This window comes from Perca fluviatilis, chromosome 18 (genome assembly GCF_010015445.1).
Source record: "Perca fluviatilis chromosome 18, GENO_Pfluv_1.0, whole genome shotgun sequence".
NCBI classification, from domain to species: domain Eukaryota; kingdom Metazoa; phylum Chordata; class Actinopteri; order Perciformes; family Percidae; genus Perca; species Perca fluviatilis.
This window is the reverse complement of record NC_053129.1, coordinates 22,693,767-22,836,303: the sequence shown is the minus strand read 5'-3', so window position 1 is coordinate 22,836,303 and position 142,537 is coordinate 22,693,767. Positions and strand designations below refer to the sequence as shown.

At 39.2% G+C, this 142,537-nt stretch overlaps 11 protein-coding genes across 30 annotated transcripts in view; 3 read left to right on the top strand and 8 right to left on the bottom strand.

Moving 5' to 3' along the window:
* Positions 1–2,439, top strand: part of mideasa (mitotic deacetylase associated SANT domain protein a) — an 11,373-nt gene extending 8,934 nt beyond the window's left edge. For all 4 annotated transcript variants that reach the window (XM_039781408.1, XM_039781409.1, XM_039781407.1 and 1 more), the window contains exons 11-13: positions 84–200; positions 710–876; positions 1,441–2,439. In XM_039781408.1, the coding sequence (XP_039637342.1) occupies positions 84–200; positions 710–876; positions 1,441–1,699 (543 nt within the window). In that variant the 3' untranslated portion in view covers positions 1,700–2,439. The remainder of the gene's footprint in view (positions 1–83; positions 201–709; positions 877–1,440) is intronic.
* Positions 2,440–25,783: 23,344 nt separating this feature from the next.
* Positions 25,784–28,425, bottom strand: kcns3b (potassium voltage-gated channel, delayed-rectifier, subfamily S, member 3b). The gene is made up of 2 exons (XM_039781077.1): positions 28,293–28,425; positions 25,784–27,732 (listed from the first exon to the last, which is right to left on the bottom strand). Exon 2 carries the CDS (start codon positions 27,726–27,728, stop codon positions 26,229–26,231), a length of 1,500 nt encoding a protein of 499 aa, XP_039637011.1. The 5' UTR covers positions 27,729–27,732; positions 28,293–28,425; the 3' UTR covers positions 25,784–26,228.
* Positions 28,426–30,438: 2,013 nt separating this feature from the next.
* Positions 30,439–37,482, top strand: LOC120547061. Its single transcript, XM_039782450.1, has 21 exons — positions 30,439–30,571; positions 30,658–30,716; positions 30,792–30,878; positions 30,963–31,084; positions 31,177–31,320; positions 31,477–31,575; positions 31,651–31,821; positions 32,193–32,295; positions 32,780–33,000; positions 33,192–33,348; positions 33,426–33,637; positions 33,730–33,844; positions 33,927–34,126; positions 34,250–34,364; positions 34,444–34,613; positions 34,704–34,798; positions 35,212–35,342; positions 35,885–36,071; positions 36,246–36,387; positions 36,475–36,571; positions 36,900–37,482. The coding sequence occupies exons 1-21, from the start codon at positions 30,549–30,551 to the stop codon at positions 36,962–36,964; spliced, it is 2,715 nt and encodes a 904-aa protein (XP_039638384.1). The 5' UTR covers positions 30,439–30,548; the 3' UTR covers positions 36,965–37,482.
* Positions 37,483–40,940: 3,458 nt separating this feature from the next.
* zpax1 (zona pellucida protein AX 1) lies at positions 40,941–45,584 on the bottom strand. 2 transcript variants are annotated; one of them, XM_039782452.1, is made up of 20 exons: positions 45,435–45,584; positions 45,258–45,334; positions 45,079–45,174; positions 44,856–44,980; positions 44,508–44,648; positions 44,341–44,424; positions 44,072–44,233; positions 43,910–44,003; positions 43,609–43,826; positions 43,224–43,529; positions 42,993–43,110; positions 42,652–42,851; positions 42,465–42,579; positions 42,188–42,357; positions 42,030–42,121; positions 41,813–41,943; positions 41,534–41,723; positions 41,324–41,465; positions 41,117–41,246; positions 40,941–41,041 (listed from the first exon to the last, which is right to left on the bottom strand). In XM_039782452.1, exons 1-20 carry the CDS (start codon positions 45,452–45,454, stop codon positions 40,959–40,961), a joined length of 2,694 nt encoding a protein of 897 aa, XP_039638386.1. In that variant the 5' UTR covers positions 45,455–45,584; the 3' UTR covers positions 40,941–40,958. The 2 variants fall into 2 exon arrangements, with proteins under 2 accessions (XP_039638386.1, XP_039638385.1); XM_039782451.1 differs by lacking the exon at positions 45,435–45,584 and having other exon boundaries at positions 45,258–45,372.
* Positions 45,585–45,748: 164 nt separating this feature from the next.
* On the bottom strand, positions 45,749–49,212 carry ttc32 (tetratricopeptide repeat domain 32). The gene is made up of 3 exons (XM_039782453.1): positions 49,056–49,212; positions 48,680–48,846; positions 45,749–46,663 (listed from the first exon to the last, which is right to left on the bottom strand). The coding sequence occupies exons 1-3, from the start codon at positions 49,172–49,174 to the stop codon at positions 46,536–46,538; spliced, it is 414 nt and encodes a 137-aa protein (XP_039638387.1). The 5' UTR covers positions 49,175–49,212; the 3' UTR covers positions 45,749–46,535.
* A 5,298-nt stretch (positions 49,213–54,510) lies between these two features.
* Positions 54,511–60,667, bottom strand: matn3a (matrilin 3a). The gene is made up of 7 exons (XM_039781344.1): positions 60,288–60,667; positions 58,869–59,378; positions 57,347–57,715; positions 56,017–56,142; positions 55,495–55,593; positions 55,233–55,302; positions 54,511–55,136 (listed from the first exon to the last, which is right to left on the bottom strand). The coding sequence occupies exons 1-6, from the start codon at positions 60,463–60,465 to the stop codon at positions 55,247–55,249; spliced, it is 1,338 nt and encodes a 445-aa protein (XP_039637278.1). The 5' UTR covers positions 60,466–60,667; the 3' UTR covers positions 54,511–55,136; positions 55,233–55,246.
* A 1,004-nt stretch (positions 60,668–61,671) lies between these two features.
* On the bottom strand, positions 61,672–73,947 carry laptm4a (lysosomal protein transmembrane 4 alpha). The gene is made up of 7 exons (XM_039781203.1): positions 73,716–73,947; positions 71,562–71,682; positions 70,123–70,199; positions 68,782–68,904; positions 68,001–68,096; positions 66,065–66,163; positions 61,672–62,583 (listed from the first exon to the last, which is right to left on the bottom strand). The coding sequence occupies exons 1-7, from the start codon at positions 73,842–73,844 to the stop codon at positions 62,509–62,511; spliced, it is 720 nt and encodes a 239-aa protein (XP_039637137.1). The 5' UTR covers positions 73,845–73,947; the 3' UTR covers positions 61,672–62,508.
* A 798-nt stretch (positions 73,948–74,745) lies between these two features.
* On the bottom strand, positions 74,746–80,286 carry LOC120546327 (syndecan-3-like). Its single transcript, XM_039781204.1, has 5 exons — positions 80,145–80,286; positions 77,248–77,326; positions 77,031–77,122; positions 76,826–76,931; positions 74,746–76,743 (listed from the first exon to the last, which is right to left on the bottom strand). The coding sequence occupies exons 1-5, from the start codon at positions 80,205–80,207 to the stop codon at positions 76,592–76,594; spliced, it is 492 nt and encodes a 163-aa protein (XP_039637138.1). The 5' UTR covers positions 80,208–80,286; the 3' UTR covers positions 74,746–76,591.
* Positions 80,287–81,159: 873 nt separating this feature from the next.
* pum2 (pumilio RNA-binding family member 2) lies at positions 81,160–116,189 on the bottom strand. Of its 16 annotated transcripts, none has more exons than XM_039781189.1 (25): positions 115,679–116,188; positions 113,575–113,935; positions 108,821–108,889; positions 107,080–107,185; positions 106,663–106,862; positions 106,359–106,531; positions 105,716–106,007; positions 105,526–105,619; positions 105,290–105,397; positions 104,986–105,131; positions 104,143–104,190; positions 100,994–101,114; positions 99,713–99,853; positions 99,261–99,575; positions 98,938–99,165; positions 92,472–92,492; positions 92,109–92,376; positions 91,835–91,964; positions 91,584–91,712; positions 91,290–91,427; positions 90,876–91,001; positions 90,530–90,601; positions 88,242–88,363; positions 85,748–85,940; positions 81,160–83,673 (listed from the first exon to the last, which is right to left on the bottom strand). In XM_039781189.1, the coding sequence occupies exons 2-25, from the start codon at positions 113,920–113,922 to the stop codon at positions 83,542–83,544; spliced, it is 3,720 nt and encodes a 1,239-aa protein (XP_039637123.1). In that variant the 5' UTR covers positions 113,923–113,935; positions 115,679–116,188; the 3' UTR covers positions 81,160–83,541. The 16 variants fall into 16 exon arrangements, with proteins under 16 accessions (XP_039637123.1, XP_039637122.1, XP_039637119.1 ...); XM_039781188.1 differs by having other exon boundaries at positions 91,578–91,712; positions 104,143–104,187; XM_039781185.1 differs by having other exon boundaries at positions 91,578–91,712; positions 115,679–116,187.
* Positions 116,190–116,358: 169 nt separating this feature from the next.
* LOC120546324 (rho-related GTP-binding protein RhoB-like) lies at positions 116,359–119,351 on the top strand. Its single transcript, XM_039781202.1, has one exon. It carries the CDS (start codon positions 116,549–116,551, stop codon positions 117,137–117,139), a length of 591 nt encoding a protein of 196 aa, XP_039637136.1. The 5' UTR covers positions 116,359–116,548; the 3' UTR covers positions 117,140–119,351.
* A 1,120-nt stretch (positions 119,352–120,471) lies between these two features.
* LOC120546322 (apolipoprotein B-100-like) lies at positions 120,472–136,245 on the bottom strand. The gene is made up of 26 exons (XM_039781184.1): positions 136,090–136,245; positions 135,543–135,587; positions 135,190–135,302; positions 134,943–135,088; positions 134,646–134,793; positions 133,721–133,873; positions 133,267–133,391; positions 132,941–133,026; positions 132,400–132,850; positions 132,168–132,282; positions 131,917–132,063; positions 131,608–131,819; positions 131,261–131,480; positions 130,792–130,965; positions 130,498–130,701; positions 130,236–130,403; positions 129,758–129,963; positions 129,443–129,613; positions 128,369–128,499; positions 128,037–128,238; positions 127,700–127,872; positions 127,413–127,588; positions 127,198–127,313; positions 126,715–127,082; positions 121,908–126,595; positions 120,472–121,792 (listed from the first exon to the last, which is right to left on the bottom strand). Exons 1-26 carry the CDS (start codon positions 136,142–136,144, stop codon positions 120,683–120,685), a joined length of 9,903 nt encoding a protein of 3,300 aa, XP_039637118.1. The 5' UTR covers positions 136,145–136,245; the 3' UTR covers positions 120,472–120,682.
* Between the last annotated feature and the right edge of the window lie 6,292 nt (positions 136,246–142,537).

Sequence of the window (142,537 nt, the reverse complement as noted above, 5' to 3'; positions counted from 1 at the left end):
AGGGTGTATAAATCCAAATTTTAAAGGTTGGTTCTAATATTTTGTGCTCTTATCTTGTATTTTTCTGATGTGATTTGTTACAGAGTTCACAGCAGACAAAAATGACTCAAGGAGAGATGGATGGAGATGAAAATAAGGATGTTTCTTACGAGAGCAGCCAGCGGGCAAGGGTTGCTCAGTCACTACAGGCTCATGACTATGTAAGTATTTCACTACATACTCTAGTATCTGCAAGTAGGGCTGAACAATATATCGATATTATATCGACATCGGTATGAGGTTAGATATAGTCTTAAATGTTGGCTTTCGTGATACGACACAAGTGTGGTCTTTTCCTGGTTTTAAAGGCTGCATTACAGTAAAGTGTGGTCATTTTCTGAACTTAACCGCATTACTAGCTGTTTTATTATTTGCCCTAACCCACCTAGTCATTGTATCCACATTATTGGTGATTATTTATCAAAAACTCTTTGTGTTAATCTTTTGTGAAAGCACCAATAGTCAACCCTACAAGATTGCCGCAATATTGACATTGATTTTTGGTCAAAGATATCGTGATATTAGATTATTTTTTATTTTATTTTTTTTATTTTTTTTCATATCGCCCAGCTCTATTTGCAAGGCAGTTCATCGACTAAAAGTACACCCACAGTAATAGAATGAAGTCAAAAACTGCAAAACTAACCTCTAGTTATTTTTGGTGCTCCAGGCAGGGACATTACCAGTGATGAAAGAGCCACACTCTTTGAATAAGGAGGCTCACCACCCAGCAGCACCTCACAGGCCTCGGGCTGAGCCTGCAGCAAAGAAGAGCAAAGCTCCAGCGAAGCCCCCACCGGATCCTGACGCAGTATTTCCGTGCAAGAAATGTGGCAGGTACGTCAGAATCATCACAGCGATTTACTTTGTCTTCACATATAACTTAGGCTGTGACATGACGTCTTGATTTTGCATTATATGGTCCTTTTTGTTATAGTTTTTTTTGCTCACCCAGTGTTGCAGTCTCACTAATGTTTGGGAGATTTGTAGCTGCAGTTACAGTAGCTCATGTGATTCACCTCATTGTGTTGATCTTCATGTAGGTCAAAGATATGGATATCCAAAGTATCTAACAATAGATAAAATAGGAGATAATTAAATAATGACATTGTTATAATAGGGCTTTGAAATTGTGAAATAATCTTCCTTGTTTGTTTTGATGGGCAGATAAGACTGTGATGAAAAGTAGAATTATGAAAGAAAATGGGGAAATGGCGTTGTGAAATTAAAACTTTTCGAAAGAACTGCTTTTTTCAAATTTAGTGTACCTCTCTGCAGTAGAGTTTAGTAGACTTTGTGATCTTCGATCAGATAGTGTTGCATCATTCCAAACCGCTGCTATTGTGTATAATGTTGCATACTTCTCCTCACCCCACCCACCCCCCACACCCCGTGCCATAGGGTGTTTTATAAAGTGAAGAGTCGAAGTGCCCACATGAAGAGTCATGCGGAGCAGGAGAAGAAGGCTGCAGCGCTGCGTCAGAAAGAGGAGGAGGAGCAGGCAGTAGCTGAAGCTCGGGCCAGGAAGGTAGCGGTGGCGGCTGCTGCGGCGGCGGTGGCGACTAATCCGGGAGGAAATGGATTGACGGAGCAGGCAGAGTTCAGCAGCCATGAAGATTCATCTGAGAAAGAGGATGAGAAAGATGAAGACTGGCACTGAGAGACAAAAAAAAAAACAGGAGAGAAACCAATGAGAAGATGGATTGATGGGTAAAAATTAGGGTAGAGATGGAGGTCGAATAAGAGAGGGAGAGATGAAAAAAGATGTCCTGCCCAACAGAGCGCAGAATAAAGACTCTGTTAAACTTCACACTCCTTCCCCGGCTGACGCTGGCTCTTGGTGACCGCTATCCATCAGCCAGCCAGTCACATGCCACATCTTCACACATTTTGTATCTTTTTAATATTCAGAGGAAGTTTATTTTTTGTAAATGCGCTTATTCTGTATGCTTCTGCTTTTGCCAATATTGCCTTTTTATATCCTTTATTTAATTGAATATATGTCAAAATATTATACATTTTCATTGCGTGGATTTATGATATTTCATAAGATAATCAGGATGCCTGTTTAGCACTAAAACATCAAGATCAAAGCAATCTTTCACTTTACATCATAATCCCTTTTAAATAAAGATAGGGTAAGGGCTTGTATTTATCTTCTTCGGAAAATACTGTGCTGAATTTTGCAGATTTTCATCAGATTTTTAGGTTGGTTGCACACTTATTTTACAACTAAGGGAGCTTTTGAAATAATTATGTACAAAAAAATATATATGAGATGGCCATATATTTATGAAACTGCATTTTTGCAATGATTTTTGGTAATATAAAAACTAATCATGTCAGCTGCAATAAGACTTTGAATTGAAAAGTTTATTAAAATATCTACTGTTCTGAGAAGTGTCTTATTTTTTTCAGTCACAAAATGGTCAGTTTATGAATGCAAGACTTTTTTGAACCAGCAGGTGGAGGCAGTGGTTCAGGTTCTTTTGCATGGTAGTTCATTCACACACGTGTGTGTGTGTGTGTAGATAAATAGACATTTAGTTGTTGTCTGCATAGATTTAAGATAAACTTGGTGGAAATTCTTTGTGGATCCATTTATCATTTTACCTCCTTAAATCTTGCTTAAAATGCTCACCTCAAACAAGACTCTATATCGACTAAGCAAGAAAGATTGACTACAATAAAATATAAGTCCAAAAAACTATTTTCTTAGGTCTGATTCAGCATGCTAGAAAGGCTCCATATTAATTTTCAGGTTGTGGGCTGATTTAACTGAAGAAGACGGTTTACACACATACATAACTGCTTCTTGAGCAAAGACGCAACAGGGAAATCCACTGACTTAGCTGCTTTATGTGGGCCCTGAATTTAAAGGAACAGTTTACCACAAAATGAAAATGTAGTCCATTATTCTGTTCAAATTCCAAGCATAGTTACATCTTCCTCCTCTGCAGGATATTTAGTGACAGCAGTGCTTTGAGCTAAATACTAACATCAGCATGCTAAAATAACAATGCTAACATGCTGATCTTTAATATTTACCCTGTTCACCTTAGTTTAGCTTGCATGCTGTTTCACATGCTAACTTTTGCTAATTAGCACTAAACACAAAGTATAACTGAGGCTGATGGGAATGTTATTAGTTTTGCAGGTGTTTGGTGATAAACCAAAGTATTAGTAATAATAAGACAATTAAAAATTCTGACCTGATGGTACTTCAAAAAAAGATGATGACCACAATTATTAAAACTCATCCTAAGGGGAATATGAATACCTGCACCAAATGGTATGGTCATCCAGCTAACAGTTGTTGTCACCCAATACCAAAAATGTCAACCTCATGGTGTCGCTAGTGGAAAAGTCGGGGTCGAAAAAGTCAGGGGGATACATGCATCCTCTGGGGAACATGAATGTGTGTGCAAAATTTCATAGGAAACTAATATTGTTGAGATGTTTGAGTCTGGACCAAAGTGGTGGATCGACAGTACACGTTATAATTTTCCCTCATTGATGGTGCTTTTAACATTACTCTGGCAGACAACTTGGCTGCATTAAGGGACTGTACAAAAAGTGGAAGGAATTAGTGTGGGAAGGAAAAAACTATTTCACTATTAACATGGACAAAAAGCATTAAGAATTTAAGATGATTAATTATATTAAGTATGTAATTGTAATTATGTTATGTTTATGTTATTTTTTTCTATCTTATGTATGATGCACAGTAAAGTGAAAGTGGAAATAACTGTTGGATAATGAATTACTTATATCCACAAAGATCCATAGTTGTTCAGAGACAGGATTGTTGTGCTCTGCATATGGCAAGACCATCCCCTCACACTACCCCTTATTATTATTATTATTATTATTATTATTATTATTATTATTATATCATATTTTCCTTCTGCAAAAAGAAAATTACACAAATCTTCCAATTTTCTGGCCCCCTTATAATTTGAGTACAGTTCCTGAAATGTTTTTGGGGAAGACAGAGATCAATTTCAGGGTATTTTTAATCCAGCATACTTTTTTTTTTTTGAGGGGGGGGGCTGGGGGGGCATTTCTGCCTTTATTGGATAGGAAAGCTGAGATATGAAAGGGGGGAAGACATGCAGGAAAACCGTCACAGGTCAGATTCAAACCCTGGACCTTCTGTGTCAAGGAATAAACCTCTGTATATGTGCACCCGCTCTACCAACTGAGCTCACCGGCCACAATCCAGCATACTTTTAAATGAAAATATAACTGAAGAGACATCAAGTGTTTTTTTATGCTATGGTGGTCTATACCTCATTATTAGATAAAAAGAAAATAATACTCATTTTAGTTTTTTTAATTGCCCAATTTCAGAAATATGATTATCAGTGTAAAAGTATGGCTGCTCATTGTAATGGATGTAGTGTTTGCAATGAGATGTAACCGACAGTGTGGTGTATTCAATGTCCTCAGAGGGTGCTATTTGTTCCGGGGCTTGGGACGAAGCATTGGAGGTTTACAGTGAGGATCAAATATCTTCCCCGAGTAGTGGGCCTGCTAATAAAGCCCCATTAGAAACCACACAACATGGGCATAGTTAAATAGGTTAGAGATAAAGGAGAAGATGAAGACATTATGAGGCATACTGGTGTAGAGAGATGGAGACAAGGGCAAAACTCTGGATCAATGTCACTAAATGTCTGGAAGACAAATGATAAGATCAATGTTTCCCCTCCAGCAGGGCCGAGGTTAAATCTAATGCAAAGCAGAAATGTATAGGCTACATTAAGATTATTTATGTTCAGCCACCCAGCGATAAAACTTTAAACATTTTCTGTCCATGACCCGAGAGGCTGCAGGTCAATGTCATTCTTGCAGTAACTACACAGAAAGAAACACGAGGCCATAGTATACAGCATGCTCATAAAGTGACTGCACAGATACAACACATCAATCAACCGTCAAAGCTCTTTTTTCATTTGTGGGGTTAAAAATGTTGTTAAATGTAGTATGTTTAACCTACAGTAAATGTTTACATGGATATTCTTTATTTAAAGATTAATTGAAAATGTCTAATTAATGGGTTTTTAGTTTGTAGCACCCAACTTTTGTATTCATGAAAACAGCAACATTTCAAAGTGGCTTGTTTGGTGCATATTTTTTCATGTAGCTCTTAGTCTCGGCCCTCCTTCGCTACCAGATGGGTCTGACCCATTAGTTTGCTGGGGGGCAGGGGGGAGTACGGCCCCCCTGGTGGCTGAAACGGGTAATTGCATCGTTTAAAAAATGAGTGGAATAATTACATCTGGCATGACCAGATATTTTATAAATATCTTAAATAACACAAAACAACTAAATTGTGGTAGGTAATACATCTGATTTCATATACTGCTTTAGTAAAAAAAAATATATCCTGGCTGACGATGGGAGCAGCAAGACGCAAAAAACGAAAATTACTGTTGCACTAGTCTGGACATCTTGCCGTGCCAACCTTGCAATAAAAGGTTTCCTAAATGCCATGTATATACATTTGATGTCAGCTTACTAATTGGTTGCGGGTTTTGTGTAGATTTTGACTTTTATACATTTATTCCACTTTGTTTAAACGGTGGAGTGGAGAGGCCTCGTTCACCTGTTTGGAGCTGGCTGGTGAATGTGACGCTCGTACAGGCCTTGCTGGATACACCGTGACCCTTTTTGTGGATCTACTGATCGCTGTGGATTACTTTGTTTCGTGTCATTGGATTACGGCAAAATATGGATCTTTTTTCTCAACGTGCTTAACGTTTTATGGTGTGACTGCGCTTCGTTTCTGCGTTTGGAGAGGCATCTCAACAGACTCTAGGTCGAACACTGAGTGTTCACTGTTAGCCCACATTTTAGTTGAATTTAAAGATGCAGTAGGTAAGTCTTATAAAAGTAACTTTCTGTCATATTTGCTGAAACTGACCCTATGATCCAGTAGTACTACATGAATTATGTAATATAAAAAAAATCCAGCTCCTCTGGCACCACCTACGGCCTGTAGTGCGATTGGCAAAATTCCACCGCTCCTGGTTGGGGGTCTATCTGCCTGTCAATCACTGCTCAGGCACGCACACGCATAGGCCTATATAGCGTTCTCCCCTCCCACTTTCCCCGCGCACGAGCTGCAGAAAAGTTTCCCAAAACTCCGGTGGTGAAGTGGCTTTTCAGAGGTGGCGTGAGCTCCGGCATTTTAAAGATCTGAAGAACGATGCAGATGTAGCCACATTTAGCGGCCATATAACTGACAAACCACTCAAACAGCTCAATTTCATGTGCTGTCAACGGCCTTGAGGGATGTAATCTAGCAGGCTGACCCCTCGACCTGTGACACCTCTCGCCTCGATTGGTTATCGGTCTGTCATCTTTACCTACAGCTCTCCAGCATTTTACAGGTTCAGTGTAGAGAACGTTAAAGAGCCCTGTGCTCTGCAGTAGGTCAGCTGCTACTCCATCCTTACACAGTAGCTCACCTAATGGAATTAAACCCATCTGTCAGTATTTCAGCTGGAGTCAGCAGCAACTCTCATACAGTTATGCAAATGGTCCTCGAATACAATCCATTCATCTCCATTGCAGGGAGGTTGTATTGCCTCAGAAATACGAGCTGCTGGTGACTGACACTGGCATGTTTAGTGACATCTGTATCACTGCTCATTTTAATGGAACATACTATAGATCTTGGCCTCAATCTACACCTTTTAAGTGTTGCCTCTGCTTTTGAGTGAATAGGCTCCTTACCCTGCTGTCAGCTGCAGCAAGGAGAATTTATTACCTTTCCCAGGGTCTCAAGTCTATCAAGTCCTCCCTGAGGAACGATATTGAGTTCCAGCAGCTTAAAGAAAATAGAAGTAATAGGAATTACGCTTATTCTCTTTCTTGTGTTAGATGAGAAGATCGATAACACATTCACATTTGAGAGTGGTATCAGTCTTCTCATCTAACTTTCGGCAAGAAAAACAATGAGCATATTTCACAAAATGTCAACTTATTCCTTTAAATATGTTACTGTGGAGTGCTGTAATGTGACGTGAAGAGATGGCTACTTGACATTTAAATCATATAATGTAACCACCAGGTGTGGAGGACGAGGGAATGAAAACTTAATCTAGCTTGAATAGTGAGACATTAAATCACTGCAGCGACAGTATCAGGGAAGCTATGCTCATTTGCCCGTCCTCTTCCCTAATAAAGTCACTTTATGTTTATTGCAGAAGACTCTTCCTTTGTTATGACTCTGCAAGAAAAGGAAGCTTGGGTGGCCACCTTGCTGAAATCTGAAATTATCCAGGAGTGAAAGAGGTGGTGGCTGTAGCTCTGCCAACATGCACTCACTCACTCACTCACTCACTGTAAGTGCTCTCAATTCAGTCCTCATTTCCTGACTCATGCCAATCTTCCCATGAATGAACAAGAGCTCTTGGCCCATCCTCACTGAGTCACCGACCGCTTTAACAAAGACAGTCTATATACACAAGGACATTATTTACTGCGTACGCTGCAATAAAACTGGTTTGCTTCACTAGAAATGGGGAAAAGAATGCCACAAAAACACATCTGCATCGTAGTTGTGACATTGGGATACATTTTTAAAAAGGTACTTCTTATATATTTAGCACACCAGGACACCTCAGAAGGTGTCACATAACCACAGGGACTTATACAGTGTATGAAATGTGCTATAAAAATAAACTTACCTAGACAGTCGTTCTGCATTTGAGGATCATCATTGAGCATTCAACTGCCATACTTTCAGAAAAGCATTCATTTATCTTGTTTAAGCTTAACAGGCCCTATCCTCATTTCACTTGCATCTGTCTGATATTAATTTCATATTGCAAAAATTCCATTCAGCCTTAACCCTTGTGTGGTCCTTCGGGTCCCAGTGACCCGAAGGACAACACAAGGATTATGTACCTCCCTTGTACCTTGTTGAGAATTGCTCTCTAAACCCTGTTTCTTGTTAAGTAAGTAAAGTTTATTTCTAGAACACATTTAAACACAGTTTAAGCTGACCAAAATGCTGTACAAACAAGAACTAAGGTGCTGTATTAACCCTTGTTTAGAGAGCAATTCTCAACAAAGTAAACGGAAGTACATAATCCTTGTGTTGTCCTTTGGGTCACTGGGACCCGAAGGACAACACAAGGGTTAAAAGGATATTAATCTTGCCAAATAAAACAGTGTGAAAATAAAAGTGTCTGTCTCGTAAGTTGTAATGTGTTATGAATAAATGTTAGTTAAAAAGCTATACCACATTTTAAAGATATTTGTTGTATCAAAAAAAATCACTCAAAGCAAACAAGCGCTCCGCTGAAGTCATATACATATACATAAATCACATCAGCATTTTTCTTTCTGCATGAGGATGTTCCCATAAAACCCCTGAGCCAACAGTTTTTTAGTTTGGCCAAACAAATCCTGTTCCATCTAGCTGTGATCCATCACTGATGGATACTGAATCGGTCATCCATCATAAAGTCATCAACATGCAGCCTTCTCCTCTCAGAGGGGAGGTGATGTAGTGGCCGGGATGCTCTGATTTATCTCTGTGACTCACCGTTTTCTCTGCCCGCCCTGCGTTTGACTGCCTGGCTGCCCTGTCCCGTCTCACCTGCACCTGCCCTCCCCCACCACCACCCCCAGCGTGATCCAGCAGCCCTCGTGCATCCAGACGGGATGGAGAGTCAGCCTACATCAGCTGTGGGACATAAACTGGAGGACGGGCACCGATTTGTTGAAATCAGGAATTCTTCAGCATTACAGTGTTGTGATCGATCCAGGCAGGCAGCCAGAGCTCCATTAGTGAACCAGCTGTACCGAGAGCTGCATGATGAGGGACCAGTTTCTCAGAGGGGCTTTCCTCAGTTCGCCATTATTCATTAAAATATAAGCAATGGTTTTAGCATTAAGTCATACATTGATGAGATTATGTATTGGCCGTTTTCCCTGTTTTATTAAGGAGAAACATTACTCGTTCAGGAGCATATACTGTATTTTATCATATGGTATACATTATAAAATGTTATAGTAATGGGGTGTTCATTTATGCATCATTTTATGAAAAAAAATCTAACATGAGATATAAACAGCTTTAAAAAAGTACCCCATGCTAGAACAAAACAGTTGAGAGTATACAAATATGTAAAAATACTCTCAAGAACAAGTCCTTCATTCAAAATCTTATTAAGTAAGTATTAACAGCAAAATGTTTTAAAGTATTAAAAGTAAAATTACTATTTATGCAGAAAAATGGCCCCTGTGAACAATATTTAGTTAGTTTGTTAGTTTGTTGGATCATAAATACTGTTGCATTCAGGTTTAAGCAGCATATATACTGTTGGTTATTTAATCTGTAGCAATCCATCATTTAATAAGCTTTTCATATTTGTTTTTAAATACATGTTTAGACCTCTACAATTTGTGTAACGGAAGCAAGAAGTAAAATAAAATGGAAATACTCAAGTAAATTATGAGTATCTCAAACTTTTACTTACTACTGCGTGCCTTCTTGTATGAATGTTTCAGACATGCATACTTTATATTTCCAATAACAATTAGGTCTGAGGACCATTACTCAATCTTTATTTTTCTTTACTGCCCACACCTCGGTTAATTTTGGTTTGATGTCTTTTTCATCTTCATTGTCTTGACCGACTCGTACATTAGCTTACAGTATTGATGCTATATAATTATCTATTCTTCCATCCATCTTTAATACCACCAAGGAACTTTTACATGACAGTCCCTGCTTGCAGCAGCATTACCAGGCAACAATGATGTATATGAAGGCTTATTTTAAGTTTCACATCTTTTAGGAGGATGGTTTTCATACTTAAGTGGCCTGAGTCATAAAAACGAAGTTTGCGGTTATAATCTGCAGCACACCAATTTAAAGTTAATGGGCTAAAACATGCAAATTACCAATGGGTTTATTTATTTTCTTCCAGCGTAGCTCTTATCTGAATCTTTGCAGCTTAAAGTCTTGTTCCATCAAGCAACAGAGTTGTCATTATCTTACAGTAAGACATCCTTCCTGTTTCTCTGAAGGTTTCATGTTTCAGACTACATCTTTGTTGTAACTGGAGGTCCCCCAATACATAAAACATTAAACACGAGACTGCAGACATTACTTTGGAAAAAATAAATGACATTACCTCAGTATTTCAAGGACAACAACAACTTATTTAGAATGTATCGAGTTTACAACTTTACAGCACAACTTTTGGTCTTCTACTCTAGTTTCTGTCTTGACTATATTGGACTAAATTCAACAAAAAACGTACAAAATCATAAATTGCAGTTTTCCCCCTTAATAGCAGCCAGTAATTTGACAGCAGTGATTTACTGATAGACCCACATTCTCATCATAGCCCTGGTTCATTGCTTTGTTTTGACACATTTTCATGCAGAAACGAAGAAGACGCCACATAAATCTTCTTTTAGCTACAGTATATTGTAAATTCGATCAATAGAAGCCTTTCTATATAGCCTAGGAAGGATCTAAATAAGACTTATTGTCTCCTAAAAAGGACCGCACAGAAAGCTGTTATTTCAGTCTCTGTTCAGTGGCTTCATTTTGCACCCAGTGTGTTATTAGATGAGACAATAGCTCTGTCCAAGAGTGCTTTCTCTGTTTACATATTCAGGTAAATACGCTGTCGCTGCGCTCAGCTCTCTGGGATCTTATTTAAATTGAACTGACAACTCCAATTACGTCCATATCTGGCCTCCAGCATAAACAATCATGCTCATTCTCAGCAGCCACAAGGATTTTGTGTTTGTAATGGTGTATGGATTTTGGAAACATATTATGTAATACACTATTAGCGCCATTAGGATGAAGTGGAGACTGTTCAGCACAGTCCTTACACCATCTTCAACGGAGCTTGCTGATTAAATGTATGATAAAGTTCACTGAATAATAAAAAGCAGCAGGTTGGTTGCAAAGCAAGCAAAGAACATTACAATACTGCAATAGATGTATAAGGTCATTTTCCTACAGCAAATATATCAAATTATGAGGGAAACAGAGTCATATATGTTTGGGCTTGTGCATTTTAGTATAATGCAATTTATAAACTTTAGTACAAATTACATGAGAAACTAAGATGAAGATGATGTAGAGAACTTACAAAAGCTCATGCATTCCCACTGCAATATCCATTTTAGACAAGGCAAAATTAGTCTTACTTTGCCAGAACTTCCTCCACCGCGACGCTGCAGAGGAGGGTCTGGCTAATCCACACAGCATTCTGGGATGTGAGAAAAACGTGCTCTGGTTTATTGGCATTTCTTTAAACCAAACACAATCGTCTTGGGCGGTGCTAAACGCTGTACGGAGCAACGGAACCTCTGCAAAATAGCCTTGGGAAGAACTTGTTTTGGTGTACGTTCAAAAGTAGTTTTAGTCGTGCAACAGAAAACTGAGATTGGACAGATATTCTAGCTAGCTGTCTGGATTTACTGTGCAGAGAACCGAGAAAAGGTTAACCATAGTCCTCATAAATCGACCGGAGTTTAAAATGCCAACACAAAAGGAAGCCCAAGGCAACGGATATCCGGCCCAAATGAGTGAAATCCGGCAGAATTCCCGTCAGCAATTATTATAATCTTATTTCACCAGTAAATTCCTGTTAAACGACAGAAACAACCACTGGATGGGAAAAGGGTATTTTACAATAACTTTGAATGCAGCACGAGGCTGGCGAGGCGAGTTTCAAGTGACGCACCGTCTGTGTTGTTTTTCAGACAACGGCAGTTAATACAGACGGTTGTTGGAATCCTCTACAGTGAAATACAGACAGTCCCTCCAGAAAAACGCGATTATGCGAAAAAGTCACATATATCTTAGCCATTTTCCCTTGTTGCCATGGGAACGTTATGAAGTGACGTAATTACGCGACGTAAACATCATCGAAAAGCAGGTGTTGGAGGTTGAATTTGACATGTACTTTGGGTCTCTTAAGTTGGTATTCAATAAGAAACCTAATATCTGATGTCTACTCAAATTTCTGTGTTTAAGTGCTCCTGCTGTCTATATTATTAACGATTTTTGAAAGTCTGTCTCTTTTTAGTTATTGTGCAACTTCTTAAAATATAAAACTTTTAGATAAGAAAATCTCACTTAAGGTCCATATACGTTCTTTTTTTGTCTAGAGCTTTCAACCACAACTTTTAAGACAACACAAACAAAAAGTTCTAAAAGTGCTATGAATTAAATCATTACTCAGCTTGCATGTTTTTAGGTAAAACAAGTAAGTGCACCTTGAGGACATTTTTCATGTCTTCATAATCCCATCCAAGGATTGGCATTGCAGACTAGAGTAGGCTATATAAGGCTACAAATGCTGTGGTGGTATGTGGCATTGATCCATGTACCCTGAAAATATAAACAAATACACATTTATAGTTTTAGTTATCAGTTTTACCATAGGATGCCCATTAGCTCTGCTCTTAAGCACAGCTAGTCTTTATGGGTTCCACATTTTTAAAAAGCCACATCAAAGACAAATTTCCACTGGTTCTTGATGTAAGATAAAGTTTTTTCGAAATCTAAACTTAAGAGTAGTAGGCGGATAAAGGATGACGTAATACATGGCTTGTTTACAATAGAAGGTAATAGATGTAAGAAGGCCTATATGGCGGACCAAATTACAGCAGATTTGTATGTTGTCCAGCCAAAAACTTAACCTCCGTCAGAGTAATAAATTGGACATGCACAATCACAATGTCCATCCAGCCTCGCTGTAATAAACCTGCATGAGGGGGGGGGGGGAAAGCAGGACGCAAATATAAACAAAGTGGTTCCTTTGTTATATCTGACCCTGAGTTGAAACCCCACAGCTGCTGGTAATGGCCGAGTGAAAGTGATCTGGCTGTACTCTGCGGTGAGCACTAACACGTAATGACTAGGGGTGTGACGAGACACTCAGCTCACTAGACGAGACAAGATTTTGAAAACTATTTTAAAGAAAACCTCTGTCTCTTTTGTATCTTTTATTTCCCTCTGTTTAGACTATTACTTTTATTTTTACTTTAATATTATATTATTTGTATATATTTTTGTATCTTATTTGTTTACTTATTGCAATGACTGAATATCTGTAAACTATTTTTGGAAATTAAGTTTAAAAAAAGCAGGGTGTTGGGGGAAATCACTTTTTCTTCTCTTTTTCATCAAACCGCAATTTTTGCAAGTTCACGCATTTTTTCCAAGTTCCCGCAATTTAATCGCATAAATATCCCGCATATTCCATTGCATTTTTTAAGAAAAGGTGCCGCATAATCAAGGATTTTTGCCCACAACAATCACAAAAAAACTGCGTTTTTCTGGAAGGACTGTACAGACACACTTTTACCAAGGGGGTAAGCCACCTTCCACATAGCGTAGCTCCTATGGCGCCATTTTGATGCTACCTAGCACTCACCCGCCGTTAGCATTCCATTGACAGCCATTCATTTTGACATCAGTTTGACAGCGAATAACTTTACATCAGAAGCGTTTAAAGACTTTATTTGTCCATTGTTTATTTCGAAAGAAAACATGACAATGTATAAAAAGCTCCATTACCTTATATCTCACGTTATGGCTCCGAAGCAGAGGTTTTTGTAAAAATAGGCCAACGATTGTGTCATAACCAATACTGTCTACTATGCAACAGTAAGTCGCGTGGTTATGACGCAATCGCATGACGTATCACCAAAGATGTTTTATTGTGAAAAAGACCACAGTAGGTTTTTGAAACTCTCCTCCCACCCCCCCAAAAAAACCTCTTCGGATCTACACAATTCACGTGGATGACATGTACCCACTCAAAACGGCGATTTTCACCGAAAAGCGACTAGTTTGCAGGTATGATAGACAAAGGTAGTAGTTGTAGTTGTTGAGTCTTTTATGGGTGTATGTTTGTATGTGGTCTGTGAGCTCCTAACCAAAGACAATTTGCTATCATTATGTCATAGACAATAAAGCTTTTTGAATCTTGTATCTGAAATTGATTACATGAATTAAGAAAATGTAAATTTATAGTCTGCTGACAACAGTGAAGAAGTTAGTTGTTTTCAGGATTCAGGCTATATCTTAAAATGCAGGATCCCCCAAATTAACTGATTAATCACTTTGGCAAGATCCCCCAAAGTAATTTAATGGATCATTAGACCAGAACAGCAGTCCATGATGGTTGTGCTTTATTTTTTAATGGCATTGCTGTTTACAGTTATCTTATATTTAAAGATAAAATGAAAGCAGGAACTTTTGGAAGTGCACAACTATGAGCAGAATTAGAAGGAGGAAATTGCACACACTAACTAGATGTGCGTTCACCGCTGCAAATAAGATTTGTAGGAGGTATCAATCATCCTGGAAAAAATAAAATCAATTATCCCCAAGGTCATCTCAGGGTAATCAAAGCAATCACTGGGGCACAATAAGGCTCAATGCAGCAGCCAATTACTCACTGAATAATGTCCTCAGAGCTGTGTTAAGTGCCTTTGGTATCACAGCCAATTTCCATTTTAATGTTAAATTGACAATGCATAGCAAATGCTGCTTGTAACGGATTCTAATACACTGCAACCTGATATGGGCGAAGCGACTGAGAGCTTGCTGTGTCATAACAGTCAGCGGAGAGGAAGACAACAACAAATCAGTGAGAGAGAGAGAAAGAGAGAGAGAGAGAGAGAGAGAGAGAGAGAGAGAGAGAGAGAGAGAGAGAGAGAGAGAGAGCGAGAGCGAGATGGCAGAGGCCAACCGGCCCCCTTTAACATAAATACACTTTTTTGGAGGATTTGGAGACCGTGTTTTCTCCATTTGTTCATTCACTTTCACATTGTGCGATTTATAGATTATCTTTATAGCGTCACATTTATCATTCAATGACAGAAGCACTGGCTTTTTCCACAGAACCCGTCTTTCTGTTGTCATCGCTTTATCACAGACAGTGCTGGAATGTAAATAAGTATATGTACTTGAATACAATTTTGAGGTACTTGTACTTTGCTTAATTTTTTTCCATTTTCGGCTACTTTAATACTTCTACTCCACTACATTTTGGAGGCAAATATTGTACTTTTCACTTGACTACATTTATATGACATATTTAGTTACTGGTTACTTTTTCTTATTATAAATTCAAAATATAAATCAACTAATAAATGATGATATATTATTATTGTTTAAGCTATCCATATATCTATGAAGTAATTAAAAATGAATAAACTGCAACAATAAAGTGATGAACACATTATAATCCAATAAAATATATAATTCTGAAATGAGGCCATTCTGCATAATGAGTACACATATTTTGATGCTAACACTTGTTTGCACTTTTACTTGAGTAAGATATTATAGATAGACTCCCCTTATTCAAAAGTTATCTTTAATGTGTCTCTTTTTCTAAATAGATGGATTTTGCCACCCATCTATTCAATCACATGCACTTTCTTGTTACAACTGCCAAAAACTTAACATCCATGTAGAGATGCTGCAATAAAAACAAATTTACAAGATCTCAATAAATCAAATTCGACCGAGATTAAAGCATAAAACTAACTAAACTACAGCTGAAACAGAATTCAATAAATGTGCAGATTCGTATTGATTTTTAATTACAGACATGTATTGATGCTCTGAAAGGCTGAGTGGACACAATTATGTAGCACATGCATTACATGGCAGAAACCGTTCACATCCGATGACTGTAAAATCTGCTTGAGGTTGAAGTTGAGGTTTATAAAGAACATGCAGTAACTTTTAGGCTCAGCCCTAATGGGATTTATGGATGCATGGATGCATGTTATCATTATAGGCTAAAAGTAATAACATCTATCTGCTGACTGAGTAGACGCCAGAGCACTGCTTTTGACCTATAATTTTTTCACTCATGAAATGAGTACTGCAGCGCCTGAAGGTTTAATGGTAGGGAGTTTTTTTTTATTATTATTATTATACAAAAGTGATGTCATCTGTATGGCCTCTAGAAACTTGAGCAAAATGTGGAAGTCCCGTTAAGAGTCCAGTAGGACCTCAGCAGCCTCCAAGTCCACTGATGTCCACACTGCGACAGATTGGGAATGAGTTAAAAAGTTTGATGACCGGAATAATAATACCTATCACTAAAATCGATTGTTTTATCAATTACTGTTTATACAAGTTCACAAATCACAATTGTTTCCACTTCTGTCTTTAACCTGTATTGGAAGTGTGTCTGAAGAATTTGAGTGTGTCCATGTCAAAGTGGGGCTTTGCGGAACAGGTTTTTTTGGATCTTTCACTGGCCCACCCCTCTGCTGTTCAGTCCCCCTCTCGCTCCTCATCCTCCCTTCCTCTGATTCATTAGTAGGACTTGGAGCCCTCCTGCCCTCTTTTACTGCCTCCATTAAATCCTTGCTCTCTCCATTGCAACTCTCCATGGATAGCGAGTGCGTCAGTTCATCATCCCAGCTAAGAGCCGCAGCCATGTTGTCTGCATTTTTCATCCTACCCACTTTATCATTACAAACCAACCCAAGCCCAGCCCAGCACTCTGTCACTATGAAACACATTAATGAAATGAAAAATTAAATTCATATAATGCTTGTAAGGCTGTGAGTCACACTAGGAGAGGTAAAACAAGTGTCTCTTTCCTTGTACTTGCTATGGAGAAAAAAAATAAAATATATGTATTCATAAATCCACTCTGTTTGACTAGAGTAAATAATGAAGTGTGACTATAGCTAATACACCATACCATAAACATTAATTGAGAAGGAATACATATACATTATTACCCAGTTAATTTAAAGAGACTAGTGGTGGGAGGTAGCCTAGATCTAGACGCAGCCTAGCGGCAGCAAAAGTAATTTGCAGCCAGGGGGTCTAGCAACTCTCCGTTGACTTGCGAGCTGGAAAAACCAAACTCTGGCGGGGCCAATCACATTGTGTATAGAGTCGGTGGGCGGGCTTATGGCTGCTGCTGCTGGCGAACAGTGGTCTCTCGAATCGGCTTTGGCCGCGACTCTGGAAGACTTGGAGTTAAGCTTTTCTTTGAGAAAAGAACAAAGAACACTGAAATCATTCTTAAAAAAGGAAGATGTGTTCAGAGTTTTGCCGACCGGATACGGCAAAAGTTTAATCTATCAACTAGCTCTGCTACCTTCTTCTTTGCTCTGCATGGTTGTAGTGCTATCCTATTACGTGCAAAGGGATTTGAAAGACAACCGTTTATCCCTCCCCTCGGATTGAGCCCTGCCAATGGGAAGTTCCCAGACCCAACATCTTGATGTGGGTCTGGCTTGTCAGGCTAGGTGAGAGGTGAATGAATCTTAAAAGTTTAATTCTTCCGCATGTTGTGCACCCGAACAAAAATGTTTCTAAAATGATGCACAAAGCATCTAGAATATCTCTATTTTCTGATGCATCCATAAAAACGTGTAGTCTTGGCCTTAAATATATTTCGTTCTGTTAATGTTAAAAGTTTTAACAACCTTAAAACTACTTCAAGTGAAACAAATGGAGAAAACTGTATGTGGAGTTTTTAAATATCACTAATAATAAACTGTGGTTTTAAATGACGAGTGCTTTTGTGAATTTGAGCACTACAGTATCTCCTTTCTGCAACAACCTTGCAGTGTTTAGCCTGTAACCTCACGTAACCTGTGCAAACAAACAGGAATCAAATGTGTCCGCAAACGCAAATACCACAGGTCCCAGAGGAGCGGACTCAGCTGTAAGGGGTGAACTGGAGTCGTGTTAAGAGCAATGCACTGAGGTCAGGCTATGTAAAGGCCTGCACCCCCCTCTGAGATGGATACCAGGCTACACATGGGGCACTGGATTATCTCTGCCTTCATTATTACTGAGGGCATGACTGTAATGGTGGACAATAGGCATGGCCAAAGATGGTAATTTAAATGCTTCAGTCTTCTCTTGTTCTTAATGGGATAAGTCACACTGCAGTGTCCAAGGTGAGGTGGAGGTGAGTTTGGCCCTAGCAGATTATTCGTTAGCCCAAAATACTTTTACTTTATCTCTGTCTGTGTGTAACACATAACATTAAGAGGGTCAACATGTTTTTCATCCAGGGGCCAGCCCACGTCAGAAGCTTATCAGCTGAATTTAAAGGTTAATGCAGAATGATTTAAAGTGGTTTCAGGAGGGGGGTTTCCTGATTATGTAGTTAAGGTGCATACCATAACTGCAACGTCCACAGTTTGATTCTGGCTGGGGACCTTTGTTGAAATCTACACAAATTAATAAAAGGCAAAAAAAAATAAAATAAATCTTACAATAAGTTAGGTATAATGTCAACTTATGTTAGATTCCAAACGTCCAGACTCACCAAACACTGTTAACCATTTATGCTGCAAATAGTTTTACGTGTCCCACGATCTTTTCACACCTAAGTTATTGTGCAACTTCTTAAAATATAAAACTTTTAGATAAGAAAATCTCACTTAAGGTCCATATACGTTCTTTTTTTGTCTAGAGCTTTCAACCACAACTTTTAAGACAACACAAACAAAAAGTTCTAAAAGTGCTATGAATTAAATCATTACTCAGCTTGCATGTTTTTAGGTAAAACAAGTAAGTGCACCTTGAGGACATTTTTCATGTCTTCATAATCCCATCCAAGGATTGGCATTGCAGACTAGAGTAGGCTATATAAGGCTACAAATGCTGTGGTGGTATGTGGCATTGATCCATGTACCCTGAAAATATAAACAAATACACATTTATAGTTTTAGTTATCAGTTTTACCATAGGATGCCCATTAGCTCTGCTCTTAAGCACAGCTAGTCTTTATGGGTTCCACATTTTTAAAAAGCCACATCAAAGACAAATTTCCACTGGTTCTTGATGTAAGATAAAGTTTTTTCGAAATCTAAACTTAAGAGTAGTAGGCGGATAAAGGATGACGTAATACATGGCTTGTTTACAATAAAAGGTAATAGATGTAAGAAGGCCTATATGGCGGACCAAATTACAGCAGATTTGTATGTTGTCCAGCCAAAAACTTAACCTCCGTCAGAGTAATAAATTGGACATGCACAATCACAATGTCCATCCAGCCTCGCTGTAATAAACCTGCATGAGGGGGGGGGGGAAAGCAGGACGCAAATATAAACAAAGTGGTTCCTTTGTTATATCTGACCCTGAGTTGAAACCCCACAGCTGCTGGTAATGGCCGAGTGAAAGTGATCTGGCTGTACTCTGCGGTGAGCACTAACACGTAATGACTAGGGGTGTGACGAGACACTCAGCTCACTAGACGAGACAAGATTTTGAAAACTATTTTAAAGAAAACCTCAATGGCGAAATATGACTGGAAAAATAGTCTTTTATTCAACCCAAAGTCAGATAATGAAAAACGAGCACTGTGAAAGGTTTTGCCACAAACTCAAATGGCTTCTTTCCTCTTTACCTAACCTCGTCAGACCTAATAACTGTGGCGTGTCCACCAGGAATACAAAATGCTGCCACACAAACGATTTAAAAGTGGCGGGTAATGGACCGATCAAAACAATACCAATTAGCTGAAGCTAATGGAAATGTCAAAACCGTTTCTGACAGCTGGGGTCTCTTCACTCTTTGATTTACTTCAGGAAAAACACCTCCACTTGTCTTTTCTTTTCTCCTTCAGACAGGCCTCACAACAACAAATGTTCCAGCCTGTGATGTCCACCAGTCTCTGCACAGGTATCCCCTCCTGACAACACTGCAAGCTGAGAAACATCACTGTCTCTATTCTGAGTGCAGACAACTCACTTCAAATCAGCATCAAAGTGACCTGCGATTAAATCTTTAAGAGAAAAAAACACATCTTAAATAAAATAACTTCCTGCTCATGAAACTCACCACAGTCTTTTTGACCAGAATTTGTTAGTTCAGTGACACCTTTTATCCTGCTCATTAAGATTTTACATTATCTCACCAAATGTTGAAGCACAAGCTGCTATATTATGTAGGTACATATACAGTGGCTTCAGAAAGTATTTTGACCACTTCACTTTTTGCACACTTTTGTTTTGTAGATGTAATTTTAAATGGATAAAATGGCCATTTTTGCCCCATCAATCTACACTCTATAACCCATAATAAAAAAAAGTGAAAGCGTGTTTTTAGACTTTTTTTGCGAAATCAAAACAGAAATCTCATTTACATAAGCATTAAAATAATTAATTCAGTACTTTGTAGAAGTACCTTTGGCAGTGAATACAGCATCGACTCTTCTATCACATTCTTTCTTGCAGATCTTCTCATGCTTTGTCAATTTCTTCCTGTCCTGGCAGTGTGAATTGAGGGACTTTACATACAGTAGGTGTGTGCCTCAATTTGCCACAGTCAAAGTCACAATCAAGTTCTAGACACATGAAGGATAATTCAAACAAACAGGATGCACCTGACCACAGTTGGGAGTGCAACAGCAAAGGGTCCGAATCCTGAATACAAAACGTAAATGAGAGTTTTCAGTTTTAGTTTTTATTTGCCAAAAATGTAAAAGTTAGAAACTATAGCTTCAAATGAGTAATTTACTAAATAGGGATGCAAAATGAAAACTTAAAAAAATGTTGTAGCTAGTGAATGTTCTAAATCTGTTGCTAGGATATCACCGTAGTTACAAAAATACTATTTTTATAATGTTAAATTTGGATAGTACTTTGTTTCATTTGTACATGCATAATGCATTTTATAGTTAGTAGTATTCATAAGGTGTAGAGTGAGTCAGATATATCTGATTATGCTAACCTCACCAATGCTACTTTATCCAACGACCTAGTCACATCAGGCGTTTTACTTGAGGTAACGTGTAAAGAGCTGGTGCATTGGTTCCAGCTGAATTTCACACAACATAAAACTCCCCTTTGCTTTCTGCACATTCATCACAGCAGTGACCTTTTCCTCTTGTGCAAGGTGGAGGGACATATACCTTTATGTACCCTGAGGCTTTATGTAATATACAAGTTCATACTCTTACCTGAAATCAAATGTCAGGTTTTCCATCGAAAGATTTATGTTTTCTCATCAAAATCTTGAAGTACACCAAAACTGCCCAAATGGATCAGTGTGAAAGCCTGCCCTATGCTCCGCTTCTCTCCATCCTTCTCTGTAGTGACTTTAGTTTAACATTGATGTCCACACAACACTGCAAGCTGAGTAACATCACGGTCTCTATTCTGTGCGCAGACAACTCACTTCAAGCAGCATCAAAGTGACCTGTGATTTTAAGAAGAAAAAAAAAATCTTACATTTAAAAAAAAATAACTTCCTACTCATGAAACTCACCACGACCTTTTTTGACAGGAATTTGTTTGTTCAGTGACACCTTTTAGCCTGGTGGTTTAATGCTCCACTGCATCCAATCAGCTTGGATTAAGACTTCATTGACCCAAGTATTATGGTAAGCAACTTCACTTCAGCCTCAATGTAATAAAGGGCTCAGATTAATTTAAAGAAAGGAAAAAAAGCCTTGAGGAGAAGTTTGAAACAAAACTCACCTTGTCAGTTCTGCAATACTGGCATTTGTGCTGACACACTCACTGTGACCTTTACAGGTAATTGGCTTCTTTTTTTTTTTCTTCCTTTACATTAACAACACCCTGACTCCCCCCTCCCCTCTCTGTGTAATATATCTTGTTGCCTTCAAAAAGTAACCCTGAATCCACTTTTTTGAGGTAGTAAATTACATGTACAGTGACTTACACTCACTAGCGAACCTGGACTCTTAAACCTTGACTTAAACCTTGACCCCACCCCCATTCCCTTGCCAGCAAACTGCCAGCCTAGCTTATTGTGTCCTCTCTTGTAGCCTATTGCAAAAATTATTTATGACAATTCCAGCTCTGAAACAGAAATGAAGACGCTATGCTAGTCCAGCAAAATTCAAATCCTCCTTACAAATAATCGCCTCATCACCAGCTCATCACACAAGCTGTGTGTGCACTTCAGCGGAATATGGTGACAACGGGCTGGGTGCAAAGCGGTTGACAGCCCAACTACATTTCACGTGCCTATTCCCTGTACATGACAGCGTGGACAAAACCAGGACAGATACTTCAGAACCATGGACAGTGATCACAGCATTTTGGAATACACCACTACAAAACAAATATCAGAATGGCACAGCGGCCTATTCAATTTATATGTTACAGTTTATTTAGGTAAAATGGGGAAAGGGTCATTATGCAGAATTACAGTAAATGTGCATGACGTTAATGTTGCTAAATGTACAGATTGACCGGTAACTCTTTATGATGACCATTTTGCCAAATAAACAGTGGCAGTAGCCACCAGAATAAAATCAGTTAGATTTTTAATAACTTACCGAGTATGATCGCTTTGACTTAGGCCTACTTGAAAACGAAGTTCATGTGTAACTTTGAAATTGCTGAAGTTGAAATGCCTCTCAAAAGCCTTGGTTTTCTGTGCCAAAGTAAGTTCTGGTGTGACGTTAAAGTTAGTTAGGTTTTTCTTTGGCGATTAACTCCAATCTTAAAAACAGCGTGGATAACACATTCGCAAAGATGTCCTCCTCCTAGCTATGGTCCTCCGTACTCACGGCTTCCATCGTGAACCAATACATTAATGGAACCAACAGGCTAACGCTAGCTTTAGCTAGTTTATCGGCATTGCTAGCTTGTGATTCGTGTCCCAGACCCCCACTGCAGGCGGCCATAAAGTTAGCGATAACAAAGCTCGCCCCAGACATTTAAACGGCTCTGAGCCCGCCCATTTAGAGTGACGAAAATTACAAATTACAACTGATGACTTTTTATTATATATTTTTTGAATATCTTAGGGAGGGCCCTGGCGGTTCACCACTGCACCACTGACTAGCTATGCATGGTTCCATTTTATTGTTTATTGCAACACGAGTTATCATCAGGTAGGCCTACAGTCCATGCTGCAGACTATATAATTAAATAACAGCATGTTTTGCCTATATCTTGTCCAAAGAAATCAGCCAATAGTCTAAAGTCTAAAGGCTCAGCCACTAGAGTTAAAAACAGTAACATTTCATGCCAAAATCAAATTAATTTCAATGGAATTAAATTGCCAGAGCTGTGGATTTGAAATGTGAATTTGTGCACATCTTTGTCAAGTTCAACTTTGTTTAAAGGTTAAGGTCCAATGGCATGAAAATTTCACTTTATGAGGTTTTTTAACATTAATATGAGTTCCCCCAGCCTGCCTATGGTCCCCCAGTGGCTAGAAATGGCGATAGGTGTAAACCGAGCCCTGGGTATCCTGCTCTGCCTTTGAGAAAATGAAAGCTCAGATGGGTCGATCTGGAATCTGCTCCTTATGAGGTCATAAGGAGCAAGGTTACCTCCCCTTTCTCTGCTTTGCCCACCCAGAGAATTTGGCCCACCCATGAGAAAGAGACATCATGGCTTTCAAACGAGCAAAGTGGCAGTTGGTCAAGGCCACACCCCCACCCTCCACCTTGCCCCCCCCCCCCCTCTCTCTCCTCCTCAATAGCTACAGACACAGAAATGGCACATCCTAAACTCATTGTGGGAATGGCTCTAGTGGCTGTAATTCTGCACTAAGGCTGAATTTCGGGAAAGAGACTTCAGATACAGTATTAGGGGACCACTAAGGTCTATAAAAAAGCATCCAAAGAGCACCATGTCATGGGACCTTTAACCAATAGCAGGTCATGACAGTGGTGACCTTTGAGGGAGTGTCCAAAATGGAGGAAGTTTTGTAGCTTAATTAGCTGTGTGTAGCCTTCCACTTTTAATGTAACCAGTTCTGTCATATAGAGTAGTATAACAAACTTATAGTTTTACAAACAGTTGTGAGACAGGAGTTGATGGTACAAATAGGCTTTGAATAAACGGTGCAAAATGTTGTCCCATTAGCTAATTAGCTTGCTACCTAACAGTTAATGCTGGTAGGCTGGACACAAAGTTATCTGTGTCTGTGTTTCCAGCTGTCCCAGGTGATTGTGAATTGTGGTGGTGGCATGGCAGCTGTGATCGACTATCTGGGCGAGTGCCGTGGAAACCTGCGGCTGCCGGGGATCATGATGCTGGGATATGTGGCAGCTCACAGTGAGAACCTTGCCATGGCTGTCATTCTCTACAACGTGTACGGTCTACCCCCAAGCTTCTTTTTTCTTCGCTGTCGAAATGTCAGTAGCCTTAAAGCAGCAGTAATGATCATCATAATGCATACTTTATCATTTCATGACATCCATAGTTCATTTTTACACCTTTGTTTACATGTTCTGTCATTTTTACAGCAATGCTTCAAATGTATTACCCCATTACCTCCATTTATTTTGTTAGTGCAGTGGTTTACGAGTGGTTCAACCGAAGAGTGATTTCCTTTTTAGATTTCTTAATTTGAAGAAGGCCCAGAAGAGTTGAAAATATGCAGTATTTTTACAAAATAAGAGCAAAACATAGAGAAAAATCTGACAAATAATTATGATTTTGGAGTAATATAATTTGTCAGATTTTTCTTGGGACAGAAATGTTGACAAATATCCAGTTTTATTAAGCCACTGTCATGTACTGTATAGTAACTGTGCGGTGCATAGAACCAATGCTTGTCTGTACCAATACTTTGTGTTTGACATTACAATAAATGGCAGCTGACAAAGGCAAAAAAAAAAAAAAGTGTGCATTCAGCAATATGCTAATATAACTGATACAGGAAGCTCAGCAACGAAACTCATTTGCCAATATTAACAAATAATCAGAGAGTGGGCTTATCTGTTCGGTTTATGTTCCAGTTAGTCTTTACACCAGCCTCCTCAACTCCTTACTGGCACCCATTTGCTATCATTTTAACAGTTTTTTTTGGCTTAAACGGTCATGAAAAATCAGCCATAATTTTGGAGAAATCCAATCAGAATTTTTTTGTGTTTAGCTCTGAGACGTAGATGCTTCTGGTCAACTGCACGAACACCTTTTAGACCTCTGCAGAGAAAAGATCTTTTACATCTCTAGCTCTACTAGGACAGCAGCTCATCCAACCGGAGATTATAACAGGGGACAGGAAATCAATGCTTTCAGGAACAGAAAAGAGTGAAGAGGTACAGAAAGTTTCCTCAACAGTCTCAGAGCATTTCACCACTGGAGAAAAGACATGGTTGATGATTTCTATTTAGATTTAAGTCATTTTAGTGAAGAACATATGGCAATAAATAAATGCAATGAACCTTGTCTGAATGAGTGAGTAGTACAACTTACTGTATGCCATGTCCCAAATGAGAGGCATATTTCTTCTGATTCACTGAGTTTTATTTCATGTCCACATGCCAAAGCAACTGTTCAAAAGTAAAGTTTAATAACAAATAGTCTCGCTTTGCCAGACCCTCCTCCTCTGGTTACTCCACACAGCATTCAGGGATGGGAGGAAAACATGCTCTGGTTTAATGGCATTTCTTTAAACCAATCAGAATCGTCATGGGCGGCGCTGAGCTCCGCTGCAAAATAGTCGTGCGAGAGAAAACTCAGATTGGACAGATAGTCTAGCTAGCTGTCTCCATTTACCATGCAGAGCTCTGAGGAGCAGTCAACAAATCCTCCAACACAAAGAAAGGAGAAGGAAACGGAAAACACATGCATCCGGCAGAATTTCCTGCGGCACCGGAGCAATCCCGGAAGTGGAACGTCAAGGATATAGACTAAATAACAAATAACCTGGTATAATATCATACCAGTGCTTTCCACAGTGCTCTGAGAGAGATGTGTGCTCTATTTTCCTCAGCATCAATAATATTGTATAATTCTACACACTACGGTCTTTCAAAATGCATTTATTTTTGTTCATGCAGACTGTGTAACATCAGTCAACTGGATTTATAATACCATTTTGAAACATTGTTGTTGTCATTCTCGGCTTTCTGAACTTTCAGCGAGCAGACAAATCAATACAGGGCATTACTTTGAAAAAAAAACATTAACATTATGGCCTCCTACATGCATCATTGCAGTTTTCTCAAGCAGAAAATGGGCTTTCAAACCTCTGAGCAAGGCTCAGATAATTCCCTTTAGATTTCCTGGTTTTAGTGACGTTGTATATTTCACAAGTAATTCCCTTGTAGAAAAAAAAATTTAATAAAAAAAATTCATGGCCACGATATTTCTCTGTTAAATTGCGGGAAGAAGACAGTGCAGAGGGGCAAGGTCAGTGATGGAGCACTCAGCCCTGAGAGGCACAGAGTGACTTGCAGTCATAAAGGAATCTAATTTTTTGTTGCCCCATTTTCACAAGTGTCATCATACACTTCTATATCCTTGAGACTGGAGGCATCTGTATCGTCACCTGCGCTGCTCACACTGTTCCTGAAGGCGATACCTCCTATAAAGGGATACATACTTCCTGTGAACAGGTCTCTGATGTTATAATAAGGGAGCTCTGGGTCTTGTCTTTGAGGCTTAGTGATACACTGTCCATCCATGGCTTTGTTTCTTTGATAGTACTTTGAAAACTTATTGAAGATGATGGTGACGGGCAGAGCAACGACTAACAGGCCACAGATGATACACAACGTGGCCACTATCTTCCCCGCCAGCGTCACCGGGCAGGTGTCACCATAACCGACTGTGGTCATGGTGATTGTGGCCCACCACCAGCCTGAAGGGATGGTCCCCAAATCCGTGTTCTCCTCTTCCTTTTCTGCAAAGTAGATGAGGGCGGAAAATATGGAGATCCCCACTGAGAGGAAGAGAAGGAGCATGCCCACCTCGTTGAAGCTGTGGCGAATGGTGGCACCCAGCGCTCGCAGCCCGATGGAGTGGCGGGCCAGTTTGAGGATTCGGAGAATCCTCATGAGGCGCAGAACCTGCACCACCTTCCCCATGTTTTCTAAGTCCTCGTTCTCCTCTGCGGCCTCCTCGTCGGCTGTTTCCAGAGCTAAAGTGAAGTAAAATGGCAAAATTGAGGCAACATCGATGATGTTTAAGGGGTTTCCGAGGAACTTCCTGAGAGAGGGCGCGACAATCATCCTGATGATGAACTCTGCGGAGAAGCAGGCAATGCAGATCTCCTCCAGGATGGCGAGGACAGGGTCCTCGATGAGTTTATCGTTGTCGTCCACCCGCTGAAACTCGGGCATGCTGTGGACACACATGGCAACGATAGAGGTCAACACCAAGCTGAGGGAGGCCACGGCGATGATCTTTGAACCTCTTGAGTGACCTGGATCCTCCAGCCTGAGCCAAACGTAGCTCCTCACTTCTGCACACCAGGCGCCTTTGAACTTGGCCAGGTCTTTATCGAGAGCAGAGAGCTCCTCAAAGGAGGAGTCTAAGCTTGGCGGCTGCTGGTCGTCGCTCCTGATGTCCCACTCTCTGTCGTCGATGTACTCCTTCCTCTCATGGTACCAGTAGCTACAGCAGGGGCTCAGGTGGAGCTCCTGGATTCCCCAGTACTCAATCTCCTGGCTGAAGGAGAAGACGCACACCTCCTCCATCATATGGATGCATCCCGTGTGGTAGAAGTTGAGCACGCAGAGGAAAACCTGGGGATTTCTGTCGAAGTAGTACTCCTTCTCAGACAGGCTGTAGTCGTCACACAGCTCAAGGATCGCCGCCTCACTTTGGCAGCGCAGCAGGCGAGCCAGGCGTGTGTGAGGGAAGCGGAGCAGCATGTCTGAATCCACTTTGTGTCGGACCCCTCCAACGTTGAGGTGGACCTGGTCCTCCTCTTTACCCTGCTGGTGGAGGATTTGCCCATACCCCATGGTCCTGATGATACATACAGAGATATGACGACGAGAAATTAAGTAAATTCAGGTTTTATTTTATGCACCACAAGCATTAAGATTGTAAGTGGTACATTTATGTGGAGGGATGTCTATCAAGACATATTTGACTCCACTGTTTGTAGAACACATTAGTCCTCTGAAGCAAAATAAAACCAATTGGCCTACAATACACACAGGTAATGGCTTGAGCTATAGTGAGTGAAGAGGCGTGAGGTGCTGTCACTTCTTCCAGGGCTCAAGTATAGCCTACTACAGGATTATCACCAGAAGAATCAAATTACACAGCGGACTAGACTAATTCAGAGCAAATGAGAGGCAACAAGTTCAAACTGAACCCAAACAATATTTTAAGCAATTATTAAAGCCAAAGATGTATTTCTATATTGTTCGGTCCTAATATCGACTCTTCTACAATTCGTTTAGCATGCACACCCGTACATGAAACCAAGATTTTTTTTCACCACCAAACCCTATTGATAAATAAGTCAATTACTTTTAATTTTACTCAAACTGAATGCAAAACGTCAAGCTGAAACGTACCTGTACTTGGAGCCTTTCTTTCCATGAAAATAACTTTTATCCGGATGGTTTAGTTTTTACATTCTTGTAAAGTGCAGTAGACGGCAGGTCTTTGGAGGGAGTGCGGTGCTGCAGCTTCACGGACGGGACAAGAAGAGCTGGAGGCGGGACAGCGCCACGGCGTCAGTTTGTTCCCTTTTACAGGGAACAGGGAGGGGCGAGAGAGGAGGGGAGGGGAGGGGAGGGAGGGAAGGCAGGGAAGGAGAGGGACTGCACAGATGTAGGAACACCCTGCGAGAAATGACTGTAATATATAGTGGCTTTTTAGGGCATTTATTAATTAGCCTATATCACGATATGCTTATATTATTCCTAAAAGAAGCTGTCGTTATGTTGTCTGTTGTGATATTTAATCTTTGCGATTTATTATAAGATCATATGACTTTCTTTTAGTAAAAAGTGCACCTGCAGTAATTTCATGCCGGCCTAATGAGTCAAAGACGACTCTATTTGTGTGAAAGTAGCCTACTGCAACTAGACTGCAGCTGGAGTACTGTAAGTAAGTAAAATCCCACTCTGACAGTTCAATCCTCTGTGAGAAAGCACTTCTGGCAGGCTAACTGCCACAGCAGGCAGTAACACTGTATTTGGCAGCAAAGGGGAAATACAACAAACCTTTATAGTGGCAGCAGTTTAAAAAAGAGAGCAGCTATTGGTTGTTGTTGCACTCACAACAGTTTGACAATTTGTAATCTATGAAATAATGTGACAGTTTTTTTTTCCATTTGTGTCATAGCTGAGGGTGGTTTCTATCCATCATTTTATTACCTCGATAAAAAACATTCTTAGGATCTCCAAGATGTGCTGCTTGTAGCATAAAATATAGTTCCTTAAAGCACCAAAGCCTTGCAGGGAGATGTGGACTATCTCTGTTCTACTCCTACAATGAATGTGGCGTTTTAACATTTTCTTTATCTCATCAGGGTACATTTGTGCACCTTTTCAGCACAGGGTTTAATAAAATGTGTGCTTTTGTGCCCTGTGAGAGCTGAAGTATTACCAGATCAACATAAAATGAATCAGTGACTCTCGATAAACATTGAATTGTCAAGTAATTTATCAAGCAAAAACATGTACAGCTTTTCAATTCTAAGAATTTGCTGATTTTCTTTGTATTATGGGATGGCATAATTAGGAATTATGGACAGGGGGACAACATTTTCCAAATTGGGCCCCTCACTCAGTCCAGCAGCACCATAGACCTTTGCATTGACCCTTTGGGCCTTGGGCCAGGGTCATCTGTACCCTTTGACCCTTGACGCCGGCATGTGTGATGGTGACAGCAAGAGCAGTTACATCCTAACAGGTTAAACCTGCCATGTTCACAGCATAAATATCTTCATTTCAGTGGTGAAGATGGAGATGTGGTGGTTATGATTGAGGGCAGGAGTTTTTTATTTTTATATTATTAATGATCATGTATGTACTCTTTTAAAATCTCCTGATTTAAAAAAACAAGTTGAAACTCTTCAGTTTGTTGTTTCGGTTTAACACGTTATCATTTGATGAAAGTTGTACTGTGACCGTTACTTTTTTAATTTATGTGATACAAAAACTTAAACAGCTGTTTTTTCCAGGATCATGAAAACTTCTAAATTTGTGGTGTCCCTGTGGCTCGGGGGTTAAGATGCTGATCACAAAGGCCCTAAATTTAAGTTTAGCTGGGCACTTTGTTGCATCTCTCCCTCTCTCATTTCCTGTCAAAATGCCAAAAACATAATTTATGAAATTAAATTTAAAATTTAAAACACTTTATTCCACATTTCATTCTCACTATTCATACCAATAGTTACTATATATATATATATATATATATATATATATATATATATATATATATATATATATATATATATATATATATATATAAAAACATTTCCTGCAAGATCTATTTTGTGACATTTTACTGATTTATGTTTGCCCACCTAGAAGCGCTGTAGATGATCATGGTGACATTTATAAGTCAACTAGGTAAATCAATTTCTTTGCAGTTAATGTTGAGACTCACTTCAGGCCATATGACAAGACACCGGTCCACACAGTCATCCCAATCAGACTGGAATAGGATTCACCTGTGTCTGGTTGTATTTGTTAAGCAGGAACCTCCCTCATCCTGTCCATAGGTGGAGGCCTGTAGAGTTTATTCCCGTCACAAACTCTTTAAAAAAACAGCAAAAACAGGGACTTCACAGTCACCAGTTTCCTACCTCTTGTGCCATGGGTTGTTTAGTTGGATTGTGGTTTGTAGTTTTATTTATATCCACTGCTTTCACTTAAGGTTTTGGATTTTTCTTGCTACTTTCATATCCTGTTCCATCTCTTTCAGGTGGTTTACTCTCCTATTAGCTGTTGTAAATATAAGGGCTCAAAAGAAGCCCTCTATAAGTAAGTTATATATTTATTTATTTTATTTTATTTTTGTACCATATGCTGTTTACCTATATAAATGTTTAATCCCAGATATCAACTCAAAATGCTTGGGGAATGTTATGCGTGTGGATGTCGGTCCACTTGGAGGAAATCTTCTTGAAGTGTCCGGTGTCACTAGTAAGCTGACATTTCTGAATTTGCCGTGTTTTTTTTAACTTGTCTCACTTTCTTTCTTCTAACGGTCCTCTTTTCCCTCCTCAGATAACTCCGCAATCCTCCTTACATCAAGATTAGCTTCTATGTGTGGCTTCAGCATGACGATAGACCTTCTAGGAAATGCTATGATTTATGCCTCCCTTCAAAACTGTTTTGCTCAAAATGTGGTAAAAAGATGGGAGATATGATTTTTGTAGAAAAGCACCACATTTTTTTTGATGGGTTAATCATTTTTAGTCCTATTTCTATGTGTTCGTAGGATGATAAAGTATTCACAACAAAGTTAAATCTTCGTCTGCACGGGAATCAGATGGTTGAAGATGAGTTGTACCAGGTGGCTGAGACCTGCCACTACACTGCCTGGGCCTCCAGGGAAATTGTCTGTGTCCACAACTATATAGAGGCAAGTGAATGCAACATGACTCTCAGGGGTTATTTTCCAGTCTATATGATAAGTGACTTTATGTCCCGTATGAGCATCAAGGCTGGTACATTTGATGTCACTGCAGAGGAGAGAGGGGGAGATTGATTATCACTTATGGAGTGGCCTCGTTTCTAGGTGTCTGTGAAGAGGGCAGCTCCAGATGATTATGTCCTGCCTCAACATCCCGTCTCAGGGGCTAATTCAATGTTTCGTGATGTTCGACACGCTGCTAAGGTTAGATGAGCTAGTTGTGCATTTCATTATTTATTTCTTTTTCTGCATAATGTCTTTTTGATATTTTCTTCACAGAAACAACCCATAGATTCAGAATTCAGAATCACAACACTCGTGTTCTTCACTCCCGAGGAGAGGATCATGAAGGTCCCCGAGGCCCAGCGCAGAGGTTATGGGATCACAAACACCCCTACAAGGCTGGTTCTGCGAATCCCAAAGACTTCACCTGAAATATACACCCAGAATGTAAGCGGGACTGCAGTTCACTAAAATTTAAACAAGCTTTACTTTGGACATCTTGCCCCTCAGGCAGGCTCTGGCTAAATTAATTGCAGCCCATTAGAGAACTCCCTACTTGCTTACACTTGCAGTAAACTATCGGTTCAGTTAATGTAATCTGGACTGCCTTTATTTTTTTTTTTTTAAATGGATTACTTTTGTCTGAAATCCAGTTGGCACAGTTAAATGCATTAGTAGGCTATTTTATCTATATCCCCCCCTCAATATGTTGCATTAAACACATCCTTAGGAGTTAAATTCTCTCTTGTGATCACAGTATACATGAGATGGAGTAAACAAAGCATTTACACACAGTGTTCTGTTATCTCAACCTGCAGGTAGCTGGTGTGCCTATGATGGTGCTTAAAACTTCAATGAAATTTGAGAAGAAGTGGCTGGTGACTCAAATCAGTGCAGAAGCGGCTTGCCCAATACTGGAGGGTAATGTTGGGGAACACTAGGCAGGGCCACAACTACCACTCTGAGGTTATGTCTTTAGTATTTTCTCTGGGAATTGTGACTCTTGCATTTGGGTGTTGAGCAGTTTACTACTGAGCAACTTGCACATAGTGGTTATTTTATTCCTGATGTCAGTATTTTTAGACTGAATATATATTTAGGACTACAATGAGGCAAACTCATTTCTCCACTAGACTTGCTGTAACTGCAGTGTGGAGTAGGCCTTTCAAGAGCAGCACTTTTTTTTTTTTTATCCCTTTTTTGTAGGGACATAAAACTGTTATTTGCTGAGTTTGATACCACACTCCCTTTTCTTTTTTTTTTTTTTTTTTTTTAAAATATATTTAACAAACTGAGTGTGACTAGATCAATTTGTTAGAGGTGTCTAGATCGCTCGATCATTAAATGTGTCTATATTGGGTCTTTCCTTGGCTAAAGTGCTGTATGTTTTGCTTTTTGTGTTCAGGTAGTGTTTCCTTCACTCCAAACACAATCAGCTGGATCCTGCCGAGGCACATTGACTCTCTGCTTTCCTCTGGTCAGTTTAAACTGTTGGAGGTGCACATGGGCGTCAATGGCCAGAGGCTCAACACTGCGGAGATGGCTGCCAGACAATATGTGTTGTCTGTCAATGAGCAACACATAATTATTGAAATTCCTGTTGGGGCTGTTGGTGGCCACTTTAAGGTCAGATTTACTTATTGGAACCATTTTTCAAGTGAATGGATGAGGTTGCCCAGCCTGCATGGGCTTATATTTTACATTTTAATTTGCATATACTGTATGTCCTATTTTTAATTTGGGGTTGTCAAGATTAGAATGTTATTAAGGGTACGCCTTACTAAAGTTTTTTTTTTTTTTTTTTGGGGGGGCGGCAGAGTCATGTTCAGGATGGTCAGTACCTCACTACTTATACCATTGAGCCGATGCTCGAGTTGCTCTGGACTGACTACAACGCTCACGAGGACACAAGATACAAAGTCCTCCTTCCCATCACGACACCATTTCTGTCTCGACCTCTGCAAGTTATTAACAGTGAGTCTTCTTATCTTGGTACTCTTGGCCATTTTTGAATATATTGTAAGCTGCCTTCATTCCTCTTTGCCCCACAGACACTGTTCCCAATGAGCAGATATTTAAGGTGCTGTTTGGGCCTTTCACCTCTGATGTGGCACTAATGAACATCACCTTCCCCTATGAGGTTTTGTCGGTGGCGGACAGCAATGTCAGAGGCTTTAACATCTTGCAGCACAAGTCCCAAAACAGCAGCTCGAAGGTCTTTACGCTTGAAGTGCCCTTCACGGACCCTAGCGTACTACAAATGGTAAGCTTTACTCCCAACTTGGGGAAATAACATGCAAAAAATAGTTTAATTTTTTATTTTGAGGGCTAATCTTTCTTTCGATTTCCCAACAGACCGAAAAGGGCATTACGGTCTACTCTCTTCACCTGACCTTTGGCTTGCTGGTCCTGCCAGAGTTTGCTCCATTTTCTCTCTCTGCTTATCTGGAAGCTAAAATCATAGACATAGGTCTGTACTCGGGGATATGATGGATTTATTCATAATAAAATGGGCAAAATTATTTGAAACTGCCCCCCCCCCCCTTCTGCAGTTCCTCCCTCTGTCTCTGGTGGCTGTGATGATCAAAACTTCTATGTCCTCGTGAAACATGGGATCCACGGCTTCAACGTTCAGACCATAGTAGGAAGACAAGTGTTGACCCCAGACTTGGCTCAGCAGTACGGCTTCATGGACAATGGAACACACTTCAGTTTTACAGTACCATCTTATTCCCCCATTGTTGCGAAAGAGGTACCATCACAATGGGTTTATCTAACAAAGCATTAAATGTGCAGGGATTTATCTTGGACATTTGTTGTAGAGATCATCCTATTATAATGTGTAATTTATTTCTTTGTTTGACTAACTTCTCAGGCTGTTGAGGGGTCCTCCATCAGAAGCAGACTCGATGTGGCTCTGAAGAATCCTGAGGCCAACAAAAATATCAAAGAGTTCTCTTTGGCTTGCAATTTCTTCTCAACACTGACTGGTTTGTTAGAAAATGCTTCTTGGGGGGCGGGGTACACACTAATTTGACTGATTTAATGTCTGATCCTCTTTTTCTTCAGAGTGTTTTCCTAATGGAACCATGACAGCTCAGGCTATTAAACTGGAGTCAGTTCCAAGTCTGAACCCCAGGCAGCTCACTCTCAGAGACCCTCACTGTGGTCCCTCCTACAGCAATGACAACTATGCTTATTTTGTCTTTACTGCAAACTCCTGTGGGACAACTAGAAAGGTAACATGCTGTTGAATCATTTCCATGAATGCAGACTGTTAACACAGATTGACCTGAAACAAGTTTTTATATCAATTTTTTTTTTTTCAGTTTTTGCCAAATATGATGACATATGAAAATGAAATCTCTGTGCCAGACGAACTTCAAATGAAAAGGGAATCAAATGAGGATGAACCACAGTATCAGTGAGTGACTTAAAACTCATGGAGCTAAAATGTGTCAAGGTTTGATAGTTAGTTAGTTGGTGCCAACATCCTAGCTTTTCTAACTGAGCTTTTGCGGCATTTGGAACATTCTATAGACAAATTATAAATCTGAAGATATTGGCAGATTCATTGATGGTCATTTGCAGCCCTTAAAGCACATTTAGATCCACCCAGGAGATCTGTGAACTGACACTTAATTTCAAGAAATTACTTTAGTGGAAGCTATACATGCAACAAATGTGAATCCCTCTCTGGTACATCACAGATGTAAATGGAACAAATGACAAAACTTAGTTATTTTTGTCTGACAATGATCAGATCTACCCTGAAACTTGTTAATGTTGACTCATGGGCTATTTATTTATTTATTAATTTTATTTTTTTCTCTAAAGTCTAAAGGTTTCTTGTCATTATGACATCAACACAAACCATGCTGTGGCCTTCCTCACCAGCCGCCGCTCAAGTGAACCATATGCTGAAAATGCAAGAGGCGAGCTGCAAGTTGAAATGAGACTTGCTTCAGGTAAGGAAAGTTCTGGATGCAAGGGACATGGATCAGATTCTCAGTAACCTGCATAATAAACACTTGGATATCTTGGGACAATCTTGCAACTCTAAAGACGAGACAGATTTTCAAAATGACTGTTCCTAAATTGGTACTAATGGTTGCCTAAAGACAGGCATTTCCACAAATTAATCTTGGAACTAATCACATTTGTTAAAGTAATTGGACTTCTGACCTAGTTAATTGTCATCTTGAAGTAAAATTCCACTATACTTTCAAGATTAATTCACTCACTGTATTATATACTTAACCCTTGTGTTGTCTTCCTGTCAACCTCAACGTTTTTGACGCCTTTTTCAGTTTTTTGCTTTTTCCAACATTTTAAATTGAAATTTTTCTTCTACAAATTTTCAGTGCTTATTTCTATGTCCCATATTTTGTGATATAATACAAATTGAAAACTGGTCAATGTGAACCAAAGTCAACACATGGGCTAGTGTACAGGCCCATTTCTATTGTCTGAATCATAATTTAGTCATGTTCTGTCTCTCTTCACTCAGACGACTCGTACAGAGACTTTCATAGCATAGATGGTCCCATCACAAAGTACCTACAACAGCCGCTGTATTTTGAGGTGGAACTGATGAGCTCTACAAACTCCGAGGTATCGATGGAGCTTGTGTCCTGCTGGGCGACGCTGGAGAATGACAAGAAATCCCTTCCCAGATGGGACATAATCATTGATGGGTAACTTCTTAATCTTTCCTTGCTGGGACATTTGCCCACATACACCAAATATAACTATCAAACTGAAACCTGGGCATTAACACAAAATGGGACAGTGTCCAAGGCAGGAGTGCTCATTTTCCATTTTTGGGGACATATTTACCTAATTAACCAATGGGACTATTTTATCCTCAGCTGTCCAAGCCCAAGGGACCCGTACCAGGTGAAATTCCATCCTGTTTTTCCTGATGGCAGAGTTCGGTATCCTTCTAATGTCAAGCGCTTTGAGGTCCCGATGTTTGCCTTCGCCGAAGACAAAGATAACTTGAGAAGCAAGGTAATTTTAGATTAAATGCATCAAATTTGTGAAACCTGTGCTGTAAATGTCAATCCCAATAGCCATAAAGCTGTTCCTTTCTTCTAGCTCTTTTTCCACTGTGACGTGGTGCTCTGTGATGCCAGAAATCCAGTGGGTAGAGCTTGTACCGGGCAGTGTTCAAACCCAGACTACACGATAACAGGTATTCAATTTTATTTATAGTATCAAATTGTAACTAGCTATCTCAGGACACTATACAGAGTAGGTCTAGAACACACTATAATTTACAAAGACCCAACAATTCCAGTAATTTCCCCCCCCAAGAGCAAGCATTTAGTGACAGTGGCGAGGAAAACTCTCTTTTTAGGAAGAAACCTCAGACAGACCCAGGCTCTTGGTGGATGGTTGACCTCATCATTATAGTAATGCACACTAGTAAGGTTTCCACTTGTGGCACAGACAAGGGATTGGATAAATACTCTAGTTGGTGTTCTATTAAAGTGACTAATGTATAAATTCTTCTTCCACAGGTCAAAAACGTGCTGTTTCAGAAGGCCAAAATTCCAAAGATGTTATCAGGACCCCTATTTATTAAAATGTTTTAAAAGAACTTACACTTTTGTTTTCTTGGAAATATTACATTTTGAGGTGTTGTGTATTTTCTTTCTTTAAGCTTTCTATGGTTAAAATGCAGCCCCAATTTAAATGTTTCAGTAGTTGGCAAAGATGTCTGTCTTGAGCATTATTTTAACGAATGATACAATGTTGCAAATTTTTATTTGCTACAACACTTAACAGTGCATCTAAATGCCATGTCCATATTAAATAAAATGGACAGGTACAAAAAGTGGCAAAGGACAGCAGACTACTTCAACAACCATGATGGAGTAAACAATTATTCAATGTGCTGTAGTGAAACAGTTTTTCTTAAATCAGTCACAATGTTTTAGGTTTGGTGTCCAGGAAGGTGGGCTTTATTGCATAACCCTTTCTGGTAACATGAGGCAGCAAAACAGGATCATTGTCTGATTTAGAAAAATGATTTAGTGCTTTGTTCTGGTTTTGTTCCCTTGAATAAAGTCACTGAACATCTGTTCAAGTGCTCCTGCTCAAGGGTGGGTCTCAGTATTCTTGTGTGTGTGTATAGAACCTTTTTCTTTCCTGTCTTTTGTAAAATTAAGTATCTCTGGTGGTATGAAACAGTTGAAGCCTACCTAATATTAACCTTTAAAATCACTTTTTGGGTTTATTGGATCCCCAAAAGCTAATGCCATGCTGTTGGTTATCAGAGTCTGGCACAGAACTCATGCAATTGTATACATTCAAACATCACAAATCCATAAACCAGTAAGTGCTATAAACAAACTGGCACAATGAATTGTTTACTGCTTGCTCAGTTAAGGTTTGCAAAGTGGCCCTGGTTTTAATTGTAATTTATGAAAGGGTTCCATCCTGTTATGATTGTAAATTACAGTAGATTTGTTCTCAGACTAGCTGGTAAGGTGTCCTAAACTGTCTTGTCAGAATGTTCTACTGGTACACTACTTGGTCAGCAAAATGTTAAGACATTCCTGAAGCTCAGAAGACTGGATTGTTATCTAGTCTCCACAGGAAGCCATGAGATTACAGTGGTGCATTTGAAAAACTTGTGCCAATTGAGCAATAAAGAGCTAGTCAGGCTGCTGTTGAAATTTGCTGTTTTTAGATTTCTTAGCTGCTGATGACTACAGTGCTCAAGGTGTGACAAAACCAAAGCTTGAATCCCTTGGTTCAGAGTGCTTGATGTTACATACTCACATTTTCTGGTAACAGCAATGTTCTTACCAATTTGTTACAATATCAGTGCCAATCACTCCACAAGTCTAGCATCCAACACAATGCCAAGGAGCTTAGTCTTTAACTTGTTCTAGCTTTCCCCCAAGTGACTTAGTTGAGTTATTGACCAGCATGTTTAGGTCTAAAAACTTCCAACTATTCAGCACTAATTTCTCACTTAAAGTGATGGTTCGGAGTAGTTTCACCCTAGGGTCCTTTGCACCATGACCTCGAGCCAAACACCCCCCCCAGAAGCATTTTTCACCTGGGTCGAACATTGGGAGAGTTAGCGTAGAGTAGCGTTATCAGCTGAATAGCTTAGCGCAGGGGCTAATGGACCCACGTTTGTATCTCGTAAGTTACCCCACTAATAATGCCCGAAATGATACCAAACGTCTACAGTAGTACAAATAGGTTATGCTCTCATAAAACGATTGATTGGAAAGTTTGTAAGTACACCAGAAGTTTATGTAAATAACACTTGCCTGCTGGCTTCTGCTCTCTGCTGTTGCTGTAAGACGAGTGCTTAGGGCTGTCTACAAATTACAAAACCGAAAAGAGATGCAACAAAAATATTTAATTAAACTTTTTTTAAAGTAAGTGCTGTAGTATAACTAGCAGGAGACGAGTAATAATTGAGGTAAGTTTGGAGACATTACCTTATTTAATCATTAAATTAATATTTTTGTTGCATCTCTTTTCGGTGTAGTAATTTGTAGACGGCCCTAAGCACTCGTCTAACTGCAGGTAGCAGCAGCAGCAGCAACAGAGAGCAGGCAAGTGTTCATAAACTTCTGGTGTACTTACAAACTTTCCAATCCATCATTTTATGAATACATAACCTATTTGTACTACTTGTAGACGTTTGGTATCATTTTGGGCATTATTAGTGGGGTAACTTACGAGATACAAACGTGGGTCCATTAGCCCCTGTGCTAAGCTATTCAGCTGATAACGCTACTCAACGCTAACTCTCCCAATGTTCGATCCAGGTGAAAAAGCTTCGGGGTGTTTGGCTCGAGGTCATGGTGCAAAGGACCCTAGGGTGAATTACTCCGAACCATCACTTTAACCACCAAGCCACTGTTCTGTGTTCAGTACATCAGCTCTTGGAATGGTCTAAAACTATTGTCACATTACTTATAAATAAAAATGTATAGTGTGCAGAATGCATTCATTTTTACAGTAGTTTCATTTATATTACAAATCAGATTTTCACTGAACTTTTGACCCTTGTCTTGCACAAACATCCATGTCAATTATGGATCTTTGTATTAAGGATTAATTTCTAACAAGTAAAAGATGTGGAACCTATATAGAACAGGGTCTGCCCTTTCAATGTTAGAGTAAAGGACAAAGAAATAGTAACCCATGGACCTGTTCCATGTTGAGCACAATTTAAAAACAAAATCAAAACAAACCCAATGTTAATTATGGAGCTTCAATTGTACAACTTTAACTTTAAGCTAAATGTTTTTAGTCGGATGTTTGAGAAAATAAATACTCAAAAGAAATTTACCTGATTTTACTGAAGATCTACAGACACACTTGTGTATTGACTGACCACTAAATCAGTAAGAATACGTCATCCTCAGTGAAAAATTGGGTTTCATTGTACACACAAAAACTGAACATGGGTCTGGATTATCCAGAATAACGAGAACATTGTTTCTGAAAGATGGGTTGAGTTTCCAAATTATGTTAGCCACAATTAAAATTCCATTCGCAAACATCATTTTGGAAAGCAGAATACGAACCTATCAAAACCCATCTGCACAGCTGGAGACCACTGGGATAAGAGAATGCATATTCTCAGTTTCTGCAACACAGCCTAGCTGTTATGGGCCATTGCACAGATTTTACATGAAGCCATTTTAAAAAGTACATGGGACATTTTGGTTTAGCTTAAAAAGGCAATGTGGGTAGGTTAAAAAGGAACACGCCGACTTATTGGGAATTTAGCTTATTCGCCGTAACCCCCAGAGTAAGACAAGTCCATACATACCCTTCTCAGCTCCGTGCGTGCTGTAACGCTGTCTGATGGCTCCAGCATTAGCTTAGCCCAGCACCGATCCTGCAGGTAACTGGTTGCAACTAGCCTATGGCTCCGAATTGTGACAAAAATAACGCCAACATGTTCCTATTTACATGTTGTGATTTGTAGAGTCACAGCATGCACAACAAAACATGAGACACAGCTGTCTAACTGTTAACAAACAGCAAACTATATTCTCAGACAGGCTTGCTGAGAGCATAATCACTCTGCCCAAGTACTATATTCTTCCGCCTGAGAATATAGTTCCCGATTTGTTTATGGTTAGAAGATGGCTCCGTCTCATGTTATGTTGTTTTTTGTACACACCGACTCTACAAATCACAACATGTAAATAGGAACATGTTGGCGTTATTTCGTCACTTATTCGGAGCAGTAGGATTACTGGAACCATTCACCTGCCTGTTCTGCGATGGGCTGATGCCGCTGGAGCTGTCGGACAGCTTTACAGCACGCACAGAGATGAGAAGGGTATGTATCGACTTGTCTAACTCTGGGGTTTACCGTGAATAAGCTAAATTCCCAATAAGTTGGCGTGTTCCTTAAATAACTCCCAAATTACAATTTGGAATGAGGATTTGAAAGTGCCACTACTCTTATAGCTGCAAGTACATTAGTATACAAAAAGTCACCTATTATCTGCAAATGACATTCCAAAGATTTGTTACTAATGGGTCATTTAGGCAAAGAAATTCACAACAAGTTTAAGAAACTTCTGTTTTTATTTGAGGTTTGACTGAGTGTTTTGAAGAACAATCGGTCCAGAGGAGATCTGCCTTTGGTGGGTGGTGTCTGTACTTCGCTCTAGAAAAAAACAGTATAGATCACCAACTGCACATAATGATAAACCCTTGTCCAGACTCGTTTAATCCCACTTACCCCTTTTCAGTCTTTTTCTTCCTTGATGTTTAGCATTACCCAGGCCAGTAGGATGCACACACTGGCCTCTGCAGGAACCATCCGCTTGGCTATTTGTGTCACAAATCACTGCATCACAGTGGACATAAATCTGAGGACGGACAGAAGGATTTGTTACGCAGGGCTCGTGCAGCCGTCCCTCCCCTCATTTGAACGCACAAGTCTTACCTCGTCTTTCAGAACCTCTTCATCTTTAGTGAAGGTGAACATCTTCACAGAGAAGCGTTTGATGTGGGATGGGACCAAAACTTTGGAGTCATTCACAACAGGATGGAAAATTGTTGCATAGCTGTCATCACCATTCTCACAGCTAGGAAGGGAAAAAAATAAAACTTTGCATTTTAGCAGTCTTTTAAAAACATGAATCATGGACATTACCTGTCCACAATGATGTCCCAGCTTGGCAGAGATGTCCGGTTATTGTGAAGGGTGGCCCAACAGTTTTCCAGGATGAGCTCCAATTGTGGGTCAGTAGACTCCATCAGTTCTACATCAAAATACAGAGGCTGCCTCAGATATTTCTCTACTGGATAGTCTTCTGCTTGGTAGAACTGATGATATGATGAATCTGGAGGAGAAGAGTTCCATTAGAGAAAGGCATGGACCGAACAGATGTATGAACACAAGATCAACAATTTAGTAAAAACTCAACCTTACCTTGGGATAGCCTCATGTGCACTATTAGCTGCCCTAAGCCGATCTCTGCTGTGGGGTCAAAGCTTCTATGTGTAGAGCTGAATGCAACAATCCGAGTTGCATTGATCACATAGTAGCAGGAAATGGTTTGCCTATTTGAGAGAAGAAAAAAAAAAATAAGTGTTTTTAAACCCATCTCCAGATGGTACATCAAAATAAACGATTGGAGTCTTTCTACCTGTACTCAGGATCAATTGGTGATGCGTAGGCTACTCCTTCGTTGTAGGACAGGGTAATCTCATTTTCATACACCATGTAGTGGTCAAAGAACTAAAAACAAAATGTGGCATTCAAAATTTTTTTAATTTTATAGATTGAATGTAACCTTATACTTACTCTTCTAGTGGTCCCACAGGAATCAACACTGAAAGAGAAATATGCTAAGCGAAAGTCACTGAACACTGGTTTGCAGGACTTGTCCTTTAGAGTAAGCTGGCTTGGCACGAGATTGGGCACCGACTCCACCTTTACTGCCAAAGCGTTCATTGTTCCATTGGGGAAGCACGCTGAAGGTAGAAGAGGCAGTAGTTTAAGAAAAAAAAAAAAAAAAAAAAAAAAAAAAAAAAACAATGTCCTATGATCTCGAGCAGCAGAAACAATGTTAACATCTTACCAGTTGTTGTTAGGGGGAAGTCACAGGCCAGAAAGTAATCAGCAAGCACCCAGTTGTTGATAATATCCAACAGAAGCAGGTCAACTCTGGCTCTGACTGAGCCTGAGGTAAACAGCTGTAAAAAGAGACGTTATCCAGTGCAGAAGTTATCCAGTGCAGACAATTGTGATTTTGCAGCTCAACATACCTCGAACGCGGTGTCCTTGGCAGCGTATGGCAGTATGAGGCTGAGGTGGGTGCCGTTTTCTTGGAAACCGTATTCCTCGGCAACCTCAGGTGTCAGCGGTCGAGGTCCAACCATGGCCTGGAAATTGGTGCCTTGACTCCCGTATTTCACGTGGATGTAAAACATGTTCTGGTCACAGGTACCAGAAATAATAGGTAGCACTAAAGGCAGAAAAAACATTGACTGTAGCTTTTTTTTTCTCCCATATGTTTAAGATTGGGTAGCTTTGGTTTAAGGTCACATTTACATCTGGACAATATTTTGTTCCTGATGGCTGCTTTTTCCAAAGCATAAGAGCTCACCAACATCCTGCAGAGATGCCTGCAACTCCACTGGGTGGGCAAATGGAATTTCTTCAGGCAGTATGATTAACCCAAAGATTAGGTGGAGCGAATAGACTGTAACCAAGCGTTCAGGATTCTGCAGGTGTGAATGTATAAAAACAAAGCTTAGTGACGCCACTGAAACCCTTAAAAATGCAGAGCAAACAGCTGGTACTGAGAGATGCTTTGCATCTATAATTTCCCACATACATGTTTCAGGACAACATCATCACCAAATGGCACCAGTAAAGAATAACTCTGGTCTCTTTGAAGGGAAAAACAGTAGCTGAGAAATAGAAAGCAGGTTTGTAACCTTCTCCACAAGCCTGATTTTCTATAGTCCACCAGAAAATGGGACTTACTGTCTTGGACGTGGGGAAGTCGAGGCATTAGAGGGGTGGTAATAGGGAACAAAACCTTGTATCTAGTATCATCTTTAGAGTTAGTCCTCCACAGTACCTCAAGCATGGGCTCCACGATGTAGGTGACGTGGTACTGGTAATCTGGGGCATGGCTCTGCAATTATTCATGACATTTTAATAAAACATGCAAATGGACTAGTGACTTTGCATTTCTAATCTAAAGACTTTCCAACCTTGTAGTAACCGTCAGGCGAGCCCACTGGGATCTCAATGACAATGTGCAAGTCTGTGGTGTATAGTGTGTACCCCCGTGCTGCCATCTGAGATTTATCCAGCCTCTGCCCGTTGATGCCCATGTACATTTCTAGGATTTTAAACTTGACATCTACCAAAGGGGTCACACGGCGAGGTACGTGCCAAGAGATTACATCGTTTGTAAAGAGGACGCCACCTGTTCAATGACAAAGCAACTGTTGACATAACGTCAACCACTTAATGTTTACTGTAAAATTCACAGATTGCTTCGAGACTCGCCTGTGGGACAAGCAGCTGCCAGGTTCACCATGCTCTGACCCAGTTTTGCCTTGTAAGCGCTGACCTTGAAAACTTGCATGGGGACTCCAGCCACCTAAAAAGGTCAGGTTTAATGTCATTAAGGAGGAAAATAAACACTGGAGATGGCTGTGTGTTGCTTACATCCTCAGAATAAGTCCCCGCTGTATTGTACGGGCTTCGCATAACCAGACGGGTTGAGGTAGCCATGGCACCGTAGCCAGCTTGTTCAGCCTCCCTCAGGAACATCTTCACTGGCTGTGGGGTGTTAAACGTTACCTTCCAGATACCAAGTGCTTCCGAGGCCTATAGGAAAGAAGAAACTTCCTAAATTCTATTGAAGGGGATGCCAAATTGTGCAGGGTGAAAATCAAGTCAACTGTAGTTAAGTGGAATTTTAAAAATGAACATACATCAGGAATGGTGCTGATCTTGGAGTGGCCTTTAACATCCTGAGTCCGACCCTTAACATTAGGTGTAGCCAAGTGGTTTGACACCTAAAAACAGGAAAAACTGGCATTTCTAATTTTCTTCCCACACACACACAAAATGGTAGAACCATCAATGTAAAGTGACCTACCTCCATATAGTTCCTATCGCAGAGAATCTCTCTGGAGGCCCACTGAGTGTAGCTGCAAGTCTGCATCACATTATGACTAATCACAGTCGATTGACTCTTGCTGTACATTCGGAGTCTCAAGCCAACATTAAACGTATCTTCCTACAAAGCAAATTCATAAAAAAAAAAAAAAAATTGAATGGAGATGAATTTTGGCATTAACTGAGTCCTGACAAACTGCACAATGACACTGATTGGAGGTTTGATTTAAGTTTTCAGGAAAGCACAAAACCATAGAAAGTATGTTCTCACTGGGGGAAAAAAAAGCCATCAACTAACTTCAGCTAATATGCTTTGTAGTTTACATACTTCGTTGTTCACATAGCAGCCCAACAGAGACGTGTAGATTCTGGTGTTACCCCAAGGGTCAGACTCCATGCTGTATCCACACTGAGCAGCCAAGCTGGGGGTTATCAAAATGTGCTGGGTGCAATCTGTGTGTGGTGGGGGGGTTGGGGGAGGCAAACATGACAGGGATGACTTCTCACAGCAATGAACCAATCTGCTCATCATTAGCCCACTTTATACTCACTGATGGCCTCCACCTCGAGCTGATTACCCACTGCTAGAGCCTTGTCTAACGACAGCCTCATTAGATTACCCACACATTCAGACCTTAAACCACTGCCTGTTAAAAGAAAAGCCTTGTGAGGAAGAGCGCAAACTGACTTGGTGATATAAAGATTTCAAAATGAATAAATGAAAGCTTACTTGACTGCGAATTGAGCTTCACATTTGGCATTGCTTGACCCAGGAGGATTAACACAGCCATCATGTTCCATAACAAACTGGAACAAATAGAACACATCATTTAGACATTAAACTGGGCAGCTGGCAGTTCAAAAAAAATAAAAATAAGAGATAAAAGAAACAAGAAAATAAACTAACATGTTATCAAGCAGCCCCATGTTGCAGTCAGAGTACAGCCAAACAAAACACTACAGGAATCCGATCACTATCAGAGATTGGCACTGAAACTGCAGCACCCCACCTCAAACGAACCAACTCTGAAGTGAACGGCTGAGTGCTTTGCTGAGGCATCACCAGCTGTTTTATCAGCTAATGATTATGCACAGGTGAGGCGCATAAGTGATTCTCCAACCACCTCACATTAATGTGGTCAGGGTTATTGATTACATGCCTGATTTAAAGAAGACTGGGAAATCTGTATATGTGAAAGATAAATACACATTAATCAGTAGCGTGATAAAGCAATTTATTGTTCATATATACATTTATGTTTTGTATATATATATTTATATATTAATTATTCAAGAAATTTCAAAAGAGGGGGACTACCTTTCCTTAAAACCATACACCACCTTGTAGAAAGATGTTAACTGTGACCGGGCTTCAATTTAAGACACAAAACAGGTTTTACCTTTGCAGCTGAGAGACTTCTTACCATGACTGTATCCCAACACTTGATTGTGGTTTGTTTATAGTCATCACAACCCTCCTCCTAGTGTCTGCTAGATGGTGCACTAACATTTATTACTGACAGTAAAACCCAAGATCATCGTTTTACCTAGTGCGCCCGGGTCAATTAGACTGCGTTGTCCACTCACAGACTTATACAATGATATACTTTCATTTATGAGGCCATTATATTTTTTTCCGACTGGAAGAGTCTCGAGTCAGTGCAGAAAAGGAATTGTCAATGCTCTGCTTAGCAAAAATCCATATACTGTACGTCGTACAGTGGGATGTCTTCTTCCTTTCATGTGTTGAGTTTGATTTTCACTGGTGTTGTTGCCAGTGCAGATTGCTTTATGTTGTGTGTGATTTTCTTCTCGGTTTATCTTCATGCTGATATCTTCAAATAATCAAAGTGTTCATTTTCAGATCAAATAATGACATCTTAATTTGTTATATGACAGCTGTGCATAAATTAAAGTAAAATGACAACACTTGACAGAATATACATCTTTTCTTTAGTCAAAAGATTTCAGGATATATAAAATATGTACTCTAAAGTTTATGAAACTGTCAGTATCCCCTATTTATCTTGTGCTGCTGGTCCAGAAGTGTCTGTTGCAGGCTCACTTTGGCATCTTCAAAATCTGGATTGAGCTTTAATGCTTGCTGGAAGTCACTCTTGGCATCGTCGAAAAAACCTGTAAGGTAATAAAAAATGTAACATACATAATAAGTTTATGATTTGTAATGTACTGCCAAACTGGATTGTTAAGAGTCAGCAGTTTTATTTTCTGGGCAGCATGAGCACGCTATCGCTATCAGAGAATACACAGCTCCATCTAGTGTCGTAAAGAAGAATACACCAAACTGACTCCACACACATACAGCATCAATTCAATTCAATTCAATTCAATTCAATTCAATTCAATTTTATTTATAGTATCAAATCATAACAAGAGTTATCTCAGGACACTTTACAGATAGAGTAGGTCTAGACCACACTCTATAATTTACAAAGACCCTACAATTCCAGTAATTACCCCAAGAGCAAGCATTTAGTGCAACAGTGGCGAGGAAAACTCCGTTTTTAGGAAGAAACCTCGGACAGACCCAGGCTCTTGGTAGGCGGTGTCTGATGGTGCCGGTTGGGGGTGTGATGAACAGTGGCAATAATAGTCACAATAAAAATAATGGAACAATGACCAGAAATAGTAGTAGTAGTAGTTCATGTCATAGCAGGGCACTGCAGGGCGTTACAGGATGTAATGTAATGATCAACCCACCTAATGTTGTGATCATAAGAACATGGCTATTGATTTTCAAACTGAATCTCATCTCTGATCTATATCAAATGACAGCTGGTTAACTGTTGAAGAAACAATCGTTGACACCAGCATGCATTTTGATGAAAATGCAGTATTGTGCAAAAAAAAGCCAACAGGAAGCTTGTGGAATATTGTGGCATATTTGTTAAAGGCAGCTTAGATTTTAGTTCACGTTTTTTTTTCATTGATTGTATTACTAATCTCAGTATCTAGTGTCACAGCAAAGGGAGGATCATAGGAGTTTTTCTAATAGAAAGGTTCTATAGAAATCATCATATCGTCATAAGGCAATGTAAGCCAAGTTCACTGTTCTTCTTTCAGATACCCAGTACAGGCTACTTCTTTTATCTCCACTGCAATCATATTACTAAATCCTCATTTTTGAGGAACTTGAACATTTGTTTGTTTTATATATTTGAGTGTTTTTACAGTCGTTATACTGTCCAAATTTGAATTTGATAAAAACTTAACTGGACTAAACTGAACTACCATCCATTACATTTACAGATAGGAGACAAATTAAAGGAAATAACAACAGCATGTGTCTTGATAAGGTGTTGGGCCATCATGAGCCAACAGAACAGCTTCAATGCTCTTCGTCATGGAGTCTACAACTCACTGAAGCTTGTTATTTAACCCCCTGTTAAATAACAAGTCTCCACCTCACCTGCATCATTGCATGGACAGATTGTAGATGCATTAATGAGTCAAGATGAGTTAACCCTAATTTATTATTTGTTTAATGCTATTCCGATCTGTAACATTCTTTATGCCTTTGTTGGGACAAAATCATCCACCAACCATCATCAAAGTGTTAACCATTTTACTGCATTGACTACAATAAAATGTTGGAACGGCGCCACTGGATCCAGTGTTTAAAATGTGCACACCACATCAGATGTTCAGTGAGCCAACGCCACCACTCTTTTAAAACATATTCCCTCATTTGGTGTGATGGTCATGGTGGTGGAGAGCGCGGTCTAACATATTGGTCCAAAATCCCTCATAGGTGTTAAACTGGATTGAGATTGTGTGACTGTGAAGGACATCATAGGCCAGCATGTCATTAAAATAATTTTCATGCTGATCAAACATCTGCACACAAGCATCTGCATTGTTTATTTTCTTTTAATTTCTTACCTTTTGTATGTACACGTTGTCTGGTATGGGTTTTTGACATTTAATTTACTATAAATTCCTCCATTAATATATATTTATTTCACTTTCGACTTTTTTTAATGAAACAAAAGTGAAAAAAATATTGGAACATACAACAAAATTTACATTTATTTTAAAGGAGACCGGAAGTCACTCAGTTTGCTCTGTCAGGCTTGACGAAGACAGCTGTCTACTGTGTGTACTTTGACAAAGGTGTCTTTGTATCCTTACCTAGTCTATAGTGGATGAGTCCTCTGTTGTAGAAAGGTGTTTCAAACCGGCTGTCAGTCTGTATTGCGGAGGTGTAGTCCTCCACTGCTTCATGAAAATCCACCCGGAGGTACTTTATCTGTCCGCGGTTGTTATAAGCAATGGCCAAATCACTGGCGTCACATTCCCTGTGGAAATAGGACACCGTCGCAATAAAATGATACCGAAAGAAAAAAAAAAAAAGAAGAGAGAGAGCGAGAGAGAGAGAAACAGAATTAACGTTAGCAAAAGCCGGGTCACAGAATTTGACGGGTAACAGAATATGGTGTAACACATGCTCGACTACAGTGGCTGACTGCTGGCTCGTTTTACATCTCCAAAAATGAACAAACAGTACCTGGACTGTAAGCAGGAAGAGATAAACTTTGAGTACATTTCTTCTGCCCGTTTAAAATTATGTTTTTTAAACTCAGAGTGAGCATATTCAAGTATTTGGGGATTATTATCTTCCTCCATGGGTCGAAGTGTTTTTCCAACTGCGGATGTGACGTCACGGAAGATAACGTCCAATCACGTTTTTAGTGCATCTTAAGTAGGCGTGGCTTGTCAACATGAGTAAACACTGTGTTCCAATTGCATCTCATATTACTTAGTTATCCCTTTGATTGTACTTAATTATATTGTATTACATATTATTCATACTCAACCCTTTTTGCATTTTTTTGTAATTTTAATAATATATCTATAGATTTTTTTTTATTTTTGTATCAGTACCCTGCACTTTCATGTATACGGTATGTTGCACCTCCTGTTGTTCTTTGTAAATATATATTTATTATTTATTTTAATATGTGTGTATTTTAATTTATAGAATATGCTATGTATATATTTATTTTATATGTATTTATTATTTTACACACAAATTTCCTTTGTGAAAAATAAAGTACTACAATATATGTTCATTTTATTTTCATAGTAATTTAAGATTACGGTTGACCAATTCATCAAGTAAAAAGGTGCAGAGACAGAGCCTCTAGTGTTGCAGCCCCATCCCTCTGGAACACCCTCCCTGCAGATATCCGAAATGCTACATCCCTGGACATATTTTAAAAACTCCTGAAACACCACCTGTGTACCACAGCCTACAACCTCCTTTAGCTTAGCAACAGTAATTCTATAAAGTGTCCTTAAATAAATAATAAATAAAAGTTATTATTATTATTATTATAATCCAGTATCCTGTACCTCAGTATTATTTCATGTTAGACAACCAAATAATGTGAATAAAATGCAGACCAAACCATATAACTGATTTCTAATGTAAATGGACTGTTTTATATTAACAACTGCTCAAAGTGCTTTTACATAGTACAGGAACCATTCACACACACACGCCAAGGCTACCGTACAAGGTGCCACCTGCTCATCAGATAAACACTCACACACTCAGGGTTCAGTGTCTTGCCCAAGGACACTTCGACATGGGACTGCAGGGCCAGGGATTGAACCACCAACCTTCCAATTGGCAGGAAACCGCTCTATCACTGAGCCCCGTGTAATGTGTAAAAGGTTAGAGTTTTTTTGTAACAGCAGGTGGCAGACTTGACTCAGATCTCATTAAAAGAAGGCAGTGAAGCCATCCATACAAGTTCAAATTATACATTGTAAACAAAAGGTGGAAGAAGTATTCAAATGCTTTACTTTAGTAAAACTACTCTGTTATAAGTAAAAGTCCTAAATTAAAAATGTTACTTAAGTAAAAGTATGTAAGTAGAATCAGGAAAATGTAAAAGTTAAAGTACTCAATGCAGAAAATCGTCACATTTTAGAGACTGTAAAGGATCCAAACAGTTCTGTGTTTAATCGCCTAATTATTTCAGCCGGACTTGTAGGCCGTTATATTGTACGGTGGTTTAATTTATAATAAAACATTGTATTATATAAACTACATGTGTTTTGTGTGCAAACATTTTAATTTGTGAAGTAACTAGTAACTAAAGCTGTCAGATTAATGCAGTGGAGTAAAAAGTACAATATTTCTCTCTGAAATGTAATGGAGTAGAAGTAAAAAGTTGTATGAAAAGAAAAGACTTAAATAAAGTACAAGTACCTCAAATTTGTACTTAAGTGCAATACTTGAGTAAATGTACTTAGTTACATTCCTCCACTGATTATAAAGCATGGGATTTTATAAAATTCAGTCAGTGGCTTACTGTTTGAAATATTATACTAATATTGCAACAGTAAGCCACTGACTGGATTTTATAAAGTGTAGCAATGGGGTGTTTTTTGTTTTCATTTTAAAGTGAAGGATATGATCAGAGACTCAAACATCTGTCACACCAGTCTCAGAACAGTGTGTACACTTGCTACAGTAAATACACAACAAGGAGGCAACCCATAAGCAAACTGCTGAGAAATTCTTAAACGATCTCCCAGGTGAAGAAGTCAACTGTCCTGGTGAAAAATGACACCTTAAGGAAGCAGAGGTCGCTCAGTACCCGTGCACTTCCCTTTTGCGGCCCATTTATCTCCAGACTGTGTAAACGAGTTGAAACAGATCAAACGGAGAGCGGTTTGACCCAGAGGAAGAGGATGTGTAGGCTGTTGACACTGCCAAGAAAATGGCAATAACATCAACCTGGAAATGAAGTAAGAAAGTAAGCTGTAGGCCATTACATCACATGAATCAAGGGGTTTAAGCATCCCAAAACAGCCACTAACTATAAATAAGATGAGAAAGTACACATCTCAGAATTCATTAAATACCAAGACTCAAGTGCTTTTTTTTATGCATTCAAATGAGACAGGATTACCTGGTTGCACTGTGTTCGTCATTAGAGGTCAGATTTTTTTATTTGAGGCCACCTAAAACTCCATGCAGCTATGGAAAGTCTTTAAAGGTTTATTTTGGCAAGGATAACCTGGACACCTGAAGCAAAGACTGTTATGTTCAGCAGCCCGGGAGCTGGCGCTTCTTCTTGCACCCTAAATGTTGCTGTTTGCTGAGAGAATTAACACAAAGTATCAAAGTCCACTTTGGTCTGGCAGAACCAGGACACACATCCATCACACACACTCCTCATCACCACTGACAGACACACAGCACCACCACACTGCACTTTTAGCATTACAGTTCACTAGCCTACTGTCAGCCTGTCTCAATGCTTTAAGTCATTTTTCAGTTCAACCAAAGATTATACCAAATAGCATTTATTTTAGTTTGGTACACCCACAGTGCACTTTAAAAACAGAATATATGCAGTTATGTTTGTACTGTAAGGAGGTAATCCCTGCTACATTTGAGGTCGGTATGATATGGCAGGAAAACAAAACAAATGCTGATCAAGATGCACATAAAATGGATTTGACAAAGAACGTCTTACCTCAAGGTCCACTCACTAGCTTTTTCCAGAGCTTTCAACCACATTTTCTTCAGCAGCTGGAGTTGGTGATTACAGTACTATTTCCAAGGTCAGGAATGAACTTGTACTCAATAAAAAAAACAAAAAAAACAGCTTATCTGATACAGAATATTTCAAATATTTTAAAGTCTATTTTTGTCAGGCTCTTAATTTTCTCTGGAGACAAATGTTTTCTCTTAACAAAAATATTTCTTTATTATTTGCAAGTGAAACAAACTACAAACAAACCAAGGCATTAAAGGCCATTTAAAAGAATACAATATTTTGAGTACAATTATTTCAAGTATACAGTGACAGGTTTCTTTGAAGCTCATGTTTGCACCCACATTAATGCAGTAACATATATATTTTATCTGCTTTACCAAACACAGTTGGACTTTATTTTGTTGAATTCCTGTTGTCCCTTTTATTATAATGTTATACTTGTTATTATTAGCCATGTTCTACCTTAGTGTTAGTATCATAATATAATAAGTAATCATCTTCATATTTAGTGTACAAACATTAGAATATCAATCTTCTCATCTAACTCTTGGCAAGAAAGCGAACAAGTATTTCCCAAAATGTCAAACTTTTCCTTCAATACTACCCTACAGTGAAGGAATAGTAAAAGTTAAAGCCACAAATTCACTTCATTCATTCTTATTTTTTATACAACTACATATGGTTATATTAAACATCCTTAGTCCATTTCTCAGCTTACTATTTGTGAGGATTGTTATCGATTGTTCATTATAAGGTTACAGGAAAAAGAAAATTGCCCTTTATGACCCTTACAAAAACACAATTATCAATGAAACTGTTAAACTGTTTTTTAAAAAAAAACAGTTTAAAGTTTATCCTCAACTTGTCTCACTAAAAGCTTCTGACCAGGAACTTTCCACAAACTTGATGTCTTTTCCACTTCCCAAAGGTGTGTGAGTCCCATTCATCTTGTTCCACTGAAACACCGGTGGGCTCACCTCCCTGACCACCCGTGTGTGTGGTAACCATGAAAGCCACTGAAATAGCGAACAAACATAAAACAGCTGTCTGGTTAAAGAAAGGAGGGAGAGGATCCAAACCAGACTCGAGGTAAACGTTGGCGTGTTGACTCTCTTCCTCACCCAGACAGAGCAGACAGAGAAGCTCTGTTGTCAGCGCTGTTTCAGGCAAATAAGCCAACTCATTCCAGAGGTTACATGATGACCCTCGTCTGTTGTTTTTCTGGCACCGCTGAAGGTGTAAGAAAAAGATGATGGTGATAACGGGGTAGAAAACAAATGGTGGTGTAGGAAAGTTGTTAAAAAAATACCCTCCAAATTAATTTATAAACTCAGGTCAGTCAAATTAACAGCTCCGCTCAGTCATGGGTACATTTTAGACTCTAATCCAGCTTTATTTAGTATGTTTTAGAAAGGGTTTAGGGTTAGGAAGTGATCTTCCTCTGACCATTTTGTGAAGCCAGAGTAAATTCTATCACATTGTTAATAGAGATGCCAGAGCTCAACCGTCATGTTTACCTTTCTATATTGACACAGAAATACATATATGGCATTGAAATGTACAGTTATATAAGATAGACTGTTATATAATGCCTCCTTTGTATCTACAAAAAACACATTTTAGAGCAATAGGTTGACTCTGCCAAATACTTTATACAGACTGAACCTTTATCTTCATTAAGGTTTCATAAAGATATAATGTGGGATTTATCATAATAATAATTTTTTTATTGAAGGGAATGTATTAAGAAAATTTGACTTGAAATATTAAAACTCATCCTAAGTGCAAGCTTGTTAGTAGTAATAGGGGGGGGAAAAAAAAATTTTTTTTTTTAATACCCATTAAACCCTTTCTTTTTAAAAAAAAAAAAAAAAAAAATAAAAAAAAAATTTTTTTTTTTTTTTTTATAATAAAAATTTTTTTTTTTTTTTCTCCACCCCCCCATGGGAAAAGTAACTACATGTACATACTGTGAATTGTATTTTTATATTAAATAGATTTTAAATCCAATCTTGCGCCTGAAAATCGATATCGAATCGTGACATTTTCTGAATCGTGCACCCCTAATAGTTAATGTACTATTAAGAGAATTTTGAATTACAATCCTTCAAACTTTCATGAAACTAAGCCATATTTTTTTTTTATATCTGGTCAGCACTTTTTTAAGCATTACTAGCCATTCAATGTATTCTGTCATTACCTTTCTATATAGAACTGGTAGTTTTCACTGTTAGTGGCAGACTCCGCCATTCCAACAATGGATTCAAATCTCTTTGCAGAATGAATTCACAGGGCTTGGTGCATGCTTGTAATCCAGAGTTACAGTTTTAAATTTTTCTGATATCAGTTTCACGGTTCAGCCTTTTCTAGCCCCAGTAGATTTTGTTAGAAAGTGCGATTTCACACATAATATTGTCAGTAAGAACTCAAAAGACAACAGTGTGCACAACAACCTCCTTTGGGATTATTTTATTGTCCAATTTGTTTGCTTGGTTACATTTATAATTCTTAGCAAACATTATATGTCATCTCATAACATTCACAGACACAGAAGATGAACATTTCTATAATGCATGATACAACAATAAAACCTAGAAAGGATATAATAAAGAAAATATGCAAAAATGTTAAGTATTAAACATTTTACTGGTTGAATGCTTTAGAGCATAAAAACAAAATTGTTTACTAAGTAAATACAATTTGATATTTCATAAAAACTACTATATACACAATATGCAACTTTGTACAAACAGGACACAGAAAAACAATACAGTACAGGAGAAACACTAGAAATAACACTTGTTTAACATACGTTATACTATGATCATAGGTGTTTGGAGAAAATAGTGTAGGTAGCTGCAGTTTGAAAAATATTGCATTAACGAAAAGCACACATTCAACTGCAGATATTGTTACTCAACAGTCCACTACAGTCAGAAACTTGAGGGGTATTGGTTTATGAATCACAGCTTCACTCCTTCTGTGGTTGAAGTCCATACAGTAGTTGTGGGACGGTGGATGACAGGAAGCACATGTCCATGTCCAGGAAGTAAACCAGCGAACGGTCTCTGCAGAAAGTAAATAAAACAAAAGGTCAAACTGTGTGGTGGGTGGGCGGCTTTTACTACAAATCACCCGTGGAAAAAAAAGCTGTCCACTCTTACCACTGTGTCCAGCTTTAAGCACGGCCCACCATGTTCTCCAGACGCTCGATTCTCCCAGACACATCGACTAGTGAGATCAGTCAAGGAAACCCATTTGCAAACACAATTACAGGCACAATGAAATGATGGGAACATACACAAGACACACTGTTCAATTATATTACAATAACATCGCCAGCAGGTAGAAAGAATGAGCTTTCACCTCAGCGAAATGTGCTGTTTATAATAAAATGTCTTCCATCTGAAATAACAGGAAGGATATGCTTGGCTGTGAGCTGCTGGATGGCAGCCTGTGTCTGCTTCTGGAAAGCCAGTCTGGCTTCACATTTACAGGGATCCTCCACCACCACCGCCTTCATCTCTTCGCCGGGAGAAAGCAAATTTCACATCAGTGTAACAGATCATGTAGAGAGTGGAAAAGCACACACATTGCCACCCACTCGACTTTTTTCCAACTGGGCTGTTGTTCAAGAACAAACCAAAGCTTGAACGTACACTTTCCAAAATATTCTACAATATTAATTTACCATTGCCATTTTGCCACAACAATAATGCAATACTAGTGAATCAATTCTATAATATTACCCGATAATTGTCCAACAAATGCTACAGCCAACAGTGAATTGTATAGTCAGGAATTATGCACCAGTTGGTTGCGATGTTGTGAAGCCCTGCTTATAGGCCAAGCATATTGCTTTGAAAGCTTTTACACATACTTTTAGCAGCATTAATATCAGAGTAAAAAGTCACATTTGCTGCAGGAATCCACACAGTATGTTCTTACGTTTCAGGGAACATGTTTTCTTGTCCGCATTCAAGATATAATCATTCCGGCACTTGCAGTAATAAGAGGCATTGCTGTTGACACATATGTGTTCGCAGTCATGTCCCATGGCACAGGGGTCCAGACCTGCAATAAGCCGGGGTTAAGGGATGGCGCTGTCAAGATGGCAGCATAGGTACAGTTTCATGTGCAAGCATACAGTAAACTAAAGGTAGGCAGTTTGTGATAAGTAAGTAAGGTGGCTGCAAAAATCCACTAAATCAGTTGATGGTTATTAGCATCTCTTTCTAATGTTGACAAAAAGGAGTAAAATCAGCTATTTCTGTTTCAATTTTTGATATATATTTTGCTTGTATGAGTTCAAAAAAATTCTATTTGCAAGCTTTTCTTGTGTGTTTGTACTTGACCACATGTCGCTTGTGGTGGAAAACTTGATCCGTTCATACACCTTCACCACATCTCAGCCAAGGTCATTTGCGTACTGCTTAGCTTCACTGTGTGTTGGACAACACAGGTAAAATCACAGAACCCTGAAGTTCAACAGTAATGACAGTTACATGGTCAAATTATTTCATAAGTACCAGGGGGACTAGACAAACATCAGACAGTAACACGGGAAAATAAAAAATAAAAACTTTACAGGAGAAACTAATTTGTCCAAATCTTTGAAGTTCTTGTACAGTAGTGAATCAAAATCAAGCCATTCAAATAAATTATTGTGACCAGTGAATTGCCTCAGATTGACATTTTCACACATTTCACCAGCAACAAAGAGTGCTTTTTTGGAATTCAATGCATGTAGACAAGTGTATTATATGTAGGTTGTTTTATGTCAGAAGAAAGCCAAACCATATAAAGAATAAAGTCTATGTACGTGTCCATATTTAAGTGTATTTCGGTTAGTTTGGATGCCGTCTTTTCCAGATTGGTTTGAAAAAATGAGGTTCTACTGTGCGTTTAAATCATTTCAAACAAAAAGGGATAAATTCAAAGCAATCAACATAATGATGCTTTGAACGCAAAAAGAAATTACTAACAATCACCATGTACATTTGTTTGCTTAAAAAGAAGCTGAAAGTTTAGGGCTGCACAGCCCAAATACTTTGGTTTAACTTGGCAACTACAAGCAGGTTCTAGTGCCGACATCTGCAGTCCATGTGGGGGTTGAGAGGATCTGGTATTTTTCCTTATGAATTTAAATTCACCAATAACACAGTAAATGATCCATAATCTGCAACAAAACCCCCTGTAGACTGTAGGTGCCCCTTACAGAGGAACTAGAACCAGGGTTAATGCTGGAAAAAAGGTCTCACGGGTCTCTTTGTCCTACCACACAGTGTCTCCCTGAACTTTGAGGTGAGCTTCTCGATAACGCCGTAGGTCTCCACATAGAAGACGTGGTCCTCCAGAGGGATGCTGGCCATCAGCTGCAGGGAGCGCATGTCAGCTCGGTCCACCCCTACAGCGTAGATCTCGATGCCTGAAGCCCGAGCTGCAGCAGACACCTCCTCCACCTGGTCCTGGGGTCTCCCGTCTGTCACAATGATGGCCACTTTGGTGATTTTCCTGGAGCGAGGCCGGGCTCCAGACTCCTCGGTGAAGGCTTCATTCACTGCGATCTTGATGGCGAGGCCCGTCATGGTGCCGGCCGCCAAGGGCTCGATGCGGGAGATGGCTTTCTTCATGTCGGGTTTGTTTAAGGGGGGGGGGCGGGGGGGAAAAAAAAAAGGAAAACATGGCACGAATTAAGTCCATTTTCAAAAAAAAACAGTTCATTATTCAGACAAACATTCAAAGCTTGTTGGTTAAACTGTCCCAGTGAGAACAAAATACAGAATACTTTGGGACACACGTTCCCATGGTAACAAAAGGAAACTGTTGTGCATCACTGCAGTGGTAAAAATAAAAGCTTGTGGTTGTGGTGAAATGATATAGTATGCCATAAAACACACTGTATCATTTCAGTGTTTTAACAGTCCATCAGAGACGTATCATCGGACTTATCCTTTTATCTCATTTCCCTGAATGAAAAGGATGCTGATGCCCACACATAAAAAGTGACATCACACCTAAAGATAGAGACAGTGTTAGGAGCCCTGCCTGTCCAATCACATACACATACTGTATACTAAACTACACTTCTGCAGTTTAGTGTAATTAGTAATGAGTGTGATCCTCTGTGCTTTTTCAAATCAAAAATATTTTATTTCAAACAATGAGTTTTAGCTTTGTCTCATTTTAAACTTAAAATGCATGTTTCAAATTGGCCTGTTTTTAGTTTTTTTAGCTTTTAGTTTCCAGACATCTTAATCTCTGTCCACATCTCATAAATTCAGAAATGATGAATAATGTGAAACAAAATGGCAATTCAGTTTGTTTAGAAAGCTACTTATTTTGTCTCCTACCACTAAAATATATAAATATTCAATAATATTACTTTTAAATAAAATGGCATATACTTTAAAGGAATAGTTTGTCATTTTGGGAAATCCACTTGTTTGCTTAGATGAAAAGATCCATACCGCTGTCATGTCTGTACAGTAGGGCCTAAATACAGTGTATGAAGCTACAGCCAGCAGCCGCTTAGCTTAGCACAAAGACTGGAGACACATATCACTAATATTACAACAATCATATATTACACAAAAAAAACCTGAAAAATCAAACTTCTAAGCTAACCTGAGCTGTGTTTAAATTAACAGACAGATTTTAGATTTACGATTTCATCTAACAAAAATACTCTTAAAAAAGTAATCTTTTTTATTTCTATTCTTATCCAGAAGCAAACAGATCTGACCTGGAAAGCATTGAGGATTTGGGTTGGAAAGCAAACCTGACTGGTAATATTCTACCTGTCTCCACAGGACTGACGGTGGTGATGAAGCCGCTTTGGGTACTGACCGGTAGCGTCACAGGAGCCGTGGTCTCCACCGGCAGCACAGTGGTCACCACCACTGGCAGGATGGTTGTCACTGGTGCTACTGTAGTTGCTGGCAGAGTTGGCTGCACTGTTGGCTCTGGTAGAGTTGGAGGGACGGTAGGAAGGTGTACCACAGGTGCTGTTGGTACTGTTGGGTCTGACATTGTTGGACATGGACCTTTTAATTTATAAGGGAATGGGCCTTTGAGCCTCTGATGGGGATGGTGAGCTACTGGTGGAGATAGCCCTTTGTATATGTGGTGCATTTGTGGTGCAACTGGCCCTTTGAATCTGTGGTGATAGGGCGGCATGGGGACTGAGGGCCTGTGGTAAGTCACTGGAGGAAACAGAGGCATAGGTCGATACACTACCGGTGGAGGGATCCTTGGTGGCTGGTAGTGGTAGTGATACCCTCCTCTATACGTGTAATCACTTCTTTGAACTACAGGGCCACCAGAAAGGAAAAGTGATAGAGAACATAAGTAGGTTGAAAGTACAGGAAAGGTGTGTAAGTTGACATTGTAAAGTTAAAGTGAAATATACAACAACAAAAACAGATGGAAAAATTATTAGTTGAAGCATGAGTGTAAATTCAGCCACCTGGGTTGTTTGCAACAAGCTGGGATTATCCTGTTCTAGAACGCTTGTGAAACACCCAGTCAGGAATTTCACATGTTCATGCACGTTGTGTGTGTCAAAATTTCAAGGGACATAAGCTGACTCTGGGATGTCATGAGATGATTATTTGAGAAGAAGAAGAAAAAGTTATGCAATGCAATGTGTTCATATTTTGGACTTTTCTCAACTATTTGATATTCATATTGTTAAATGTTGAAGAGTTTTACCTCTTTGGGCCTAAAGTTATTTAAATGAAAGTAGCTTAGAAGTTTAGAAGGGAATAGTTTTTTTTTGTTGGAACTGCTAACAACTCACGATATGCTTGTAGAAAGTAAACGGGAGGTCTAAGTAGATACTGCTTTATTATAAGGGGTCACAAGCCAAATATATGGTTTTATTTTTAGCAATGCAATGTATTTAATAAGTTTATCATATGCTTAAAAAAAAAGAAGTAAAATCTTAATTTGAAAAGTAACCAGTAACCACAGCTGTCAAACAAACTAGAGGAGTAAAAAGTGCAATATCTCTCAATGAAATGTAGTGAAGTATAAAGTAATATACAAGTAGCCTACCTCAGAACTGTAAATGTAGGCTACTTAATTACTTTCCACCACTGGTGTTTTTATACTGCTGCTACTTTTACTTGAATAAAATACACTTCTTCCACCACTGTACCAACTAAAACTGTCTATCAGAAAAAAGCATTTCGAATACAAGTATAAGTAAAACTTACTTGAGGGATCCAGGGTCCTGAACGGTGGTCGGCCATTATTTCTGGTTTGTGCGTAACTTTGTGCGGCGATCAGCTGAGGATCCCCCGCACTGAGCTGGTATGTTGCCAGAACATCAGACAGCAGCAGCGAAGCGCAGAACAAGAGGCTCCAGAGGAAAGACTTCATCATTATCTGCATGCAGAGTCCTCCGGTGGTCTGCCCTGTGCCTGCTCTGTCTCAGAGGATGCTGCTCAGCTCAGCAGGGGTCTGACCGCCTCCACATATGAGGGGCTCCCAGTGCGACGCGTCAAACCGTCTGCCCAATCCAAGGCTGGGACATGACCTCCAGGCCACCGTAAAAGACGGCATGGAGGACGTTATTGAAAAGGACTCAAATATCTGTCCCGTTGTATCGATGACTGCCCCCCCCCCCCGCCTTCTGCATATCCCATTTCCTTCAGAACCGAAGCTAGGATTTCACAGATTTTTTTTAACGCTCCTGTTGACCCATTTTCAAAAATCAGAAATTTGGGTTTCTTTCAACCAAATTGTATAGAACGTGGATGGTTCCATACAACGCTCTTCACAAGTGAAATAAATGATCAGTGCACTCATTGAATTTGGGTGTTTTGATAAATTTATAGCATTTGAAAAATATATGTTTTTTTAAAAGAACGTCAAAAGTGACAAAAAAAAACGAAAAAAAGTGACCAAAACTTTGGGAAAAGCTTCAAAAACGTCGGGAAAAGTAGCAAAAGTGTCGAAAAAAAAACGGCCTAAAACAATTTTAAAATTTTACCCAGAAAAAACCAAAAATAGTAAAGAAGACAACACAAGGGTTAAGGATGTTTTAGATCACGAGTCCCCCAAACGCACCACTTTCCACTGCCAAAAAGGCTTCCAATTAATTAGATTTTCATATTTTATTAATTCAGTAAACTGTTCAAGAATACTTAAATAAAATCATTCACACCATGAAGGTCTAAATCAGGTCTTAATTGTGTTTCAAACCCTTTCCCACACTGACAGGAATGTTTGGTAAAGAAACGCTGAACTTTGTATTTCTATGTGTATGTGTAAATTAGTCAAATTGTAAAATATTGAGTCTAAAAAATACTGAATACTACATTTTTGATAAGGAGCACTACTTCAAGCAACACCTGATCTTCTAGTTCATATTGCAAGTCATTAGGTACAATTAAGTCTTTTAGCAACACAATATTGTAGGTCCATAATTTGGTGAAAAGGTGACAACACAAGGTTTTAATAAAACCAAATTCAAAGTCAATGTGTTACCGTTTGTATGGAATATTTCTATGACAACTGTGCAGACTCAATCTGCTGATTAACAACATTTGAATTTACTTCAGCATATTGGACATGAACAAAAGATTCATGAAGATATAAAATGTTCTGAAACGTTTATTGAAGTCAAAAGTATTTCCACTAGGATAAAAATCATATTACCAGTAAAGTAATGGGGGAGGATGTTGATAAGCATGCAACTACAAATGTTCACAAGACTAGCAGTTTGCTCCAGATGTGAGGTGAGAGAGAAGCAGAGAAAATGATCCATCATCTGTCTCTCAGTCTCAGCTGGGAAACAATTCACTAGCTTTGCTAACACACCAGGGCAGCAGAGAGTGATGAAAATGTCAAGGGTGGCGGTGAACTGAACCACAGCAAAGCTAAATAAATAACAGACTGAAAAGTGCTACAGAATCCATTCATGACTGAGATGGAATAGTCTAGATCTTAATAAGTAGGGGGAAAAGTAACACAATTCAACAATAAGAGCTATAATAAGTGGATTGTCGTAATAGTAGGTTTGTTTTTACACGTCATAACAATCTATAGCTAGGATGGTGCTGGATTGATGATAGCATTTCAAGCAATTACATTTTCACATGTATCCCTTTTGCTAAGACTTAAAAAAGGCCAGAAGGGGTGGGAGGGCGGGCTGGAAGCTTCCGTTGCTTTTCAAACATCACATTCATTCATTCATTCATTCATTTCACACAGATTTCAGTCTTTCCCACCTTTCTCCTCTCACACCTCCATGATGCTTTACAGATGCTCTGTAGAAATACAGAGGATAGGGATAAATAAAACATTATCAGTGGCCTTACACATACACAAGTAGGTCAGGGGTGTTCAGAAAGGTTTAGTGAGGGAAGGTAGGAATGCATATGGTGGTGTGTGAGTGTGTGTGCATGTGTGTTTTGGCAACAGGGCTGGTGCTTAAGCGGGCATGTAAGGAGGAGGTGGCTCCTTCTCTGGCATCTTCATTGCCATCTCATAAGTGGGCAGGATGTACTAGAGAGGAAAGAAAACAAAACTTTAAAAATCATAAAAGGCCTATATCAAGATTCATAACATTATATATTATTTAACATTTAGGTTCGATGTTCGATTTGATGTTTCGGAGCAAAGAAATCTAGATGCACACAGACCACAAGACAGATTAGGGCAGATTAGGGCTGCAGCTAACGATTATTTTCATAATTGAGTAATCTGCTGAATTAATCTGCCACAATTTCGATAGTCAAGTAATGGTCTGAAGTAATTTTTTGAGCAGAAACGGGGAAAATCAACTGGTTTTAGCTTCTCAAATTTGAACGTTTGCTGGTTTGCTTTGTCTTCTGCGATAGTAAAACGTGCTGGTTTTGGGCTGCTGGTTGGACAAAACTAGTAATTTAATTTGCAACGACTTGGGCTTTGGGAAATTGTGAACAAAAACTAATTGTTGGGATTTATAGACGGAACAATTAATTGATTCATTGACAAAATAACAGGCAGACAAATTGATAACAGAGATAATTGTTAGTTTCAACCTTAATTCAGAGTTTACCTCACCACACGATGACTCAGTTGAGTGTAAACATCCGTAAAGTGTGTACTCTTGCAACAGTAAGACTCCAACTTTTTAATGTGCGGGAAAATTCAGAAACATTTAAACCTCTTTTATAAAAGCAGATTTGGAAAACTGGAAGTAATGAGTCTAACATTGTATATTATAAATCGTTCTAAATTAGCTAGCAATAAATGTTTTTTTCCCCCCCGACAAGGTAAACTTGTATGAACTAATTTTATGCAATGATTGTCCCCTATTGGCTTCTCAGACTTGTGTGGAAGGCCTGCCACCTGCTGGCTTCACTTAAGCATTACATATTGCTGCATCTGATAGTATCAACTGTGTTTTTGTGACAGATGATACTACTCATCAAATACTCATACTGTTCCATTTATTTATTTACAGATGTGTATACTGTAATTACACCCATACTTTGCCATATACTATTCATCTTGCACATACACTTATTCTTACTACTCTTATGTTACCACACTGCACATAGCTGTACATATCTGTCTATATGGTTCATTCAGTATAGGGATGGGCGATATAGACGATATGCAATATAAACACATAGATTTAATTATATTGCACTAGCGCAGTAAATCATGTTGATGACGACTTAATTACCCCGGTTTAGAGCCGAAACGCAACGCGTCATCATCATCTTGATGAGTAAACAAACTAAAAAAAAAGGTGAAAAAAACGGAAAATAAAAAAAATTTGGACTTGGTTTGGATTTAAGCCGCTACAACGGACCTGTGGTCGAGCCGTACCGTGGAGCCTTTCACCAGCCTGACCATTCACTATATAACGGACGATTGGAATCTTGGCAGCCTGTGTTTGCAGACGTTGTACTTCCCCGCTGAACATACAGCCGTGAGTGCGTGTGCGCAGCGGGACCAAAAAATGTACCGGGACGTTTAAGGCCCCTGCCGTACGGGTTGAGCAGAGGCTGCACCGTCTGAGCAGCAGGCAGCGGCGCCAGGCTGCCGGATGGTGTTGCTAACAACTTGCAATGTATAACTATTATCAGACCGGCCCACCGGGAAAAGTCCTGACTCTTGTTTGTGTTTGTGTTTGTGTGTGTGTGTGTGTGTGTTCTCAAATGCATTACATTAGGCTGCAGGTAAGAAACTTTGTTTGAAATATGTTTTTATTCAAAGTATCTGTGCATCTTTGCCTAATACTGAAAGTATTTCCAGTACAGTGTCTGTTCCTTAACTAAACAGACACCAGTTTTTCCTGTTCTCTGCATCTTGGGTGGCATTTAAGAACCAAGGACTTAAACTTACTAAGTGTAGTGCCTTTCAGAATGGTTTGCACTAAAGAGAAGACACCCAATACTTTAAGCTTTTTCTTTGTCAAAGTCTCTGCAACTAGTGTACTTGAATTTTATTCATCTGCAACACTAGGTTGTATAATTACAGTTTTGAACAATAAATGTTCTCAAAACTACATACTATGTTTCTTTCTCTTTTAAAAAATAAATAAATACATTTAGCAGTTTGGTTTTCCTTAGGGTCTATGTAACCTGGTCTGAAATGGTTCTATTATAATTTATATATCGCAATATATATCGTTATCGCAAGAGGCTGCAATGTATATCGCAATATGGATTTTAGGCCATAATCGCCCATCCCTAATTCAGTATATCAGTTGTTTTTATTATATATTGTTAATACACTGCATATATCCATATTATTCTTACTACCATTATAATGTCACTGCTACTACATTGCACATATCTGTACATGTTGTTCATACATTGTTCATATTACATAGCCATATTTATTCTGCTCTTATAACCAGAGCTGTATAGTAACGGAGTAGAACTACTTCACTACTGTACTTAAGTACTAAAAGGCTGTATCTGTACTCTACTGGAGTATTATTTTTTTCTCCTACTTCCACTTTTACTTGAGTACATATTTTCGAAGACTGAAATACTTTTACTCAGATAGATTTTTTATGTGCTGCATCGTTACTCGTTACTGTTGTGAATTCCTCACGCTACGGAGACTGTGTAGGTTACAGTGTGTGTACGTTAGTTACGTACGCTAATTACGTAATTTACATAAGAAATCCCCAAGATCGCCTTGTGTTTCTTTTCATTACGGTTGCCCGTTCAGAAGTCAGAGACGATGTAAGTTTGTACTCTTTCTATATAGCCTATTTAAGCAGCAGAGTAATCTATTCCTGAGCTGTTTCAGTCTGTGATGAGTACTGAATGTTAACCGTTTGACCCGGTGATGTGAAGCTGCTAGTTTCTCTGTATCTTGCTAGCTTGCTAACTTTCCTGTACATCACACGTTACTAGCTAGCGTGCGATACATTTTTTGGGGCTTTAATCGTTACTGTGCTGGAGAGGATGTTCATTTTACTTGCACAGTGTGATAATTGTACATTTTATTTCAGTATTTGTTAATATTTGTTATTTTTAATATATTTAATATTTGTTAAGTCCTTTGGCTACAGCCTTGGCTAAACATTTGACATGATATAAACAATATGATATTCAAACTTTTGACTGCTTTCTTTAATAACAATACTTGTACTTTTACTTTCAGTACTTGAGTAGTACATTTTAAAATAAACTACTTGCAATACTTAAGTACAAAAAATGTTGAATACTTTAGTACTTCTACTTAAGTGTTGTGCTTAAAGAGCACTTCTACTCAAGTCACTTTTTTGATAGAGCACTTGTACTTTTACTCAAGTATGGGTCTCTAGTACTTTATAAACCTCTGCTTAACACGGCAATATATATCTTGTCCTGCCTATGCACCATACTTGTATATGGTGTTTTTGTTTTTTTTTTTTTTTTTTTTTATTTTTTTTTTTTTTTTTTTTTTTTTTTTTTTTTTCCCCCAAACCCCAAAGTTTAATCTAATCTAAAATTCATAACGGTCAATTCCAGAGTAACTCAAGCAGCTTGCGTACCTGGGGAGGGGTCTCAAAGGCCGGGTAGACAGCAATCTCTGGCATGTTCCTGTTGTTGATGTACTTGTAGCAGTTCCACACACAGTTGATCAGGTAAGACTGGAAAGCAAAGATAAGTATTTTGGATTTTACGGTTTAAAATCGGGCTGTGTGACTCAACAGTCAAACAAACACTTTCAATCCCTCATCTCGTTAAACCACAATGTCTCTTTTCCCCTTTAAATACGACTGGAGAAATTTAAATAGGACAGATGGAGCGTAGTTGGTAAACGGCGCTATGCTAGCTGTGTTTACCATGTCTTACACTCACCCTTTTACTCAATCCACAGACATGAAACTAATATCCATTCATCACACCATATTATATTAATTTCTATATTAGTTTGCTTTAGAAGGACATAAGTTAAATGAACCAACACATAATATAGTAAACCAGATTTGGCCGCGAATAATAGGCGATCGCGATCTCGATTCAACTTTTAAAAAAGGACTTGGATTTTCTTTTTTTCTCCTTCAATTAATTTATTGAAAGCATTTGACATTGACATTAACATGTTTTAATTATGTTAAGACATGTTCAAGGAGTTCAGATAGAGCCTGTATCAGGGCCATATTTAGTTCAATGTGTTATATAGTATGTGACTATTTTTGGTAGCCTACTGTACTTAAATGGCCAGTATGTACTTTATTTTCTGTATTCATTGAAGCCTCTATGTTTACAGGCTTGTGGTGATGCGCAATGTGCTATAGGTGCCAAAACAAATCTATGTTTGGTACTGCCAATTTGTGTAGTTTTGTCATGGTTCATGTGTGCAATAAACATTACACTTCGTGAGAAAAAAATCGTGGCAGAGAATCGGGATATCAATTCTAAGCTAAAAATAAAAAAAAATAATCGTGATTCATATTTTCCCCCCGAATCGTGCAGGCCTAGCGAATAAGCAATACTTTTTACCTTGAGGTAGGGCTGTCCCAAACAATTATTTTTTAAACGATTAATCTAGCGATTATATTTTTGATTAGTCAACTAATCTAACGATTAATTTTTCAATTAATCTAACGATTAATTTTTCGATTAGCGATTATTTTCCCATTGCTCAATTAACACAAAACTAAATTTCAATAAGGTTAAAATCTCTATTTATTAAAATATTCAGGAGGAATACAAAAATAAAAACTTAAAGTAAGTGCAAAAAGAGTAGCCTGTATTTGTTTGCTTTTTAACAGTAGTAGGTAATGAATAAGCTCTTGTTTAACATCCAAGCTCTTCTCCCTATCAAATAAACCCAACAATAAAACAAATTAACATTTAAAGGCACTTTCAGGAAGAATACACAAATACATTTTCTTTTAAAAAATAAATAAAAAAAAAATAAAAAAAAACGTAATTTCTCTCTCTCCTTTCTAAAAGGGAATTATGAGCCCGAGCCCAATTTAAACCCGACAATTTTTTAAATTTGTGGGCTGTTATAACTGACGTTAAAAAGCGCTCGTGAGACATTTGAAACAATCTGGCCTGGTTGCACAAATTATCGAAGACAGTGCTACTGATGGGGAAAGACACGATTTAGCACAGTTTACCTCACACTCAAGATGTGCAGGACATACTGTATACGGGTGAGCTACGGGAGAAGCTGGAGAGGCATAGGTGAGCAGAACTTACGGTGTTTTGCTGCTGTTATCCTGACTCAGGGATCATTTTACAAAGTCTACAGACTACCACGTTGTTGTTGGCATTAAGAGTAAAATACTCCCACACTTTAGAAGACCGCGTGCAAGCCTTTTTCTCAACGTGTTGATGAACTTGCGAGGATTCCATACTTGCACTGTTGCTGGAGGCAGCCGGTTATTTCTACGCCGTGACGCAAATTATTTGGGTTGACGCATTTACGCAATCGATGACGTCGACTACGTCAACGAATCGTCCCAGCCCTACCTTGAGGATGATGAGGAAGGCGAAGAAGACCAGCACAAAGAGCAGCAGGCAGCTGGAGTCCAGAGAGAGAAGGTTGTCCTTGTACGGGAAATCCGGCTGAGGAAGACAAGAACAGACGTCAGATAATCAATAAGACCTTTTTATACTCATTCAACTCACATTGCCATCAACGTTACCATGCAATCCGTACAAAAAAACACCCCACATCCTTAAAAGATCTGTTGTGACGCTGTTTTAACAGTGACATGTTATAGGTGGGACTTTTTCAAAATTTGTTGAAAAATACATTAGATCAAGTGTTTGTATTAGATTTTTCCAGAAAAAAATCAAGTTGCACAAAATACAATTAATGCAAATTATGCAAACAGACTAGTTTATCTGTTAACGATTTTCCTAATTACTTTAAGGGACTCTGACTTGACAGCAGCTCATTTGCTTTTTCCACATTTCTCTCCTCTTTTTCTATGAGCGTGGAATCTTATTCTAAAATACCAACAGTGTGCTTTAGTAGGAGAAAATAATAAAAGATTGACATTAAAATTAAAAAAAACTTCACTCCTTTACATAAATCTTAGTATTTGTACAGCCATCATTAATGGTTTTGAATACACCTGTATTTTCCTACTATGACATGTCAATATGTCTGCCGTGAAAAAGGTCTATTAATGTTGCCTGTGTTGTCAGGATCCTCTGTTGTAAAATAAACATGGGAGCTGTAATCCGATTGACTCATAATGTCAACAGAATCAGACGGTGGAGTGGTAGGACTTTTGGCACTGACCAGCTGGTCCAGGTAGTCCTTGATCCTGGGTAGGTAGGTGAGAGAACTGATGGCCACCAGGCAGCTCAGAGCAAAGTCAAACAGCTGGTAGCAGAAAAACGGGATGAGCCACCCGTCACGATGCTAAGGAAAACAATTACAGGTGAGTTGCGTTAAACTCAGCAGTTAGGCAGATCCTGTTTGAGGTCATTGTGTACAAGGAGGACCATGTTGCATTGTTTTCCAAACTAATGTCCACACGTCTGAGATTAACATGCTTACACATCTATCATATCCAGTAGGTAGGCTCTTTTGAGTCTACAAATTCCACAGATGAGGATGCATCCACAGCCTGAGCAGCAATCAGAAACACTACAGTTTTCAATGTTTCAAAGTCTGTTCCAATTCTACATTTTCTAACTTTGGTTTTCTTGGCTTACATGTCTTATTCGAGTTTTCCTGGATTGAAAAGATTTTTCCTTCAGCTCCAGCTGTGGCTGCATCATCAGATGTGGTTTGGGGTATATATAAAAGAGCCTGCCTACAGAGACAGGGAGTGCTGACATTGTAACTGTGTATATTAAGCACGTCTTACTGTAACAAAGACTTGGGGAAGGTTGAAAATCAGCAAAGCGGTCCTTTAACTGAGTCACTTTACAAGAATCTCTACAGTATACTCATTCTCATACTTCTACTCTGCATTCCTACATTATGTAGCAATGTTCTGAATAGCTTTGGTATAGTTATGATAATGGTTCAAACAAATTTAAGGTATTTAATTAGGACACTACAGCAACCACGGCTCTGTGCCGCCAACCTGTACTGTATTGGAAAAAGGGTTTCTACTACTGTTGTCTGGGAGCATGTACTTGCACAGCTAAAGTATTACTCTTGCATAGACTGCGACTGAGCACCCAGCCTGCAGATACACACTTTAACTGTGCAGTCATCGCAACTAGCAGGTTAAAGCAGGGCCACGTCAGAGGGCTATCAAACCTGTCAGTCTTGATGCCATCAGGCAGGCCTGTGAGGTAAAGATGACAGGCAGTGAGAACATAGCATTGTGCGCTACACTCCCACTGCATCAGGATTCTTTTTTTAACATCCAGCTAAAATGTACTAGAGTAAAAAAAAAAAACCAGGGAGGGTGCTTCCGGTGTTTCATGTAACGTCTTGCTTACCGCTTAACTCTGGTGCTATTATTATACAACTTGAAAAGTAATGTTTTTTTTGTTTTTTTTTTAAATGCATGCACATTCTGGGATTACATATAAGCATATGAAACAATGACAGCACTTTAAATTAAATCCATGCTGTCAAAATAGAATTAAAAACGGCACCATGTCCACTGTGCAGACTTACAGTAATGGCTCCATACACCATCATGGCACTGATAGTGAGCATCAGCAGAGAGATGGCAAATCCAACACAGGCATTCTCTGTATGAGGAAAATGTGAGAATAAATAAATGCAGGGATTGATTTATCACATTAATCATTAATGTATACATATCAATGTGTGTGTGTGTGTGTGTGTGTGTGTGTGTGTGTGTGTGTGTGTGTGTGTGTGTGTGTGTGTGTGTGTGTGTGTGTGTGTGTGTGTGAGAGAATGTATATTCGCCGGGGCTTCTCCCTTTCCAGCTAACTGTGTTAAAGAGCAGGAAGCATTAAGCATTCGTTAAATATACAATGAAACTCAGCACGGGATAATTAAAAGGCCTGCCTTTCATATCCTCTTTTCTTTCCATCACTCAGTCTCTCACTTCCTCAAACTGTTCTGCCTGTTGCACTGAAGAAGAAGGTGAGAAAGCTACTGCACCAATGCGGTCCAAAGTAGCTCAAGCAGAACAACTTGAGCATCAATATATGAAACTGTCAGACCACTGTCTGGAGCATCAAAAAAAAAAAAAAAAAAAAAAAATCTATAATCAAAACCCTAAAGAGATTATGTTTACTTTCAGAAAGAGGGGCATAAAAATGCAGATTTGGATAACCTGCCACAAGAGAATATTTGGCATTTTGTAGTTTAGTATAATAAATTTAAAGATAAATACTCAGCTTAATCCAAACTATACACCAGAGACCATTATCTTTTTATTAGTTAAATAACTTTTAAACATGGCCTGGAATAAAATGAGTGCAGCCTGATGAAGCTGCACTTATATAGTAACATTGCCTCTGCGGGCTGTGGACAACCTCCACTGCTCTGTGTGCTGGCATGACCCTGCTGTGGGAAGGTCAACCCCACCATGGTTGTTTCCCCTCCTCTCCCGCTGAGTCACCATTTCAGAAAAACGAAGAAGCCTTCACCAGGCCAAACCAACAAAACAACCACCAGCTAGAAAGAAAAGGCACTCTGGTAGCCCTGGCAGCACTGCCCTGGCACATACAAACAAATACCTTGGACAGACATAAATCCTTGAAGAAAACACAAAGGAATGACAGCGGGGACACAACACCAATAACAACATTTTCAGACATGTACACAGCACAGCAGTGATCGGTTATCCTCATGAGTTGTTTTGTTTTACAGTCAGTGGGGGAGTTGTGCTCCCGTGGAAGAGGAATCACACGTTCAACCTCAGCGTAACTGCTGCTCATCTGTTAGTGAAAAAAGCAGCTATACACTTCTAAATCCAGTGCAGAGAATATTTTTTCAGTGCGGTTTCAGTGGGAAAACTATTTTCACTTTGACATCATAACAGAATGTTTTTGGTGTATTAATGTTTGATAAACTCAATAAAATTTCCAATGCAGTTTGTTAGCTCTTACAGTAATTCTTATGTAGATTTAACTGCTTACCAGACATCCTGTCAGAGGCAAAGTAATGGTCAATGACCTCATACTGCAAGTCAATAGTGGGCACGTTCTCTGGGTGGGTCACAGCTACAGTCAGCAGGATGCCCATCAACAGATTGACTACCTGAGGAGAGGAAGGAGAAAAAAAAAAGAAAGCAGTACTCTTACATGTTTTAGCACATAACTTACAACATTTTCCAACAACAGTTTGGAATACGTTTTAGATTGAATTCCTCCCTTAAAGTCAGCCATTGGTTTCAGTTCATGTTAATATTGTGGGGAAGTCAACTTGCCAAAGACATGGATGACCGGCAACATTACAGTGAACAATTTATATCCCCTTTTTGTCAAGGTTACTTTATCATTATGTGGGAATGCAGTCGTGAGGAGGAACCATTTAGAGACTAAAGGACGCTCCAGCATTCAAGCCGCTGAGCGGCCTTACATTCACAAGATACAGTTGATACTGTGAAGAAGACATTATACATGCTGGCGTGAACGGAAACTACTGGTTATCTGGATGGAAGAAAATGTAAGTTATTATATGCTATGAAAATGTTGTAAAATGCAATCGGAAGTTATTGTGATATACTAAAAATAAGTGGGACTACTCTTTCATAGAGAGACTAGCTTTTGAGAGGTGGAACTAAAAACCAACAAGCTGGAACAAGAACGTCCTAAACAAAACAACACATTGTTGCCAATTGTTACACCAACATCGTATCTACAACTCAATGTAGGGCGGATTTAAAGGCAGAGAAGTCTTGTTAAGTGCTTGTGTTTATCGGTTTATGTGTTCTGACGAATTCAAGGAGAAGAGAGTTGGGAAAGCATAAGATAACATTTATTAGTGAGATGCAATCTGGATAATTTAGGTGAAGAGAACATAATAATAATAATAATAATAATAATTTAAGTCAAATTGGTACAACTGCAGACACTTGTACTATACACTTGTACAGACAGACTAAAAGGAAGCAGCCTGACCATCAAGTACCATAATTAAAACTGTAATATTATATTTCGGCAATTGTGTTCTCCGTGTTGCCATTTCAGAAAAGGTCTTGCACACCATAAAGTCTTTTTCGCAGTCACAAATATGATCAAAAACTCTTGACTCTTTAAAATATTTTAGCTTTGCTTGAAGGTCTGAGGACCGAAAACAAATAAATGAGTACAAGTGACGAACAGGTTGTGGGATTCTATGTTTGCGTCCCAGAAATTGTGTTTTGTTTTAGATTCATTTTTATTTATATTATTTGTTCTTGATTGTTCTCCGAGTGGCTTCAAAGTAATAAACACAGTGAAATGAATAAATATTCCCAAGAATTTTCAATTATTATTTGAATATGTAGATTTCTGTTTGTAATCCATTGAGCCTCTTTACATTAGCAAACCAGAACGTGAGCACACGATTTTCAGTTTCCTTGTGTTGCAGCATGTAACGTTATTGTCCAGCTAGCTGAGGATTTTGAAATGCAACCAAATCCAGGAACATCTGTTATGTGACGTGGTAAAAACGAGAGGGGATTAATTAAACTGTGAGTTATATGAAAGTGCTGCAGGAACGAGAAATACCGTATAAAACATAAATGAGAAAAACCTGCGTCCTTTTTTAGCAAATTATGTTACTATGGATTCATTCATAGTCAAGCTTGTTATGATTTGACAACAGTTAACGTTAGTTACGTTAGCAAGTCAGCGTAATCTCGGCTAGCTTGCGCTAACGTGCCACATAACGTTAAGTCAAACTGTCACATATTTTAACCCTTCTGAACCCAAACCGTATCTGCTACTTGTATTTGTGTCAGTTTACCAATCGCATTTTCAAGATTGGGCAAGTTGTATCGATAGAAACAGTCAGCTAGCTAACGCTAGGTTAGTCAAACCCTTGGCCAAACCTGAAATGATAGCAGGCTAATGCTAACGCTAGAGTTCTGTTTCCGTCAACTCGGCATATAACGGCTGTTTTAAAATGGTCGAAAGTAGCGCCTAGTTAGCTAACATGGGATCTGCCGACAACAGTCATTATAACCACATTAAGACAATCTGGTTGGCATTCATTATGTAGCATGTAGCTATATTAGCAAACTTAAAACAGTTGATAGGCAATGCTAGCTAGCACTGGCTTGTTCCCCCATCAACCATTTTACGTACCATGTACCATGTTCCTAGGATGATGGTCCCCGTCCGGACATGGCAACATCCACAACACCTGGTGGTGTACAGTCTGTCTCGACTTGGTTTAAAATGATGCATGTCCTCCACAAGCGTAGGAAGAAACATCGGGAAAGCTTGTCGTGGCGGAAAATAATCTTCGCAGCATCAACAGCCAGCTAACAAACATGGAGGAACGCCCACCACTTCCCCTGACGACCTGCAGCGCGACACCGCGGATAAAAACAGACGGGCAGTAAGAGGCGGGACCAGAGGGATACCTTTGACAGACAGCAATTTAAGCCAATTGGCTTCAGGCCATATTAGAGCTAGGTGATACAAAATAATCAATGTACATACTGTATGTAGTTTAACAAAAAAACTCCACTTATTAGCTTTTCCTTTAATAGGACAGTCTGGATTACCAAACAGGAAAAGCAGTCAGTTGCCCCAGGGTACCAGATCTTCAGCAGACCGGTGGGGCAAATTGTGATAATTTCATTGTTTGCTTTTAATACTGCTAAAGCAAATTATAAGGCAACACTTTCATTATTGACCCAATCTTGAGGCCCCGTCTTAAAGAGGGGCCATTAGCTAAAACCAAAACTTTATGTTAAGGTTGTTTATATATATATATATATATATATATATATATATATATATATATATATATATATATATATATATATATACATTCAAAAACCACTGCAATCCTCAGTCACATTACTGTACTATGGTGTAACACCAACTGTGCATTAATAATAATAATAATAATAATAGTAATAATAATAATAATAATAACAATAACAATAATACCTTTTATTTATATAGCACCTCTCATGAAACCCAAGCACACTTTACAGAAATTACTGTAAGTTTAGCTAAGGGAGGTTGTAGGCTGTGGTGAACAGGTGGTGTTATAATAATATAATACAATAGCATAATACAACAGCATGTACATACTGTAATATACGTACATTTAAAAAAAACTGTATACTCTCAACATATGCTCATAAAACATAAAAAGGCATTGAGGATAAAACTAATTTTTTTTATTCATTAAGAATTATGGAATATACAAATAGTAAAAATATAATTTCACGGCACATGTAGACGAGATAATATGTTATATAGTAGCAGCTGATCATAATTCATAAATTTATAATTCATTGTTATTTACATTTAATATACACCCTCAAATGAGTTTCCTCCAGATTCTTCATTCATATCTCATATCACATGGACTATTTCTCTGACTGTAATGGGGGATCACACTGAGGGTTTTTGTCACACTGGATCAATTATTTTTGGTACAACCAGAGCTGTAGACAGGATTTTAGAAAAATGCATTAGTCCTGCATGCAGCTTTGATAGGCCCTGTTACACCTGGTATGTAACAAAGGGGAGATGTTCATAGCAGACATTTTGACTTGTCATAGTAGGAAAAGCACTGTTACTGATGAGGTTAATAATGGCTCTGTTCTATTCAAGTTTCCCAGTGAGATGTGACAGTGTGACAGTGAGCCAGCATGCACAATACCAGCACCATGAAACGAAGGCAGCTAAATGGAATGAAACAGCCATCATTCTTATTTTTTATTTTATTTTTTACATCTGTGCTTTTCTACTGTTACATGTCAAAATATCTTCCATGAAAAGACAAGCATTTTCTGTATAAAACCATTCTGGGGAAGTTACTCTAGGTCTTAAATGCTACAAAAATGTTTTGAAAAAAGCTGCCACTTTAAAACAATAACATAGCAAAGTGTATTATACATGGTTAATAATTAATTAATCACACAGTGCAGCTTTGACCATCTTCTTTCAACCATAAACACAAGTCATATAAGATTATATGCACCGGCTGACTACACTTTCCACAAAAAGTTAAACTGAGTAGTATCCTCAGTGTTACTTACAATGGCCCTGTGTACAATCAAGCAATCTCAAATCAAATCGTTGTTAAAGATAGTAAATAAAGATAATTCTTAATATTTTGTCAATAATATACTGTAAATAAATTATAAATGAACTGCAAAAACATATGCATTAAGTGCGAGAACCCTAGAACACCTTAGAACAGAAGCTTCTCAATTCTCAAGGACCCGTTAGATAGAGACCAAACCGCCATGTGTATGTCCCCTTGGACTGATTCAATGTAGAATATTTTTTACACTTCTATAGTCTCAGTTATGTAAAAGAACAACAAAATGGAAATTTATTATTTGACATATTTGCAGATTCTAAGAGTTACAGGTTTGTTTGATTAAAAAGTAATTTTTATAGTAGTTATTATTATAGATTTAAAAATTCAAATAATATTTGTTGAACTATGAAGGCTTTTGTAAAAAAATAAACTCCTGGATAGGAGAAAAAAACGGTTGGGGTTGTTTGCATTTCTTTAAACCAATCACAATGGTCTTGGGCTGCGCTAGGCTCCACACGGAGCGACGGAGGCTCTGCAAAATACTCCAGGGAAGGAACTTGTTTTGACGAAACTTTTGCACCCCGCTAAAGAAAACGCCACATACAATATTAAATTGAGTTAACTGTTCACACAATACAGTAACGTGAGCGGTTTAAATTATCTAGCTACATGGTTTAACGTAATTTGCTCTCAAAGTGACCGGAGTTTAGAATGTAAACACAAAGAAAGCAGAAGGTGAGGGACATCCGGCGGAACTACCGGCAGCGCCGCAAACTATCCGGTAAATGAACTGTCGTTGATCCAGACTAATATCATGATAATTTAAATGAAAGAATTTGAAAACTTTACAAAGACGCCCTGGCAGAGTGCCACATACCCCTGGGGGTCCCTGGACCCTACATTGAGAATCACTGCCTTCGAACACAAACATTATTCTGAAAGTTTTAAGTTAAACAACAACTTGTTCCCTGTCAGGTCTGTGATAAACCCTCTGCTGGCCCAGAATGTATCCTCCATTATCTTTCTTCTGCCATCTGTAGATTAATAGTGCTGCCAGTGCAGCTGCAAGTGCCACTCCTGTTACGCCACCTGCAATAACAGCTGTAAACATAAATGACGGAGTTAGAATACAGAAACACAGTGAATTACCCTGTTAAATTCAGCGTGCCATACTGCAAAGTACCAGCAAAGATTTCTTTGTTCTCCAAGAAACGCTTGCTGTTTGCCACAACAACAAATCCTAATCCGCTGTCTTTGTGTGCACCGTCAAAGTTCAGGACTGAAGAAGCCTAAAGACAAAAGTAGGAACAGTTGCACAACTTTATTTCCTGCTCTGCCATCTACATTATAAGGTGAAGAAATGGTGAGATCCGTGAAAACAACTGTACATGGAGCGTATTCTTGGTTCCACCTCCTGCGTTTGCTGTAAACGTTCTGACATCTTTGCTGTTGGGGTGATACTCACTGTTTTCCATTTCACCTGGCGAGACAAAGAGCATGAAATATGATGTGTTTGGTTTTGGAAAAAAATGACATGGCCATCAGATACAATGTTAAGTAGATTATAACTATTTTATAGTCATTGTGCGTGGTACGCAGCATTACCTTGTTGTGACCAATCCCCAGAGCCAGAACTGTCAAGGTCATATCCTGATCCCTCCAAATCTTCAGGAAGGACAGGAAACTAATTCCATGGAGAAAAAGGGAGGAGGATATTTAAAGATGCAGACCACCACAATATTGTTTCCTGTCTTATTATCAGACTAACTGTATATTGACTCTTCACTACATCTCAGCAGTGTTACAGACTGTCTATTCATGTATATTGTGTTATTACTTTATCACTTCGATCCTCCGACTTACTTACACCTCCCTTCGCGCCGGTTTTGTAATGCCTACCTAATCTGCACTTTATGTAGCCTATTGTATATTGTATTCTGTTTTCTTGTATTTTATTGTATATGAAACTGTATGTTGTCTTGCACGCTAATGCTTTTCTTGGCCAGGTCGTCGTTGCAAATGAGAACCTGTTCTCAACGGCTTACCTGGTTAAATAAAGGTTAAATAAAAAAGACATGAAAACAGACAAGAGGTGAAGGAAGCCTTTAAAAAGGTACTGTCCTTAAGAGGACAATAAAGAAATGAATCATGTCTTGGATACAAAGTCCCATTCAAGTACCACAATCTCAAAAGCACACTGTGGCTGACAAACCCATAGTGATGCAATCGCTATCACCAATAAAGTGTAATGAGTAGAGAATATAGCTTGAATTAAAAGGTAAAGTCACTCCACCTATTTGGAAAAGCGATAAAGACAACACAACACAGAATCTTTTGTTTGGACTCAGTTAATGTAGTAGCTCAACGTGAAACTTAAAAAAAGCAAATTACAAACATTTATTTTTTAAGTAAACAATCCACTGATATACTATTTTCTTAAACAGGGGGCATTTATTTTGAAAACTGTACTGGATATTCATTTGCTAGACTAATTGATGGAGATTAAATGGCCTGTATCCATTGTAACCAATATACCATATTAAAGCATGCTGTTCTTAATGAAATAAAAAATATAAAAGTAATTCAGCTTTTATACACAGGGAGTGAATAACTGATCTATACTCCAAAAATTGGGTGGAGGAATGAAATAACATTTGTTTTGGAAAATGAAAAAGATCTGCTGATTACACAACAATCTGAACAGTTGAGAAAAACCCTACCAAAAAAAAAAAAAAAGTGTCTTAGGCACTTCATTCTGTCTGTGCTGCCCAGCTGTAGTTGTGCACACTAATAATGTTTACAGCTAGAAACATTTGTCAAGCAGGACTAATGCTTAAAAGGGATGCAGGGAACCTTGTGTTAAACTTGAAATCGATCCATGGTTTGTTTATTTCGTCCAGTGTTTGCATGGGTTTCTCCCCACAGTCTACAGACATGAACGCAAGATGAACTTTTCCTTAGGTGTGAATGTTTTCTGTCTGCGTGTGTTAGCCCTGTGATAGACTGGCCACTCTGGGCTGGACTCTTGTCTATTGCATGGCGAGTGGATAAAGGATGAACGTAGAATTGAGACAACTAGTTTATTAATCAGTAAGTATAAATAAAAATCAATCATCAATAATGTCAATGATCCATCAATTATTTGAGTCATTTGTAGAAGAAAAAAACAAAAACAAATATCTGATTTCAGCTTTTACAATGTGAGGATTTTCTGTTTTTCTCTTTTCTGTTATAAAAGGAATATTTGTGTTTTTTGTATTGTTGATCAGACAAAATAAGCGATTTAAAGATATCAGCATTAATCATTTAATAATACACTGCATGGCAATTTAACATGCTAAGGGGCAACTTTTATTCATAATGATTACTTTAGATACTTCAAGTACATTTTCCTACTTCAGTACTTTTACTTGTGATTTTGAATGCAGGAGCTTTACTTGTAATATTATTTTAACATTGTGGTGTTGCTACTTTTACTTAAGTAGCCTATGTTAAGCACGTTTTCCATCATTGGAAATATTGTACTTTTTACTTGGATATTTGATAGCTATAGTTACTTTGTGGATTATAATTTGCACACAATATGATAGACTTATAACATTTGGTACACTGTAAACTATGGGAGAGTAAACTATGTATGTTATAAAGTTATATAATTATCTTACACATTAATAATGAAATATGCACAATAGAATGGGAATAGTGGGAGCAGGGCCATTCTGCCCAATGAGCACTTCTCCTTTTGATACTTTAAGTAAATCCCACTGGTAATACTTTGATACATTGATGTACATTTATCTAAGTAAAACTTTGAATGCAGGACTTTTACTTGTAATGGATTATATCTTATATGTTGGTGTTTTTACTTCCAATACTTCCACCAGTGCCAATAATAAAATATATTGAATGGTGGAACTACGAATATCTGTTTTCTGTCCTACTAATATAAGGAATTCCTACTAAAGGCCCAAAAAGCCATATAGGAGATTTAGGTAAGAGATGTAAAATCCACAACATGGGAAGTGTGATGTCCTCTGCTGAAACACACTTGGCTTTGATTATTAGTCTCTTCAATTCTCTGCCTACAATATTTGATCTGAAATTGAGTTTTAAGGAAAGAATCCCTGTGACACCAAATAGGCTTAATTAGTTTCTAATGAGTGTTACAAATCAATTTTTCATTGAAATTAAACAGACATGAATAAGCAAATGAGCATGAATAAATCGGACTATTGTAACCTACATCAAATGTAGGTAACTCTGCCTAAAACTTCAACAAAAAAAAAAGAAGAAAAATGTTTAGGCTATAATATAAAACAAGTCCCAACAAAAAATAAGATCGTAAATATAAACACACGTACTGTACAGTATTATAACACTAGTTAACTTCAGGAAGTGAGAAAGGTGCATGAGCACGACATCGACGTACCGTCTACACTGTTCAAAATGTGTCTACCACGTTCTCTTAATACATCCATGGTCTAACACTGAAAAGGACTTACCGACATATTGATAGGATGTATTAATCCCAAAGCTAAAAACAAAAAAGATACAGATATCCCCATGTTGCAGTTGAGTTGGTGTCAGTTTATTTTGTCCTCTTCTTCCTCCTCCGCAGGTGTTCTGATTGAACCTCGAGCCTCTCCCGGACGGCCCAAACCCCGCCCACCAATAAAACATGTTGAACTTGAGATTACAGAGGGCACCTGAAGAAAACATCTATACATTTGTTTTGTCGTTTTTAAATCATAAAATGGTGTAATGGGCCTGTATAACTTCAATAAACGTCCTGAAATTAAAAGTACTAAACTGAGTTGCAAGAAACTATAGGAAAGACGACATACATATATATTAATATATTTGGCTTCCCTAAATGTTTATCCATTTACAGGTCTACATTATGGTAGAAGAACGGGAGTAAAAACAAGGTTTACATCAGACAAACAAACCCAGACTTCGTAATACAGAACGACTTATGTATTATTGATGCGTTAGCAGTATTCTAATGTTGCAAAAGAGCAAGGTTGAGCTACTAATTTATATACCTTTGGGTAATCTATAACATTGCTTTATATGTTTAAGATGGTTTGTTTTGTATGTAAAACTCGAAATTTTAATTCTAACTAGGAGTAGAGCTGGAATGTATTGAAGTAAAAAGTACATTTACCTCTGAAATAGTGCAGTAATAGTAAAAAGTTCTACATCACAAGATTAGGATACAGCTGTATTTCTACCACTAACTGACTCTTGACGTTGCACAGCTGATCTCAATTTAAATAATAGACTATAAGACTCAATTGAAATATAATTGAGTAGAGGTATAAAAGGTAAAATACTCTAGTACCTAAAATACCGTACTTGAGAGCACACACACACACACAGTCAAAAAGTTGGTACAATACTTTAAAAAATTGCATCTGTTTAAACATGTGTAGGAATAGTTTTAACTGTTTACCATTTACGGGAATAGCTAAAAACCGGTTGAAAAATACCTTACATGAGGAAAAGCCACAACAATTCTGGTCAAATGTTAGAAGAACAGTTTAATCATAATCACAATTCTGCTTCCAAAAATGAGTTGTTTTCTTCATCTAACATCTGGAAATGTACATAAGGCCACCTGAAAATGTACATGACTTTGACAGTGTGACAAAACTCATATGTTCATATTTATATAATTGACAATATTTTACATTGCTTTTGCTTACAAGGTAGAAGCTGTTCCAAAATACAGCACTCTTCTGTACAAAAATAATTCTTGTCATATCCTGTGAAGTTTCCATGGTAGCAGAGAGGACTAAATGCAGCCTCAGTTTTAGTAGAGTGTTTTGTTTGTTTTCTTCTTTTTAAACTGTCAAACTTCAGAAAGACTAACAGTGGATGTTACAGCTCCGGTACAAATAGAGGCTGGCCTTTCCTATAACAGATTAAAAACAAAAACCATGCCAGATTGTGAAGCCATAAAGTTTTTTTTTTCCTTTAAAATAACACTTGATCAAATAAAACTGTATACATTATATTCAAGGGGAAAGGAGTGATGAATATACACACATCAAAATGCACATTTTTGCCTTTTTCTCCCCAAAAAGTGTAAAAGACATCCCATTTACAGCATAAACGTTTACAAATGTACAACTGTACAGACGAAATAAAAGCATCACTACAAATTTAGAGCAAGGCCTGTCAAACACCACGACTAGACTTTTTTTCAATTAAACTAATAATCTTACACTTATTAACTGCACATATACTACATGTATTCTACAATTATTCATATGAAGCAAAGAAGCCATCACTACGAGCATAACAGGTGAATTGTTTAGCTTTCGATGGCCCCACCAGCCTCCACCGATGCACTTGCATACCCAACCAAATGAAGTTTTAAAAAACAAACCGAACCATTAAAAAAAAAAAAAAAAGGTTCTTTAAGTATCCCTTTCTTCAGCTTATCCCACTACTTCTAGTTCATTTCACCTCAGATGTACAATGCTGGGATAAGCTCCACTTCACAATATATATACTTTTTTGGACTACACTGACCATCAGGTGGTGGGGGTTCCATCATTGCTGCAAGCCCCCTACCCAAAAGCAACAATTTACTCATACATAAAGATGCTATACATTGCTAAACTACTTCTACGCAAGAGATGATTATTCAGTACATAAAGATAGCCTTTCTAGGGCAGTGTTCATCTCAAAGTACAAGACAGATAAGATGTTACACAAAACATGATAAAGAAAAAAATCATTCCAAGGATTAAAACCTGTCACAGCATGCCAACACATACCCCACTCCCACCCCACTATGCCCACAAAAAGCCCCCCACTACGGTCATTTCATGTTAAGATTATACCAGGTAACACACCCACTGTATAACCAAACCTCATGCTCTACTTCTATAAGTTAATGGTAGCTTTTTATTTTGCATAAACCCCGAGTGATCACCTGGATGAGGGACAGACGGCTCAAATGGGGCTCAGTGAATGCAGCAGCTCAGGTTGGTCAGTCTGTAAAATTAAGTACCGAAACTGTTCAGATAATTACACCAGGCAGACTACAAGCTCCTGGGGTAAACCCCCCCCCCCCGCTTCCCTCCAATTAGCCTGGAAAATGAGGTCAAGAATAAGCCACCACTGGAAATCACCACCTTGGACTAAAGCACCAATCCCCAAAGCCAAGCTCGCAAACTGGTCTCCAAGACCTCTGGGTGACTGTGGCACAGGACACATAGTACTCACCTGTGGACGGAGGGGTTTAAAATCCATCCATACTATGTAGTGCTATATTATAAACTAATCCATCAGCTGCTTTGGCATGGGAAAACACGTTTACTGTGCATGGGATAATATACAAATATAATATTCAATTGCCTAGACTTTGAACAGCTGACACAAGTCTGGTTACAAAACAAGTGGAATTGTTTTTTTAAAAGGATCACTCAGTTTAGCCTTATAAAATCACTTGCTGGTGTTAATTGTAGGAATTGGAAATTTCAGCAAATGTGTATACGTTTTTTTTTTTCTACAGAGAATTTACAAGGTAAAAAACTAAATGTACAAGAGAATATGAAAACCAGTGAAATACATCAATTACATCATTAACAATGGGCTTGTGCTTTACCCAGGAAAGAAAAATCGGCCTGCTGACTGTGGGGGCCACTCTGGGGACCTGCACCAAGGGTGGCAGAGTGGCAGGGATCAGTTGTCACAGCGTTCTTAGGTGAAGTTGACTTGTCTTTTTTTTTTCTTTTCTTTTTTTGGTAATTCCCCAAAAATGGGATAACAGAGGATGTCAAAGGCTAACCCCTATGGCTAAGGAGCATCTCTCGTAGGAACAGGGGGGGGGGTTTGGGGCTCGTACTCCTCCAATTATTCAGGGGACCCGGGATGTTGACATGACTACATGAGGCCATTCGGGGGACCACCGATGGGACCCAGTTCAGAGCCACTCTTCATGTAGTACTTTTCCAGCTTGGCCAGAATGTGCTTCCCGTAGGTGTACTTACGTAAAGTGGCAATGTGAGGCCGGATCTGAGAAGGGAGAGATGGCAAATTTCAGCAGATTCAAAGTAGAACTGAATTATTAGTGGATTAATCAATTAGTTGATCAAAAACTTTATATTAACAATTTTTAACTCATTTCTGAAGTAAAAATGGTAAAGATGAACTGGTTCAAGCTTCTAAAATTAGTCCTTTGTGAAAGTAAAGGTTAGGTTTGGGACTATATTCTATACTCCGTTACAAAAGAATAGTAAATATTGTTTCCACATCTGGCTCAGACACTTAGACTGGTTCAAAGGCAAGAGTCCAGTTTTCTGATGTTAGAGGTTGAAGATGTATTTGATCATTGGTATTGGTACACTGCATTTATGGAAAAACAAGTGCACATTTGTTTAGGCTTTTAGCACTTAGTCCAAATAATATGAACTGTTACTAGCTGTGCACCTGTTTGACGTGCATATACAGTGGGGCTCGAAAGTTTGGTCACCCCAGGTAAAAATTTGTATTAAATGTGCATAAAGAAGCCAAGAAAAGATGGAAAAATCTCCAAAAGGCATCAAATGACAGATTAGACATTATAATATGTCAAAAAACGTTTTATTTCCATCATTTACACTTTCAAAATAACAGAAAACAAAAAAATGGCATCTGCAAAAGTTTGGGCACCCTGCAGAGTTAATACCTTGTACTGCCCCCTTTGGCAAGTATCACAGCTTGTAAATGCTTTTTGTAGCCAGTCAAAAGTCTTCAATTCTTGTTTGCGGGATCTTTGCCCATTCTTCCTTACAAAAGTCTTCCAGTTCTTTGAGATTTCTGGGCTGTGTCACGCACTGCTCTTTTAAAAAGGTCTATCCATAGATTTTCAATTATGTTGAGGTCAGGAGATTGTGAAGGCCATGGCAAAACCTTCAGTTTACGCCTCTTGATGTAATCAACCGTGGATTTTGAGGTGTGTTTAGGATCATTATCCATTTGTAGAAGCCATCCTCTTTAACTTCAGCTTTTTCACAGATGGCATGAAGTTAGCGTCCAAAATTTGCTGAAATTTTATGGAATCCATTTTTCCTTCTACTCATGAAATGTTCCCTGTGCCACTGGCTGCAATACAACCCCAAAGCATGATTGATCCACCCCCATGCTTAACAGTTGGACAGAGGTTCTTTTCATTAAATACTGTGCCCTTTCTTCTCCAAACTTACCTTTGATCATTCCGGCCAAAAAGTTCTATTTTAACCTCATTGGTCGACAGAACTTGTTTCCACAATGCATCAGGCTTGTCTATATGTTCATTTGCAAACTTCAAATGCTGATTTTTGTAGTGAGGATGTAGAAGAGGTTTTCTTCTGATGACTCTTCCATGAAGACCATATTTGTACAAGTATCTCTTTACAGTGGAATGGTGTACTACAACTCCAGTGTCTGCCAGATCTTTCTGGATGGATCGTGCAGTCAAACGTGGGTTTTGACTTGCTTTTCTCACAATCCTGCAAGCTGTTCTGTCTGATATTTTTCTTGGTCTTCCAGATCTTGCTTTAACTTCCACTGTTCCTGAAGACTGCCATTTCTTAACATTCCAAACAGAGGATATTGGCATCTGAAAACGCTTTGCCATCTTCTTATAGCCTTCTCCTGCTTTGTGAGCATCAACTATTTTCAGTTTTCTAGACAACTGCTTAGAAGAACCCATGGTGCTGATTGTTGGGGCAAGGTCAGATGAGTCTTGGCATTTAAAACCTTTGAGATTGACATCACCTGGTCTTTCCAGACGATGATTGAGAACAATCCATGACACGGTCAGGTCTCAGCTTCCCTAAGGGGGCGGTGCATGCTTTAAACTCTGCAGGGTGCCCAGACGTTTGCAGATGTCATTTTTTTTTGTTTTCTGTTATTTTGAAAGTGTAAATGATGGAAATAAAATCTAACTTTTTGACATATAAGAATGTCTAATCTGTCATTTGATGCCTTTGAGATTTTTCAATCTTTTCTTGGCTTCTTTATGCACATTAATACAAATTTTTACCTGGGGTGCCCAAACTTTCGAGCCCCACTGTAAGCCCCCTCATTCCATATCTGCATAAATCACAGATTTAGTAGTTTTACCAACCTTGTGCATGATTATTTTGCGCTGAGCAGGTTCTGCCATGTCAATCATTCTTTGGACAACATAGTTTGCATACTGGTCCTTCATCATGGTGTATAGAGCGCTGTGGGGCCCGTCTTTCTGGCAGCACACTTCATCTATCAGCAATGCTCTCTCTGCACGCGAAGAGTGAATCACACACTTCTCCACAACATTACTGAGGAAAAATAGACCAAAAAGCTTCAATTACAAAATGCATTACACAGCAGGAGTCACAGCACTGGCCAGTCATGGTGGATGCTTGTTATTTTGAAAGGCTGAATGTTTGAATCTGTTTCAGTTTTTGTCCACATTGTATTTGTGACACATTAAAATGTAAGGCCTGTTGGATTTGATGTATTCTGAATTGATGTTCCAAATTGCAACAGTGGGAGGTGTATTAAAAATTTATCAACATTAAAAAGTTTTTCACAGACCAAACTTTTCTGATGTACACTACCGGTCAAAAGTTTTAGAACACCCCAATTTTTCCAGGTTTTTATTGAAATTCATGCAGTTCAATGTCTTATTGTACTCTGAAATGAAAGAATAGAACAAATGAACAATTTAAGTTAAAAAAGAAATCATGGAATCAATTGTGGCACTTGTAGGTTGCTTTGCTTTCACTTTTCTGTCCAGTTCATCCCAAACCAGCTCAATGGGGTTTAAGTCTGGTGACTGTGCTGTCCACTCCATGTTTTTAAGCTTACCATCTTGTTCTTTTTTTGCTGAGGTAGTTCTGGCATAGCTTGGACTTATGTTTTGGGTCATTATCTTGCTGTAGGATGAAGCCCTGACCAACTAGGCACATACCAGAGGGTACTGCATGGCGCTGCAATATACTGTGGTAGCAGTTTTGGTTCAGGGCGCCTTTCACTCTGTACAAATCACCGACCCTGGATCCAGCAAAACAGCCCCAGACCATCATGCTGATGTTTGACAGTTGATGTCACACACTGAGGAACCATCCTTTCGCCTACTCGACGGTGTACAAAAATCCTGCGTGATGAACCGAAGTTTTAAAATTTTGATTCATCAGTCCGTTAACACCTTCTTCCAGTCTTCAGTAGTCCATTGGCAGCGTTTCTTGGCACAGTCAAGCCTCTTTTTCTTATTCGGACGTCTTAGCAATGGCTTTCTTGCTGCAACTCGACCTATCAAACCTGCAGCTGGAAGTCTTCTCTTTACAGGTGAAACTGAGACTTGCTTATTACGACCACTATTAAGCTTTGCTTGAAGCGGTTGTCCTGTGAGCCGCCTATCACGCAAGCTGTTGACTCTCAGAAACTTGTCTTCTGATTCTGTTGTGGCTTTGGGTCTGCCAGACCTCTTCCTGTCAGAGTTTCCCCCAGTTTCTAAGTGCCTTTTGATGGTGAAGAATACTTTACGTGCAGATACTTACATTGAACTTTATTCACAATTTCTCTGTAAGAAAGACCAACATTCTTAAGTGTTATGATGGTCTGTCTCTCTTCCATTGTTAATTGCCTTTTTCCCACCATTTTTATAGCAACACACTACTTTCTGCAGTACAATACTGTTCAAATAATGCTCACGAGGGTATGGTACCACAGTGTGTTCCAACAATACTTTTATACAGAGGGGGTTGTAAGTAATCCAGACAAGTTGGAACACCTGTGGGAATTGGTAGCACCAACTTTCAAAGGTTGATCAACCTCCACTGCTGCAGAACAGCTTTATGTTGTTTACCCATTTCTTGTTCCCTGAAAAAGGCCTTTTTGTAAAATTCTGAAATGTACATTTTTCAGTTTTGGGTAACCTTACTTTTTATTATTTTTACCTCAGGTAGTTCACCACTTACCTTTGTACCATTTCAAGCTATTCATTGGACTTTAACTGCTAAAATAAATTCAATAAAAAAAAAAAATTGGAGTGTTCTAAAACTTTTGACCGGTAGTGTATGTGTGGTTGGAATCAAGCTAGCTATATATCTATATTACTTTTTACAAAATCAAGCTTTATAGACACCATGTTTTCCCCTCTAGGATGGTTCAGGGAAACAGGCAGTACTTTTTCTCAAGTGTGCCCTTGCAGGCAGAGCTTTGGATTAACATAAGCATGACTATAGGCAGCCAGACTGACCACCCCATAATACAAACCAAACTCATCCATAAAGGCTATGTGATCCATGGTCATTGGAGGTTATTGTTTCATGCAGCACTGTTAAAATGTAGTTCTCAGTTTTAAAGCACAATATTTAACAGATCATTCATATAGTTGTTGAGGAGCTGTGATTGAAGAAAAAAATTTAAGAATTTATAAAATAATTAAAATAATTTTTTTTATTATTGGTGGAAATAAGATTGATAATGATTTGGTTGTTGTACTGTGCTCAGTTAAATAAAACTATGTACTGGTTTATGAAATATTTGAGGTCCGACAGTGAAAAGTTAAATACATAGGTAGACCTCAGTAAAGTCTTCATATCTGTCACTACATTAAAACATATACAACTTACCTTGCAAATTTGTGTTGGCTGAGGACAAGAACCTTTCCACGAACCTCTGCGACTATCTTGCTCTTATCTTCTGGTCGGCCATGCTCCAAAACATGCTGAATGACGTAGTTACCATACTGATCCTGCGGGGGGGGCGGGGGGGGGGAAAGAGTGGAGTTGTGAGCTCAAGAAAAAATGTCAATTTCAATTATCACAAAAGGATCCTTGCGACACCCTTTAATCTGATGCTCATGCACTTCTTTTCACCATTGTCTTAATAATAGTGGGAGATAATCATGCATCTCTACAATGATGATAGGTAGGCGAATGAGTGACACCCCCATTTTAAGTCTTACAAATACCCTTACGTCATCACTGCGGAAGGTCAGACAAAACAGATGCTGCCGGTTTGGAGTGTTGCTAATATAGACAACACAACCATTAGCATGGTTGCCCCTTCAGAAATGGGTGATAGACAGTTATGGGTGTAATTTTAGTGTGACAAGATAGAGACAAGAACTCACCTGACCAAGCAACAAATAACACAACTCTGAATCGATCTTGTTAAAGTAGTAATTTGTTGGGTAGGTAATGTGACCTCCACCTTTAATTTGGTAGTATTTGCCTTAAAATCCATTTCCTGTCAATCTGTTTTAACAAGAACCTGCATTATTTTGCTCCTTCACTTGACTTTAAGCCAAGTACTCAAGGTGAAGTGATTTAAGCACTACTTATGAACACTTAAGTTGTCCAAAAAGGTTCAAACTCTCTGGAAGCTTCTATTAAACAATTACAGTGAAATCAAGAAGATGAAAACAGGAAATCAGATTGATCAGGAGATGCTTTCGGCAAAGGAGAGAGATTATCAGACAGCAGGCAAGAATGTGCCTCGTGAATCCTCTGTGACATAAAGCAAGAGAGGGGAAAAGGCGAGAAGAAGGCGGCTCAGTGGGTTAGGAGAAGGCCTGTAGTTGGAAGTTGGAGAACTATCTAAATGTTAAAGTAGATTCTTTACAAGGGTTGCAAAATTCCGGGAATATTTAAGGTGTAAATTTACCATGGGAATTAACGGGAATAAAATTTGCTCAGGCTGTCTTTACTATGTCATAAGTGGACATAATCCATTCATTTGCCAAATAAATTCCATTAATTATTCAAATACATACAATGTGAAAATTGTGACGTGGTAAGTTAGCTAGCAAGTTAAATAATGGGGAAAGGTACTTTGAAAATTCCAGCCCACAATTTGGGCAGTGTGCAAATTTAGGGTTTAAAGTGAACAATTTATTCATAAATGTTTTACAATATAATTCCCATGCTAAGTTGTCAACTTTTACAGCGGAGCAATAGAGAGCATCCTGACTGGTAACATTACAAACTGGCAAGGGATGTGCACGGCCCGGGACAGGATGGCTCTGCAGCAGCTATTCAAAACCGCCCAAAACTTAATTGGTACCATCTACCGAGCATCACTGATATCTGTGAGGTGCCTGCGCAGAGCCCAAAAGGATATTAAAAGATAACACTAGGGCTGAAAGATTATTTTCATTTGATTAATCTGTTTATTTTCTCAATTAATCGATTAGTTGTTTGGTCTTTAAAATGGAGAAAAATGTTGATCAGTGTTTGCCAAAGCCCAAGAGGACTTCCTCAAATCTCTTGTTTTGTCCACAATATTCAGTTTACTGTCTGAGGAGTGAAGAAACCAGAAAATATTTACATTTAAGAAGCTGGAATCCGAGGATTTTTACTCCAACCGATACATTTTTTATTAATTTAATAGTTGACAACTAATCAATCGTTGCAGCTCTAGATAACACCCACCCCAGCAACAGCCTGTTCACCCTGCTGTCAACTGGCTTATACAGAAGTATCTGCGGTTGTTTTGTTTTTAAAATATATTTCACTCCAGTAATATAATCAAAATTTACATGAAAGCATGCAGTCCTTTGGCTCAGACAGTGCAGTAGTGTGGGCTGCACATGTGATGAACAATGCACTGTGCATGCAGAGCCTTGTAATTTTACTGAATTCCTATTAAAATGGGATGCTGGCAATTAAATGGAAGAGTGTGCTACTGAATCCAATTCAATGGGCATACTTTTAACCCAAACATGCCATGTCCAATTTTTGTATATATGACATTGTTTGAAAATTCCCTAAATTCCCGAGCTTAAGTTCCCTTGGAAATTTTCCGACCCTTTGCAACCCTATTCTTTACACAAGAAAAGATAATTAAAAACAAACAAAAAAAAAGGAAAGAGGAAAGGAGCACAGGGACATCCGCGAGAGAGGCAAATTGCTCTGACCTTGAACAGTGCATCGCGGGACACTGTATAATATGTTTTGGGTGTCATCTCCAATGATACGCCTTGATATTTCTAGATGGAATAAGTGAGGGGGTAGGGTGGATGTTTAAATAATCACATATGTCAGATGTAATGACAGCTAACAGAACAAATACATTCATCCTTACACTTAGACCACAACTACACAGGAACAATGACAAGCTGAAAATATGAAATGCTAAAACATGAAGGAGACATGCAAATACGACAAGCAAACATATCTCAACAATGATCTGTCACATCTAACAAACAATCTGCAATCAATATGGGCTTAAAAATTAGACAGGTTGGAGACAGATGTGCTTACCTGGCCCAGCTGTTCAGAGTGCTGATGCAGCTCCTCCAGGATGGGCAGAGTCTGCTCCTGGGTGCAGTGCTCCAAAATCCTTTGGATAACTCTGCAGCCATAGGGGTGTGTGGAAAGCACAAACACCTGCAAAGAAAGAAAGAAAGAAGAGCTGATCAATATATAGGTGATTTCACAAAAAAAAATAAAAAATAATATAGCATGGCTGTGGCATTAAAGCTACACTAAACTAGATGAAAGGTAATACTAAGCCAGTGTTTATCCTTGGTGATTATTTTACCTACGGAGCTATGGAATAATGCAAGCAAATTTTTTTTTTGCCTTACAATTACTTACCACTCAATGTTTTGATTACCTGAATGAAACGTGATAAATGACTGGCAGCTGAGCCATTGCTTAGGATACTAAACCCACCTGTCCTTGGAAGGCATCAATAATGAACTGTAGGGCCTGAGGCTGGACACACTCAATACACTTCTGCACCACGTGATTGCCATTCTGGTCCTTGACACACTTCAACACGTGGCCGTCCAATTCACGGACAATGTCACTCTATATTGAAGACATTAGGAAACGGGCGTGATTGTAACAGATGTCGCTGTGTTGAAATTGAGGATTGTAATATGTTGGATTGATTTAAAAAATTCTCAATAAAACAAGGATATCGAAAACATTGTTAAAAAGAAGTATAATCTCACTTACAATTACCTGCTGGTCTGAGGAAATGGACTCCAGAGCTTTCTGAATAACCCTGCAACCATACATCTGCAAAGCCAGGGGAAGGACGTGTCCACGGATACGTGTTGCCAATGCCAGCTTCTGGTCTATACTTCCAAACTGCACAACCCAAAAGACAAACTCAAACTATTGCACACATGCTACAGAAAATAAAGTATCTGTTCTAGTTAATCTTGTGTAGTTACTGAAATGACACCTAGAACATTTTTAACAGTCCCGACCTCAAAGAACTTTTGGATGACATAGTTCCCAAATACATCAGTCATCAGTTGGTATGCTGCTTGCAGAATCTCTCCAAACACCATCTGCCTCTCAGCTGGAGTGGCCCTCTCTAGCTTCTGCTGGATAAATCTAAGCAGAAAAGATTGAAACAGAAGAGTAGAGTAGAGATGAAAAGAAATTTGTCAGACTTTGGCACACTAACACAATGCACTCCCTAAGGTTTACAGTTTAAATGTCAGAATGGAGCAGCCTTTTTGAGCATATTTTAGCCACCTGGATCCATGCTGGTCTTGAGAGAACTCCACCATGTGTCCCGGCAAGTCCCGGAGTTGGAGGTTTGGGAAGCGGTTGTTCCTGAAGTCTTCTAGTAGGCGGCTGCGTCCGGACGGCATGACATCAGAGCGACTGTAGCGGGGCCGAGACGGAGGGAACAGCTGGCTGCTGGAATTGAAAAGACTGGATGTCCCTCCGGCACTCCGGTACTTGGCCTCAGCTCCAGGCGCTGCAGAAATGTAACGCCCGCTGCCATTGGTGAGGCCACCTAAGAATACAGAATGACCGGATAGTGTTGTATTATTGGCGGCAGTGGTCCATATGTGTTTGTGTTATGTTGTGAATGTGAAAATGAACTGCTACCTCCATTGTCAGCTCTAGCCACTGTAAAGAAATAAGCAGAGAAATCAGGCATATTACAAAAGCTGGTCAGTCTGACATACTTATACTGTCTCTGAGCTTTTTTTTTTTTTTTTTTTTTCCCCTGGGGGGCGGGGATAAAGAATTCTCACAGCCAGGCTCTTATTGGCTAGCTGTTAGTCAATCAGATTCAAACAGCTTAGCTTGTTGAATAGAGCTCAACAGTCCCGCCCACAGCAGGTTCCGGAAGTAAAATACAATGCAATTTCTCCATTGACAAATATGAGTATAAGCCATAAAATGGTAACAGTCGATGGTAGACTTAAAGCCAGCATGCCGACGTGACTAAGCAATTCTATATACTCATATAGACGCCAAAAATCATGGGGCACCAACCTTGTTTTGAGATAAATGTCTTTTATTCGCGATGTCTTGGATAAGTACTTCATTACCCACAATCCTGAACAATCCCACAGTGATGTCTCTGATTGGTGGAACTCATGCTGGTGAGGAGAGGGAGCTGCCTGCACGATCCGTCACAAGGATTTACGACACTGCACGAATCACGATCTGTTCCACGCTTCCGCCGTTAGCCTCCGCCGGGAAGCTAACGTTAATTTAGCTAACAGCTAATTCGGCTAACCACTAGCTGACAGCTTGATTCAGTCTAAAATAACGTTAACTCAAACTAAACACCCGGGAAAGCAGGCTACAACTGATGTAACAGCAGTTATATATTCTAACGGTTATTTTCAGGTTTTATTTTGAGGGTCTTTTAAAGTTATTACATGCCGTCTCAGCTAGCGGTTAGCCCAATTAGCTGTTAGCTAAACTAACGTAGCTTCCTTTATTCAGTGGTGCGCGGTGGTTTATGGGATGAGTAGCTCATTCGCTCTGAAATGACGATATGTACACACAGTCTTGTACCTTTGACTTTTGTTTTTTCACTCGAAATGGTACTTTGTATGCATATGAGTCACGTACCATCTGGTTAGCCTAAGGCATGATCTAAAACTCTTCATATACGGATTTTTCCAGACATCACTGGGAGAAATGAATGGGAAATTTACTTCCGGAACCCAAGGTCTCTCAGAGGAGGGGCGGGACTGTTGAGCTCTATTAATGAGAACTGGCAGAAATCGAGCTGAGTCTTCCTGTAGGTTTTCTATACCATGCTAGAATGGCTTGAAACAAGGTAACCAAGGCATTTTTAACACTAAAAATGTTAGAGTCCATGGTATAACTTTAGAGTGGTAGTCATTACCACAAAGTAATGAAATATGTGTGGCAGGGCACTTTTAAATAATTCTATAAAATAAATATTCTGGCGACAGGAGCGGTCAGTAGCTCCCATGAACTCCGCTGTTTTAATTGGTTGTCTTTTTGCCTTAGTTACTGGAGCACGTATGACTTATGACAGGGTATATACAGAAATCCTAGAGACAAATTCAATACCTTTTAATACCATTTTTAATACCTTCAATATTTTTTAAAACCAACACGCGATTAAGTTGCAGGTTTATACGGCAACACGTTTTCTAACCATTAAACAGAGTTTGAGATTTAAAAAAAAAAATAAATAAATAAAATACACCCTCTAGGCCAATAGAACAACGCAGATAGGGAAAGTCAACAGAATAGATTAGACTCACTGACTTTGGATACATCTTGCAACCCTAACCCATCTTGCATTCATTTTACCTTTAGAATAAAATTAATAGATGAAATAAAATGATAAATTAAAGCAGTTCAAAGAAACAAGCATTCACTGATGCCATTATAACCACTTCAAACTAAGTGAACCTTCTGTATGCAAATGAGTACACAGAAAATATTCCATGAGGCAAGTGAAATACAAGACAACAGACATACACAGACATGCATGTCATTCTAACCATTTAAAACTAAGTAAACCTGTGATGTCATGGTAAGTGCTTCAATTGAATTGCTTTTTATTCCCAACTAGGGGTGCATAGTGCTCAAACCAACATGAAAAACGTAGCTAGTAATGTCCACTCAGCGTTTTGTTTTGTTGTTAAACTGTGTGTAAAATGAGCGGTGACGTTAATCACCGGTTTCAGGTAACGGCACAGTCTATTTGCTGGATGGTTAAGCTAACGGTCGGTAGCTAACATTAGCGGATAGGCCCGTTGACAGCGACGTTATTGTTCATATTTTGGCACAATCCATGTTTCTGACCGTAGTAGTAGTGGTCATAGTGACTGAAAGTGTAGCTAATGTGAGATGCTAAAAAGAATCTACACGCTGTTTTCAGGTAATGTTACTTTTTGACGTTCAACACCCCCACCCCCGCTACTGAAAACCATTCTAAAGAAACAATGTCAGCCATCACAGCATCTACATCGAGAGCTAGGAGGACATAGTAGAGCTTTTCAGAACTTGTTCAAATAAATTATGTAAAAGCAATGACACTTCCACACTGTTAAGAGAATGCACAAAACCACCTTGCACACTGAGACCATGTCCTTAATCAATCTGAATAACCTATCCACTTCTACTGTCCCTATACAATATTTTCTTACCAGCGGAGATGCCAACTGCTTGCCCTGGAGGAATGTTTGCACTATACTCTTCATCTGTGTGATGCACCACTCAGGATCTTGGTTCATCTTTGTGGGATACAAACAAATTGAAAACAAAGCAGAGCTTCTGCTGCTGGCTAACAGCAGTCTTTGGAATCGGCTTTGGCCGCGACTCTGGAAGACTTGGAGTTAAGCTTTTCTTTGTGAAAAGAACAAAGAAATCATTCTTAAAAAAGGAAGATGTGTTCGGAGTTTTGCCGACCCGATACGCAAAAGTTTAATCTATCAACTAGCTCCGCTATCTTCTTCGTTGCTCTGTCTGGTTGTAGCGTGCAGAGGGAATTTGAAAGACAACCGTTTATCCCGCCCCTCGGATTGAGCCCTGCCAATGGTGTGAACCCAGACCCTACACCTTGATGTGGGTCTGGATTGTCGGGCTAAAATAGGCTATCACCCGATGCGGGATAGGATATAATATCACACAAACTTTACAAGATTAACTTAAATAGACATAATAAAACAAATTGACAACTCATAGTTTGCAAAAAAGTCATTAAAAAAATTAATACCTCGTAAAACGGCGATTAATACCATTTAATACCTTTTAATGGCCTTAATTTTTACTAATTTGATTTACTACCTTTTAATACTTTTTAAAACCGCGCGGACACCCTGTATGAGCTATGCTCATCAACTTCAGAGGAAGGAAGCGCATGGATTAGATAAAGTGCAGTGGGCCTTGAGAAGATTATCATCTTCCGACCACCCAGCTAGACCAGCCGGTTCAAGCTCCACCAAGGGCAATGTGACATGGCTGATGTCCGGATAGTGGAATGGATGAAATAGGACTCCGGATGGCCCAGCAAGGGGAGATCGGAGACTGTTGTGCCCACATCTTGCAAAAACCTGGCTTCATTGCACCATCCCAGATCTCTGCATTTGCATCGGTAATACTTGGTGCTCAAACATAGTCAAAGTTGAGTGGCAATGTTTCTTTTATGTTGAATCTGTAATGTTAAGATGCAGGCCATGTCTTCCCAGAGAATGCCCCAGTGTTTTTGTTGCTGCAGTTTACATTCCTCCTGATGCAAATTCAAAAAATGCACTATTTGTTTCATTTTTCTTGTGCAGCATGAAAAGGACTAAAAGTGCATTTCATTGTGCAACCCTGTGTTTTACAATGACAATTAATGTATCTTGAAATCAAATCATGTAAAAACGAAGCAAAGGCTCTTTGTCTCTGGGAAAGCATAGTGAGTGACCTTTAATTGAATTAATGACTTTACATTAAAGGGGTGATAGAATGATTATATAGGGTATTTCACACTGTTCCTTATGGTCTCCTAATGGGGTATGTAACATTGGTTGGGCTGAAAATGGCCTGGTTGATATTTTATTGGCCCTTATGCATCCCTGTGTTTTGGCCCCATTTGTAACAAGAGCTTTTCTTCCAAATATGGTATGGTCATGAATATTTAGATGAGCTGCGCGCTGATCGGTTGAGCGAATGCCCAATACACATACATTAGAGAAGCGACAGAATCTCATATTCCAGACACTGCAATGTTTCATTACCAAATTCACTTCTGAGACTTTTTTAAGCAAGAAATCAACTATATAAAGCTGAAATATGGGCCGTTTTACAAAATTTGATGGCTAATTGCAAATTTGGTAAGACGTGTCGGACTTTAGGAGCTCCACACAGTCTGACGAGAAAGCGGCAGCCTGCTGGGCTCCATACCCAGCGCAAAAGTCACCCTTTGTGGATACTGCACTACGGGGCTCCGCGGCCAGCTGCCGGCATAACTATAATATATTTACGGTTTGAATTTCGTCACGCCACTTTGATTTTAAGGCATTTTTTTGTAGGACCAGCAGCTGCTTGCTATATGTCCCATTCATTACAATGGGGAAATACCGCAGCTAGCTAGCTACACTGTCGCCATAACTAAATTATATTTACAGTTTGAATTTCGTCACACCACTTATATAACATCATTCCCCAATGTTTTATAAAGCTAACCGTTGTGTCCGATTTGATTTTAAGGCATTTTTATGAACGCGAGGCGTCTTTGTAGGACCAGCAGCTGCTTGCTATATGTCCCATTCATTACAATGGGGAAATACCGCAGCTAGCTAGCTACACTGTCGCCATAACTAAATTATATTTACAGTTTGAATTTCGTCACGCCACTTATACAACATCATTCCCCAATGTCTTATAAAGCTAACAGTTGTGTCCGATTTGATTTTAAGGCATTTTTATGAACGCGAGGCGTCTTTGTAGGACCAGCAGCTGCTTGCTACATGTCCCATTCATTACAATGGGGAAATATCACAGCTTGCTCACTTTCGCATAACTAAAGTATATTTACAGTTTGAATTTCGTCACGGCATGAATATTACAGGTTCCTCAAGGTCTTACAAAGCTTAGCTAACACTTGTCCGATTTCGGATATCAATTGAATGTATTTTTGTGAATGTCAGAGTTAGGAGGAGGCTAGCTAGCTCTCAATGATGGACTCCATCTCACCGCGGCTCTATCAATGAGACTCGCGGACAAGAGGCTTTATTTCCCCGATTGTTTAAATAACTCAACACACATACCCATTATAAGATTTACTGGAACCTGCGGGCTGCGGTAAAAGATTGCGGGCGTAACAAGCTCGCTGACACTGCGGTCAGGGTGGCGATGTAGCAACCCAGGCAGCACCAACACCGGCACTAAACTCCGACACACAGTCGGAGAAAATTTGCAATTAGCCATCCTTTTTCGTAAAGCAGCCCATATTTGAGCTTTATATGGTTGATTTCTCGCATAAAAAAAATTTCAGAAGTGAATTTTGTAATGGAATAGCAGAGATCTGCGTGACCTAGCTAGATTCAGAAGACTACCTGATCTCAGATCAGTTGTGTAGCCTATGTAAATATTGGGGTGTGACTGTTCTCTTAAGGTTCCGGATTTTGAGACGCTTGCGTAAGCAACCTTTGCTTGCGTAAGCAACCTTTGCTTGCGTAAGCAACTCAGCTTTGTTGAGATTTGCCCGTTTTCAGCGGCAGTTTCAAAATATGAGATTTTCATAGTAAAGGGGTGTCAGTGGGACTTTGAGCTTCTATGTACGTCCTATTTACCCACCGAACTGTCGTTAAACTATGACAGGGTAAAATCGGTTTTGCATTCTATCACCCCTTTGAATAAGCTTTTGAAAAAAGCACTACTGGGTGTAAAATATCTTCTTTAATCAACTAAAATGTCAAGTAAAATGTTCACTATTCCCATGGGCTCGCACTGCCAGACCTATTACCACAGATCAGTGGAGTAGGGTCTGGCTACACCACACATACATTCTGGGATAGGAGAGAGAAATGCTCAGGGTTATTTTCATTCCTTTAAACCAATCACATCGTCTTGGGCGGTGCTAAGCTCTGCACGCAGTGCCTCTGAAAAATTGTCTAGAGAAGGAACTTGTTTTGGTGGAACATTTGCACCCCGCTAAAGAAAACGCAATATACAATATTAAATTTACTGTTCACACAATACAGTAATGTGAGCGGTTGAAATTAGCTGGATACATGGTTTAACACAATTTGCTCTAACCAGTGTATCAGTGTGTACTTCGTCTACAGCAATCCCCATCAAACGGTCCCAAAACATCCCAGTTAGATAGTAAATACCATAAACATTCCTTTTTAATCTTTACCCGAAAGCGGGCCTGTCGTTTTGCACGACCCATATTTTCTTTAAAACTTGCCATTTTCAGCGTGTAGCTTGCTAGCTCCAAGTTTGTGGTTATTGTTTCCCGAAGCGAAAAGAGTTTGAGAATGACAACACAGAGCAGTAGGTGAGCAACATAGAGGTCAGGCAATTATCCTGGAAATATACTTCCGTTAATCCAGACTACTATTCCCATAAATATAAGGCTTACCTAGGTGAAGGCTGGAAGAGGATCCATGAGAGGAGGGCAGAGAAGGTGGAGGAGTGAGTGGAGAGTGACCTGGTGTGAGGCCAATGGGGCTGGGTGAAGAGGAGTATCCAAGGCTGTTGTAAAAGGGTTGGCCAATGGGAGTTAAACTGCTGCCGCCGCGTTTGTATAGATCAGAACTTGCCAGCAGGGAGTCCCTGCGAGATACACTGCTACTGGTAGAGCTGGATACTGCAAGAAGAAAAAAAAAAAAAAAAGTGTGGGAAAACAGACTCTAAAAGTAACGTTTCTTTAATCCCCATGTAGCTTGTGGCTAAGTCACTGACCAGAAGAGCCGAAGCCTCCAAGAGCAGAGCCCAGGCCTACGCCGAGGGAGCCGCCAGTACCGCTGAAGCCCAGGGAGGAGCTTTGTGGTGGTGGCGGCGCAGCAGAGGTGTGTGAGAAAAGGGAGCTGCTCTGAGAAGTGTTAGGGACTGATCCAGAGCCGTAAAATGAACTAGAAGGCAGGCCGCTGCTCTGTGGGGGAGCCTGCTGCTGCTGCTGCTGCTGCTGCGGTTGAGGCTGAGGCATGGAGCGGTATAGCCCGTTGCCTGGAGGACCAGACATATTGTTACCGGAGCCAGATGCTGATACCGCAGCTGCTGGTGGCGGGAGAGAGTAGAGTGTGAGGGGTAAAAGCAGAGCTGAGGTCAGAATGACCCTGAGTGGTACTAATTAAATAACAGGGAGGAGTAGATATACATACTGAAATTATAATGACAGGTGGACTAGTACTTACCAGCTTGTGCTGCTGCAGGGTTGATGAGTAGAGGGGTTTGGACTAGACGAACTGGCCCACCAAGACCAGCCCGAGCACCAGGGCCCATCACCAGGGCTCCAGTCTGGTCATAATAGGCTGCAGGGGCCAACACTTGATAACCTGGAAAGATAAGGAACATAAAAAAGGAGCTTAGCAATTATAGATTACGTAAGGGTTAATGCCTGACGAGGTGTCCATTGTCCGGTATTAATGGACGACGCCGAGGCGTGAACCGTCCGACGCGCAGCCGAAGTCCATTAATACCTGACAATGGACACGTCGAAGGGCATTAACCCGCTTATACCATGGTCACTTGCCAAATAACATTTAAAACATTAGTTCATATTTTAATTAGTTTTACAATCGAAATCTAAAGTTTATCCAAACAATAACTCTGTTTCCCTGGTTACGCCCGATGGTTTGACTAATGCCTGGAACAATCATTCCCATCCATCAGGTTCTTATGCAATGCAAACGTTGTTCTCTCCACCAGGAATTAGGAAGAACCTTAGATACGACTTGCCTCCCTTAGCAACCGGAGATATTTATATAGTCCGCTCAGCTGATAGAACCCTTCAGTTTAGCTACGAGCCAGAAAGCTAACGCTATGCTAGCAAGATCCAAAGTCAATAACATTGTGTACAGTTGGCAATCAGTAAAAATAATTTGACAGTATGTTGAACAACAAGACAAGCTAGCTATCCAGCCATGTCATTGTCCCCAAAACAATATAACGACTTTTACGAAGAATTTGATCCGCGATGTGTAACGTTACTGTCGGCTGCAGCGGCGCAGCCTGAAGCAGCGAGCTGAACAGTGAACGGGATGTGAGATAACTTTATTCGCTGTGAAACAAAGTCAGTCCAGAGGGCCAGTATAACTTACTTGTTGCAGCCTGTGTGTTTTAGCGCCATCCTGTGGTGTTCAGAGGACGATTTGGAAATAATAAATCCACATTTTCTTTTTGATTTAATGTAGCGCATTCATATAGAACAGTAAACAGTCAGTTTCACCGAACTCCTTTAGTAGGTGTCCTATATCACTTTTTAATGGACACCCTGCAGCCAATCAGAATCGAGTATTCACCCAGACCATGGTAGAATACAAATTAAACAATGTATAAAGTCACTCAACAAGTAAGGTGTTTAGTGTTAGAACAAGGACTTAAATGTGTATTACTAAAACAATAAAAAAAAATAAAAAAAAATAATCTTAAAAGACCAGTTCAAATAACGAAGCAAAAGAAGATAAATGTGTTACCAGACATTCCTGCGTATGCCAATGCAGGGTTTGCAGCAGCTGCTGCAGCTAGAGATTCCTGCTGGCTCTGTTGGCCTTGCCCAGGTGTAAGAGGTCGCTGGTTGTTTCCTGTGCGCATCACCTGGAGGAGATGGTAATGATACGGTCACACCCACAGGCTACCAAAATACTGTTTGAAAGTTCTCAAACATATTCAGCATTTAAAGCGCCTGAAAACTTGGTTTCAAATCCTAAGTATTACTATATTAGATTAAATATTTAAGACTAAATGAGTAACAGTCAAAGTTAAGCTAATCTCCTTCATCAGGACTGTGTGGTTTTGGTTTGTTCAGATTTGATTAACCGTTGCCTAGCAACATCAACAACCCCAGAACTGTCATCACATATTGATTCAAATGTTGCTAAATTTTGATTGGTGCACAGGAGTATGTGATATCACCTTTTTCCAACTGAGCTCCATCCACTTTAAACACATGACATGAAGACCGAGAGTTTCTCCCCTTTTGAAAAAACTAGGGCTGTCGAAATTAACGCGATAACGAGTGCAACCGTTGGGGTTCTTATTCGCAATAATAACTGGCTCACTATACTTTATCCCACTTATTATTTTAATACAACGGATTACACAGCTACTCATACAAAAAGGTTACCTGCTGATGTCAGGACTCAGGACAGTTAACCTTACTGCTGATGAGCACGGCTCTACAGTGGAAGCCAGGTCACGCCGGTGAGTGAGCTAACCATGATGGAACTAATGCTGTTCCCATTAGCTCTGTTAGCAATCCCAGTTTCCTGTACCCTCTGCCCATTTTGATCCGCTGATCAGCAGTATAAGCACAAACACTGATATAAAAAAAGATTTTATTGATTAAAATATATGGTACGCCAGAGTCTATATCAGAACGCCACCCATGGCAACGCTCCGTTATGCTCAGCAATAGTCTACAGAAATAACAGATCGCAGAATGCCGTGATTGAACAATCCGAATCAAGTATTAAACCAAGCCATGTCATAAATTGTGTTATTACCAAGTAATGTTACATTCAGGTTAATATGCCCATCTATTGTTGCTTGATGGGCTGGAGTTTGCCATATTATGCTTTCAGCATATTTTGTTGAGCATTCAATCAGTACCTCTGAGGTTATTCTGGAGAATATTCTAAACTGTATTTGTCATTGTTTTGGACTGTTGCAATAATAATAATAATAATAATAATAATAATAATAATAATAATAATAATAATAATTTGCATAAAGAAAGCATTTGTCCTCCCCCATGTTGATAAGAGCTATTTTACAAATTTGAAAATAAAAAATCCTTTTAAATTACATTCACAAAAAAAAAATACAAAAAAAGTGTGATTAATCGCGAATTAACTATGGAAAATCATGTGATTAATAGGCCTGTAACAATTACATTTTTTTTTTTTTTTAAATGAGATTAGTCACACTATTGTTTGGATCCATCAAATGTGTTTGCAATACTGGCGTAGCATCACCTAACAGTAAGGTTAGCTAGCCTATGATACTATGGATTCCTACCAGAGGACGCCCCACCCGCAGTTGCAAATCCTGTCGGCTTTCGAACATTAAAAATCCCCCGAAGCACCTTCACATTATGTTTGAGTAACGTAGTTAGGCCGCCTTTGTGTTTACCATTTATTATGGAGCTTTGTTTAATTTGTAACGTTACCGTAAATGACAACGCTGTGGCAGAAAAGACCGCAATTCATTAATATTATGCTAACGTAGTTCCACAGGGATTTGTGCTTTTATTTTTCGAATCTGTACATAACTTGTTTGCTAACTTTTGCTAAGGTCCTAAGGGGTATGACCATTGATGGTAATTGTAGATTTTGTTTAGCGGTGCGAAATTGTAATTATATATGATTATTATTAGTGATAACAAAATATGTATCCTGGGGTTCATTTAAAGTTGTATTTGTTTGAAATAGTAAATAAACTAAAAGAAACAATTATATTGTAATCACAATCATTTCTGGGACAATTAATTGTCCAGCTAAATTTTGAATTGTTACAGGCCTAGTGATTAATCTTGATTCAATATTTTAATCGATTGACAGCCCTAGAAAAAACAAAAACACCACAAAACAGTTCTAAAGTCAACAGAAAGTTAGTGTGTTTGCGTGGGACCCAATTGCTCAGAGCAAAAAGCTGAATGAGGAAAAAAGGTTTTGGGGGCCTTTAAAGCTTCCAATCAAATCACATTTTGCATGTGAGAACCTGCTCTTCACACACATTAAAGTTTATTGGAAATGCATTTTGAAGCACAAAACTTATATAATGAAGACATCAAATCAAATGAGCATTTAAAGATTACAAAATCTGGGAGTAACAGCCAGACTAAATATATAAACCAGAGGAATTTGGTTTTACAAAACTAGTTTACCAGTTTAACCAGACTTGCTTTAATAAAATCATGCTCATTTTCAGAGAATTGTCTGCTTTATTTAGCTTCAAATAAGTCAGCCCTAAGCTACCATATAAACTTCTTTCTTGTTTTCTGGCTAAGCTTTGCCTTAGGCTTAAACAGTATTACAATCAATATGACAGACTGTAACCGTGTTTTCTCCATAGTACTTTACCACTGCATTGTGAATACTAGTACTAATTTTACTTGCACTGCAAATTGACTTGGACTGCATTGTCTATTTGAAACCTGAGCCATCTTTTTTTAGGATATGCACAGCATATGGATCAACAAGTAAATGTATTGCAGTTAAAATATATATGTTAAGAGCACCATGTGTGCTGTTATAGCACCACTTGTTCTCTCTCTAAATATCGTTTAAAAATTAAAGAAGCAGACGCCCAGAAAAGTAGGTATAAGATAACAGTGGTTGTCCATTTTTACTCTCCATATCAGGGTTTTTCCAGCCTCAAAATGAGGTGATACAATTACAAAAATAAAATCTCATTACTTTTTAAATGCCTTTAATAATCAGATGATGTCTGCACTGTTTTATCTGCCCTCATTATTCTCTTCCTTGCTTTATAAAGTAAATCGCTGATTCTACGAGCCATATCTACAAAACAAAAAAAAACATTACACTTATGGGATGTACCATTAATTTTGGAAACCTTTAAGAAATTGGACGTGCTTGGATGCAAAATAAACAATATTCACCTGATTGAACAGCCACAAAATATCAGGGCGCTGCCTGACACATTCCTGCTGTAGGGAAACAAGACTAGGTTGAAACCTGTATATGGCTGGACTGTGTTTGATCAATGTGCTAGAGTGTGGCCAAAAGTTACACAGATAGTCAGTGGTGTCTATATCCCCTAGATATTAAACGTTCATCTGCAGTTTTCTGTAGTGGTCCCAGTAACATTTGTAATATTAAAGTGTACTGAAGTAGCACATCACACAACATGGTTAAAGCTATATTTGAGACTGAGAACATGACATAGCTTGCAAAAAAAAAAAAAAGAATTCTATAAAAACTTTTTTTTTTTACACAAATACCATCATATACTGTATACCCTGCCAAAATGTCAAGAAGGTATAAAAAAAAAAAATATATATACAGCCCAAGCCTACTGTGCTGATGATACTGTGCCACCACATCCGCAATGGCCTAATGCTGCAATTGCAGTTACAAATGACAGAAATCCACCAAGTGCACCACTTCATGTTTTCCATGAGGACACCTGTTGGAGTTATGTCGAGAACAGGTTTTTCCTGCATAGAGAATTAGGAGGTGGGCGCCTCGGTCAAATCTGTCCCTCCTCCTAATTCTCTATGCAGGGAAAACCCTGTCCATACTATAGACTCTTATGTGCAGCATGTATTTTAAAGACATGACATTAACCAGACTTGCATTAGTCTGCCCACATTAGCTTTGAGTTGTGTTTATAAAATAGTTTAATCCTGGTGCAATTTACATACATTTTTTAAAATGACCTCTGCTTTTTGGAGCCACCTTAATGAAACACCTCTCTAAATCAATAGCACAACACTTCCTACCTGTTGTTGCCCTGGCCCCGGCCCCTGATTGGATGCTTGCTGATTAGCTGAGTGATTCGCAGTTGATGCAGCCTGTTGTTGAAAAAGGTTGGCCGGGTACACACCCCAAGGAACACCATAGTACTGTGGTGGAACCACTGTGGGGCCTGAAGAAAACATTTTTATGTTACATACGCATGTACAATTGAGCAAGATAGTACTCTTTATCTGAACTTGGCACAACAGCATTTTGTATCAAAAATACATCAAATTAGAGCTTTAGCTGACAGTTAACAAAAGGGATGAAAATGTGCTGTGTGATCACCTGCAAGCGTGGCTGCTGCTGCCAGCCCAGCGGCAGTGTAGGGATCGGTTCCAGGGGGGCCAGCATTAATGATGTAAGGGTTTGGCACAAAGGCAGGAGCAAGGCCAGCTGGGTAATATGAGGAACAGTAATGTAATTCATATTTCCATATCAAATCTCATTCAAATGACTATGCCACTGTAAAAACAGATCTCTAGAGACAAAAAGTAGTTTAACTATATTACACTACTACACACCGAGATGCTGCTGCTGGGCTGCAGCCAGGGCATATTGTTGTTGCTGAGCTGCAGTGAGCTGTTGAACAGTCAGGGTATTAGATCTCTGGAACAACTGGAAAGAAAAAAAAAAAAAAAAAAAAACTGATCACAATCTGCTGAGCCAACATAGTTAGATCTCTTGAAAGATGCGTTTTGTTTTACAACAAACCTGCTGCTGTGAGTTGTAGTCAAACAATCCTACTGGTGTCCCTGAGGAGTCTACCTGAATCTGGTTCCCAGCATAGTCAAACTGAAGGGACTCCACACTGGCTTGCTGCTCCATACCTCCCATGTTCTGAGCCTCCTGGTTATGGAAGTCCTCAGGTGCCTTGTTTTGGGTGTGGTTGTGTTGTTGAAGGACATGTGGGTGGTGCTGTCCCATCATCTCCAACCCTGTCTGACTGGGACCCATTCTCTCCACAGCCTCAGTGGGAGAAGCTTGGCGGCTTCCAGGGGTTGGACTAAGATAGTAAAGAAGAGCATATTCCACTATTAGTACAAAACATTGTCTCAGACAGGAGTCCTAGCAACATTAATGAGACTATAAGGCTTTACATTTATATCACACGTTCATTTGGACAATTTCATTATGTCTATGGTTCACCGCAATGCTCAAATTTATCAAAACATTAGAACTTTAACACTGTTAAAATAGCTTTAGGCATTCTGAAATGGAGGATTATCTAGAACAAGGGCTGCAGAAGAGGTTGGAAAACTACGCTCATAGTCTCAATATAAAACCACAATAGTCATAAAGCATCAAACAATAGGTAGCCATTCACCTCATGTTACAGTAAAAGGAAAAAACATACTTGAAATCTTTGCAGTCTCTGTCCATGCCGTTTAATAGACCTCTTCCATTGGCTTTAGCAGGATCATTCTCATCTCCCACCTTCTTCTCTGGGCTCTTGTCCTCTTCAAAGGGGGACACTTTCTCTTGGACATCAATTGTGTCTCTACCATCTTGGTCAACATCTCCTCCACCCTGTATTTATATAGAAGTATAAAAAACATAAAAGATTAAGTAAGACTATGTGCCACTCTTGAGAATAAGTGTTAAATAAGCAAGAGATGCCCCTCCTTTTGAGTTGGAATTGAGACAGAAGGTCAACTCACATAGCCACCATTCCTGTAGCGACCATCCATCTTGTCACCAGGAGAAGAGCTCAGGACGTACTCCACCATGCTCACCCCCAGGCCTCCACCTTCTGAGCGAGGTGAAAGCACAGAATTGGCATCACCATTGCCATGGAAAGTCTGGCCTGGTCGCCGCTGCACCATGATTGGCTGTGACACTGAATGATCTGAATGAAAAGCTGTGATCAAATATCTAAATAGTTATGTACATAAACTATAGCTGTGTAAAGAAAGTCAGATTAAGGAAACACTATTAAAAAAAATAATAATAATGGGTGATGCATGATGCCATTTCCAATTATGTAATTTGACTTGGAATATCAGATCTTATGATTTCATTAACTTGAAGAAAGAAAAGCTACATGAGAATACAGTACACAAATAGGAGCCACTCACGAGATGATCCCCATGCATTGTCCCTCCACTCCTCTCCAAGAAGTATCCCTTTCCTTCCATCCTTGGCCAGCTCATCAGAATCCCAGAGCTTTTTTGCTGGCAGAAGCTACAAATAAAAAAAAGTGTACATCTTTTCTAAGCATTATTAAGGTCGCATGTCAAGTGCAATGTAATATTTACTCCTCCCATCAACAACCATAGCTTATTTAAAATTTGATGTATAGAGAAATGCATGACATGACGTGAGCAACGCAATGTCATATTTTAGGGCACAGGAGCAATGGTTAAAAGAGAGTAGTATAGAGTGACAGGCTGCAGCTGGGAATCAAAAGATGATGGTAAATACTGTGTATATATATATATATATATATATATATATATATATATATATATATATATATATATATATATATATATATATATATATATATATATATATATATATATATATATATATAAGTCAAAATGCAAAAACTTTGTTCTTGTTTCCCAACTTGGTTATAGAGTTATAGAAGCTTAGCTGGGAGCTTCATGGAGACAGCTAGCTGCCTTTTCAGCGATCAGAGTCAGCTTCAACTTCTTATATTAACTTAACTTTAATTAATTCTAATAGCTGTATTTTCATTAATGTGATAACCTGCAATAAACAGTTTGCTAATAAACAGTTTAGCCTTTACAACAGAGCCACTTCACTACACGTTTTTTTTTCTGTCGATTTGTGTGTGGGTCGTAAATATTGTTTCTTTATGTAGTCTTGTTCAGCTAAACATTTTCAGTCCAAGGCCCAATCCTAAAGTGAGCCCTGAGGACTAAGGACTCACAGACTTAATTGATCTCAGGTACTAAGTGAGTGAGTGTGTGAGGCCACATGATAGGTAGAAATGGGATCGGGACAGCACTTCACCAGATCACATGCGACGTTTAATAACAAAGATGTTGCTGACACTTGCCGGTTTGGGAATTTTCATTTTAAGTTTGTTGCTTTCCACACGGCCAAGGCCCAGGAGACGGCTTCCTGATTCCAAACTCCTGTTTTACAAGCTGGACAACATATTGGTCCGTTCCGTGGTCGTGTTGTTGTTTACCTTCATAATTTCCGGATTTCCCTATAGTCTCCGTGGTAAACGTCACAACGCTTTGAACTGTGGGTAATTCCCTTTGGTGAAGTCTGCATCGATGCAGACTCACGGAAAGGGCTCGGTAAGTGTGTACTCAAACCCTCACGCCCTTTGAAATTCCACATTGGGACAACACTAAGCCCTTACGAATTTCGTCATTCTCCATCAAAAATCTTTCAGTATGAACACTTATCACTACAGACTTATGGTGGCTGTAAAATGTTAGTTTGCTCCTTCGTAGAGAACACGTCATTGAATTCTATGCTCAATGATTGCAACTACTGCAGTGCAGAGTTATAGTGCATTTTTAAATTGATTCACCCATGCACTATAATCCACTTTGACACTGAGCATACACTACTTTCATCTCAATACTAACATACAACCCTGTCAAGCGTGCAAGCATGAGTTGATTTCCTTCTGTTAGAGCGGCTGTTTCCCACTCTTGCATTGGTCACAAAAACTGCTCTGTCCTAGCTTAATTTGATCATGTAAAAATGGAGCAAAATACAGATGTCTTACAGCCATCTTTCAAGTCTAAAGTACGTTTTTCATTTTGATGTATTGCTGTACTTTATTAATTAAAAAAAAAAGAAGAAGAAAAAAGACAGAAAACCCCTTACCTCTCCCATGCCCCTTGACTCCAAAGCAAGCGCTTGGAAGTCATAGTTCATTTCATCCACAGCACGGACCTGAGACAAAGGACGAAAAACTGGACCGTAAACACACAAAAAAAAAAATATGGCCCTACAAATTTCAAGAGGCCCCTCAGCCAACAAAAGCTTGCTCAATACTGAGGCAGTCAACATGAAGTATCTGTCAATAACCAACACAATACAAAAGAAAAACAAAGTGTTGAAATGTGTAAGCCTAATAAGCTATCCATAAGTTATCCTAATCACCAAAGTACAACTGTCAAGATGGATTTTCATACAATGGTTGAGTCATTGTTAGTTTTGTGCATTGAAGTTGATGGTGCTGGAAGTAATTTGGATGTAAAGGTTACAAGCAGATGGAAGATTAGAATCATATAACATTACATTAAAGGACAAATCAATGGTGCTGCATCCCCCCTTCCGATTGTGTGTGCATGTGAAAAGTGGAGTTGTAAAATACAAAACTTCACTCTGGTGTGCCCGTGGGCCTTTGTCCTCTCAAATGAAGATATATTTGGCAGAAACACTACAGGTTACACCATTAACATATTTAAAAGAATACTGCAATAATGCAAAATTAACCTGGATAGTATCTGGTCTAAAGAACACAAAGAGAATAAAGGTGGCTCAACAATAACATCTTTCTTTTCATCAGGCTGAGTGATAACCCATGCATAGGAAATGGGGACCTAATATGCTAATTGAAGAGGGACCATTGCACAGTTAATGGATTGAGACCAGGTCTCTAGAGACAAAAATTTGTAAGGGTGCGAATAAGATTTTTCCTAGGTCGCACCGGTGCACCTAACGTCCTCGCATCCGCTGCCTCTCCACAAACGAAGTGATGTCGTTTATATCGATATGGTTTAATGTTGGGATACATGACCCATTCTTTCTATAAAGCCGTGCCTGTGTTTGGATCTCTCCTCCGCGCAGCCCCGCCCCATTCACTCACACGGCTCCCCTGCAACATGGAGAAACAGCGCCACCGGTCCAAACTGCTGACATTTGTCTACAGTTTTAATTGTTATTAACACAGCTGTATATTGTTAAGTATGAGAGGGAAACCTGTATTGGTACCAGTGTTTCCGCTGGTAACTGTTATTGTGGCAGCCACGGCAAAAAACACAAAAACCATTAAAAGTTATTGAATGCAACTAACTTCAGTTCGTTGACTAATAGCGTTTAAGACGGAGCCTGCTGGACCTGGGCGAGAGATGCGACCCATGGCCAGAATATCATAGTTCATAAAAATGCAGCGCAGTGACGATACAGACATTTCATAGCCTACACAAGACGTGTGTAACGCCGCTGACAAAAGCGCATTCGACCCGTGCTGGACCCATTCTTAATGAGTCAGCCGTCATTCTGTGAGTAGCATAAGCTTCAGTCCATCGCACTCCACCTCTCTCCGTTTTTTTTTTTTTTTTTTAAGATTTCAGCCTTTATTTTGATAAGCTGATGACATGAAAGGGGAGAGAGGGGGGAATGAGATGCAGAAAAGAACCTCTATACATACCAACTGAGCTATCCGGGCGTCCTCTCTTTTAATCAGTCTGTTATTGTTGTTGAAAACAAGGAGCTTTCTCAGAGATATACATTTTTTTTTTATATATCCTAGGCTATTTATTTCAGATAACTTTCATTTACATTGCAGCTGTATATTTTCAAACTGGTAAAGGAAACCTTGTCTTTGCATTTTTATTTTAAATCATAATCTGTTTTAATAATTAGAAGCTTGGCCCCAAACAAGATCTTCACAAATGAAAGATTTGTAAAGAGTGGAAAAAGAACACAAAAAAAAAAAAAAACTCAAGATAATTTTGATCCCAAGGTTTTCCTTCTTTTACCTTCTTTAGTATTTCTAACATTACTGCAGGTCAGGAACATAGTGAGTTTGCCCAGCCCTTGTAGGACTATTATTAAGTATTCTACTAAAATTATGTTCTACAAAGTAGGTTATGTTTGTTCTCCCATAGCCCAAACAGCAGGTTAGGTGGGTGTGTTGCTACAGGTATCTGTATGAAGATCAAATCCACGAAGTCCAGTTTGTGTAACAAATCCATACATTTGAAGACTTTTCACATATCAAAACAATGCACGCCAGTTTAATACTGTAAGACAGGATATTACAAGTCTGGCCGGTTATCACCGTGACAGCCACTCTCCTGCTCTGCCAACACAGTGGCCAAAGCACTGAGGCCTGTACTACAAAGCAAGATTTGGCGTCAACGATGCAACTTCAGGTTCAACCCAGGGTTTTGTGTATCATGACGGTGGATCACTTGTTACCGGGTTAAATCGCCGTGGTAACTTATGCTGAACACCTATCCTGCTCGAGATTAGAGAACAACCAGTGTAAAAGCACCGCCTACCGACCAATCAATACTCGATTGATAACAGCGTCACCATTCTTAGAAGATCCGGTGGAGCTCTGTGCGCGGAGAGAGAAGTGCGCTCATAAAAGTTGAAACATTTAGAGACAGACAACCGTTAACATTCCCTGATGTTTTTTTTAATGAAAGATATACATTTTCAGCGGAGGGATAGGCAATTTGTCAGCTTCTTGAGCCGTGTGTTGCCAATGCCACACATCGGTTTGAATTAGGTTATATTTCCTCTCACGATCGCTTACCACTGCCAGGGTTGCAACTGAAATAATAAGCTAAAGTAACGACAGTTTGGAAAGCACAAGTGTAATTATGGTCAGATATTGTGCCTGACTGATGGGGAAGTGATATTGATAGGAGTTATGATTTACGCATAACCGTTTTGCCTGTAAAAACGGTTTCTGTGTGCTTCATATTTCTGTAGAATTATAGTTTGCTCTTATGTAAAATATGCAGCTCTTGTAGATGATTGCAATTGGTCATGCTGTGCAAACGTGCATGCACGCGTCGCTGGATTGGGAAACCCTGGGTTGCTTGAACTAGTTGTTAACGACCGCCGTGACACAGGTTACGCAGGACTGCGGTTGTTACTACTTTAGGTGAAGCCGGGTAACTGAAAGAAATCCAGGGCATGTTGATCTTGATTCGTAGTACAGGCCTCTGGTCTCACAGGATTTGCTAACTGAGAATTTGGAGGCTGCTTTAAAAAAAAAAAAAAAAAAAAAAAAAATGCAGCACTATTGCCGTCTTGCACACCTAGGTCTGTATGCATTTGCACCGTTATACTGGTGACCTGTTCAGGGAGTACCCTAGCTCTCAATCAGTGTGTGCTGGAATAACTAAATTCAGAGACTGGATGGACCCAGAACTCTAATAAGGGTCACTATTATAAAGGATTTTTTAATTATCTTAACTTTGCTTGGAGGAGTGAGGAGGTGAAAGGCAACAAGAGCATCCTAAAAAGGAAGTCCTACTGAACGGACAAACTCCTTCACTGGAAATGTATTATTGACTAGATGCAAATTGATGATACAAACTGAAATGAATTACTGGCGTCAACGAATAAAGCACCAACTCAACTGTAGCAAATATTTTCTATTCCAATTTAGCTATTGAAAATTATATAAATAAATCTAGATTAATTAGCTTATAGAATCTAATCATTTTAGCAGTTAGAGTAGCAGCCTTTTCTTGGCGGTGTTATTTCAGAAACAAACACTATAATTGCCTGTTGGCAATTCTTGTACACTTTTCATAAACTGATTTAAAAAAAAAAAAAAATGAAAATGCAAACGCTTACCAACCTAAATTTATCTCAAATTAGTAATAGGTTTTTAAATTATGAAATCTTAGCATTTCTTTCCTATGAAATTAATGCAATTATATTTATGGATTGCTGCATCTCACAGCATTAGGCTCTACCAACAAAAGCCACTGACATTTTTGCATGCTCTAACTTCAATAAAACATGCCTAGAAGAAATGGTTAGGCCTGTCACGATAAATTTTGCTGCACGATAAATTGTCCCAGAAATTATTGCCATACCCACACCCACACGTTAATGTTCTGTGCATTGTCGGACACATGCAGCCACTTTCCGAGGAAAACAAACAAGCATGCAAATGGAAATTATCGCGGCCAGAAACATTATCGAGCTTATTTTTTTTTATCGTGCGATTAATTGACTATTGTGACAGGCCTAGAAATGGTAGTTGATGAATGGCTGGCATCTGATGTAAATCATCACCGATCAACTAAGCATGTGAAAATGTGACCTAGTGCCATTGGAATCTAACAGGGTCTTATTGTTGGGGATACACATCACATTAGGCATTCAACCTCTGACATAGGGCTGGGCGATATGGAGAAAATCAGATATCGCGATATTCTTGTCCTAATACCTCGATTTCGATATTGTGGCGATATTATAGGGTTGACCCTTGGTGCTTTAACAAAAAAATCTTCACAATGAGATTTAAGATATGTAATCTTCAGTAATGTGGACATAATGTCCGGGTAGAAAATAATAGAACAGCTAGAGTAGTCTGGTAACACAGCAAATGACATCACTTTACTGTAATGCATCCTTTAAAACCAGGAAAAGACGACACTTAAGCCATTTACGATATCACGATTTCCAAAATCTAAGACGATATCTAGTCTCAAATCACGATATCGATATATCGATATATTGCCCAGCACTACTCTGACACCACAATTATTGATACAATATCCAGTGAGACTTGTAGCCTTGGCTGATCCAAAATACTGCTGTCTATACCTCTAACCTGCACTAAATTAAATACAGTACAATAACTGAACACCGTTTACCTGATCAACATGATTGGCATCACCAGTTGGCCAGCGATGCTTGCTGGGTGTGCAACTTCCAAGCTGCTCTCCTGGCTGCCTCTGAAAGAAGTATCCAACTGTGGCGTCATCCTGAGATCGTCCGCTCAGTGGAGGCTGCGGGGTACCTGGGGTGGGGTTAGCAATCCTGTCCATGCCCTGTAAATGTGGGACTCCAGCTTGTCCAGCTCCCACAACTGTGGCTAGGGGCCCTCCAACATGAACTCTGACACCTCCAGTCTCAGGAGCGCCATTTGCATGCAGCATCCCACCTCTCGTCTCCTGCCAGGCCACGTCATTCATACCTAGGATGCTGCATGGAACGCTCATTCCACGGGAAAGCCTACACAAAACAAAATATACAAATCATACAAGTATTATGTTGACATGAATATGCAGTCTTGTTATATCGCCTTTTTGTGCTGTTCTGCATAATAGCATATATGACTTATAGTCTACCAAAGTTACTGCCCAACACAAATAAGTCAAATGTATAGTTTAAGTTACATTTCATAATCAGTATAAAACCAATGTAGCACCCATTTTAACGTGACCGGTTACTTTATTCTGTTAGGCTTTTAAGCAATTAAAGCTTTAAGTTACAACATGTGGCCTTTACTAATGTGAACTTTGAGACAAACCAACTTTTTAAGTAGACTTTAGGAAAAGGAAGCGCCTTTAAATAAAAAAAATAAAAATAAAAAAAATAACTACAGGTACAATTTAATTGTCTTCGCCGGGACATGACTTAATCCTGCTGCTCTATGGTTGAAGATTGAAACGTTAGTTTGGGTCAAAGTATTCTGGATCAACAGGAGTACATTTCCAGGATAAAGCCTGATATCCGGCACGCAGGTTTTGTCCCTCACCTTATGCTCTTGTGTGTTGCCGTTCTCAAAATCCCTTCACTACAGGAAACATTCTCTCCCCCCCTTCAATCGCCATTGTGTCACCTCCTTCAGTGATAGTGACTTAACAGCCCTTTATTTAAATGAGGATCTTCGCGATTACAGCTTTAATGTTGCCCTAAATATCCAAATGTAGTTACATGGCTTGCTCAAAAACGGGACATTAACGTCAAATAGGAAGGGTAATTTGACGGTTTGCTAATTTACGAATTGGCAATACAAGTACAAAACATGTAAATGACAAGCATGTTGATGCCTTGCAAGACCAAAAATGCTAGCTAGGTAACGTCGTTAGCCTAGTGTTAGCGGGTCATAATGGCTAACGCTACCAGTAATGCAACGTTACTAATGATAAAAAATAAATAAAATAAAAAAAACAAAAAAATATTACGTTAACGCGGCTGCTTTTTGTTTTCCACGATAAAAGCTTTATTTATTTTTTAAACTAATTAACGTTACAACGACAAATCCAACATTACTGGTCGTTGTAGCAAACAGACGTGCAAGCCTTTCAGCAAGCTGGCTAACCATAGCTAGCTAAAGTAGCTAGCTAACCTGGCCAACAAGACCGCGGCTAACAAGAAAGCTAACTTTGAGGCTTTGACTAAATGATTTAGCTACGTTTTAAATTGTTAATAGCCAACCGTGTGTCCCCTTCTTGCTTTCTACGTCCAGTCCTCTATTGGCATTAGCGGATATTGAACATTTTTATTGTTAGCTACGTTACTTCGCTAGAGTGAGCATTAGCAACCTCCTTCGCTAACAAGCTAACCGCAGCGGGCCTGCTGTTTATTATTGGTAACGTTAGCTTGACATCAAAGTTAAATCCGTGAATTTACCTTTGTTTTACAGTAAGCCAGTGGGCTCCCGTGTTGGACGGAAAACAAGTTATTGTCTTGGCTCGAAATACCACATTGGTTGAATGCAACAAGCCAAATAAACCAAAATAGCTAATGTAAAAGCTAGCGGAAGCTAATTACCAAGTTGGTGTTGTGTGAGCTAAAACATCAAGCAAACACTCAGTGGCTAAACAACATGGCCCCCCTTCAAGTTCCAAACAGAGGGGCCTTAACCGCTAAACAAAAGGGGAAATACTCACACCACGGCAGTCGCGTTTAAATCACTCGCTTTGCAAAGCCTTTGCTTTCGATGTGAACAAATAAAGAGGAGATACTTACGCGTGTCGTTTTGATAGTGGGTCGATGCTTGTTGCACGCCGTCAACCCAATTCTATATTGTTTTGTTTCCTTGGAGAGAGCGGTGATTTAGCAAGGCTTGATAGTCAAGGCTAAGAGTTTGCCTACGCTAGTGCCCCCTCCCTGTAAATAGCGTAAACTACGTAGACATGCGTATAAAGCCAATGCTGATTTGCCTTCCCAGCGTAGACTACCGTTTGTACACAAAGGTAACATAGACAACGTTAGCTTATTTAATGTGCATAGCAAGCTGTCATCCAACATTTTATAAATGAGCACTTTACATTCCCCTAAGCGTTTCCATATTGCTGCTGGATATGTCTTAAGACATTTTTTGATAACGTTTGTTAAAAAAATAGGTTGATCCAGTAACAAAAGTAACTCAAACAGTATGTTTAAAAACAATCCGGATATGGGAAATGTTGTAATGACGAGAATAATAATAGAAGTCGCGTCAAAGGAGAATTACAAAAAATCCTGCGTAATACATCATGCATGCAGTTAGATTTGGTTGATATTGGCTGATCCAGAGTCGGATGGTCCTCGTGGTGCTTGACCCTCCTCTACATAAGGAAACCCCGATGAGATCCAATCACCTCTTCTTTTACAAACTGTGATCTCACCTCCCTATTTCCGATTGGATTGCTATATTTAGGAAACCACCCTATGCTTTATAAAGAGATCGCAGTGGTTCTTTATAAATGTTCTGGAGTTGGAAGACGGGAGGGCCTTACGGGACAAGTTTTATTTCTGAGTAGCATACTAAAACAGAGGTAGCCTAGTGAGTAGGCTACACCGGGAACATCTTTATTCTTGATGTCACATTTAAGCGAGAGGTAGGAAAAGGCAGGAATGGCAGACATTAGGAAGAAACTTGTCGTGGTGGGGGACGGGGCAGGTGGAAAAACATGTCTACTGATTGTATTCAGCAAAGACGAATTTCCTGAGGTGTATGTTCCGACTGTATTTGAGACATATGTGGCGGACATAGAGGTGGACAACAAGCAAGTCCAGCTTGCTTTGTGGGACACAGCTGGGCAGGAGGACTACGACCGGCTGCGCCCCCTCTCCTATCCTGACACCGATGTAATTCTGATGTGCTTCTCCGTGGACAGCCCGGACTCGTTGGAAAACATCCCTGAAAAATGGGTCCCTGAAGTCAAACACTTTTGTCCGAATGTACCTATTATATTAGTGGCCAACAAGAAAGATCTGCGCAACGATGAAAACGTAAAGAACGAGCTGTCCCGGTTGAAGCTGGAGCCTGTGAAAACAGAGGATGGCCGGGCCATGGCCATGCGCATTGGCGCATATGCCTATTTGGAGTGCTCTGCCAAAACCAAGGAAGGGATCTGGGAGGTATTCGAAACTGCAACACGGGCAGCCTTACAAAAACGGAAAACACCATCAGAAAGTTGTCTTAAATGCTGTGTTTTGATGTGAATCCACGCTATCTGGAGAACTGTGAAGCGCAGACAAGACTCTTCCGCCGCTGGGATCTGTGTCTGAACATGTAGGCCTACGGGAAGTGACCATGGTTTGATTACTCCCTTGTAATCAGTCAACCCTTGGTTATACTAAAACAAATGACTGCAAACAAGGTGTTTTGAGCACATCCGTTGATCATCTGATACCGGGGCGTGTGTGTGTAAAATGCACTGCTTACTGCATGTTCTTTGTGCGTCACATGATCCCAGTCTGGCCGGTGGAGGGGTAAAAATGACAAACAACATGGAAGTGGACGCCTTATTCACTAATTTTCCAATGTGGACATGTCCTTTTCAAAGGCCTGCTTTCGAGCCAAGGTTTAAATTGCTCACTTTTGTGTTTCAAAGTGTTTGCATATAGGCAATGCCTTACTGCCAAAGTTATAATAAGCAAAGCAGTACAAAAATTGCACTCGTTATTTATGTCCACTTTGTATTTACAATACAATGACTGTATTTAGTTTGTGAAATTGCACAGCATCTGGACACTAGAATTCAAAGAAAGCTTAGAAGTTCGAGTCAGTGCAAGGATGCCCATGGTGTTCTGTAGCCTGTATCTTCTGATGTTTTATGCCATTTTCAATAAAGACAGCTTAAGTTTACGGTAAAAAAAAAAAAATCAGTTGTCTCAGGTTTGTTAGTTGGAGCCTCAACCAAAAAGTATATTTTCGACTTCACAATAATAAATGCGTAGTTTAATAGTTTTTTTATGCAATAGGCCAAATCGAAGGTCTTAGAGACTATACACATTATCCAGCCTTGAAAAGGGCTAACTATAGAACCATATTGACCACTGTAGTTTAGCAAGTTTTCAGGTGGCTACAATGACTCAATTTGGGAGGACGTTAATTAATAGGGGGTAATTTGTCCATACAGCTCACCTGAACCAAATCATTTGAACCATACAAAGTAGGTAATACAGTATCCCACCATGTTTCTGAAATCTGAAATCTACTTGTCTCACATGTAGGCTGGCATATCTCAGCTGTCTCAATACTTTTAGCTATTTAGCTACAGCTTCATTTACAGTTACGGTGGTGATATTACCAAGGGAAGATTGAGCATTTAAGATGGTTTAGCATGTGAGTGCTTCACTCAGTGAAACATGTTTTTTATTTATTTTTATTTTTTTGAAAATTGTCAGCAAAAGAAGAGCAGGCTATGTCAGAGCTCAATGAGCAAGAAGCACACACTTATGTGAGAGTGTGGCAATTAAAATGGATGGAATTGTATTATATATTAAAACCACAGTCTTATAATAATTACACAAACTGAACTAAATCTGACTAAAACACTAGGCAAAAATTAAGTGTTCAGTAGTGATTTCTTTTCTGAAGATGTTAAAGTTTGTTTACAGCACTACAACTGAATTAGGAACAAAAACATCTTAATGTCTTCCTTTATGACTGCATGTATCTCACATGTATTTGGAGCTTTGAAGTTAGCAACAGAAATCAATGTATTTGAGTTTATTTTTCATACTTCTACGTCTGATCTGACTAGAAATGTTGTGTTACTTTTCCCTTACAGATGATGTGAGCGCTTGTTGTTAAAATGACAGCTATGATTATCAATTACAGACGGTGTTGCAACACTGGAAATTCAGGGTAAAACCCTGGTGGATTTACTATGCACTTTATTATCTTTGCTTTAAACATGTCATTTTTTCTGTGGTTCAGTAAACAGTAGTAACCATAGTGAAGATGAATCTGAGTTTTAAAAAAGTATCTTTTATAAATCCAGCCAGAGTCACAATGGTGTAAAAGTCACATTCCTCCCTGTCTTCTGTTGCTGGGCTTTTTGCTGACTTACAGGACAGGAATGCATTGTGCTGGACTGGTTAATTTTCCCACACTGGCCCCCCTCATGTGCCTCATTTCCAATGTTGTTAGGTTATTATTCACTGATCAGACAAAGCAGAGCATGTTTTTCTTTAATTTTCTTGTTTTGAAAAATAAAACAATGGAATTTTGGAGAAGAAAAATGCTGAAAATGTGCCAAACATATTTGTAAGAGTGTGTCAAATTATGACCACATTGTTGCAATGACATCATTTCGTTTGAATGGAACAATGAAATTTGTTGTGAGGAAAAACAATCCAGAATGTAAGGGAACAAGCGGTACTGTTTTGGGAAAGCCAATAAAAAAAATCAATTTGTGTCACCATCTCTACTTTTCCATTATTTTGCCTCATTTGCTCACATTAAAGACAAATGCTTAATGTTGTGTTCCAGCTGACATTAGTTCCAACATACTTATTGACAATAATATGAACATGTTATATTTTGTGAATTACATCATCCATTGCATTTGTAATTCTTTTCTGTTTTTGGTAGGATACATTCCCCATAACTTAAATATACGTTTTATGATCAGTGGTGAAGTACAGTTTTGAGGTACTTATACTTTACTTGAGTATTTCCATTTTATGATACTTTATACTTAATATTGTACTTTTCACCCGACACAATGGATCTAAAAGCTATAGTTGGTAGACACTTGGCTGATTATTATTTTGTAAACAAAACATATGAGCTTAAAACTTATGATGCATGGTTATAGAATTAACTACTTAGCTTGTGAAGTATATCAGAACAGCTCCACCCCAGCAAACTACATTACAATACTGCATAATTTACTGTGTTATATGCTATTTTGCTTTTGATATTTTACACAAATTTAGCTCATAATACTTCAATACTTTTACATAAGTACGATTTTAAAAGCACTTGCAATGGTGTATTGATATACTGTTGTATCACTATTTTTGCCCAAGTGAAGGATCTGAATACCACGGTATACTGTATGATTACACATCATAGCCATCATTGGATAAAATAATTAATGTATTTCAAAGGGTGAGTCTATCTTAGGACTTAGCTTTTTATTATTGTTAACTGTCAAACTAACTCACTTATTCTCTTTGCTTATGATAAGAGAGAATTTTTTTGTCTTAGAAGCTATTTGTGTCTCTGCTAAATTTAGACTCCTAGGATACAAATGGGCAAATGACAGCAGTATATAGTGAGCTTTTTGTGACTGTGTTCAGTATTACGTTTGAAAAAAAAAATTGAATAACTATATATTTGTGAGTTTGAGGGGAGCAACTTTGACTCAAACTGAATTGCTTCATGTCAGGAAATAATCAATGTAAAAGAAAAATTTACCAGCGTGTAAATACCATTTCATACAATCTTTGCTTACACTCCTACTTTTATAAGCCTGCCGTGGCATTAGTTTTTATAAACAAAGTTAAATTATATACAATAAATGCAGAAAGATGTACAGTATGCAGTACAAACTGTCTTTATTGAAGGCCACATGTTTTATTTTAAATAGTACAAGACAATGGTAGCAAGGTAGGACCTGAACAACTGGGAGTCTACTGTAAAATAACAAACAAAATTAATAATTTGAATAACATAGTAGGGAGACAAGCATCATGGTTGCACAACAGATATAATCAATACAAACACTGTAGTATATCAGCCACTGTCAATTAGTTGAATTTGGCAACAAATGGTAAAGGAATGTCAATCTCCAGCTGTCTGTCACCTACTCTCACAAATGGTTCAACATTTTTGCTTTTCTCCTTAAGTGTCTTAATGACATTGTTGTGGAAAGAATTAACACGTTTTACCAATAAATCAATCCAAGACTGGATGTCAGCTTGAAGCTGTTCAAAAGACATGTCAGCCAAAATAATCTGGAGTTTAGTTATCACGGCTTTTAGATATACTACAACAATTTTGTGGGCCTCTTCAACCTGCCTGGTAACATCAGCCAGGACACGAGAGTTGATGGCATAATTGTACACATCAGTCACAAAAGTATAAAGCTTCTCTACATTCTGAGATTTAAGGGTTTGGAGAAACTTCTCACTTTGTTCAGTGGTAAACTGCACAAATGCAGAGAATTTGTTAATGATATCTTCCAACTGGATTTCCCCCAGTTTCCTAACAGTGGCAATCACTTGGTCCTGAATTTTCATCAAAGCTACAAACAAGTCATCAAGAATTTCTCTTCCTCTGACAACATGGTTAGAGCCAGGAAGGGTGAATTCAATTGCTTGGAAATAATCAAGGACTGCTCTAAACATGGAGGCAAAGTACTCTGGAACCTTATGAACAGCCTCCTCAGATACGTCCGCAACAAAAGCACTACACTTCTGGTAGACCTCAAGCCCAGACAGCTTCTGTTCATACCCAGGAATCTGGAACTTGGTTTCTTTCAGGAATTTAACGACTGCATCAAGAACAATTTTAACTTTCTTTTGGTACGCTCTGAGGATCAAAATGGTCTTATCTGTGACAGTTGTCTCAATATAATGATTTACTGCTACAAAGTTGTCAAAAGCCCACCTGAACACCATTTTACCCTGCTCTCTTGCCTGCTCAAAAGAAAGGCTTCTAGCAAATCTGTAGATTGTGTTATATGTGCTGACAGCAGGATCAGACATCATTTCCATGACAGTGGGCACCTGTTTCTTCAGGCCAAGCATCATCTCATATGGCATCTCCATGTTCCAGGTTGTCTGAAGGTTCAGCTTCTTAGAGTTAATCACAGACATCTTCAGACCCAAGATATCAATGTCGGTTGTTGGCTCAGACTGTGGGGGAAAAATTAAACATGAAACAAATATTAAAATATGAATACACTATTCACATTGAAATCACATTCATTGGGTCATTAGTAGGCAAACAAGTAAGCAAAAGTTATCTTACCGGGTAGCGACCATAGAGTCTGGCTTTCACTTGTGCTGGGCGCTTAGTCTGCATTTGAAGTGCAATGAGTCCTGCAGATGGAGTGGACATAGAGACAACAAGGCCTTCCTCTGGATTTCCAGTAATCTCCTGATAGATTTCCAAATTCAGGACAGGTAGATTGACCTTTGCTGAATTGGTGATGGAGGTATCCACATTTTCATAGCTTAAGGTGATGGTGCTGTCATGATTTCCCTCAAGCATTGAATGTTTTACAGACAGGACAGAGGCCATTTTAAATCCGCCGACTGTGTTCACATTGGTTTTGCCCTCAATCTTTCCGGTCAGAACCTCAAATTCAGAGGTTGAGGAAGCATCGAGTGTAAGGAGAATGCTGTCCTGGTTAAGGATGCTGGCATCAGTTTTGAGCGTGACCATTGCGGTTTTCATGGAGAACTCATAGGTCAGATCACCCAGTACTGGGATCCTGATGCTCTGAATTTTGGGCAGGGTGATTTTTGGAAGGGTCAACTTACTGAGGGCAGATGGAACATGCAGAGCAGGCATTGTGATGAGACTGATGTCGGGCAGGGGAATCGTGAATGTGGACATTTCAACATTCATCACTGGAACTTTGTAGGCAGGGACTGTAATGGTTTTGGGCAACTCAATGCTATACTTTTCATACTCTGCCTTTGCTTGGTCATAAGATGTAGCCAGAATGGCAGCAGTCTTATCCTTGCCGATGAGCACTTTCTTGTGCAGAGTCTTGACATTGTTGTTAATGTAATTGATCACTGGATCCACATTAATGTCAATGGTGATCATCTCAGGGCTCTTCATGTACTTCAGCTTGGAGTTCATGTCAAATGTCTGCTGAGTTGTTGTCAGGAGGTAGCTCAGGCCAGTGTCTTCCCACAGAGAGTAGTCTTCCACTCCTCTCCACATACCAACAAATGGCACAGTTATTTCAGGAATGGTGATGGGCTCCTTGAGCACATCCAGATTTGCCTCTCCGTTGATCTGGGAAAATATGTTAATTTCTCTGTCACCATTATCCACGGTGAAGTAATGGGAGTATTTGTACTGGTTGAATCTAGCCTGACCTGTCCAGCTAGCCTGCTGCACTTCAGAGTTCAGGGTCAAAGAGATGTCATTCTGGAGATCCATCTTTCCAGACAGCTTAAATGGAAGGGCAACCTTGACATTCCCCTTGTTCTTGGTGTCAAACATAAGCTCAGTAGGTGTGACCAAAGCAAGCGCAGAGTTTGAGAGAGTTCCCTCAACCTGTCCAGCAAGCTCAGCACTGTGAGAGGCAGTGAAATCAATTTTCATGTCTCCAGCATTAGCCTGGAACTTGACATTTGCAATGCTGCCCTTCATGAAAGGTGTTTCTGTCTCAAACTTGGCATTAATAATTATGTGGCGGAAAATGCAGATTTCAGCATCCACATTTTGATTCTGTGTGAGGTAGTTGCTACCTGTTGCTCCAGTGAAAGTCCATTTGGCTGTGTGGAGATCCATGACCAGCTCCATGTCACTCTTGTGGGTTACCTCATCTGAGAAGTCCTGAACTGCATATTTTTCATTGGCCAGATTGTTAATGGTCAAACGGGCAGTGCCAGCCTCAATCTGGAGGACATTCTTTTGATTCATTGAGGTTTCAGTGAAGATGTTGAGGAATGGCATGTTGAGGTCATGTTTGTAGCTAGTCTCCACAGTGGCAGAAACTCCATTTTCAAGGGCAAAGAATGCATTGTTGACAAGCTCAGCAACATAGAGCTCAGTGTTGGCCTTTGCAGTAGTTTCAGAGGAAGCTTGAGCTGACAGGCCATAGAGAGTCATTGTTCCGTTGTGGTGAAGTGTGAAACATGACTGGTCAACTTTAACATTCTCAGAGATGGACAGACGACTCATCGTGGGTGCAGCAAAATGGGCACTGGCATCCACATTGAGGTTAAGGCATTTCAAAGTAGATGTAGTCTGTGAGTTAAGGTTGATTTTGAACTCTGGTGTGACTGATGTAGTGGTGGTGTTTTCAAGGTCAGCAGTGGAGTGGAGTTTCAAATGAGGGGAGGTAACTCTGAACTCTCCATAGAGTTTCCCAAAACAGGGAATCATGGTTATATCTGCAACTTTCTTCTTCAACTCCATAGTGAATGTGTCATAATCAAAAGATTTGATTTTTTGGACCATCCTCATGAAATAGTCACTTATGTCATCAATCAGTTGTTTAAAGTTAAAGGAATACAGTTCATTCACAAGCTCCTGAACAGGTGCCATAACTCTTTTAAGCAAAGGCTGGATGTCAACTGACTTGAGAGCAGCAATTGCAGACTGTATCTTTTCCCTCACCTGATACTGCTTCATAATTTTAACAACCTCATCCATGATGGCCCCGATCATCTTCTCAATCTCATAGCTGGAGAGGATCTCTTCTATTTTGGCATAGATTACATCAAAATTGTTAGCAATGTTATGCTTTTTGATCCAAGCCATGATAGCATCCTTCATTGATTTCAGCACATTGATGACTTTGTCAGTTGGGAACTTGGCAGTCAAGTTGGTCATGATGTTTTCTATTGAGTTGAGAAACTTTCTTAAGTCTTGGACAAAGAGTTTGAAGTCAAAGTTGTCAATGACCTCCTTCAGTTCAGCCACTTTGTTCTGAATCTTGGCACTGATCTCATACTTAGTGTTGAAGTCTTTCAGCATCTCAATGCTGTGGTCCATCATTTTCATCATTTTGATCTTTACGTTTTCAATAACTGCAGGCAGATGCTCAATGAATGGGATCTGGATGAAGTGGCTATCACTGTTCTTGTCATATTTCACAAATCCAGAGATGCCGTAATCTTGATTGGCATCACTGAAGAGGGCAGTTGAAACAGCTCCTGACATCTCAATACCCATTCTGTCTGCATTGTTAAAGGCACTCATTTCTTGATCAAAAGTGTGCTCGTTTACTGTGGATGCCATCTTCAGTGTGACAATTTGCTCTTGGAGGCTCAGCATGCTGTTGAACTTGTTGTTCATATTAGTGATGATAGTGGTTTTCAGTTTATGGGTGGTTGAGGCTCTGTACTCAAAAGACTGTGTGAACAGAAGGGGTTCTGCCTTCAGGAGGAATTTGCTGTATAGTTCACCACTGTGCTCACCATACAGATACACTGCACCATTGGAGTTGAAAATGGCATCAATGTTCAGAGTGAAGGGTGCAGCAACAGTTTTGACTGTACTGTCCATACGAAGAACTGGTGAATTGAAGTTAGCCACATTGTTGAATTTCATGGTCAGACCAGCAACCTCCATATCAGTGGTATGTGTCATTTGAGATCCCAGGAGTTTACCATTGGTATTGCACTTTGCAGAGAGGACCATGTCAACGAAGTTTACTTCATACGTGTGCTTTAGCTCTTCTTCTGAGTAGACTCCCATCATTGTTCCAGTCAGCTCCATATTGTAGGGCTCTGCCTTGAACTGGGCATCATTCACAAAGTTAATTTCCATGATCTTCAGGTCATTTTTCACAATAACCGAGGCAATAAAACGCTCCATGTTAACTGTGATGTCATGCATGTAGGAGTTCCTTTCGTCAAGGAAATTGTCAGTCTTGGAGCGAAGGGAGAAAGATCTCAACGTAAGAGACAGTGAGTGGGTATTTTCGGTTCTCATCTCCTTGAGAGATCCAACTATGTTGTTGGAGAGGATCAAGCCATCTTCATTCAGTCTGAGGTTCACTCTGTTTCTGGTGTTGATGTCAAAGAGGTTGCCCTTAAGGATGCCATTGAGATACACTTCTGTGCTTGCAATCTTCCCATCAACATTGAGCTCAGCCTTGTTCTCTTTAATGGCTCCCTTAGTGGTGAGAGACATGGTAGCACCAGAGTTGTCAACTCCACCATGGAAAACATTCTCGAAGGTCATTGGGCTGTGCTGAGCAGTTGTTGTACAGCTAGTAGTCAGGCCATTCATGGTCAGGGCTAAGGTTGCCTTGTGAGAAGCAAGGCTTGAGAAGATGTTCAAGGAGGCATCAGCATTTATCTCCAAACCGGTGGGGTTCATAGACCCAGTGAGCAAAGAGTAGGCACGGTTCACTGTGTCATCAGCTTGATTCTCTATCCTGAGGCTGGCCTGTCCTCCAGAGGCAGAGAACTCCATCTGGCTACGAAGTATTCTCTCATCAGCCTTGGTCACAGAGTCAGACTGGATGGTAAGCTTGACATCTTTGTAGCTAAAGCTCATTTTGGTGGTGTGCTTGATGGGGTCAGTGTTCATGATGGTGTTCGACTCAATCAAAAGTTCCTCATTTGCATATGATGCTTTGATCTTGTTTGAAACCTTGAGGATTTCAGAGTTCACCCTCAGTGTACTCTCCAGTTTAGCTTCTTTCTTTGCTGGCTCAACAGAGAAGGTGTGTAGATAAGTAGTGCTAGCAGTCATGGGTCCAATAGACACAGTTCCGTCTGTGTTGATATCTCCAGAGAGCATGTTTGAATCTAGGGTGACCTGGGTGGTAATAGTCAGAGAAGTCTCCAGACCCACAGGGGCATTGGCATAGATGTTATAATGTCCTGTTGACATTACTTTGTCTGTGACAGCAATGGTTTCCTGCACATTAAAACCTGTGTTCATGAGCATGTGGTTCAGGGAACCATCAATGATCAGTTTCATAGTCTTCTCTGGTGTGTCAGTGATTTTTGTAGCTCCTTTAAAACAGACAAAACAGTAAAATATTAATCAGTATCAACTTTTATGTTGTTTCTCTAGAGATAAATAACAAATGTATACTTATTCTAATTAAAGACAAGAATAAAGATTAAATTACCCTCTGTTGAAAAGGAGAGAAGTTTAATTGGGCTGTCAGCCATGATGCTGAACTTGGCCAAGTAGCTAGGAGACTCTGCAGTGTTGTTACCAGCAGATACAGTTGCCTCCCAGTTATAATAGTTGCTGTTGACCTTGGCAGATGCTTCCACCATTCCCATCAGAGGCAGAGCGAGATCATATTCAGAAGGGATGATAAAATCGATTTGGATCTCCTTTGAGGCAAACTCCATGCCCAGCTGAGGCATTGAGATGTGTGGGGTGTTGAATGAAGGTATCATTAGCTCCTCAGATGATTTGCCTCCAAGAGGCAGAGGGACAGTGATGGTCAAACGGTCCTGGTTGAACTGGTACTTAAATGTGCTATCACTGGTGAAAGGATAAAAGCAGAAAATGTATTATTATGTAATTTAAAGCAGACATCCAAATGGTCACATGTTGTGAAACATAATAATTATTATTTTTAGATGTGGGGTATACTTACAAGTTCATGAATAGGTTTTCAGGCATGGAGGGCATTTCAACACTTGCAATTCCACTCCTCAAAGTCTCAACATAGGGAACATCAGCTGAGATCTTGTCCATCCAGATATCACTGGCCTGATGAAGAAATCACCACATTTGTCATGCTTTAGTCCAGATGAACTATAACTAAGTCAAGGTCTGCTAAAATAGTTGTAATGATTATATTATCTTGACCTCAACTGCCTTGTTGAAGATATGACGCAGTTTCATGTCAGTCTTGACAACCTGCTGGTCCACGATATCCTCCGCAAACTGCCTGAGCCAGGCCTGGAGGGCTTCAGTGTAAGGCACCAGGATCTTAGTATCAGCATTCATGTTGGACATCAGATGAACCTCAGCTTGGTCTTCACCTTAGATACAAAGCATTTAGCATTTTACTTTTACATTTGAGACAGTGTTTGAGACGCCTGAAATCATCAATCTTTGAAGTCCATTAGTAGTATATTCTTAAACACACATACCATATTTGAATGTGATTGCCTGAATGGAGGAGGTCTCTGGGAGCTTGACATCACTTTTGATCTCCATGGTGAGTCCATCAGCATTGCTCATTGTAGCAGTGATGGCGGCATCAGTCTTAAGTGAGGGGACCAACAGCTGAACCTGCAGCATGCCATCAGTCATGGCCTGAAGCCTGTGATTAATAAAAAAACATGATCAAGTCAATGTCTGTATATAAATGTTTTAGCTGTTGTGTAAATGTGGATATGGGGCATGTTACAGTACATAGCTCTAAGTCAGATATATTATTTATTGAGAGTATGTTAAACAAAAGATTTTTGTTTTTTGTTGACTCACTTGGCACGGCCAATCAGAGAGAGCTGGGGCACGTTCTTGTTGGAGATCTCAAGGGTAATGGATTTGCCTTTGGCACTGCTGTCGGTCAAGCCAACCTTAACGCCGGCCTCAACATCAAAGTCAGGTACCTGGATTTGTGTGGTAAAGACATTCCTGTTCCTGTTGTACTTCATGGTGGCTGTAGCCTCGGTAGGCTGAGCACCTAAAGTTAGAGAAAGTATAACTTGATTACTCATGTATGTAACCCTATTAAATGAAAAAGGTGGTTGTGGCACAGAAAGACTTCAATCATTACAAATGTTTTTTTTTTTCTCCAAATAAGACGTTCATACCCTCAGCTCTCAGGGCCAACTGCAAAGAATCAACCTTCTGGCGGTCGTCCTTTCCTTCGCTGAGGAGTTTGTAGGCAATGGTGGCTGTGTACTCAGAGACCTCTTTAGAAGGCTTAATGTCCAAGGTGAACCTAGGGGGAAAAGAACAAAGTTGAATCCTCTCAAATATTCTATAATATTGTAAAAACACAAGAACAATAATTTTTTAGTATTTGTGTTTCAAACTTTGACTAATAAACAGTGTTTATGTCGTTCAGGGATGTGCACAGACATTTGGAGGGGCTATTGCTCTAATCTGGAAACAAAGTATAACCTAGCATGATTCAAGAAACCAAACCATCACATCCCTGAGCCTCTCTCTTCTCTACAGTACGCACACTAATGTAATGGACGTAACGTAGCTACGTTAGCCTGCTGCTGCAACATTGGCTGTCATTAGCTTTGGTTGATAATGTAGCATTTTAAGTTAATATAAGGCCATGCTGCGCGACGTGATACAAACGTTACATGCTGAAGCTGCACTTTATTCAAAGCTCAAGTGGATTTTTGTGGTTACTAGTATTCACAGGGCATTTGTCATAATCTCCATAACTTTAAAAACTCACGTAAAAGCAGAAGGGCTTGGTGTTCCCTCTCTTTAATATGCAGTGCACCATGTGAAAATATAAACAAATGTGAGGGCATCGCTGAGGGCAAGATTGAATGATATAGCGATTTAATTTGATTTAACTTTAGTAATCAATATTGATCTATCTACAACAGCAAAAAAATTAAAAAAAATATAAAAAGAAAGAAAGTTTATTTAAGCTCTTCCACCAGAGGGGCAGCTAAGCCAATCAGGGCAAACGGGCTGTTGCCCGGGCAACAATAGCCAGTACCTGTGCACATCCCTGATGTCCTTACTGAATGGCATACCAGTACATGTACACAACTGAAATATGTCACATTACAGAGGCGAGACACCATTAAATTACCATTTCCTTGTGATTGAAAGAATGATAATCATTCAGTATGTTGCATTCAGTGATATAAAAATTAACAAAACAATCACAGTTTCTTCAAAGAAAAACTTACTTAGACTCTCCATTCAGGGGGAAGTAAGGAACAGCAGTCTTATCACCAGTGCTTGCACGGAGTGTGTTGGTGCAGTATCTGACTCCAGAGAAGAGAGTTCTGCAGTCTGCGTTACCCTCTGTGTGTGGGATCACAGCAGCCTGACCAGCACCCACAATCAGCACTTTATTGCTTTTTCAAAGAAAAAACAGCAACATCAGTTTCCATCTTCTAATAACTTTGTTAAACATGCTGTAATTAACATTGCCATCTACTACTGAAGCACTTAAAAATATATATAATTTATTAGTTAGTGTATTAGTAGTTATTTTTTACCTGATGCTCAAGAGCTTTGTGGTGCCCTGTGGAGTGGGGATGGATAGCTTGACCTGGTTCTGTTCCATGGTGATCTTGGCATTGAGTGTGCTCTCATGGTACATGTTGGTGTGCATCTCAACAGCGGATACAACGAATTCAGGGACATGGACTCCCATCTGAGTCACAAACTCAACACCAATAGAGGGTGTGAACAGCAACTCATTCTGTACACAAAAACAGATCACATGAAATTAAATTTGTTGCAAAGTCAATAAATAAATAAAATGACACTTCTACTATAGTACAACTACTATGACAGTCGACAATAATCTATATTATTTATATTGAATTATTATTGTCATAGATTTTAATACAACTTTGCAGGACATTTGAGGAAGTACATCAATGAAATAGCAACAGCATAATAATAAAACTATGATTTACATTTTTGATAGAGCATTGAGGGTAGTTTGAGGACAAAAGATGGAAAATCTACCATGTTTGGAGCCATGCGAAGGCCTCCCTTTGCTCCAGGAGTGAATGTGCCTGACAGAGCAAATGTCAGAGGCAAGCCAGATGCTGTTGGCATGATGAATTTGTTGTCCATGAAGATGTAATGGGCGAAGATTTCATTGTCAGTGCTGGACATCAGTTTAGCCACAACCTGATAAAAAAAAATCACTTTTGAATTCTCTCTCACTATGCTACAGAAAAAACAGGCATTATATTAAATAGATAACAGGATTTCAGAAGAGTACCTGGGTAGGAATGGTCCTCATGAAAATCTCTGCATACATCTTTGCGTTATCAACAAGGGACTTCAGTTCGTTTCCCTTGATGTAGCCAAGCTCAGCTCCCATGATCTTCAGGTAGGCCACGGCCTCTGGGGACTCTTGACTTTGCAGATCCTTTACCAGCTTGTTGAAGTTGCGAACAATTTCTCTTACAAGATTTTCAGGAATCTTAGGAAAAAGTTGTATTAGTTTTGGTGTTATCAGTGGAAATGATTAACATAACTTATACTTAAAGAAATAATAACACACAAGATATACCTTTTGTCCTTCTGTGTCCAGGGGAGAAACCCATTTCTCCACTTCTTCTTTCATCTTTGATGGTATCTTGTCTAAAGTCCAGTACAGAGTCTTGCACAAAGTGTCAGGGAAGAACCCGGTCTTTCCGAACAAAGCATCAATGGTTGGCTCAAAGCCCCTTCCTTCCATGCCAATCTATCAGAAAAAATAAAACAATTAGATTAAAAACAGTGTGGGTTTAGTGTGTTAAAGCGTGAATTTGAGCCAAACAATTATCTTACATATGCTATTAAGTTTTGATTTCAGGGGGCAGATGGGTAGGGCTGGCCAAATTAGACGAAAAAGTCCAACATAACAAACAATATTAAGAAGAAGAATAAGTCATATGAATTACGGTTTACTGCTGCTAGTGTTTACAGTAAGTATAAAACTACAATTTGAAACAGCAAAAAATTACTGATTATAGTACGTATACTTTAGTACTACATACCTCCCAAAGATCCATGTTAAAACCAAAAGCTTTTAGGGTAGTTTCCAGCATCATCTCCCTAGGCAACTGGCTACTGGGATCGAAGACAATGTTGCCCTGAATGGCGGCCTGCATGCTCTCATGTGCCATGCCAAGGTTGTAGTTGCGGGACTTCTTGGTGTAGTCGCTGTGTGTGGTGACGTCAGTGTCCTGCAGGGCATCCTTTATCTTCTGACCGAGCCTGGGGTAATAATAAAATGTAAAAACAAATCAGCTGAATATAAAAAGGTGGGTGGTTAAATCGGCACAGTATTTCCATGAAATAAAGCATAACTTGTGTTGACAGTTGAAAGGCTCTCCAATCTTACTTCTGGGTCTCTGAATCAGTGGAGGAAATTATATTGTAGACGTGGGAGGTCACAAAGGCCTTGATCTGCATGTTCTGCTCCTGCTTAATCAGCTTTTTCACCATCTCAATGTCACTGTCCTGGGGATTCCTCATCAGAATCAGGTAAGCTGCCAGGCGCTTCTGCACAGCACCCTTGGGGTACTGGCAGACTCTCTGGAGGTTAGCTCGAACCTGGATAGAAAAACAACAGTAACATGTTTGTTATTGTGGAAACTCTACAACTGGGAATCTAGGATAAAGTTCATTCAGGGAGGGGGATGTTAGTTACCTCATCTGTTGCAGACATGCGTCTGAAAGCCTGGATTGCAGCCAGCTGCACAGACAGTGTGGTTGCAGGCTGTCTCATGCACTTCACCAGGGTGGTCTTTATTGCAGCGTCAGCAGCCTCCATTGCATCTCCCATGTTACCAACAACCTGGATGGAATAGTATTAACAGTTAGAAAAAAAACATAAAAGTGGAAGTTGCCATAAAAAGTAATATGTTTATAAGCTGTCTATCTTCACAGCTGGTTACCTACCCTCAACGTCAAGAAGGTCAGATCTTTCTCCCCAGCGCAGTCTGCGCCCAGGAGGGAAGTCATGTACTCAGAGACTGCAGTGATCTCAGGGGTGACGCCCTCAGCCTGATACAGTCTAATGACAAAGTGAGACATTAGTAATTAATTTACAACAGAAACCACCACTCACTGCTACAGTACTGTGGAAAACTTTCTTCAGATTCAAAAAAAGATGATATGTAGCTTTACTTACTTCCTGACTGCATTGCTCAGGGCATACATGATGGGTTTGCTCTGCTTGTACTGAGCCATTGCCAGCATGTCCTTTACCATGAGGCGGGAGGGGTTTGGCAGCAGTCCCAGGGCGTAGACAGCAGCATCAACCTCCAGAGCAGCATCGTCAAAGGTCCTGAGAATCTTCAGCATGGCGCTGGTGCACTCTGGGGTGCCGCACTGAGCCAGAGCTTGCCATGTCAGAGATTGGGACATGTCCATCATCTCAACAGTAGCAGATCCCAGGATGTCAACCTTCAGGCCACGCAGCTCAGACACCAGTTTGTGAAAGAGGCTGGCACGCTCCTCACCCTGAGTGGTCTGTGACAGGGTGTTCAGCTGCTGCATGGTGGCAATGGCAGCATCCTTGGTCTGCACAGGGGACTTTTCGTCAGCAACATCCATGGCCAAGGCCTTGAGGTTGTACTCATCTGAAAAAATATATATCATAAACAGTGAGAAAATGCTGCAAATTTTACACATTTGACACACAAAGCAATTTTAAAAACCGAAACACTCACTGCGGTCAAAGATTCTGTCATTGATCTTGGCGGTCTCTCTCAGAGTCACAGTCTGCTTCACCAGAGTAGAAATTCCATATTCATTCCTGTTTGCAGAAGAGATGAGAGAATTTCACATATTGGTCATAATAGGGAATAACTCCCAAAAGTAGTATTTTTCTAAGGCATATATATGTCAAGAAATTCCCTAAATTGGGCACAAATAATGAAACAAACCGACAATTCACATTTTTTGCTTTTGAGAATTGGAAAATAGGGCGCGCTGTACACTAGAAATGGATCACTCTTGTATTATTTAGTGGATTCTTCATTGTTTTAAAACTTACTGGTGGGAGAGGGGCAGGAAGATGTGTTTCTCTGTGCAGGTTCCACTAGTCATGTGCTTCTTCTGGTTGTCAAACTTGTAGTTGCAAGTCTGGGTGCTGCTAATCATCTTGGACAGAGGGTAGTTCTAATGGTAGAAAAACAACATCAATTTTTACGTTTTGTTAGATTATGAAAAAGAGCACAAAGGGAAGGAAATAGCATGTTGAAGATTAATTTGATATTCATTTTCAGTCATATATTCATCATCGTATATTGATTTTCAGTTTCACATGGGCTGCTTCTGTTCTTTTCAGTTTTTTGTTCCATCGGTGGATTTATACTGTGGAAATATAGCTTCTTTTTAATTGATATAATGCTAGTAAATAATGTACACAATCTAACAACTCTTGGCTTTAGTTTGTGATGGTGACAGTGCTGATAGTTGACAGTGCTGATAGTTGCTTAATCTCTTACCATGCCAGTGATGAGTGCCAGGGGACTAGTGACCTGCCTGCGGGCAAAGAAAAAGTCACATTTGGAAAGATCCCTGCTGACAGTCACATCGGTTGCGATGTCCTCTCTGGCGTTGACGCTGAAGTCGGTGGGGCACACTCCATGCACGGTGGACTGAAAATGATGAGAGGCATCATCAATACCAATGATGTTTATTTAACCTTTTTATTTATTCAGGGAAGGTTCGCTGAGAGGCAGCCTCTCTTTTGCAGGAACACCCTGATCACATTCACACAGTTACGCATTCATACCTGGAAGCTGCCCAGTACAACCACTGTCTGATCTGCTGGCCACTGAGCAGCTCCACTGGAGCAGTTGTGGTTAAGGGCCTTGCTCAAGGGCACCTCAGTGGTGGTAATGAGGGAGGGGACAAGCACTGCTCTTTCACTTTCCCCGCCCAGATTTTATCCTGTCGGTCTGGGGATTGTACCGACGACCTCCCAGTCACAAGCTTGCTTCTCTAACCTTTAGGCCACCACTGCCATGTTGGAAACAATAAAAAAAAAATAAAATACTGTTGCAAACGTGGTAAACGTGCTTTTTGTCCTTTAGCAACCTCCATAAATCTGATTATCAATTATTCTGAATGATTACCCCTCGTTATGAGAGCCGGTGATGCCATTAGCAAGATAAACTTATCTAGGACTTTGACCTGCAGCTGAAGAATGTCATTTTGCGAACATCATGTTACAGGAGTGTACTTATCACCTGTGACTGGTACAGCTTATCTATTCATTGTGCAACTTTCTTTTTTTTTTATCGTTGCCTAAGTCTACACCATAATCAGAATCAAGATCTACATGGTGACTCTGGCCTAAATTGATTGGCAACTGCTTTAAATACTGACAAAACTAAAAAAAGACAATAAAACAGTGAGGGGAGCTACCATTTTGTTGTTCTTCTCCTCTTCCATTACTGGCACGATGAGAGCAGAGACGATTCCCCTCTTGATGTTGAGGATGTTGACAGGCTCATCATCCTCGGGGTAGAGACTGACATCAGTCTGTCCTTCGACTGTGATCTTTAAGTTGTTCCTGTTGACGTGGACAGATCATCATTTACAACCTGCCATTTAGACCATCCTTTTCTTCAATTTTAGCCACTTTTCTAATCATGCAGTCCTCAATTTTAGGACTAAATAATACAGCTGAATATTAAATCTTTGCTGTATTACACAACTTACTTGGCCATGGCAGCTTTAAAAGCCTGAGCTTCCTCAGCAGGATGATACACTGGGGTTCCTTCTGTGTCCACACCAGAGATCTCGCTCAGAGAGCACTCTGTTGTGCGGATGATGAAGCTACAGGTCTGGGGCACTTCAACCTCAATCTGTGCAGCAGAGTAAACATTTTTTTTTAGTACTACTGTTTGTTTTCTATTCTATTCAGGGTTACTGTGCTTGCAGAAATAGTCTAGGTTGTGTGACATACTTTGCAGGAGACTTTGGGTCCACTCTTATTGTCGGTAGCTCCATTCACGCCGTTAAATGTCTCAGCTTCGTAGTCGTACACAAACCGCCGGAAGTTCTTGAATCTTTTGGCCACTAAAAAATATTTATAACATCATTTAGAGCTCTGTCATGTTGATGTTTAGTACACTGTGCATCTTTTTACACTTATATAAGAAATTCTCAGATCTTGAAATACACAAATACTAAGAAAACACGATCAATAATTACTGACAGGTGGGCTCATTAGTAAGCATTCAAAGGTGTATTTATCAAGTATAAACACATCTTATAATAATTTAGGAAAACAATGTTAAGATTGATAAAGCAACTCACATAAGCAAACTGGAGATTGTTCCTCAACACTTCCCACATCTTGCTCTGTAAAGGATGAAAAACTGTTTGCTTGACGTTTTGAAAAAGCCACATTAAGCTGCTGTAAAACTAAGCTGAGAACAATTAAATACTTAATTAAATAAAATCAGTATTTATAAGTATAATTAAACCATCATTAAGCATTTTTTTTTTTTAGCTAATTTAAAAAGGGTTTTAATAGCATCACAGCTAACACAAATAGTATGACAAAATGAATGCTCGAGTACCAAACAAGCTATCAAATATTGCCACATACATAAACAGCAAAATCTTAAAAGAAAATTATCAGTTTTTTTTAAATACCAAGCAATAAACATCCACTAACCCTTTTCTCTCAAATTTAGAGAGATTTATTTATTTGGACAATGCACATTAGTCAACATTTCTGTAAATGTGCCAGTGTTAGCCAGCCGGCTACTTTTCAACAATTTTCAATAGATTTACACTAAACATTGTATAACTATATACTTAAATTCTATTAGCTTCAAAATAAAAACACAATACTTACGGGCTAGTGTGTATGTGCCCAGCAGCAGCAAAAGGCAGAGCTTGGTACTCCCCATGATGGGATAAGTATAGCTCCCGAATGCCTTGAGATAAGAAGAGATCTTCTCTTTCTGTGAAGTCCAATTCTTATACTCTCGACCCTTGGCTTTTATAGTTCTCTCTCTATGTCATACTGTTTGTGATCACCAGGACTTGCAAATGTGTTGCCCTGGTTCCAAAGTCTAAGCAGTCCTTGTGGCAGGCCAAAGGTCAAAACCTTTCACAAACTAAGACTTGACTGTCAGCACTGGGTGGGGGTATTGTATGTGATTACAGTATGTTACATCTTACATCATCCTCAGCTTTTGTTTTATCGTTTGGGTTGTTTTTTTCTCTCAGGACATTAGGCTGATCCTAAGGTTCTTTTAATGAAGAAATAAATATATTAATGTTTATCATTTATCTCTATCTCCAAAAAACATTTGTAATCAGTTCAATGTCATATAACAGCTCATATATCCTGAATCACTAACTTTGATTGCTTGTTTGTAGTGCTCAAAGGGCAGTACACAAATAAACTAATTTGGCTGTATCAGCAAAGTAAGGGGATTACTTTTTTAATGGGGAACTACACCCATTTTCAAAATTCATACATGTTATTCCTATGATCTAAGACACTCTCAGAGACTTTTTTGTTAGTGCTCAAACTCAAATTTGTGAAAAAAAGTGCTGCTCCATAAACAATAAACTGGAAAAGATGTAATAGATGACACTGAGAGCACACAGTAGAACACTACAATAGAATAAAGCTCATTTGGGTAGATAAAAAGAGTAGCTCATGTTCACTATTAATTGAACTTTCCTAGGCCATGGAAATAACATATTTTTAGTTCAGGTGGTGTTCCCCTTAAATTCCAGTTGTGTGTTTCATTTTGTTTTTCATTCTAAATGTTTTCAAAACTATTGACTTTAAGTCAAGTGCTTAATTTTGACTATTTCAGAGATGTTATTAAATGTTGAAAGACACCAGGAACTTTAAAATGAAGTACTCTGCCGGTCTTTATGGATTTTTAGCACAAAGGTTACACTATAGTGTCCTTTCTGAACATTTACATAGAAGGCCTTTTACAGAAAGTAAGCCTTTGCCCCATGACTGCCAACAATATGAATCATATTAACGCAGAATCGAAACCTGAGTCACCTGCTGCTTTTGTTACATCACTTGGAGAGTTTTATTACCGCTGTATTAGAGTATGTCTTAAAGCCGTAGCACTTTATGATCTTATATGATCTGGCTTAGGTCTTTTGATCGGCCTATGCTGATCATCAGATTTAAAAATTTGGGCACACACAATATCATATTGTATTATAGCATTATAAGCACAACTGTAACAGATAACAATAATGGTTGCATTCCATTTAGGTGTGCCAGATCTTCAGTTCTGGTACAGTGCATTGTGTCAATGTTATTAATATGATGTGCTTTTCCTGCTATGACAAGTCAAAATGTCTCCCATGAACGAGGCCTATTACAATGAATATACTCATTAAGCAGTGGTGTAATGTAACTAAGTACATTTACTCATGTAGCCTACTGTACGTTACTTGAGTATTTCAAAGGGAAATGTTTTACTTTTTACTCTATTGCATTTATCTTACAGCTCAAATTCGTAGATTCATTGTTTAAGTCGTTTTCATGCAAAAATGGCAAACATTTCATGACTTCAGCCTCTCCAATGTAAAGACTTGTTGTTTTCTTTGCCTTTCATTACAGTAAACTGAATAATTTTGTTCTGTTGGTCAGACAGACATTTGGAGGCTCCACCTCAACCAACCACAAGAGTAAAATGCTGTTTGAACATTAATGCATGAGTAACAATGATATATTCATATACTATATAAACATATATATATATATATATATATATAATATATATAGTATGTCATAAATATATTTATTCACATGGACCATTTCTCTGCATTAAGTTCTTTTACTTTTGATACGTTAAGTATATTTTACATGATAATAGTTATACTTTTACTTCGGTAACATTTTCAGTGCAGGACTAATGGATTATTTTTGTGGTATTGGTACTTTTACTGAAATAAAGAATGTGAATACTTCCTCCGCCACTGATAAGAAGCAACAAACATATACACTCACCTAAAGGATTATTAGGAACACCCTACTATTACCATGTTTGACCCCCTTTCGCCTTCAGAACTGCCTTAATTCTTCGTGGCATTGATTCAACAAGGTGCTGGAAGCATTCTTCAGAAATGGTGGCCCATATTGAGAGGATAGCATCTTGCAGTTGATGGAGATTTGTGGGATACACGTCCAGGGCACGAAGCTCCCGTTCCACCACATCCCAAAGATGTTCTATTGGGTTGAGATCTGGTGACTGTGGGGGCCATTTTAGTACAGTGAACTCATTGTCATGTTCAAGAAACCAATTTGAAATGATTCGAGCTTTGTGACATGATGCATTATCCTGCTGGAAGTAGCCATCAGAGGATGGGTACATGGTGGTCATAAAGGGATGGACATGGTCAGAAACAATGCTCAGGTAGGCTGTGGCATTTAAACGATGCCCAATTGGTACTAAGGGGCCTAAAATGTGCCAAGAAAACATTCCCGACACCATTACACCACCACCACCAGCCTGCCCAGTGGTAACCAGGCATGACAGATCCATGTTCTCATTCTGTTTATGCCAAATTCTGACACTACCATCTGAATGTCTCAACAGAAATCGAGACTCATCAGACCAGGCAACATTTTTACAGTCTTCAACTGTCCAATTTTGGTGAGCTTGTGCAAATTGTAGCCTCATTTTCCTATTTTTAGTGGAGATGAGTGGTACCCGGTGGGGTCTTCTGCTGGTGTAGCCCATCTGCCTCAAGGTTGTGTGTGTTGTGACTTCACAAATGCTTTGCTGCATATCTCAGTTGTAACGAGTGGTTATTTGAATCAAATTTGATCTTCTATCAGCTGGAATCAGTCGGCCCATTCTCCTCTGACCTCAAGCATCAACAAGGCATTTTCGCCCCCCAGAACTGCTGCATACTGGATGTTTTTCCTTTTTCAGAGCATTCTTTGTAAACCCTAGAAATGGTTGTGCGTGAAAATCCCAGTAACTGAGCAGATTGTGAAATACTCAAACCAGCCCATCTGGCACCAACAACCATGCCACGCTCAAAGTTGCTTAGATCACCGTTCTTTCCCATTCTGACATTCAGTTTGGAGTTCAGGAGATTGTCTAGACCTGGACCACACCCCTAAATGCATTGAAGCAGCTGCCGTGTGATTGGTTGATTAGATAATTGCATTAACAAGAAATCGTACAGGTGTTCCTAATAATCCTTTAGGTGAGTGTACATAAGATCACTCTCTAGGAGATAGTTAAGTCTAATTTGACGGAAACTACATGAATGTCTTTGTCAAGTTCAGGCTTATGTTCTATATATTCAGAAGTAGGCCTCTAGTATGCTTGGCTTATTAACTTAAATTGTCTGAGACACTGTTCTACAATGTTAGATTTACTATAATGAAAAAGTAAATTAAGCCAATGCCCCCCAAAACAGTGGATTTACTGTTACAGTCAAAGAATACATTTGTCTGTAATGTTTCTGATAACAAAACACAAATATCTGGACATCCTTGGTTCACCTTTCACCTCCTAAAAAAAGGTAACAGCTGTTTGATCAAGATTACAACAGAGGTGAACTCAAGATAAGTTAATCAGTCAGAAGAAGACAGACTAAAATTGCATATGAGTCACAACAGCACTGAGTACAGTGATTACAGTATATACAAAATGACGTCACTGGACTTGGAGCAAAGGGCCATAATTAAACGTTACATTAATACAAAGAAAATGTGGGACAAATAAAAGAGAAATTAGAAATTTGTGCTGAAATTATCCTTTTCTAGGGGTTGCATTTTCAATGTTTAATTAACCAGAGATAGAATTGATATAGAGGTGTTCACAAAAACCAAAATATCCATAGATCTCACAGATGTCTTGTATAACCTTTTCTTAAAGGGGAACTATGCAGGTTTTTTTAAGCTTAATTTACCTTAACTGAACAGCTTCGGAGTCATTGGAATGGTTATATGACTTTTTTCGAGTTGAATGGTGGTCGTCTCACTTCCCCCTAGCGCCTGTGAGCGGAAAACCCCTCTTGCAACTTTCGGCCAGCGAACCAAAAGTTGCAAGGGTGAAATAAATGATTGATTTCAATTTACAACAGTACATTAACTGCTAGTGTAAATATAACACAGAGTCAATCTGAAACAATGGATCCTCTAAGATCTAAGATCAATCAAAATTGCATTTGACACTTTCTGTCATATAAAAACATGACCCACAAATATGGATCAATAAATATAGCAAATCAAATTTTGCCACCCCTGTGTCTGAGAACTTTTGAGCTTTGGTTCAAAGTTTGTTCTGTGAAGTTGATCATCTGCTGTATGTCGCTCAACTGTGTTGTGAAAGGAGTCACACCAGATCAATATGATTCAATACATTACACGTGGTGTCATTGTATGGCTACAATGGTCGTCAAAACTAATGACGTATAATATAAAAAAAAACAAAGCAGTCAGTAAAGTAAAGCAATAACATGGAGGTGCAAACAATATTACAGACATTAAAAAAGTAAGCAAGTCAGCAGAAAAGTGGGATTGATTACACAATAACTAAAAGAGCTATTACATAAATTATCACTATAAGAGTGAGTTTATTTTTACATTTACCCATTTTAAAATGCAAGTCATCCTATTGCGTCTTGCTTGTAATCTGTTTGGACATTCTCTGGACCCTGACAGGATTAGTTGGAGCCAGACCCATCATTGCTTTGCTCAGCAAAATCAACTCACCTCTATAACTGTGGTGATACAGTCTTGATGATGCAGTAGGTGTTGTCATAACTACTGGACTTGGTACAAATTAGAGATATGGTTCTCCTGACCGAAAAACAGATATATGGCAAGTAGAAAAAAAAGAAAAAAAAACACATAATGTTTTCAAATCACGACCAGATAGAAATAAACATGTTGACAATATCAATATCAATAAATAAATAATAAATAATACATATTTACTGCAGGAAACCTTGGATGTGCACCAAAAAATATAGACCAAATCTAATTATAGCTTTCATGTTCTTCAGCTTTGTTGATTTAACAGTTGGTTGTGTAAGTGGTGTTTTCATGAAACACAAAAAAACTAATACAACAGCTGTGCAACATAGCCTACCATTCATAAATGTGAATTTTCAGTTGTTTTTGTTGCAATTATTTTTATTGATATAACTATTCATTGATATAAATGTGGTTGACAAAATATTAGAAATACCTCAAATGGAATAAAAAACAATTCAATACCATACAACTGCATTAAGCATGTTTCTTCCAGTTAAAAAACATTGCCAAACTCAAGGCTGTTGTATCGCAATCTGAGCTAGAGATGATCATTCTCGGTTTTATATCATCCCGGCTAGACTACTGCAATTCCCTTTTCACATGACTCAGCAAGTCGCTAGGAGTGTGAATCTTCACTGGTGTCACGATTTGATAACGATTATCCTGTCAACATTTTGAATCGATTCAATATCACGATGCATCACGATGCGCCACCTCCTCAATATTATTATATATTGCTACAAAAGGTTTTCATCAACAAATTCAAGCAATCAGATATATATGAGCTGCCCTTTTTATTGTATCTGCTCTTAAAAAAGACACTTCCTGAATATAGGGAGTCTGAACACAGCAGACATCAGACAAAAGGCACAACAACAAAAAAGAAGCGATGGGAAAATCAACATGTTACGTCATTAGGCAATAATCTATTATGGTCTGTTACTGCATCGATGCAGAATTGTCCAGGTCCGCATCGCAATGCAATGATTAATTTCAACACCCCTAAAAGTCGACCCTGGACCGTCTACAACTGAGAGACCCATAACCAGGTGTCTGGTGGGCAAGACCGACTTATACAGTTGTTACCAACTATTTTTAATGGGGATGTAACATTAGCTAACTTAGCTCGATGATGCTACGTTTCAAAAGTAGTGTGCAAGAGTGTGCCGTGGTGGGATGAAAATTGTGAGGAAACAATCACAAAGACAAATAGAACTTTTAGACAGCTAAAGGTTCAAGATGCAATGGATGCATTGATTTGATATAAAAAAGCACAAGCAATGGTTCAAAACGCAATTAGGTCTGCAAAACGTACATACTGGAGACAATACTGTAACAAAATTGGAAGAGAACTAAAGTTATCAGAGGTATGGGGAGTGATAAGGAAAATCAGTGGCGTAAAGAACAACTTATAATATATAATAATATAAAGGCAATAATTAATTTAGAAAAGGCAGAAATTCTAGCAAAAACAATTGTGAAGGTTCATAGTTCGGAAAATGTATCGTTACAGGCTAAACAGGGAAGAGACCCTTGC

Excerpts from the sequence above, each read along its gene's own strand:
- ttc32 (XM_039782453.1), bottom strand. The coding sequence starts at position 49,174 with ATGGAGGAAGATAATAATCCCCAAATACTTGAATATGCTCACTCTGAG. Across the intron at positions 48,847-49,055 it reads TCTTCCTGCTTACAGTCCAG|GGAATGTGACGCCAGTGATT; the intron begins GTACTGTTTGTT and ends CTATTTCCACAG. Across the intron at positions 46,664-48,679 it reads ACTCATCCACTATAGACTAG|GTTTTTTCGACGATGCCAAG; the intron begins GTAAGGATACAA and ends ATTACCTTACAG.
- kcns3b (XM_039781077.1), bottom strand. The coding sequence starts at position 27,728 with ATGGGGTATGGGCAAATCCTCCACCAGCAGGGTAAAGAGGAGGACCAG.
- LOC120547061 (XM_039782450.1), top strand. The coding sequence starts at position 30,549 with ATGGGTTGTTTAGTTGGATTGTG. Across the intron at positions 34,127-34,249 it reads CCCCCATTGTTGCGAAAGAG|GCTGTTGAGGGGTCCTCCAT; the intron begins GTACCATCACAA and ends CTAACTTCTCAG. Across the intron at positions 35,343-35,884 it reads TGAAATGAGACTTGCTTCAG|ACGACTCGTACAGAGACTTT; the intron begins GTAAGGAAAGTT and ends CTCTTCACTCAG.
- LOC120546322 (XM_039781184.1), bottom strand. The coding sequence starts at position 136,144 with ATGGGGAGTACCAAGCTCTGCCTTTTGCTGCTGCTGGGCACATACACA. Across the intron at positions 133,392-133,720 it reads TGGCACTCATCACTGGCATG|AACTACCCTCTGTCCAAGAT; the intron begins GTAAGAGATTAA and ends TTCTACCATTAG. Across the intron at positions 128,239-128,368 it reads GTTGGCCCTGAGAGCTGAGG|GTGCTCAGCCTACCGAGGCT; the intron begins GTATGAACGTCT and ends CTCTAACTTTAG.
- matn3a (XM_039781344.1), bottom strand. The coding sequence starts at position 60,465 with ATGCAGATAATGATGAAGTCTTTCCTCTGGAGCCTCTTGTTCTGCGCT. Across the intron at positions 55,594-56,016 it reads GAAAACATGTTCCCTGAAAC|AGATGAAGGCGGTGGTGGTG; the intron begins GTAAGAACATAC and ends CTCCCGGCGAAG. Across the intron at positions 55,303-55,494 it reads CCAGCAGCTCACAGCCAAGC|TAGTCGATGTGTCTGGGAGA; the intron begins ATATCCTTCCTG and ends GACTGATCTCAC.
- LOC120546324 (XM_039781202.1), top strand. The coding sequence starts at position 116,549 with ATGGCAGACATTAGGAAGAAACTTGTCGTGGTGGGGGACGGGGCAGGT.
- zpax1 (XM_039782451.1), bottom strand. The coding sequence starts at position 45,357 with ATGATGTGTTCTATTTGTTCCAGTTTGTTATGGAACATGATGGCTGTG. Across the intron at positions 41,724-41,812 it reads GCACATGAGGCTATCCCAAG|ATTCATCATATCATCAGTTC; the intron begins GTAAGGTTGAGT and ends CTTCTCCTCCAG. Across the intron at positions 41,466-41,533 it reads TGGGACATCATTGTGGACAG|CTGTGAGAATGGTGATGACA; the intron begins GTAATGTCCATG and ends TTCCCTTCCTAG.
- laptm4a (XM_039781203.1), bottom strand. The coding sequence starts at position 73,844 with ATGTTTCTTCCTACGCTTGTGGAGGACATGCATCATTTTAAACCAAGT. Across the intron at positions 70,200-71,561 it reads TGCCTCTGACAGGATGTCTG|AGAATGCCTGTGTTGGATTT; the intron begins GTAAGCAGTTAA and ends TTCCTCATACAG. Across the intron at positions 68,097-68,781 it reads AGGACTACCTGGACCAGCTG|CCGGATTTCCCGTACAAGGA; the intron begins GTCAGTGCCAAA and ends TGTCTTCCTCAG.
- LOC120546327 (XM_039781204.1), bottom strand. The coding sequence starts at position 80,207 with ATGGGGATATCTGTATCTTTTTTGTTTTTAGCTTTGGGATTAATACAT. Across the intron at positions 77,123-77,247 it reads TGGGGATTGGTCACAACAAG|GTGAAATGGAAAACAGTGAG; the intron begins GTAATGCTGCGT and ends TTGTCTCGCCAG. Across the intron at positions 76,744-76,825 it reads GAACAAAGAAATCTTTGCTG|CTGTTATTGCAGGTGGCGTA; the intron begins GTACTTTGCAGT and ends TTATGTTTACAG.
- pum2 (XM_039781185.1), bottom strand. The coding sequence starts at position 113,922 with ATGAGCGTTCCATGCAGCATCCTAGGTATGAATGACGTGGCCTGGCAG. Across the intron at positions 99,854-100,993 it reads GGCATACGCAGGAATGTCTG|GTTATCAAGTGTTGGCCCCT; the intron begins GTAACACATTTA and ends TTATCTTTCCAG. Across the intron at positions 92,493-98,937 it reads CTCTTCCAGCCTTCACCTAG|TGGCTAGAGCTGACAATGGA; the intron begins GTAAGCCTTATA and ends ATTTCTTTACAG.